The following is a 144,179-nucleotide window of genomic DNA, read 5'->3' on the forward strand; positions in this document are numbered from 1 at the left end:
TGGAAGCCGAACTGCCTTTAGTACAACAGCAGACACTTGACAATATCTAATTTTCTACTGGCATGAAAAGTTGATATGTCACTACATTTTGAAGGCTTGTATAACGTTGTAGGGGTACATAGCATGGTCTGCCATGTTGTCATTAATAAAATTCATCACTATCATTTCATTGTTTAAACAAGAACCTACCACTATGAACAAAGACTTGCTTGTATCTGTGACCTAAAAGTTGGCAGGCTAGTTTGAAGGAGCAACCCAATGAGTTTCACTGTTCCCTTCATGTCTGCCTGAAGTACTTTTATTTGTTTTTCTTTCCATAATAATGAATAATTCATAAATTCTGAATTGAAATAGAGATAACAGTTTTATCCTCCAACATCATGTTTCCCAAAACTTTTTCACTGAAAATCAAACCACAGTGATGCATTTTGGAGAAATCTCAGATTCTTTGCATTAATTAAACTGCATATTTTCGTAAAGACATGAATGTAAATACAAGAACCGCCAAATATGGCCTTCAGCTTCAAAAACACACAAATCAACGTGGCACATTCTTGATTTGCTTCTGCCGTCCAAATCACAACACAGGACCCTCATGTTATGCAATACTTGTAGAACAGAACTCTGTGAATGTCTAACACAACATAATTTTTACTGATTTGTGAAATGAAGTCTGTGGCGGCAGACTGATCCGTAGCATACATCAAATGAGTGAAAGAAGGAAAACAATGGGGTGTTCTGTTGATTTACATGTTTTGCAAAGCTAAAGTGCCATTTTTGATGATTTTTGTACTAAAGACCTTTCCAAATCACAATGTTTTTCCTTTGAGTTGTTGTACAAAAGTGCCAAGAAAGCTGACTTCGACAGATAAAGATCCCACCAGCTGACACCACATCTAGGCATCAGCTTTTCAAACTGGAAATGAATGGTCATTTTAAGGTTGTATGCTTACCTCAACTTTGAAAACAAAAATCAAGATCCAATTTCAACATTAAATACCTACCAACTACCAATATCAGTAAGCTGCTACCTTCAGTTTCATAATATTTTTACACAGGAAAGGGAAAATGCAAAATTTCATTTTTGTAAAAAGTGCCAATTCGCATTATGTCAATAAAAACTGCTGATTTCTCATTATTTCTATGCAAAATATTTTCAGCCATACCCATGCTGTCCCCACAAGTATGTAACTGTGGCATGTTTGAAAAGTAGCCATTGCTTGATGGTGTATCCTGACACAACCATTGATCTGGTATAACAAGAAACATGATTCATTTGGCCAGTTGACGTTTCCATTTTTCCATTGTCCAATCGTGATGATCTTCTGCCTGCTGCAGTCTTAACTGGCAAAGTCATTGGGTCAACATGGGAACACGTAGGCGTCGTTTTGTATGGACCCTTATGTTCAACAGTGTGCACTGAATAGTGTGCTCCTAAAAGCTTACACACACACACACACACCAACATTGTACTCTTGTCAGATGTGTCACAAATTGCTCCCTATCCTGCTTTACAGAGTGGGCAAGCCTCCAACCTCCACATTCTGTGACTAAGCATGGATGTCCGACATCTTGCCACCTACTCCTAATTTCACAATCCTTCAACCAGTTTCCACAGATGCTGACAACAGTAGCACATGAACAACCTAATCGTTTTGTCATTTCTAACATACTCTTTCCCATGCTGGTCATGATGATCTTCCCTTTGTCAAAGTCGCTAATGGCAGTGGATTTTTGCAACCTGCATCATCACTAGAATGATTCTCCATTCATGTCTGCTCTGCTTAAATACTTCCCTTACAGCCCCACACACCTGCAATGCCACCAGGCGGCATTCAGCCGCACTGTGGATAGTGATCATAATGTTTTGGCTCATCAGTTTATGCATACCCATGAAAGTTGTGTGTGTGTGTGTGTGTGTGGGGGGGGGGGGGGGTAATTAAACATATATTATCCTTACAGTCTCACCCAAAAATCATTAGTTTTTTTAAGAGTTCAGTATTTTTTGTGTAACTGTTCTTGTCCCTCATTGAAGCATCACTGTGTTTTCAGTTTTGAAGCAAGTGTTTAAGGGTAAATACTAAACTGTTGTGTTTTTGACTGAACATTAAATAAAAAATAAATAAACGGTAAGCTCATTTCTTCCTTCCTATTCAGTTTATCTCTTTTCTTGCCTGCCCCCGGTAGCTGAGTGCTCAGCGCAACAGAATGTCAATCCTAACGGCCCGGTTTCGATTCCCATCTGGGTCAGAGATTTTTCTCCGCTTAGGGACTGGTTGTTGTGTTGTCTTAATCATCATCATTTCATCCCCATCGACGCGCAGGTCGCCAAAGTGGAGTCAACTCGAAAGACCTGCGCCCAGCGAACAGTCTACCCGATGGGAGGCCCTAACCATACAGCATTTACATTTATCTCTTTTCTTAATGGGTGTATCTTTTTACATAAAAGTATTGACAATATTATGTACATAGACTTAATATTTACTGTATCAAAAGAATATATTACCCCACCTTTATCTTTATATAGCAATAATATAAATATAATGATGTGACAATATTATTGTCTGAGGTGTGAACGTTGTTTCTGTTTTTGCAGACTGAGGCAATGAAAACTACATCAGATGCTGGAAGCAAGCTGCATGATGAATTTGATTTGCTCTTAGTTATCACACATTATTATACTTCTCGGTGTGCCTTTCGGGATACTGAGTCTCTAAAACACATTGCTGCTAAGCTCTCTACAGCGCTTTTGCGACATTCTGATATTATTCCTGCAGACAAAGCTTTCTTTGAGGCAGGCGTTGATGCGAGGGTTTGTGTTTACTCATATTACTGGTTTTAAATCATTTCAAAACTTATAATTGTGTTCCTTTAATCATACAGAATTGTAAACGACCATTTGTTACAGGCAACTGGCCGTGATAGTGAGGCTTTTGTATTTCTCAATCATTATCTTGACCTGTGTGAGGCAATTGAAGAAAGTAACTTGGATCTCTTGGATCACAGTGATTTTGCCCTGACTGATTTCCCAAATGAAATTCCTCTACCACTATCTACAAATATACCACAGTCTTTGCATGAAGAAGTGAAGGAGTGGGTTTTGGCTGTATCAATGGATCAAAAAGTGGACCAGGTATAAAATTTTGATTTTCCTTCGATGTGTTTATTTATGAAATGTACTTGTTTTATTGTTAATATTTTTTGTATTTCTATGTCGTAGAGTGCAAAAATTTGCAAAATAAGCTGGCAGATGTTGGTGGAATTGTTGTCAGTGGAGGTTTCCTATGCATAGGTCATTCCAACTAGTAGAGAAGATGGATGGGTACTGGGATTACAGGTCATGTGACTCTAGATAGTTTATGCAGTAATGGATTTCAAAATGTCATTTTTTGAATTGCCTGTTGACTTGGTGTTTCTATGAAAGTCATCAAATATTGAAAAGTCAAACAGAGCTTGCAAGTGTGAGTGGCACAAGCAGTTCTGTAAAAGTTACACAATCGATAAAAATAAAGACCGGTGAAGCTGCCAGATCACTTTCACCAATGACAAAAATATTCACCAAATTGTCCAAGAAAAGTACTAAATGAATGACACTGTGTCTTATGACAGATTTTAAGATGGGACTGTTCACACCTTAGTGCATGATATTTTGAACATGCTTTACCTTTATTTACATATGGCTCTGAAAATGCTGCCCTCTAAGCAGAAGGAGTGTGGGTATTAACAACATACCTTAATTTAATGGAACATACAGAAGACAACTGTCTGGAAACCATGAAAAATTTATGCTTCTGCATGCCTCGTAATCAAAATATTAGCCATATAAATTAAGGACAAGAGCACGTCTAAAAAACCAAAAATTTGGCACAGACAAGCTGATGGAAGTTCTTATGATTAAGCATGTGTTATTCACTCCTCCTCTTTTCTGAAGAGTGTAGTGATTAACAGTTTTTGGTGGACATGCTCTATTGGCCATAAGACATTATCAGAAGTAAATTTCCATAAAAGTTAATAGGAACCAATTAAGATTTTAATGCATGAAATTCCTATTTTAAAATTAGTTTAGCATGAATAATTTTACTTCATTGGAACAACTGAGTCAAGTGGCACAGTGATTAAAACATCACAGCTCCGGTGTGAGGTTGAAATTCATATTTCTGTGGTTTCAGTAAATCACTTCAGATGTTTGTCAGGACAATTCCTTTGAAATGACCACAATTGATTTCCTTTCCCATTCTTGCCAAATGAGCTGCTGACTGACACAAACCATTTAATGAAATAAGTTCTCTTTTGCCTTCTTTCCCACCAATCTGTGAATGAAACATGCTGTGTACCAACCTAGTCACAGTTTCCTGGAAGTGTCGGAATTATGAAATGCATGAAATTGGCAGTGTTGCATATGTGGTGTTCACATTTTACCAAATACTGCTTAAGTTCTTCAGACATTTCACTCATTATTTTGGTTAGTTGGATGCTTAAACAGGCCAAACTACTAGGTCATCAGTTCCTTTTTCCTCGAACATACAGGTCAATATGACTATACATCAGAGAGAGCCTACCGTGCAGAATCCAGAGAAGGAAAATCCCAAGGTCTACCAGTGTCTGGCAAGCTGAGGTAAGGGACAAAAAAGAAAGGGAGACAATTCATCTTCTTGACAGAAAATCTCTCTGCGAGATGGGCATCATGCTTATTTCTAATGTAGTTTATCTCTTCATTCAGCTTCCAGTTAAAGCATTGTTGGAATTAATTGGCAACTTTACAGAACTCTTTCGGCATATCCCCTTGTTTAACAACCTGATATGGTGGCGATTAAGCCCGCCATTTATCACCGGAAGTTGCCAACTTCTATATGGTGCATTTCCACACAAGAGCACAAGAATCTACCATGCATAAGGCAATGTGTTTCTACTTGTATATGGATGACACATCTGTAATCTGACCACATAGTATGGTCACACTTCAAAAACACTATCCAAATACAAAATTAATGCTAGAAACAGAATGATAGAGCTACCTTTTTCTTTATGTTTTGGTAGAAGTTCCACGATTTGAACACTTTTCTATATAGCGTGTTCACTGTCAGATGAAGAAAGCCTCACTGAAGAACGGAGACACTTGAAGGAAGTAGAAAGATTGGGTACTCAGAACAATAGATCAAGTGTGACCTACAGCAAAGGTGCCAGTTAACAGAACAGGAGAGAAAAAAAACTACAGTTACAGATTTCACAAGAATTTCTGATGTTCAGATGTCCATGACCAATCTTAATACATGCAATTCTGTTACAGGTACTGCCAGTGGATGAGAGAGGCTTGTACCCTTCAGCACTTTGCTCAAATGACAGTGCCGGTCCCATGGCACTTCCCTGTGTAGTGTCTGGATATCCTGTCCTCGCTCAGAAGGGCCGCACTCCCATTGAATTTAAAAGACCAGGTCGAGCAGCAAACAGAGAAGATTGGAATAAGCTGTTGATGGCTGCAAAGATGAACCCAGAATCACACGTGACAGATATTATTGGGTTTATTGGAGAGTGGTGTGGAGGCACTCCTAGCTTTTCTTTCCAATGATATGAAAAACGAATCTAACAAAAATGTTTGGTATTTGTTTAATAGTTGATAAGAAATGTCCGTTTTTAATGTAAGGCCGTAAGTTTCCTCAAGTGTGAGCTTCATGTATAACTTTTTAAAGGCCAGCCAAGTCACCTTGCACAGTCGTAGTAATCTACCAACAAGCTGTGTTGCAATTTCCAGGCAGTATTGATGCACTCATCCAGTGCATAAAATGTGCTTTTAACAATGTACAGTCTTATACTCTTTATGTAGTAGTGTGGTGTGCAATAGCTGTCATTGGGCACATGAAAACAGCTTCCGAAATTTTTGTGTCACTACTTTTAAATGTGTGTATTGAGATTCACTGTTTTTGAAGTGACTGATTTATGTTATAAAGAGTGACAAGAGAAGCCATGTTTGCAGGTTTGTTTTCATGTAAGATAAAAAAAATACCCGGTGGGCAGACTCATTTTTAGTATAACGAAACAAATTTATTAATGGAATGAAGGGTGAAAGATATAAGCTCATCTGGCTTGGCCTATCTTTGAAAATCCATTGACTATTCGTAATGAGACACCACTATAATGAATGTTTTACCATTTTTGCATACGCTGAGGATCTAATGTACTGAAAGATGTACTTTCTCATTTCATATTTTTGTGTACTGTAATGGATAACAACTGTGAGAAGCATGGAGTGCACTGAGAGAGTACACTTACTAGTGGTCCATCTTTGGCTGACATTTTTTGAGCAGAATGAAGAGATTAAAGTTCACAACACTGTTTAATTAGCAATAACCTGCTAAACTGGCAACATGTTACTGTTTCTCAGACACATGTCATGCAAAGTTTCACTTGATGAGTTATTGTATATATATGAGCAACCATGGAAACCTAAAAAGCCAGCTGATTTATATTCATATTATTATTAATGGTGATTCTAATAAAGAATGCAGTTTTAAATGCCGTTTACTTTTTTCTCACCACTAATTTCATTTATCACAGTGGGAGGCCAAGTGACTAAGAATCAATTTTCTTACTTCATACAGAGTATATGCTGCATGAAAAGATAAAATTTTATCAGGCAAACATTCATACTGGACATCTGCCTTTTGTCAACACTGTATGACCAATTATCCCATCCAAGAATTTGTTAAAGTAAGATTCAATGCTTCAGATTATCATGGGATTCTCTCGTGCACATAACAATAGAACTAAACTAAAGGCCACTACTAGCCGAAGGCAACTAGTGTTACTACTGATGGCATCATTTCTTGCCAGAGAATTCATGAACTGGTCTGGTGGCACAGCTTTCGAAAAATTGCCCACTTCTCATCAGGGAATAGTAACTTGAGAGAATAGCATCTATGAAGGACATTTTCTCGTTGCACACATGTTAGAAATGAAACACAAAGGGTTAAGAATATATGAAAGTCCTACATAAATTAATCAACAGAGTAGAATTTTATATTATATGCTCGATAAGTGCAAATGACAAATTTTTCAGGTAGCTTCGAATGCCAAAAAGTCATATTTTACAGGTTTATTGATTATGTAAAAGAAGATAATGAAAATCAACACAAAACCAGTCAAGTGTTTTTTTCAGCAGCACAAAAATTACTCCTCACACTGAGGCAATTCACGCCATAGTCTTTAATTTATTTTTCATAATGTTTCTTCAGCATTTATCCATAATTTTGAAAAATATTTATTAATTAGTTTGCAGCGCGTGGTCCCGCAGCAGCGTTCTCGCTTCCCTAGCACGGGGTCCCGGGTTCTACCCCCGGCGGGGTCATGGATTTTCACCTGCTTCGAGATGACTGGGTGGTGTTGTATCATCTTCCTCATCACCATTCATCTCCATTACAGTCGGAGGAAGGAAACTGCCCCCATTAGGACCTTGCCCAGTACGGCGGTGTGGGTCTCCCGCCTCGTTCCCCTATGCTCTAACAAGAAGCATGGGACTTCATTTCCATTCCATTTATTAGTTACTACACTCATGCTCATAAATTAAGGTAATTGCAGAATGAGGTGCCCCACAATGTGGCACTACACAAAACTGACACTAATAGCATAGGCACATAGGTAACACACGTCACAGATCTGTACATCCACGGTATTGGCGGTAAGTTGAGAAAAACGTCCCAAAACACATGTGCTGCAAACGCCACTGTTTCCTGTGCATGTACCCTGACATCAATATGGCATATGATCACCGTGCAGACATACACAGGCCACACAACGGACTGGCATACTCTGGATCAGGTGGTCGAGCAGCTGCTGGGGTATAGCCTCCCATTCTTGCACCAGTGCCTGTCGGAACTCCTAAAGTGCCCTAGGGGTTTGAAGATGTGCAGCGAGACGTCGACCGAGAGCATCCCAGACGTGCTCGATGGGGTTTAGGTCTGGAGAACAGGCAAGGCCACTCCATTCACCTGATATTTTCTGTTTCAAGGGTGGCAGGATGGCAGCACGGTGGGGCCGTGCATTATCATCCATCAGGTGGGTCCCACTGCACCCCTGAAAAGGCTGACATACCGGTGCAAAATTACATCCCGATACACCTGACCTGTTACAATTCCTCTGTCAAAGACTTGCAGCGATGTACGTGCACTAATCACAATCCCACCCCACATCATCAAACCATGACCACCATACAGATCCCTTTCAAGGACATTAAGGGGTTGGTATCTGGTTCCTGGTTCGGGCCAGATGAAAACCTGGTGAGAATCACTGTTCAGACTATACCTGGACTCGTCAGTGAACATAACCTGAGACCACTGTTCCTGACCATGTACTGTGTCTAGACACCAGGTTTTACGGGCTCTCCCTTATGACCAGGAGTCAGTGGAATGCACCTGGCAGGTCTCCATGGGGCGAATAAACCATGTCTGTTCAATCGTCTGTAGACTGTGTGTCTGGAGACAACTGTTCCAGTGGCTGTGGTAAGGTCTTGAGCAAGGTTACCCGCAGTACTCCGTGGCCGTCTGCGGGCACTGATGGTAAGATACCGGTCTTCTTCTTGTGTTGTACACTGTGGACGTCCCGTACTGTAGCGCCTGGACACATTTCCTGTCTGCTGGAATCGTTGCCAAAATCTTGAGATCGCACTCTGTGGCACACGGAGAGCCCATGCTATGACCCGCTGTGTATGACCAGCCTCCAGTCTCCCTAGTATTCTACCCTCATAACATCATCAATATCTGTTCTTTGAGGCATTTTCAACACACAGTCATCATTAGCCCGTCTGAAAACGTCTGCACACTTATTCGCTGCACCATACTCTGACATGCACCAACACACCTCTGCATATGTGGACTGCTGCCAGCCTCGCACCAGAACCGGTAAAATGCACCGCATGGTCATACACCCTGAGGTGATTTAAACCCGCAAACCACCCACCAGGTTGTTTCAACATGTATCAGCATTATCCTTAATTTATGAATCAAAAACATTAGCTAATAGTGAGCAAGATTGGTAAGACCATGTGCCACCAGTCCCTCATAGTTAATAGGCTTCATTTACTGCAATGGTGTGTCACAATTTTGAGCCACAAGAGTTGATAGGCGGCGGTCAAGCTCTGTGCCAGCAGCTCTGTACAGCTGCCAGCTGCCACCGGTCAGTCAGACTACGTACGACACAGTGCGCCACAAATCACAGGAGCCGCTAGTTGGCCCTTGGCTAATAGTTGCATAACACCCACTATCTCTTTCATATATATAGGCATGGGTGGGAGAGGGACAGGAGTGTCACACACACACACACACACACACACACACACACACACACACACACACACACAAAACAATGCATGCAATAGCAGTGAGGGTGCTGTCAGAGCATTTCGAGAAGTGCTGTGGTGAGTGTTTTCAGCACGTGGAAAAACCAAGGTGAAACCACGACCAGACGTGGAGTTTGGTGGCCACACCTCATTACAGATGTCAGATATCATAGGCTGCTAAGACTGGTAAAATAGGACAGGTGTCGAACTGTGGTGGAACTAACATCAGACTTCGCCTCCGCAGCCTAAGGACCCGTGCATGTACCAATGTTAACATCAAGACACAGGCAACTATGACTGAAATGAGCATGTGACCATTGGCACTGGACATTGGTGCAGTTGCATGGTCTGATGAATCCTGATATATTCTTCATAATGCCGATGGGAGAGCACGAATCCATCGTTTTCTCACGAAGCAGCTCCTCGGCATCTGTACTGGGAGATTGAGACAAGTTGCCGGTGGCTCCATTATCCTGTGGGGAATGTTCACATGGACAGAGTATCATACAGTGGTTGCAGCACACGTTAACCCCTTCTCAATGGTCATGTTTCCCGATGGCAGTGGCATTTTTCAACAAGCTGTGGCGCCATGTCACAAGGTCAGGAGTGTGATGGTGTGGTTCGAGGAACACAGTGGCACGTTCCAATTGATGTGCTGGCTCTACCAACTCTATCAAATACATCTGGGATGTGATTCAACATTGCATCAGAGGTAATCAGCCCCCTGCCCTCGAATTTACTGGAATAAGGTGAGTTGTGTGTGCTGATGTGGTGCTTACTCCCCCCAGTGACTCCTGCCAAAGCCTCACTGCTCTTATCCATTCCAAAGGTGGACGTACCAGCTGCAAGATTGTTATAATGTTCTGCCTGGTCAGAGAGAGAGAGAGAGAGAGAGAGAGAGAGTGGGGGGGGGGGGGGGGCAGGTTAAGGTGTTATGTTTTCTTCTGCTGTAATGGGTCACTTTACGATGACAACAGGTATTATGAACAAACAATTTATATACAATATGTGAAAACTATTCGTCTGTATGGAGAAAAGATATAGTGGAGAAATAATTACATTTTATTTGCTTTTACATTTGCATATCCATTATAAGAGAACCAATTATGGTCTGTATATATCATATATAAATTGTCTGTTCCTAACTAAGGTACGAGTATATGGGATTGGCTCCCCAGTATGTGATTTCCTCGAAGACTTCTTAAGCAATTGAACCCAGTACGTTGTCCTCGATGGTGAGTTCATCGGAGGTGAGGGTATCATCTGGAGTGCCCCTGGGAAGTGTGGTAGGTCCGCTGTAGTTTTCTATCTACATAAATGAATCTTTTGGATAGGGTGGATAGCAATGTGCGGCTGTTTACTGATGATACTGTGGTGTACGGGAAGGTGTTGTCGTCGAGTGACTGTAGGAAGATGCAAGATGACTTGGACCGGATTTCTGATTGGTGTAAAGAATGGCAGCTAACTCTAAATATAGATAAGTGTAAATTAATGCAGATGAATAGGAAAAAGAATCCCGTAATGTTTGAATATTTCATTACTAGTGTAGCTCTTGACAGTCACGTCGATTAAATATTTGGGTGTAACATTGCAGAGTGATATGAAGTGGGACAAGCATGTAATGGCAGTTGTGGGGAAGGCGGATAGTCGTCTTCGGTTCATTGGTAGAATTTTGGGAAGACGTGGTTCATCTGTAAAGGAGACCGCTTATTCAGAGGCGGGCTGCTAGATTTGTTACTGGTAGGTTTGATGATCACGCGAGTGTTACGGAAATGCTTCAGGAACTCGGGTGGGAGTCTCTAGAGGAAAGGAGGCGTTCTTTTCGTGAATCGCTACTGAGGAAATTTAGAGAACCAGCATTTGAGGCTGACTGCAGTACAGTTTTACTGCCGCTAACTTATATTTCGTGGAAAGACAACAAAGATAAGATAAGAAAGGTTAGGGCTCGTACAGAAGCATAAGGGCAGTCATTTTTCCCTCGTTCTGTTTGGGAGTGGAACAGGGAGAGAAGATGCTAGTTGTGGTACGAGGTACCCCTCCGCCATGCACCGTATAGTGGATTGCGGAGTATGTATGTAGATGTAGAATATCTGTCGTTACAGGTAAATGAAAAATGCCGACCTTGAGGAAGATTAGTTTGGATTCCGTAGAAATGTAGGAACAAATGGCCTAGTTGGCAACACACTACCACAAAGGTAGTCTGCTGCTCCCAAATACTAGTATGGCATACAGTTTTAAGTTTCCACACAGTGTGAGTGAGTATTACATCTAAGAACTGGAAGCATGTGGTGAAATTATTTTGTTAGAGAATACTTTTGTTTTGTGTTGCCTCTTTTTTACATTGATAATTCCCCCCCCCCCCCCCCCCCCCCCCCCCCCCCCGTTTGTAATGAAGTTTTCTATAGTTTGGGAATAAAAGATAACATTAAAAGCAAACAGTGTAATTCAAGTAATTCGAGTGGGTATGTAAAAGAAAGTGAGGGGCAACTAAATTTCGTTAGAAACAGTGTACAATAGTATTCTCTCTTTAATACTATGTAAACATAAATAGAAAATGTAAAACATTTTTTAACTCCCTACACATCCCTTATAGCATTAACAGAATGTTTTGAGTTTAAGTTTTAGATATTGCATCATGTGAAAGAAGTCAGACATTTTGGCTGAAATAACTACCCAAGTTACTCCATTATATATAATGATTATGAATATTCAATATAACTACAAGACTATGGAAAACAAGACCTTTAAAACTTAAAGACAGTTTATTAACAAATTAAAAATGGCAGAAACTCAGTGAACTGACTGTTATATTGTGACACCAGAGCTCAATCAGTTATCGTTTACTTTTCTGGGAAAATGAATCAAAGCAATTAAGAGTATGTTTCACAATTTCATCACTGAATTAAAAACCATTAAATGACACAATCAGCCTCCTCTTAGCAACAGCCATCCGTTGTTACTGCGTATATAATCATAAAAAATAAATAAAGTACAAAATTGAGGGTACTGAGCCTAATATTTTATTGACAAAAGTTTATTCTGCAATATTTACAAACTGCACTTTCCAAATATTAAAACTATATCACTGAATACTGTATAATGCATTTCTTGAAAGCAAATTCATATTATCATTTATTACGAATAGCAAAATTCTGATTCTGCTTTGTCAGGCTGCAAGAATTCTGAATGTTACAGCACTCAAAGTTTAGCAAAAAGAATGCGTAACCCAGAACTTTTTTCTTTTCTTTTTTTTTTTTTTTACATGAACTAATACAGATTCCACAATAAATACAATTGTTCATCCGTGTAAACATTTGTGCATCTGAGAAGGACTCAGATTTAAAAATGGTGTTTGGTGTTATTGTCATGTTGCGAGCTAAATGTTACACACACTCACATATACACACAGCTTGTGTAATTTAGGAATTATTAAGATTTTGTTACACAAGCAGTAAATTCAGCACTTGTCTAGCAAAGAATATTAAACCATGAAAAAGCAAGAATTCTCTCTGTTAATCCCCAAATATTATAAATGACCAAATATGCAGATAAAAGTATAGCTGTGAGTTTTAAATACCCAATAAAAGCATTTTAATGGAAGGATAGAAATTTTACTGCAGTTCTTTCAGGAAGTGTGTGCAGCATTAAAAGATAGATGAAAGAGTATAAATATAAAACCATGTTGAGAATAACTTGCCACAGTTATTGAAATGTGCTGTTGGAATAATACAGCAAACATATGTCAAGTCATGCAATTTACTTCTTATAACAGGTTCGGTTCACAGAAATGAGCCTTTTTTTTTTTTTTGCATGGTCTCCTCAGAATCAGAGGGGGGAGGGAAGGAGTATTGGGGGGGGGGGGGGGGGGGGGTACCTTTCTGTTTAATATCAGCTGTCATGACTAAGAATGTGACCTTTTGTTTTAGACATGTGAAAAAATAAATAAAAGAAAATTTGAACTTGAAATTTTTTTAGGTAATAACAGCAATAAATCAGATTGGTCAACAATAAATTTACTAACACATTTCAGTATACAACAACAATCATTGTAAGTAGGGTGGGTTACTGGCTTTTTATCTACATAATCGAAACATATTCATGCTACCTGCATGAACAAACAGGCAACTGGATTGCAAGCAAGGTGTTTTTCTTAACAACAAAAATAAAATAAAAATTGGTGCTTCACAATGAAAGCTACTTTGTAATGTTCCAAAGTGCTCCACAAGAGACAGCTAACACATGAAACTGTGATAATTAAATGCTACATACTCTTGAAACAATATAGTTGACAAGCATTATGTTCAGTGTCTATTATATATATATTTTTTAAAAACAAAAACAAAAGAAAAATGCAGCTTCAAGAGAACACATGTAAAAGCATATAACAATATTTGGTAATTTTCTATATACATGATCTATATACATAGCAGTCTTCTTGAAAGAAAAAAAAGTAGTCAGTGCAAACTAAAAAGATCTCCTGCAGATGGTAGAGGGGCCAGCCCTCCTGTCACATCAGGCAGTTGAGTCAAGTCTGGGAGATTCTGAATGTGAGACTTTATCTCCTGACGTACAACATACACCTTCTGTAGTTTCTCTTTGTATTCCTGGAGAACACAAAGGAAAAATATATTGATTATTTTATTAACACATGTAAAATAATCAATGACACATCTTGTTATTTCCAAAAAAAAAAAAAAATCCACAATATTATTATTAAGGTTCTCATACTCTACTTTATGAAGTGAGTGAAGGAAAAAAAATATTTGATTTTGTTCCATAACTTTTATGAATTTTCTGCTAAATTAGTATTTTTACCAACAAAATTGTGTCTTGCAGATTGACAGTGATTCTTTATTTTCAAACTGGGTATACCCTTAAATATTTCTAGTGGTAGTTATCACCCTTTTTTCCTTCACAGAAGCAGCAATTGTGTTCCGCAGTGACACTAGAACCATTTAAAAATTTCCCTCCAAAGGCATTGGACTTTTTTCAGTATACACAGATAAGAAAAGTTGCCGGTTATCAACCCGAATATTAGTTTCAACACCTCAATGCTTTACTATGGATGGTCCTACTGGAGGTGGTATGGACTGTGAAGCAGCCACTGAAGTCACAGACACCGTTTGAACATCATGCTTGGCAACTGTCTCTTGGCCACTTTTGGCGGTGGCCATTCGTGTGAGCAGCCAGCTGTTCAGTCTACTGTAGACTGCCATACAATGGTTACAGCTAAGTCAGTAGACTAAATGGCTGCTTTCACTGGTGACCCTACTTCTGATGGGTAGGAAACGCCTGTGACTGAGCTGGAGTAGGTCATCTACTCACCTCACATTAGAGCATGGTCTTCATGTTTTCTTGTTTCTTAGAATCATCAACATTACTGCCATGAGCTTGCCTCTGTACATGTCTGCCAACCTCCATTTCATTATCACTACAGTGTGGTTCATCTGTAAAGGAGACCACATATAGAACACTAGTGCAACCCATTCTGGAATATTGCTCGAATGTTTGGGGACCCCACCAGTTTGGATTAAAGACAGACACTGAAGCGATTCAGAGGTGGACTGCCACATTTGTTACTGGTAGGTCTAATTAACACGAGTGTTACGGACATACTTCGTGAACTACAGGGGGAATCCCTGGAGGAGAGTCATCATTCTTTTCGTGGAAAACTATTAAGAAAATTTAGAGAACCAGCAATAGAAGCTGACTGCAGAACAACTCTACTGCCACCAACGTACATAGACAATTGTTTTTCCCTTGCTCTATTTGCATCACGTATTATATGGTGGCTTGCGGAGTACGTGTAGGTGTACATGTAGTGGGAGGATGACTGCTTCAGAGTCTGTGCCACCTGGATTCTTCCCACCACAACTACAATCACAACAACCACTCAACAACTTTTGTGCACTGCAAAGGTGGGAACTCTGCAACATATCCTCTATTCTCACAATCCTCTTGGCTTCAACCTTCACTAGTCCCCGTCTCAGGCCTGCCTCTATCCTCTACGCCTCCTCTCCTGCTCCCAATCCCATCCTGCTCACACATGCCTCTATGTCCCCCCCTCTCCTCCTAGCTCTCACCATCCTGCAATTGCACACTTCCACAGGCACCACTACATAATATTCTCCTACCCCTACCCAACTGTCCCTCACTCTCCCCATCACATGCTGCTTTCTGTGCCCCCACTATTCACCCCAATCAAGTGAGAGAGAGAGAGAGAGAGAGAGAGAGAGAGAGAGAGAGAGAGAGAGAGAGAGAGAGAGAAGAATTCCACAGTCTGATGATCAATAACTTCTCTATGTAGGGGTAGAAATATATCTAAATTATTGTTATTTCACACAGATTTTCCATTAAAATGATAATGAATTCTTTTACACAGCATTTAATTTTCAAAAAGCCATTCCATTGAGTGTACATTATGAAAAACCACACTCTTTGCAAGGTGGTGGTGATTAATTCTGAAGCTACCTTTTAGAAAATATGTGATAAAAATCTCATGAACTATAGTTGCTAATAGCAGCTTCACCAAGGTTTAATAACCAACATTATAATAATCTATTTGAAAATGTCTGCTTTACCTTTCACAATCATTTTCACACCTAAGATAGATCGAATTCTGTGAAAACACAGAATATCTGCTGGACTTTGATACGAATTGTACCTCTTCTATTAATTGTGAACACTTTCACATTTCTAGCTCTGCAGTTTTATAACTTCTTGTTTCTTGATGTGCAATAGACCCCAAATTCCACTGATGCATCAAATTACTAAGTTGTTGATGATTTCTGTATGGTCAATTATTATTTTAAAGTCACTGCTGAGAGTTTTTGTATGGAGTGTAGTATTAAATGGAAGTGAAATGTGGACATAAAATAGTTCAAACAAGCGGAGAATAGAAGAGTTTTAAATTAAGTGATAGAAAAAAATACTGATTAAATGGGTAGATCAAGTAACTAATGAAGAGGTGCAAAATTAAACTGAGGATGAAAGAGCTTATTGTATAATGTAGCTAAGAGAATGGATATGAGGCATCATCAAAGAATAGTCAACTTGCAATCAAGGGGAATGTTCAATGCAAAACTGCAGAGTGAGACCTAGGCTTCAATATAGTGAGCAGGTGTGAACCGATTTAGATTGCAGGAGTTATGCAGAGATGAATACATTTGGACAGCGTGGTAAGCTGCAACAAATCAGTCCTAAGCTGTTGCTGTGGTTTTCAGAATCTACAGGTCACCTTATTCAACCACTGTTACTAAGGTCATGTTGTGTAATAAATTAATATAGGGGTTGTCTTAGATTTATAGACCATGCTCTATCAGTTGAAACCATGTGTAGACTTATTTTGATGATTTAATGACTGGGGAGGAAGGACAGTGATGCCAGCTTGGCTGAGAGCTAGGGGAGGGAAGTAGTCAGTGGGCACCAAACTTCAAATTGCACCGACTTTAAAATTGGACAAATAATCAACAATAGCATACATTTCCGCAGGAGATGGGAAAAGTCTTGATAGGTGCCAGTGGTGCAACAAGGTTGACAACATTCACATTGAGGTATGATAGGAAGAAAATGGATCATCAGCTGCCGATTATATGCTGCCAATGAGACAACAGCAAGAAGATGAAGTGTGGAAGCAAGACATGAAGGAATATTGACACATTCTCACATCTGTATAAACAAAAGAGAAAAAAACATTACCCTCTCTAATATGGTGTAGGAAACCTGCTGGCATTCCAAACAGCTTCTTCCTGCAAAATAGTGACAGATCAGGTATCAATGATGGAGGTGGATAGCAATTGTGCACCCTTTTCTCCAAATTAGGCCAGAAATGCTCAACAATAGGTGCTAGGGTGGTCAGGAAATGCAATCATTCAACCTTGTGCTCACAAAACCAGTCCTAGATGGTGTTAGGTGCATTAACAGAGGCCCTGTCATCTTCAAACACTGCACCAATACTGAGGAAAAAACAGTGTACCATGAGAGGGATCTGATAATTAGAAATAGTCACAATCTTTGGCAGTAATGAGACCTTGCAGAGTGACCATGGGGCCCATGGAATACCACAATATGGCAGCCCAAATCATCACCGAACCCCCACCATGTTTCTCTCTTAGGACTTCAACTCAGCCAGAAGTTATAAACTCTGTGAAACGAGAGACTCAGTCAACCAAATGACTTTCTTCCATTGTTCTAGTCCAGGTGTTATGGCTTCAGCACCATGTTTCCCTGTCACAAGCATTTGCATCACTGACGAGTGGTTTTGGAATTCCGGCCTGCCCTACAATTCCCTACTTACGCAGCTCCTTTTGTGTTGTTTTAGTGCCAACAGGGCTTGCAAGTACAACATTCAGTTCTGTAGTTACTTCTGCAGCTGTTGTCCTCTTATTTATTATAACAATGATCTTCAATGGTCACCTGTCACGATAACTCCAACACACCCTGTCATACATGTTGTGACTTAACGAGTGATATTTTACCACTTCCCCTATCTGCGGTATAGATCTTCAATACTGTGCCTCTTGAAACATCAAACACTTCAGCTCCCTTGATTATGGAGCAACTATTTGCTCGCATTCTAATTCACTTAGCTTCGACGTAATGCACTCACAACTACACTGAAGAGTGTTCTGACCAAGACTGCCACTTGCAATGTATGACACTGCATTGGAGCTGTTCATGTTCAAACACATCAGTGCTGTCTATAGGCTTGGCTAGAATCTGCATTAATGTTCAAGCATCCTCTGATCCCATCATACCCACAATTTTGGAAATTACAACATATTCAGAAGAAACAGCCAAATATTTGTGAAAATCAAGATTACAAGTTTCATTGCTGAAACTATAATCCCGGGTAATGATACCAACATTATTATTATTTCTTTCCTTTCTCAGACATTATGTCTGGTTAAAAATGGAAAGTGATGCAGACCTTGATCAAGCGTGACTTCCTTTTAACTGTACGATATATGTTATATTGCATTTAGGAACTTTCGGGTAATTGAACATTTATCAATAATTACAGATTTTTGTAGTAGTTTATATAGGTTTGGATGTAGCTGTATTGCGTTCCTGTAGTTGATAGTATAATTGGTATAATGTCAACTTTATCCTGATGCCACATATCTTTGACTTCCTCAGCCAGTTGGATGTATTTTTCAATTTTTTCTCCTATTTTCTTCTGTATATTTGTTGTATTGGGTATGGATATTTCGATTAGTTGTGTTAATTTCTTCTTTTTATTGGTGAGTATGATGATGGGTTTGTTATGTGGTGGTGTTTTATCTGTTATAATGGTTCTGTTCCAGTATAATTTGTATTCATCATTCTCCAGTACATTTTGTGGTGCATACTTGTATGTGTGAAAGTGTTGTTTTATTAGTTTATGTTGTATGGCAATTAGCTGATGTATTATTTTTGCTACATTGTCATGTCTTCTGGGGTATTCTGTATTTGCTAGTATTGTACATCCACTTGTGATGTGATCTACTATTTCTTGTTTGCAGTCTGCATTTATCTGTAGTGATATTGGGATCTTTAATAATATGCTTGCTGTAATATCTGGTGTTTATTGTTTGATCCTGTATTGCAATCATGAATCCTTCCGTCTCACTGTATATATCGCCTTTTCTTAGCCATGTGTTGGACGCGTCTTGATCGATGTGTGGCTGTGTTAGATGATACGGGTGCTTGCCATGTAGTGTTTTCTTTTTCCAATTTACTTTCTTCGTATCTGTTGATGTTATGTGATCTAAAGGGTTGTAGAAGTGGTTATGAAATTGCAGTGGTGTAGCCGATGTATTTATATGAGTGATTGCTTTGTGTATTTTGCTAGTTTCTGCTCGTTCTAGAAAGAATTTTCTTAAATTGTCTACCTGTCCATAACATAGGTTTTTTTTATGTCGATAAATCCCCTTCCTCCTTCCTTTCTGCTTAATGTGAATCTTTCTGTTGCTGAATGTATGTGATGTATTCTATATTTGTGTGACCGTGTAAGTGTATCGAGTGCTTCTAGGTCTACTACTACAAATGAGTAGGTCAATATTGGTACAGCATAAGTATTTATAGCTTTCGTCTTGTTTCTTGCTGTCAATTCTGTTTTCAGCATTTTTGTTAGTCTTTGTCTATATTTTTCTTTTAGTTCTTCTTTAATATTTGTATTATCTATTCCTATTTTTTGTCTGTATCCTAGATATTTATAGGCATCTGTTTTTTCCATCATTTCTATGCAGTCGCTGTGGTTATCCAATATGTAATCTTCTTGTTTAGTGTGTTTTCCCTTGACTATGCTATTTTTCTTACATTTGTCTGTTCCATTATTATTATTATTATTATTATTATTATTATTATTATTATTATTATTATTATTATTATTATTATTATTAAAAACAGTTGCCATAGGCGACTGGCTTAAATGATAAATGGAAAAGGAAGTTAAAAGTTTATGTAAGTAATTTCATTTTATTTTTCCTTGTATTATCAAAATTTAGGCTATCAATACATGGCATGTAAGTGTTAAATATATATAATATTTACGCAGATATTTATATCAATAAAACAGTTTACACTTTTAATTAGCCACAATATGTTAAAAACAGAATTTTCACAAGGTGAGTTTCCTGAAGCCACCACTAATGCAGTACACATTTAACTGCTACAGTCTCCATATCAGATTCACATAGCCTGTCCAGCCATAATGCAACACTCAGTGGTGGAAAAAATATGGCAAAAGAGAACAGAAAAGAAGAGAAGAAATGAAATAGGGTTGTGCTTGTAGAAGGAAAGGTCATGTGAGGGTTAAAAAGAAAAGGAGTGGGAGGTACAGGAGATCTGTGAGGAGAAGAGGGAAGATTAAGGCAAAATTAGGCAGGTGGAGGGGACAGGAAGGACCTATTATTTATTACACTGTTCCTTACCTCTAACCTCTGTTCAGCTTGTGCATAGAGTTCTCTCTGAGCCTGAATAAAATCTCTCATCATTGAGGAAACTTTCTTTCGGTCTTCCATTTCAGCTGCAAGGCGACTGTTATATTCTAGTAGTAACTGTACAGCTTCATTGACTTGTACTGCTAGTTTCTCCGCTGTTGCTTTATCTGTTGGAAAAAATCAATAACATTGTGTTAAAAGCACATCATAGTGAACCAGCTATCAATCACTGAACAGTAATCAGCAGATGTAGCACTTTGTCCATACATATTTGTGTATTTTATGAGTATTACTTCTGTAGGATATATTTTAGTACTGCATAGCAGAATCTGTCCAACTTATAAAGAAACTGCTCAGCTCACCACTTTTTTGTGAAGTATGGTACAACAAAAGAAACAAATACTGAAATAATTACTATCCTAATATACCATTAGAATAATACTTATTGTTTCTTGTTGTCATTCAAAGAGATACAACTGGTAAAGATGCTTTTAGCAATGAAATGTTGAATGTATCTGTATCTCTTTGGAAGAAACTTTGGATTATATCAATACCATATGCATATCTTTGTGAACTTTTGGTATATTACTATAATTGTAAACCAAGTAGTTAGAGGCATTCATTAATAGTACAGTTATACAGCAACATGTAAACATGTGGTACTGGACTGAAATTTCATTTTGTAAATGATTTTATTAAATAGTGGAAAAGTATTTTGGCTGGTGTGCTGTGAAAGATTTAACAATCATTAAAAAGTTGACATGGAGACAACATCCTGGTTCACAGTATCATTTCGCAGGACATATATCCAAGCAGCAACTCAATTCTTTTGCAGCAAGCAGAATCAAACAGAAAATCAAAAATTTCTAAATCCACAGGCACAATGTTGAGTAATTAACATCATTGACCTCCACTTGCTCATAGTAACTTTATAGTCATCACACATATGGAAGCATTACTTATATATATATGCCTGATTTTGTTGGCTCCTCGATTACTAAAGCACACAGGGCAAGGAAGGTGCCTCACTGCTTTAGACTATAAAATCAGACAACTACAAAAATTTATAATTTTTTTGTGAGCTGTTCTTCCTGGACTTGCATCCAGGAGGTTTCTCATTATTAGGGACACCAACATCTGGTTGAAGACTGAGCCCATTAGAATAATAGCAGCTGGGTCTGTCCGGTGGACACTCAGTATGGTAACTAGGGGATCAGATGATCTCATCTGATATGTGGAGGAGTCTCTCCCAACAGCTATTGAATCCTCATGATACAACTGGCTGCAAATCATGGCTCATGTCAGCACCTACAGTGTCTGTTGCCTCGGAGACCACCTTTATTTCCTTTCAGCAACTTATTGAAGTGGTGATAGCATCACTCGCATGGTGTGAACACAGCTTATGATTTGTAGTATCATTCCCAGAATTATGACTTCCTTGCCTGGGGCCTACAGGAAGGCTGAAACCAGTGGCTATAATCACTGGTATAGATTTCTTGATCTGTGCTATCACATCCCCCACTATATGTCAGGAATGTACTACACTACACTTTGGAAGCAACTGCTCAAGTAGCAGAATGTGTGTGGTATGTTCACAAAAGATTTTTAGGTTAGAGAATTCTGCATACTGAATGACATGATACTGGTACACCACAGAGTTACGAGCGGGTGACCTGCAGTTGCTGGGCTGGGAACACCCATCAATCCAGACCACAGAGAAAAAAAAAAAAACTTTAACCTAATAACTAACTTCAAGAAGTGACACTTTAAACAGAAAGTTGGCTAAAACTAAAAGGCTGCCCGGCAAGCTATGGAGAGGTGCAAGGTGGAAATAACTCGACACACAGGAAAACAAACAAATGAATCAGAGAGCATATTGGAATGACAGATATAATTGCGAGTCATAAAAGTGACATAAAGGAGGGTGGGGCCATATAACCAGATGAACAGATGGGAGATAGATCAAAAAATGTTAAAAAGACTTAAAATAACATCACAATGGAAAGTGTGCATATGAAATTAGAAAACAAGCTGTCCCAACAAATATATAGCTGAAGAATCTATAGAGACATCAGAACCAAACCTTTACCCAGCAGTGGATGTTGAAGGGTGGTGGTGGTGGTGGTGGTATGAAGGTGTTATAGCTTTGAGTTCCCCTACATTAACAAAACCCACTTCTTTTCAGGTATTCTTCTTCATGGAGATTTATATTCTTTCCTCCAACAGGAAATTACAAACTGTGAAGAATAATCTTTAAATCCAGCCATTAACACAGTGAAGGGATTCTTTGGTTAGCCCCCATAATTACAACATTCTGGCTTACTGTTAACTGCATCCTATTTCAACACAGCTGCAATCAATGTAACAGCCGAATATGCAAGCAACTATTACTATAGCACAACATAAGATTAACTTCAACTTGTAGCACTTGAATGGTAAGTAGAGCATGGGAGAGAAGGAAACAAGGATGTGAGCGACGGAGAAACAGACATAATACTGTCATTTTGCAAATAATTAAAAGTGTGGAATCTGCTGCTTTTCTTTATTTCATCAGGGCACATCAGAAACAGAAATAAATCACTGGCCTAGTATTTACTAGTCATCCTACTAATCACATACCTTCTAATTTATTCAAAAGCGAAACTTCAGAAACTTCTGGTGGCAGACTAGCTATTCTCTCCCTTACAGCTGCATCGCTTGAAGCAGAGTTCTCTAGTTCCTGTAAAATTAATAACAAAAATATCACTATTTGGAGGACATTGTGCATATACTGATGACACACTACGGATATATCATGACAGACTTGTAAACCACCTCAGCACATGACACACCAGCAACACAACAGACACCATGGGCGTGTGAAGACAAATTGTGTGTGTGCATGCTATACAAGCCCATATATTTCTAGCCGCCTATCCTGCTCTCATTCATCTATCGCACATTTGTCTACCCTCTGCACCTAAATCTAGTACAAATACTAATTCTTATTGCAACACAACTTTGTCTGTCTGTGTGTGTGTGTGTGTGTGTGTGTGTGTGTGTGTGTGTGTGTGTGTGTGTGTGAGAGAGAGAGAGAGAGAGAGAGAGAGAGAGAGGCGAGTTGTTATATCCCTACCCACTGTTAGTGAGACTATCTGAGAACGGTAATCTAGCAAAACACGAATAAAAAAAGAAGGGACAAAATTAATTATCTGAGAATGGTTTAGCTCGAAATGTAAACTGTTAGAATCACATATAAATAATTTAATTAAGGATATGGTAAAAATGATTTCCCATATTTTCATTATCAGTAGTTGTTCTGCCTTGTGGCAAGTCCAGGCAAGTTACTTTGGTCTCCTTGTGCAGCACTTTCTTCTTTAGTTGCACATGTTTATAACTTTCTTCCCTGACTGTCCATCAGTTGGTACCTCGTCCTCTCCCTCTCTTTCCCTTTACCATTCCTTCAGTTCCCTGCTAGAGAAAGCACTGGTGCATCAGGATATAGCCTCCCCAGTTTTTCCTCTCTTTTTCTTGAATGTGCCGGGGACGGGGAATATGATGTAGGTGGTGACCTGGTGCCAACGGCCTTGCCGCAGTGGATATATTGGTTCCCGTCAGATCACTGTAGTTAAGTGCTGTCGAATGTGGCCGGCACTTGGATGGGTGACCATCCGGGCTGCCATGCACTGGTGCCATTTCTTGGGGTGCACTCGGCCTCATGATGCCAATTGAGGAGTTACTCGACCGAATAGTAGCGGCTCCAGTCAAAGAAAACCATCATAACGACTGGGAGAGCGGTGTGCTGACCACATGTCCCTCCTATCTGCATCCTTAGCGGAGGATGACACAGGAATCGGATGATCTCGATAGGCCACCAGTGGCCTGAGAACGGAGTGCTTTCCCTTAGTGTGTCTTAAGAGGTTTCCATTCTCTCCACCTCTTCTTTTCTTAACACCTCCTTACGCCTCACACTGTCTTTCCAACTTACACCCTCTTCCAATGCATCCAGCCTCCTTTGCTCATCTTCTTGCAACGTCAAGGTATCTGCACTATATAAACTAAGCTCCGTGTATACGATTAGGCCAATCTTTTCCTTGGGCTTTTATTCAATGGTGTTTATAACAATTTCCTCACTTTGTTGTATGCTTCTTTGGCTCAATTCTATTTCTGTGTCACATTTTAGGTCTCCCGTCATAATATTTCCCAAGAACTTGAATTTTGCAACCTACTCTAATTGTTAGCCATCTGTTTTCCTCTCTCCTTTTCCTTCCAGTATCTAACCGCTGGAATTTTTTAAATTTATTTTCAGTCTGTATTCACAACTGCTTTTTAGACCTTCCATCATGTCATCAGTAAAACATACAAACCACTCTTTTACCTCCTACACACACTACCCTCATTGGTCATGCACTCTCCTATGATCTCTTCCAGGTAAATGTCGAACAGCATAGATGCAAGGCAATATCTTAGTGTGACTTTTTTCTATTCTTAATCCCTCCATCAGTTCTTCACCAACCAACTCTAGCTTTTTGCTTAAGACATAACTCCTTAAATAATTTTCTTTCTCTGCAGTCAAAGTTGTGTTTCCATAGTATACGCATGAATGTATCCCACCACACCCTATCAATAACTTCTTCCAAATCATCGCATTGTTGTTGTTGTTGTTGTTGTTGTTGTTGTCTTCAGTCCCGATACAGGTTTGATGCAGCTCTCCATGTTACTCTATCCTGTGCAAGCTTCTTCATCTCCCAGTACCTACTGCAACCTACATCCTTCTGAATCTGCTTAGTGTATTCATCTCTTGGTCTTCCTCTACGATTTTTACCCTCCACGCTGCCCTCCAATGCTAAATTGTGATCCCTTGATGCCTCAGAACAAGTCCTACCAACTGGTCCCTCCTTGTCAAGTTGTGCCACGAACTCCTTCTCCCCAATTCTATTCAATACCTCCTCATTAGTTATGTGATCTACCCATCTAATCTTCAGCATTCTTCTGTAGCACCACATTTCAAAAGCTTCTATTCTCTTCTTGTCCAAACTATTTATCGTCCATGTTTCACTTCCATACATGGCTACGATCCATACAAATACTTTCAGAAACGACTTTCTGACGCTTAAATCTATACCCGATGTTAAATTTCTCTTCTTCAGAAACGCTTTCCTTTCCATTGCCAGTCTACATTTTATATCCTCTCTACTTCAACCATCATCAGTTATTTTACTCCCCAAATAGCAGAACTCTTTTACTACTTTAAGTGTCTCATTTCCTAATCTAATTCCGTTAGCATCACCCGACTTAATTCGACAACATTCCATTATCCTCGTTTTGCTTTTGTTGATGTTCACCTTATATACTCCTCTCAAGACACTGTCCATTCCATTCAATTATTCTTCCAAGTCCTTTGCAGTCTCTGACAGAATTACAATGTCATCCGCGAACCTCAAAGTTTTTATTTCTTCTCCATGGATTTTAATACCTACTCCAAAATTTTCTTTTGTTTCCTGTACTGCTTGCTCCATTTACAAATTGAATAACATTGGTGAGAGGCTACAACCCTGTCTCACTCCCTTCCCAACCACTGCTTCCCTTTCATGCCCCTCGACTCATAACTGCCATCTGGTTTCTGTACAAATTGTAAATAGCCTTTCGCTCCTCGTATTTTACCCCTGCCACCTTTAGAATTTGAAAGAGAGTATTCCAGTCAACATTGTCGAAAGCTTTCTCCAAGTCTACAAATGCTAGAAACATAGGTTTGCCTTTCCTTAATCTATTTTCTAAGGTTAAGTCATAGGGTCAGTATTGCCTCACGTGTTCCAAAATTTCTGCGGAATCCAAACTGATCTTCCCCGAGGTCGGCTTCTACCGGTTTTTCCATTCATCTGTAAAGAATTCGTTTTAGTATTTGGCAGCTGTGACTTAGTTTAAACTGATAGTTCGGTAATTTTCACATCAGTCGACACCTGCTTTCTTTGGGATTGGAATTATTATATTCTTCTTGAAGTCTGAGGGTATAATATCCACTGTCTACCTCTCCACCTTACTTTGGTCCCACCAAGTACATCCAGTTTTATTTTGTCCCTCTCATGTATATAATTTTCTACTTTGTCTTTGTGCAGAAGTGTCAAAACATTCCATGTTCCAACCTTTATGGTTTTCCCTTACATCAATTTACTCCATGGCAGGGGAGTGTGAAGCAGGTCTTTCACCAGATTACTCAGTGGCTGCACAAGAAGATGAAGGGAGTTTCGAGGGTAGAGCATATAAGAGGATAAAGAGAGAGAGAGTTGGGGGGGGGGGGGGGGGCACACGAGTAAAGGAAAGTGGTGGAATAAAGGAGAGGGGAAGGGCGGAATCTTTTACTGTCCCTCTGCCCTCCCCCTCTCCTTGACTCTCCATGTCTCCAAAAGGTAAAAACAGTTAGTAGAGAAAAACACGAAAGTCATGAGGAGCAAGAGGAACTGTTAGGAAACAAACATTATTTTGTTCTACGCAATATGGTACAAGGGTAAATTTTGAATGCAGTGTTAGCAGGCCTTCTATGATAGCTGGAGTGAGGGAAATACATCAAACTGTGCAGTAGGTAGGGGCAGATGGTTACCAAGCACCACTGGAGTGGTACCGAGCACATTGTTGCTGTATGAGCCTTTAAACGCTACAGTGACAGTTTGGCAGCTGCACGACAAGAGTTTCACCTACACTATCAGAATCTCCCTCATTGTCAAAATCCCTCATCACTGCAATCACAATGTGGGATTGGAATTTTGAAAAGACTGGTTTAGTTTTGAAGACAACCCCGAGTGGAGTTGTATGTACCCTTGAAACTGCCAGAGTTGCCACAGAAGGTGACATTGTCATTCAGTGTGAAAAATTGCCTTGTAACTGGAGACATTAGAGCATTAAAAGAATACTGCTTCAGTTTCAATTTCATCTGAACAAACTTCAGATTGCGCAACAGCTCTACCCTAATGACTGTGTTCAGTGTCATTAAATTTGCTAATGTCAGTAAAGATGTAAACTTGATTCAATATCTTTAGGTCCAATGAAGCACATTTTTATTTCAGTGGTTTCATGAAAAAGCCAAACTGAACTCAAGAAAACACCACCCCCCTTCATCAACATTCATTAAAAAGCAACAAAATTACCATAGTGCATGCAGTGAACTGTCAAGGGGTTACAGACCCTTCCTTTTTGACAATGGATGTGGTGTGCTGTCACTGTGGTATCTAAACGTATTTCAGCATGTTAGAAACATTTATGGCACCATGACTACATACATTCCAAATCTTGATATTCAGCACACCTGTTTTCAAAAGAGTGGAACCACTTCACATACTTCTGCTCTATGGCAGTAGTAAAAAGTATGTTTGGGCATCATGTAATTTCCAGGAAGGCTAAATATATATGGCTCTTGAGCTTTCAGTCTGTGACTTTTTTATGGGGGTCATCTGAACAGTGCCATGTACCAAGAATGCCAGCTCAGCTCTGTACACAGGTTGAAAATGAAATTGTTCTTGCAGGTGACAAATTGCACTGCACTCAAGAAAATCTACAGCAACTGTTGTTTATCAGTCATAGGCTAGCTACATATGCTGCCAGTATGGTGTTGTCACTCTGCAGGTTTTGCCAAGCGATGCCCTCCAATGAATTAGTTTCTGCGGCTGGTAGGAATACGTTCTGAATGAAATGTTGATGATTATTCTTTCCCATTTTCCCAGATTTTGAGATGCTGATTACAAGATTTTTGCAACTAAACAGTACATTTTCTATTTTTGGTCCTCATTTGCCCTGCAGTCCTTGAAGACAGATATACAGCTGCAGAAACAATAAACCACTCATACTTATCACTGGCATTATCAGAAATGAATGTGTCATTGCACACATTGGTTGGGCAACCGACTCAGTCTTTTTTTCACCTCGAAATGATAAAGTGCAGTGTACACACAGCTCTTTCAGAAACCTGACTGATCACCATTATAAACAGCAGTTGCAGGGATAACAGCAAGTTTCGTCTTTACGTCAGCTATGAATTTCTCTATAGCATTGTCTAACACTGGCAACTGCTCCACACATTTACTTGGTACATTTGTGACTTCCTATTCTGTACGACTTCTTGAAAATGTGAAGACAGGTCATCAAAGTCTGTAAATTAGCAATGTTCAAATCAGATGCAACTTGGAGGGCCCAGTCTCAGAGATCTCCATTGGTAACAGTGCACAGCCTCTCACGAGCAGTTCCAAATCTTTCGAACAGTTTTTTATTCAGATGGTTTCGAGTTTTCATTTGGCGCATATTTCTTACTTCATGCTATTCATTCTTCCATTTGTACAGTCCACGCTCCAATTTTACGAAACAATAACACCTTTGCACACTGCGTAACTTCAAGCATTCTTTCCCCTCCTTCATTTAACCAATATTTCACTGTCTTTTCTATGTCACTGAAAGCTGTTGCAGTACACATTTTTTTTTGGCTTCAAAGGTATTCTTCTTCAGAACTGTTACTGGCACAACCGACATCGTTCGAACCACAATTCATGGTATCAACACACTTATTTTCTATTTCTTCTAACATAGCCACAATTTCAAACGAAATGTTGATATCATTTGAATGAATGTCAAAGAAATCAACTAACAAATGGCACATATGTATGTCTTCAGGAGAAGTAGGCGATTTCAGCTGCAAATCACGTTTTCATATTACATCATTGCTAAACTGAGAACATAAATTGGATTTCACATTATTGTGAAACTGGAAGGAAAAAAGGGTACTACTTACAGGCATGCCTTAAGAAAGCACAATAAATATTAATTCAGCTTTATCTGTACTGTCAATATTTACCAATACTGCAAAAACTAACTGATAATTTGTAACAGATGTTACTTGAATTGCAAGACTGGCTAATTCGAGAGAATAGTAACTGTGTACTGTAGTGTGAGAGAAACTATCAACAAACAGTAACCTGAAATGTCCTTTACAAATTATGATCAGGTTGTGTTGCGTTTCCTGTTAACAAATATACCACCGAACTCCATTTTGTGTGTGTGTGTGTGTGTGTGTGTGTGTGTGTGTGCCTAGTTGTGCATGTGCAGTTGCTACAACGCCAGTAGGGGTGTACATTTCTACCACTACCCGGCAGGCTGAGAATTTGGCAATTTTCAGCTATTTTTTTAAGTACTCGCAATGCCTCTTAGCAGCTAAAATGTGGACAGTGTATTTCTTTTGTTGTCTATTTCCTGTGTAAAAAAATTTCAGAGCAAGTTTTAACATGTCTTATTGGACCATTTGCTAGTTAGATTTGTAAAGATCTGTATCAATTTTACATGACTGCAAGAGCTATATTCAATAGCTGTCAATAACTAACGCTCTTCCGCATTCACTAAAGGAAGGAGTAAGTACCACCCGATCTACAATGAATGAAAATTATTATTGTAGGAGAAAATGACAGCTTTTTGTAGTGCAATGGAAACAATGTTGGACTTACTGTATGATAAAGTCCAATTTCTAGGTTATTTATTTACAAAAGAAATTAAATTTCACAAATTCAAAAAAGTAACAATTATTTAAGCGTATAAACTGAATAGTTTCATTCATACTAATATTATAAATGCAAAAGCAAGTGCAGCCACGAGTAACAGCTAATATGTGAGTAGTTAACCTCTCATTCTTTTGTTTTATACCTAAATGAAATTTGCGTCCTTACCATGAGAGCTTTTATAAGCTCCTCCGGTTCCGGAGGATCTCCAGATGGTGTATGTGGTGATAGGGTAACGTGTAACTCTTTAGTCCCATCTACTTCAACTTCTGTTTCTGACTTTTTATGCTCCCTAGGCACAACTTTCACTTTTATTGTTTTCTCCTTCTTAGTTGGCTTTTCCACTTCAGGCACAAAACTTGGTGTTAACTTCACTTTCTTCTTTGGTGGAGTTGGCTCTCTATCCGGTGGTTCTAAGAACAATGACAACAGCAATAAAAATACAGCAAAATATTTTAACAACACATATTTCTTACAATAACTTTCAAAAAATCTTTAGTACTGTGAAGTTAGCTAATTTTTCTGACACCTATTTGAACCTAAACAATTCCAATTTTAGCTGAAAATTATATCATTACAATCACACCACATATAAACTTAAGCAGCCCTGCAACATAAAGAAAACAATATTTTCTTCTGAAGAAATCTCACACTTGCCCAATGGTGTCTCTGCTGCCTAGCTGTTAATCAACATAAGCTGAAGACCTCAAACATTTTTTGCAACTTCTACCAATCAAATAATTTTGCAAAGCACAGTAACAGTATTGATTTCTGTATATAATTTGCTTGCACAGAGTTATAAATATTTTATATGAAAATGAGGAATGAACCATCTTAGGAACCACCTCAGCATAATTTTAATTTATACAATTTAGACGAGACCATGTGCAACTACTGCAAGCACTGTGGCTGTGTAAGCACAAAGCTGTGCAGCTGTGTTATGGGCTGTACTAGTGCAGTGCAAGTATGAAATTATATTTCTTAGAATTTGTGGCCTCAGTGAGACAGCGACAAGATCGTACAAAGGTGGTGCCATAAAGAGTGCCAACACTCTTCAAGATAAATTTGATCAAGCTCTTGATATGCTTTATACCAGCAGCAGTCTGCATCATGTGATCTCTCCTTTCCACTCATGGTCAGATAATTTTACCTGAAGTTACTGAAAGAATAGTTTGGTCAACAATGTTTTAATAAATAAGAAGAAAACAATGAGATATAAGACTGGAAGACAAATAGAATGCAAGTATTTGGAAGCCTACCTGTCGTAACACAGTAAATGTGCGCAAAATACTAACAGTAAAATTGATCACAGTATATGTACATCACATATAGTGAACTCTGAAAAGTACAGTAATACAGCCCTAAGGTGGAGCAACAAACATAATATCCACAAGAGGATGGGGTGGGACATGGGTTTTTTAGAAGAGGCAATAAATGGACTTCTGGATAAAAAGCAGTAGCATCTTTAAAAAGGAGCATATGTGAAATTGCTACGTTTCTGGAAGTTAATGACAATGTGGATTGCAGTGTCCATGAAAACAACTCAGCCAAACATTTACATCCTCAGTAATGGCCTCAATAGAGATGGTTCACATGGTCCATATATCTTTTAACATATTACCATTAAGATGCACCACTGACTGGCCGCTTGGCTTCGTGGTATTCGACTGAGCTCCACTCAGTGTTCTGTCTGCTGGATAACTATATGGCAGATTATGTGCTACCTGTACACATGACAGAGTGTTAAGAGTAGTACCATGTGTGCTTAGTTATCAACCAGCCATACCACTGGACTGTCTCAGTACAGTTCTTGCCACTGACTGCGATTCAACATATTTTAGTAGCAAACTGGAGATTCAGTGCTTTCTCTATTTTTACTTCGTATAGCAAACATTCCCAATCCCAAATCCAGTTGAGGTCACTAAGTTTAAGCAATATATAGGGATAATTTTATACACAAAATAAAAAAAGAAATAAAATTATGAGCGACAATGACGGCAAATCATCTAATAAGAAAAGCATTGGTAACAACAATAAGAATACCAGTTAGCGTTGGAGCAGTTTCTGGAATAATGTCAGCCAGCAGTGATTATTCCAATGGCCTTTTTCTTTGGGAATATTTTGCTTGATTTAAGGTTATAGATCGATATATTCTAAGGCCACCTTTTTGTGCTGGTCAATCCAGATATTTTCCTGTTTATTACATGAACTAAGTCTTAGGACTGTCTTTTACTGAAATTTAAGAGCTATGTACACACATTTTCAAAGTCAAATGATGTTACTGCATCTTGTTTGAATTTATACGAGAGCAAGAAGTAACAGAATCAGTTACATTACACAATATTTGTGAATCACTGTGGGTTAAGCTACAAGTGTAATTTTGTACTCCGTTAGTGTTAGGAATCGTATGCAGATAAAGTAATCTGTGAATGCAACTTCCTGCCAGATTAAAACAGTGCAACAGACTGGATTGGGACACAAACCTGGGACTTTTGCCTTTCATGAACAACTGCTACACTGCATCCCTGTACCGCTACTAGTCATTTCTTTTACTGCTGCACTTGCAAGTAAAGTGAGGGAAAAATGACTTCCTATATGCCTCCTTATGGGCCCTAATTCCTTGTTCTTATCTTCATGGTTCTCACACAAAATGCATTTCGACAGAAGTAGAATCATTCAGCAATCAGCTTCAAAGACCAGTTCTCTAAATTTTCTCAATAGCGTTCCTTGAAAATAATTCACCTTCCCTCCAGGAATTGCTATTTTAGCTCCCCAAGCATCTCCGTAATACTTATGTGTTGTTTGAACCTACTGGAAACAAGTCTCGAAGCCCTCTTCTGAACTGCTTCAATATCTTCCTTTAGTCTTTGTGCTGATCCCAACACTAGCAATTCCAATAACTGGTTGCCCCAGAGTCCTAGATGCAGTCTCCTTTACAAATGAACTACAGTTTCCCAAAGTTTGCCCAATATATAGAAGCTGACCATTCACCACCAGAATCCTCTCATGTTCGTCCCATTTCATATCAATCTGCAATGTTACACCCAGATGCTTAAATAGTACGACTGTGTAAAGTAGCGAGCTACTAATGCTGTATCTGAACATGGGTTTGTTTTTGCTAGTCATCCACATCAATTTACATTTCTTTTACATTTCGAGCCTGTCACCTCTACAGTCCCTACAACTACACCACCTTCCACTTTCCCATACACCACAGCATCACCTGCAGACAACTGAATATTTCTAACCACCCAACCCACCAAATCATTTGCATTTAGTGAAATTCTCCTGCATATTTTATGGGATGAGCACTCACGGAAGAAAAGATACTGTCAAAAACTGGCTTAGCCACAGCCTAGCAGATTGTTTCCAGAATGAAGTGGAGTACAAGCTGATTTGAAGTGATGAGGTAGGTTGCGAGTCTGTAGGATACTTGCCAGTGTTAGGCAAAAGTCCAAGGTTCAAGCCATGGTTGGGCACAATCTTTTAATCTTCCAGGAAGTTCCCAGAATGAGATTTTCACTCTGCAGTGGAGTGTGCGCTGATATGAAACTTCCTGACAGATTAAAACTGTGTGCCTAAGCGAGACTCGAACTTGGGACCTTTGCCTTTCGCGGGCAAGTGCTCTATCAACTGAGCTACCCAAGCATGACTCACGCCCTGTCCTCACGGCTTTACTTCTGCCAGTGTCTCGTCTCCTACCTTCCAAACTTCACATAAGTTCTTCTGCGAACCTTGCAGAACTAGCACTCCTGAAAGAAAGGTTCGCAGAAGAACTTCTGTGAAGTTTGGAAGGTAGGAGACGAGATACTGGCAGAAGTAAAGCTGTGAGGATGGGGCGTGAGTCGTGCTTGGGTAGCTCAGTTGATAGAGCACTTGCCCACGAAAGGCAAAGGTCCCAAGTTCGAGTCTCGGTCCGGCACACAGTTTTAATCTGTCAGGAAGTTCCAGGAAGTTTCCAAATGATTGCACACCGTCCTGTGGAGTGAAAATTTGTTGCAGAATCTGTGTTACAGGTTGCAAGGTAGAAGCCATTAAAGCTATTAGGTCTATCCTTACAACAACTTTGTATGGTTAACACAGGCATCGGAAGCTACACACAGCTGCAACAGGAAATAAAATTTCTGAAGTACTCCATATACCACAGCATCACATATACAGTCCTTCATCACACCTGTTAAAATACACAGTTCTCTGCTTGGCATGCCATGGATGCAGTGAAAGCCTGGTACTGAATATACAGCTTGGCTGCCATGGCACTTCCCTAATCCACAGTCTACTATGTATCGCCACTTCAGGCTGCAGATATGCTTATCAACCCAAGATCGCTCTACCCCTACAACAAATTTATAAATGCCTTTTCTAGGCTGACTGATTCACACTTCAGGTTTAATCACCATGTCTTACTCATTAAGTAATTTTTAATTAGTGTAAGAAGTACAGCTACATACAATGACTAGCCAAAACATTATGACCACTGCCCACCACAAATTTCAATGCCACCTGGTGATGTAAGGCACTTGCAGTAAGAAAAATATATAAGTGGATGAATGGGGAATCATTCTAGCAATGATATGGACTTCAAATGGAGTAATACACTGACATAAATGACTTTGACAAAGGGCAGATTGTTACAGCCCAGCAGAGCAAACTGCAAACTGAGAAGCTTGATGGCTGTTCCCAGGCTACAGTGATGAGCATCTATAGGAAGTGGCTGAAGGTCAGAGAAACGATAAGTGGGCAATATTGTTCTGTGCAGCAAGATAGGTGTCAAACTGTGGTAGATTTGTTGACAGTACAATGCTGGTGCAGGCTCAATTTTTTTGGAGCACACTATTTAGTGCACATTGTTGACCCAATGGCACTGAATTATGTTTGCAGTAGGCACAGTGTCATCAAGAAATGACAATGGATCAACCAAAATGTGTCGTCTGATTGGGGGAATCACATTTCTTGTTGCACAAGGTCAACAGCTGTGTCCTGTAAACTTACTGCCCAGGCAAAGTGCTGCTTGAAATGTCCAGCAAGCCACAGATGCAGTCCAGTGACCGTAATGTTATGCTATAAGAGACATTCACTTGGGTTTGCATGAAAGTTGTGTTTGTAATCAAAGGCACCACGACAGCTGTGGACTGCATGAAAATTACTGCAGAAATACACCTGCACCCCTTCATGTTGATGCATTTCTTGGTGGTGATGGAATCTTCCAGCAGGATAAATTTCCATATCATAAGGCTGTAATTGTCCAACCTTGTTTCAAGGAAGATGATAAAGAACCCACTTTTATCTCTTGGCCACCAAATTCACGTGACTTGAATTACATGCAGTGCAACTGGGACACTGCAGGGCACCAACTTCATGCCCAAAAACCACTGACCCGTGACCTGTGTGGAGATATCTGGTGCTACATACTTCCAGAAACCTACCAAAAACCAATAGAAAGTTCAGTTAACTTGTCAAATAAGTACCATGCAGAATCGCTGCTGTTTTGCGTTCCAAAGGAGAACCAACACACTATTATACTGTGTAATGTTTTGGCTCAATCAGTGTAGCTCCTGCACACAAAAGCAGAAATGCCACTGAATATTTATTTGGTATAAATGTAGTATGTTCCTCACTCCCAGACAACAAAACTTGTTGTTGTTGTTGTTGTTGTTGTTGTTGTTGTTATTATTTTGAGCTTTTCCTCATTACAGAGGTTTATCTCCAACATAATAATTTATTTGGAAATTACAATATAAACAATAACCGTTCTTAAACTATATTCTCAAAATATTTCTCCAGGTGTTTCGATCTTGTGTGTCTTCTTCCTCTGCACCCATTCTCCTCATTGTGTGCTGTACATTTTGGATCCAGGTGGTCATAGGGCGTCGTCTTCTTCTTCTTCTTCTCCCCGCCGGTTCCCACTCAAGTATCAATTTTGGTATTCTGGTTTTCTCCATCAGTCGCACATGCCGGTACCACTGTAATTTCTTCCTATCCATTACATCATATATTCTTTTTTTTATTTCAATTCTCCTTATTACTTCAGTGTTCCTTATCTTTTCTATCCTGGAGATTCTTGCCGATCTTCTCCAAAAGTCCATCTCTAGAGCTTGTAATTGATGTTTCTGATTTCAATGGAGATTTAGAACTGACTGTATTATAATGCACTTAAAAGCTATTTCCTGTTATTCATCCTTCAGACACAGTGTCACCTAGCATCTACATGAAAATCTAGTGACTTGGAACTGTTGATGACACATGTAAGGATATTTTTGTTGTGTTCTTTCCTCAAGCACTAAGAGGAAACCCTCTCCCACATTCATCATAAAATAAATTTTGCCTACAATCTATTGAAGTGTTAATGAAAATGGTCAAATCTGTAAAGTGTCATTACAATATTATATGAATACCTAAACAAGAGTCCATATGTTTACATATATTTTATTAAAAAGGCTGAGTACACTATTTGTGGATGAGCAAGAAGAGACAAAAAATAGTTTATGTACTTTTTATTCTCTCTATGAACTGGATTTGGAAATCAAATACCACCAAACATAAGTGTGACCACTACATCAGTCAACAAAAATACATGTTCTACGAGAATATGTGACTGTAGGATACACGAGTGGAAGTATAGTGGTGGAGTCCTGCAGAGCTGCGGGATGCTAACAAGACATCATTCAATTAACAGACATTTATTTCCAAGCCTTTTATGATCACTCTGCCTTCATCCCAGTGTTACCAAGCAGTGACCATGCTGAGCTGAAGGCACAAGGTAGCACATTAGGAATCTGCAGGCAGAGGCTCTGGCATTGTCTGAGGTCAGTGTGGCAGCCCCTCCATAGGAGGGTCTGGTGACGGGCGACTCCCTACAACCCAGCATGACTGTGCACACCTGTCAAAGCCATGCTCTCATTGCATGAAGCTGTATTTGGGCTTGGTCCGCCCCTGTTGTTGGTTGTCAAGATGGTGTGCAGACAGAAGATTCAACGGCAACACAAAGGACAGCGTGAGAAGTAAACCCTGCATCAGCAAGTGATGCGGTACTTCTATTGACCAGGAGTTGCAGCACAGTGGCCCTGCTCCCAAGTCTAGCAGCTCGTGAACAGGCAGATCAATTCATTCACGGAAGATCAGCCTGGCCATCATCTTCAGTCAGTCACCATTGTCACCAACAGGAATACAGCTCACAGGATTGAAGTTCCCTCCACAGATACTTGCACTCACAGCAGTGGACTCCAGGGTGGTGGCAGTTGTAGACACCGGACATTCTAAAACTAGTGGAGCTGACCTTCCATCGGTATCACTGATGCAGATGAAATGACCTAACTTTGAAAGAGTAGAAGGAAGGTGAAGGTGGCCTAAACTTCAGAGCATTCCATTATACAAAGTTTGAAGCCTGAAAGATGTTCTTGTGTCATACTCCTAGGTGGTTAATACATGTAGCTCTGTTACAGAAGAGTGTCGAGTCAGCTCGGTGTAGATGTTAAGGCACTGTAATCAGGCGTTCCTGACATTCTATACCACACACTATGAGGCAATATGCTCTCTGTCTGTACTTCAGTTCTTCCAAGTGTAGAGACTGGTTATGCCAACGTAGCATGCTCAGCAGACACATTCTGCTTAGTTTCATCCCAGCCAGTTCTAACGAAATTTTATTCCTACCTTTAATTACTATATCCTGCTGTGCAATGAAGTCATCAATTAGAAGTCTGGCCATTGTCTCCTGAAATACATGTTTAGTCTTTTTCAGCCACCAGGATGCACTGGTCAAGTGCAAGTTTTCAATTAACATATAATAAAAGAATGTCTCAAATACAATAACCATTGTAGTTGTTACACTACCAAATGTAACTAACATTGTGAGTCAGACAGACTTCACATCTTATTATTTCAAAATACAAGTTGCCATAAACACAAATGTCCACCTACTATTACCTTCAATTGTACAAACAAATTGTTTCAGGAACACAATACAATGTTTTCACCCAGTCTTGGATGTGAATCCTAGTTCAAAGACCACATTATGCATGTAGTCTGAAAAGTTCTCAATCTGACAGTGAAAATGAGAATATTTACAAATATCTTTTGATCTTTGACAACAGTCCCTTTAACATTCATCCGCTTCATCCAGCAGTGTTCCAATGAAATTACTCCATGTCTGTAATATTCTTCAGGAATTGCTGCAAAATACTTTTACACGACAGCAGTCACTTCTCGGTTGACAGAAAAACCCTGATCAGCAAGGAAAGCTTAAACACTAGATCGCGTGTTAAGTCTGAAGGAGCTAAATCTAATGAACATAACAGATGTTCCAACACTTCATAGCACACATACCTCATTTTCCCCATTTATAATGTTACATATATGTAGGTAAGCAATTTGGCCACCTGGAAGGGGTGTAATGGGAGGTGAAGTTGTTGTACAGCTGTCTGTTTAGTGGGCTCAAGACTCAGGGCACATCACGGCAGGTCTGGCTATGCGACTGGTGTGGGTGAGTCCATGTACAAAGAAAGACGAGCTGTGTGGATGGAAATGGGTAAATCCCAATGCTGGGAATTTAAACGGCTGTTGCTCGCATGGCCTTAGTGCAAAACATGCACCAAAAATAGTAGAGTCAGGCAAGCTGAAAGATGGCTTCTTAATACGTCTTTTAGAATCTTTAATAATTTAGTCAAGTATTACAGCAAATCTGAATACATTATCCACTTCAGAAAAATGTGGCATGTACACTAGCAATAATATTTTCAGTATCTATGGAGCTACAGAATTTAATATTTCACAGTGAATAAAAATTTTTGCAGCAGACCTTTGCATCAATAAAGCTTCATGCGATCTTAGCAAATGGTATCTCAGATGATAGCATTGCATGATGGCTATCATCCCAGTAAGCTAAGCATTTGCACCTATAGTCAATGTGGATAGATTGCTACTTATGACAAAGATGACGCATTAAGTGATCACAAGTGATAGTTGCATTTCGGTTGGAGTTGGCGATCATGTGTGTATGAGGTGTGCTTGCTTGTGTGTATGAATGGTGTGCGTCTCAATAATAGATAAGGAAAGTTGCTACTCACCATATAGGATGCTGAGTCGCGATAGGCACAACAAAAAGATTCACACAATTATAGCTTTCGGCCATTAAGACCTTTATCAGCAAACACACACACACACACACACACACACACACACACACACAGATAACTGAAACCACACTGCAAGCAGCAGCACCAGTGCATGATGGTAGTGGCGACTGGAAAGGGAGAGGGGGTTATAAGGAGGAGGCTGGGGAGGGCGGGGGGGGGGGGGGAGGGGGGACACAGTGAAGTGTTGCAGTTTAGGCAGAGGGCAGGAGAGAAGGTCCAGAGGGGGGGGGGGGGGGGGGGGGGGGAAGGAGAAAGGAGAGAAATTAAAAGACTGGGTGTGGCAGTGAAATGACGGCTGTAGTGCTCGAATGGGAACAGGGAGGGGGCTGGATGGGTGAGGATACTGACAAATGACGGCTGAGACTAGGAGGGTTACGGGAACATAGATGTATTGCAGGGAAAGTTCCCACCTGCACAATTCAGAAAAGCTGGTTTTGGTGGGAAGGATCCATATTGCACAGGCTGTGAAGCAGTCACTGAGTCAGACCTGCAACACAGTCATGAACCTTTCCTCTAAAAGCCTTAGTCCCACAGAAATATCAGTCCTTACCAAAGGCCTCACCTTTTTCCCCACTCCCAAATTAAATCATGCAGGACTTGTTAAAGACCTTCTCTCCTTCTCCCGGTCCCTACAGTGGAAACACTTTTTCGCCACCAACCCGACCAGCCAGACTCAACCGAAGACCAATAGACTCAACCGAAGACCAATATTGAACCTTGCCTAACTCAGTTCACTCCTCTATCCAACTGTGATCCATCCCCACTGCCTCCAAACCACCCCCTGTTAACTTTCCAGAGTTTCTTAACCTTGTACCGTGCCTCACCATCATTCCCCAAATCAGTCAACATGCAAACTAACCTTACATCTGCAGAAAGAACTGCAGTCCACCATCAAAAAACTGATCCCAACCTTATAATCCTACCAGCAGACAAAGGCTCCTTCATTGTTGTTTTGAATAGTAAGGATTACCTGGTGGAAGGACCCCTTCAGCTGTCAGATTACCTACAAACAAATCCGGGGTACGGCTATGGGTACGCACATGGCACCATCCTATGCCAACCTATTCATGGGCCATCTAGAGGAATCCTTCCTAAAAACCCAGAATCCTAAACCCCTCAACCGGTTCAGATTCACTGATGACATCTTTGCTATCTGTATTGAAGGTGAGGACACCTTATTTACATTCCTCTAGAACCTCAACAACTTCTCCCGAATTTGCTTCACCTGCCAACAAGCCACCTTCCTAAATGTTGACCTCCGCCTCAGAGACAGCTACATCAGTACCTCCGTCCATATCAAATCTACAAACCACCAGCAATTCTTCCACTTTAAGAGCTGCCACCCATACTGAAAAGTCCCTTCCATACAGCTTAGCCACCCATGGTTGTCGCATCTGCAGAGACAAGCAGTCCTCTCAAAATATACCGAGGGTCTCACTGAAGCCTTCACTGACTGTAATTATCCTCCCAACCTTGTAAAAAAACAAATCTCTTATGCCTTATCTTTCCAGTCTCCCACCACCTCCCACAGTCCCACAGTTTGGCCACAGGAGCATTCCCCTCTTAACTCAGTATCATCTGAGACTGGAGGAACTGAATTACATTCTCTGTCAGTGTTTCGATTGCCTCTCATCGAGCCCTGAAATGAGAAATTTCCTTCTCACTATCCTTCCCACCCCTCCTACAGTGGTATTCCGCCGTCCACCGAACCTTTACAATATACTTGCCCTTCATTACACAACCCCTGCTCCCAATCCCTTACCTCATGGCTCATACCCCTAGATAGACCTAGATGCAAGACTTGTCCCATACATCCTCCTACCTACACCTACTCCAGTCCGGTCACTAACACCACCTGTCCCATCAAAGGCATGGCTACCTGTGAAACCAGTCATGTGATTTACAAGCTAAGCTGCAACCACTGTGCTGTATTCTATGTAGGCACAACAACCAACAAGCTGTCTATCCGCATGAACGGTCGCCGACAAACTGTGGCCAAAAAATAAGTGGACCACCCTGTTGCTGAACACTCTGGCAAACATGATATCCCTCATCTCAATGACTGCTTCACAGCCTGTGCCATATGGATTCTTCTCACCAACACCAGCTTTTCTGAGTTGCACAGGTGGGAACTTTTCCTGCAATACATCCTACAATCCCGTAACCCTCCGGGTCTCAACCTTCGTTAGTCACTGTCCTCACCCATCCAACCCCCTCCCTGTTACCATTCCGGCACTACAAAGCTGTCATTTCATCGCCACACCCCCAGTCTTAATTTCAATCCTTTCCGCTACTTCCCCCCCCCCCCCCTCTCCCCACCTTCTCTCCAGTCCTCCGTCTAAACTGCTGAACTGCAGCACTTCACTGTATGCCACCCCCACCATGCTATCCCTCCCCCTCTCCACCCCAGCCTCCTCCTTACCCCAACCCAGTCATCACTCTCATCATGCACTGGTGCTGCTGCTCACAGTGTGGTGTCAGTTATCTGAGACTGCAGGTGTGTGTGTGTGTGTGTGTGTGTGTGTGTGTGTGTGTGTGTGTGTGTGTGCGCGCGCGCGCGCGCGCGCATTGCTAGCAAAGGCCTCGATGGCCGAAAGCTATAACTGTGTGCCTATCGTGACTCAGCATCCCCGCTATATGGTGAGTAGCGACTTTCCTTCTCCAATATTGTTACATCCCATCCTGGATTTTCTATTGTTTGAATGATGTGTGTGTCTTCTTCTGACGAAGGCTCTGGTCAAAAGCTTCATGTAAGAGTCTTAACTGTGCCTGTCTGCAACTTAATGTGTCATCTTTACGGTAAGCAGCAATCTATCTTTTACTACACTGTCGATATTCCTACCTGTAGTTTCCATTATTTGATTTCATTTGTATCTATTTTATTTATTGACTTATAATATCTTTTTTATTATGCGAATGTTTGTCACATAATATTCTTCACAATTACACAGCAAATGAATACAGCATGAATATGTCACATACTGTCATACTTGTATCCATTGAATAGCTTACAAGTCAATCGCATGTGCTAGAGAACACCACAATTGAAAAGAGAACAAAAAGACTTCTGTCAAGAAGGCAAAATAACTGTTTAAGCAATATTTAATGACAATTCATTGCTATTTAATGTGAGCACAATTGCACAAGACTATTAACTTATTTACTTGTGAACAAACCTTTATTTGTAATTATTGTGAATGAGCTTCGTGTGACAGTATATTCACAGCATTTCTTTATTTAAATATTGTTGTAATATATCAGTTTAGTCTGGGAAGTGGCCAAGTTGAGCCAAATAATGTCTGTGGAACTTACGAACAATTTTTGATGGGGGCATCCTTCAGCCAACAGAAAAGCAGACATAAGCTGAACAATACAGCAGTCAAGTAGAGACTAGGACTTTCAGTGAAGAGCTTAAGGGAGCGATTCTAGATACTTGGGATGTTCGCTCTGGAAGAAGGCAGACTTAGCAGTGGTATCTTGTGGTTTTTGATGGAGTGCGTGATAAATTCTGAGAGGTTAATGGCAATGAAAGTAGACATGTGCAGCTCGACCCTACAAATACACTGAGCTATTATTTATTTAACAGAGCCGTGCGTAGCCCAAGCACATACAATATGAGTAACCGCAGGTAAGGGTGCAACTGGTTTGCTTGTATGGGATGCTGTTTAGAAGACCAGAAAACTGTTAGGTGCTGCCACAAATGTGAGGTTTTCTAGTTTGGTATACAAATCCAATCCCTTTAGAATTACAACCGTAATTCTAACACTTTACAATATTCTGTAATCCAGGTCACAAATCTATTGCATGATAGGCAGTTAGTTTGGGGGCTCTGAACAAAATTGTAGGTGTTAGGATTGGTAGCAGGAGTTAGGCATGGTATTTGGCAGGGAATGAAGACAAAGGTTATGCAGAGGCATGTTGAGTCTGAGTCTGGAGCAGCCAGCAGGAGTGGAGACTGAGGCTGGCAACAGCAGTGCTGGCCAATGGAGGTGACTTTGTTCATCAGTGTCGACGTCACCAGGCTTTACATATTCGGCAGCAGCAACATAGTAGAAGCAGCCAGCATGACCAATAAGTTAAGTACATGCACTGATAGCTCTAATATGTGTGAACCCACATGGCCGTCTTCAGTGATCAAGCCCAAAGCCCACGACGACTGAGAAACTACCCAGTCTTAGTGGTTCCGGTAATGCTAGAGGGTCAGTTAGTCCTAAATCTGAATGTGATAGTGTTGAAATTGAACTTACTGATAGGTCTGTTAATCCAAAATGAGAGAGGGGAAGTAAACTTTCAGACAATACTTTGTCACAATTAATGAAAAATTTATATTAAAAACAATGATTCCAAGACTTACCAAGCGGGAAAGCGCCGGTAGATAGGCACAATTACCGGCGCTTTCCCGCTTGGTAAGTCTTGGAATCTTTGTTTTTAATATATTTTTCCCATGTGGGAAGTTTCTTTCTATTTTATTTACATCATCATTAATGAAAAATTTGCTAGAAATGCAGTCGAGATGGGGGCGCTGGGTACAGAGCTAAGTTCTGTAAAAATATGACTATGATCTGTAGGCACAAAAATTGAGAACACAGAGAGAAGTGTAGCAGAAAGTGTAAAACACGAGGAGAAGAAAATTAAATATCATATAGAAGGGGTGACTGATCCAAAGTTATAACTTATAAGGGCAGATGTGGGTAAGATTTTTGAGAGGACTAGACTGGTTAACACCAGAGTCCATAAAGTGGAAAGAGATTTGGAGGAAAAATTGTAAAAGACAAACGATGAGCCAGGTGATTATATTAAGAACTGTATGCACTGGCAAAATATGCTTGATGAAGAGCTCACTAAATTGGTTAACAATTTGTCACAGAGAGTAGTACAATACGAAAAGGAAGTTCCTGAAAATAGATAACATTTTGAATTGGGGTTAAATAAAGAAGCTGCACAGAGTGACCAGCAGATTGAATATGTATGAGCAGAATTAAATTCTTTAGCAATGACTGTCTGCTACTGTAATACATGTTCCAGGGGTTAATTCAGGAATGACAAAATGTTTTGCAAATGATCGAAAATACTGACCAGTTGATTTTCTTGCTGCATGTGAGAAGAACGTCAGAAGAATCAAAAATTAAGTTTGCTAAAAGACATCTTGAGAGCAATACACAATCACGGACAAGTTTAATGAGTGCTTCATTTACTATCTATGAAGTGTTTGAGAGTTGTTTCCTGAACAAATTCTCGAGTGAAGTGAAGCAAACACGAATCCAGAACGAATTCCTAAATGGACCGAGTTTCAAACATGGAAGTGACTCAATGAGGAAAGGAAATTAGTGATTGCCACATCTCAGGTCCGGAGACGGCAAAATAAACTGGAGTTGAAAAGGACATTATTTTAAAAATTCTGCAGGTGTCAAAAATTCAGCAAAGGAGCCACAAATGTTGAATGTGGAGGTTAAAAGAAATGGGGAATAATTTTGAGCAGTGCAGCTATAAAAGGGATGCAAGAAATGTGGTAAAATGTGTTGAGAACTTCGATGATGATATGGGACTGGGAAATTTATTTTGTGACAGGGAAGTAAATGATGGGCTGAATGAATGTATGTTGAATGATTTTGTGATCAACAGAGAGGCAGAGGTGGATCTGAATTTGGTGGATGGGAATGTATGATGAATTCCAACGAGGCACTAGGCGGCGGGGACAATTACGGTAATGTAGGCAATGAAACATAGTAATGTAGGTAACTATAGTACGTAGGTGAAAGTAATGCAGATGATTTTGTATCAGAGGAAGTAGCTGGAGCCGCCTATAGAGATGAACTTTGTGGTATATCAACGGAAGTATGTGAAGGCACTGCTGAAGAGCATAGCAGTAGTCTCATTGGCAAAGCAATAGTCTCGACAGCTGGAGTCAAATTTTATTATATATCGGTGGATGTGAGTGATTTATTGTTAAAAAGAGGTAAAGGTGATGTTTTAGGTGCTGGAGATGCGAAGCTGAAGCTACTGATTTAGATATCTGAAGAGGAAGGAATCTGTGCATTCATTTCTCTTGACAGAAGTGAAGTGACAGCTCTTGATGAAAACATGAATTTTGGGTGCATGCTGAGGTATGAACGTGGAAATGCATTCTACAGTATATTAAAACATAAAATGGGGGGAGGTGTCTGATAAGGGAGAAAATTTAAAGCAGAAAGGGTCAGATCTGAGTTTGGTAGAATTCATCCGTACTGTGAAATCTAGGGTGGAGCAACATATTAGCAGCAATTTGTGTGTTATATTGGTGGAAGTTGATGGAGTTGTAGGTGGTAATTTCTGTAATGTATCTATGGTTGTATTGGATGTTTTAAGCAAAGAACCTTACGAGTTAGGGGCAGATATTAACGGAGTTAATTGTGATAAAAAGTTTGCAGCAATTCAGCAGAAATAAGTGAGGTTTTATGTAAAGGGACGAGGTTTTAAGTTGTGCGGTTAATTTTGAAAATGTTGTAGCTACCGACATCATTAATTTGGAGACAGAAAACAGTACATTTGATTCTGAGGAGGACAGTAAAATGACAGATTTTGAGAACAATTCAAATCCTACAGATGATTCTCAGAGGCAGATCAGGAGAATATAGAAGTGGATATTAGGGAAACTATTTGTTTAGGAGATGATGATGGTACTGAATGGTAGACCAAGGTAGAAAGTGACTACTTGATAAAGTGACTGTAGATGGCAAGGAAAAACACTGAAGTTATTACTGCCTCACTGGTGGGTATGGCAGAAGTATAAAGTAGCAAAAGGTCTTGTAAAGAGGACGGAAAATCGGGGGCAAAGGAAATGTTTACTGAATTATTTGATTGTGAAAATGAGTTTGAGGGTTGGTCTGATGTTACAAAGTACACAATAGATATGGACGCAAAAGGATATTATAAATGATCTTTTCAGGGAGCAATGTTTATTGAGGGGGCAAAACTGAAAACTGAGCTGCATGTAAGTGAACTGATCAATGTTAATGAAGAAGATATTGTGCACCTCACAAAACAATAAATAGTGTTCTAGCAGTAGTCACAACTTTGTCTGTAAATGAAAGAAGCTGTTGGTGAAAGATGTAAGAGGGCTTGAATTTGAACAGATGAAAATTGGAAACAAGTGAGGTTCAAAAGATACTCTTACTGGTAATATAAATGTATGAGCTGACAGTGGTGGAGGTGCACCTGTAAAAGAACAGCATGTGTTTTAATATAAGTGTGTAAATAAATGTATTTAATGTGTAGTTTTCAAGAATTTTTGTGGTTATATTGTTTGTGTAAATGGTATATGTGGTGAATTTAAGATGTATGTAATGAAGTATGGACACACAACTTAGTGCAAGAAGGGAGTAAATATTGGCGGCACAATTCATGGTGCACGGAGATCGGCAGAGTGTAATTAGCTATGTACATGAGGAACAAAATTTGTGCAGTACGTAAGATCTGAGGGTGAAATTTCAAGAGGCTATTTAAGTGTATTACTTGTAGTGTTTTGAATGTATTTCTCATGTAATACATGTAGTTTATTTGTAATTACTGTTTGCACAAAATTAGGTGCTTGGAGGTCATCAGATTTCATAAAAATTCAAATTGTTTATGACAAAAGCACATGTGGTTAGACACAAAAAATATAGCAAACTTTTGAGGGTATATTATGTGGGTTAACTCTATCATGAACATTATTTTGGAAGGGTTATGTACAGATTTGTATAAATAAATATTGGGGATAATTTCATATAAAGATTGTGACAATAATTCAAAGGATAAGTGTTCTAATGAAAATAGGATATTGAAGAATTTATACATCAGTTAAGCTGCTGAGAAAAAGTGGGTTAAATGGGAGATTTCTGCACAAGGTAGTATCAGTTTTTTAAAGTTTCCAATTAGACGCATTAAAATTGCAGAGAAATGATAAAATGTTAGTTGGTGTATGGTGTCAAAAGTTCACAGCATGAAGGATGTGTTTTCTAGTGGGAACATGGACAGGGTTTTTGAACTGTTGAGCTGAATCAAATGTGGTTTGCCTCTGCTATACATCAGTTTTCACTTGCCAACATGTTTGTGAATGTGTCAGTTCCACTGGGAGAGTGTTCAGTGCCCGAATTATGGGGATTTGGGAAGTAATATGATTGTTGGTAACTACACCAAAGTGGTATTTCAACGGCTATCGCCTTTCAGCACTGAGGGTGACTGAGGTCAGACGCATGTTCAGTGCAGTATGTGGCCAAGAAGGTCATGAAATTCTACAGAGGCGGCTGGACTGTGAATATCTGAACTTCGAGCCTAGAAAACCAATCATATGCTGTGTTTGTGTCAGTGAAGGGCTACGAAGAAGTGCTCAAAGGAAAATGTGATTTAAAATGAGCAAAAGCTCATTTTTAATAAATTTATATGATTTATATTTATTTGGGCATTTAATTAAATGTTGTAAATTTTGTAATTTGTGTAGGATTTAGTAAATTAATGCTGATAATGTATGTTATGATGTAACCTAGGACCTACATCATGTTTCATACGTAACTACAAAGATACACCATTGTTCTGACATGCAAGTAGTGTATTCTATTTATTATGTTATGTATGTATTTTATTATATTATGTAAGCAAGTCAAATGTGGTGCGACTTAATGTGCCAAGCTAGTTAGCTAATGTGCCACATTAAGTGGAGCTGTGTAACATTACGCATATGTAGGCAAGCAATTTGGTCACCTGGAGAGGGTATGTGGGATGGGGACGTGAATGTACTGTGCAGTTGAAAACTAACAAGCCCAGGATTCAGGGCATGTTGCAGAAAGTACAGCTAGGTGACCGGTACAGGTGAGTCCAGGTACAAAGACAAGCAGGGTCACTGGGAATGGATTAAATCCCAAGGCTGGGAATTTGGGTGGCTGTTGCTCACACGACCTTTGTGCAGGACATGCAGCAAAAATGGCTGAGTGTCAGACTAGCTGAAAGATAGCTTCTTACAGCTCTCGGAGAAACTAAAATACTTTACAGTCAAGTATTAAAGCAAATCTGAACACATTTTTGACAGAAAAATGAGACACATCCATTGACACAACAATATTTTCAATGTCTTTAAAGCTACAGAAGTTAATATTTCACAGTGAATAAACATTTTCTCAATGACCCTTTGAATCAACAGTGCTTCATGTGATTTCTCAGATGATAGGATTGCAGGACAGCTACCATCCAGAAAGCCACTCAGCTGTATTTATTTTATTTATTGACTTATGATATCTTTTATATCTTTGTTGTCAAACAAATGTTTGTCACAATGCCATGTTCTCCACAATTACACAGCACATGAATACAGCAGGAATACCTCACATATTGTCATACTTGTGTAGTTATTTAATGGAGAGTTTACTATTTTGCCAGTAACTTTATTTAAATGTTGACTGCAAGGGCTATAAAAAAACTGTGCTAATTTAAAAGTGGTCAACCACATGTGTTAGTGAATACCACAACTGAAAAGAGAACCAAAGGATATTTTTGTGAAGCAGCCTAGTAATGGTTCAAACAATATTTAACAGCAATTCATTGTCATTTAGTGTGAGAGCACTTGCACAAGAATACTAACTTGTTTATTTGTGAACAAACCTTTGTTTGTAATTGTTGTGAATAATCTGAGTGTCGATGAATATTTATAAAATTTAAATATTGTTGTAATATATTAGTTTAGTCTAGGAAGTGGTCAAGTCAAATCACATCTGTAGAACATATGAACAATTTAGTTTTGGTGGGGACATCCTTCAGCCAACGGAAAAGCAGACAGTACAAGAACACTACGGCAGTCAAGTGGAGAATGAGACTTTTCAAATGACGAGCTTAAGGGAGCGATTCTAGACACTTGGATGTTCTTTCTATAAGAAGGTAGACCTGTCTGTGGTACCATGTGGTTTTTGATGAAGTAGATAACAGAGTCTGAGAGGTGAATGACAACTACCACATTTTAATTACTCAAGGGGCTTTGTATTTAGAGAGGTCTGAATGTGTTCCAGAGTAGGACACAATCTTTTTCCGTTTGTATTACAGAACTGAGGATCGAGCTAGTATGAGTTTCTACTTGACATCTCATATGTATTAATTAGTAAAATATTATGTTGAATTCTGAACTATTTTGAGCTGGTGAATATTTTGTGTATTGTGAGTACAAAATGGGCTTATTTTTTGCATCTCTTTGATGACTATTTAGTTTGGGGATTTTGCTACCATTCTCTTAAAACACTCAATGTAATTTATTGCATTTGATAAGAGTATCTTCTATCTGTATTTTAAATGAATATCGCAGGACCACTTCCTGTTTATGTGACATGCCCTTCCTTGAATAAACATAATTCAAGGTAAGTCTCAGTTCACAACATCAATTGCAGATATTAGAATAGAGCCCATATTGCTAAATTGCTAAATTATTCATACAATTTTGTATTTCTGTGTATTTTATTAACTCGCAATTCTGGTCAATGCATAGACCATCTGACTGCGGGATCACAGCTTCAGGTTATTATTTGTAATGAATTAGCTGCAGGGCATGAGAGCAGACATGTGGATCAACCTGACGACTATGCTGAGCTATTCTTTTTAAACACAGTCATCTACACCCCAACTACCTAAAGTACAAGTAACTGCAAGTAAAGATGCAACTGCATTCCTCACATGAGATGCTTTTTACAGAAGCAATTATACCAGCAGTAACTGCTATGTACATCACACTTTGCCGTGACAGTTTTTAGAGCAAGAGCATTATCTTAATGAAGGATGGTTTTTCTTCTTCTGAAAAACCAGTTAGCTTTCCTCGAACTTTTTCGTCCAGATTCATTAAAAAGTTAAGAGTAATATTCTCCAGTTATTGTTTTACCTTTTTAAGAAAGCAAATTAACAGAATTTTCTTTTACATCCCAAAACACTGATGTCATGACCTTTCCTGATGATGACACTGTCTGCATCTTCTTTGTTACTGAAACACTGGCTTGGCTTCTCTTCACTGGTTTGGTTGTCGTTTTCATGCAGGTCTGTAGGTGTCAATTCATGTTTCAGCCATTGTCACACATGACACAAAACATTACTTTAGTGTTTCGGAAACATGCTAAACACTGTTCAGAAATTGTCCTACAAATTAGTTTCTGAATTGCCAATAGCAAATGTTTCTTCACACATGTAAAATGTAGCCCACGTGTTCTTTTGAAATCCCTAAAATCTTGACAACTGCATGCACCTTTGCACATAAATCTTCAGAATCATATTGTGTGCATTGTTGATAACTTCTGGTGTGGCTGACCTCTTAATACCTTCACAGCGTCATTTAAATTTGGTATCCTGTTTCTCCACAGTGAAATTAAAGGAGAACAGTTATTCTGAACCTGGAATACATTTCATAGTTGAATCGTCTTTTCAAATAAATAAATTAATTATATTAACAAAATTTAAAAATGCACAATACACTATATTCTCCCATAATGAAATTCACACACTTTGTTTTGTTCAGGCAGTTGGTGCCCAGAGCCCATTAAAAACTGTACCAACTGGAGAAAACAATCACCTGGCCAAGAACTTTGCAGACTACCCACGTATGCTTTGGTCAACAAGTACTTGCATATTTTCTGGCTTGGTCATACCTTTTGCAGTTGAGACAATCCCAAGAAAAAACAATATAGATTGTAAGAAATGAGACACTGTAACATATGGTCACTGGCAATGTCTATTGTTATTCAAAAATAAAGGGTTTTTTATGCATTTACAGATATTTTAAATGCTTAGTTGAAACATATTCCATTTTTCATACCAATTAATTGCTATGAAAATTATTGTAGCTGGTGAGAGACAAATTTCATTAATTTATACAGCAGGTGTTATATACAATTTTGCTTGCCCATAAAACTCGGGTCACCATGAACAACTAATCTGATAAGCGTACAAGATACAAAACCATGCCCATACCAACTACCCATAAAAAGAGGAAGACTCATTAATCGTTACCTATGCAATATGAATTCGACATCTAAAGTAAAGAAGTAAGATTCCATTTCACCGAGTATCACTATCAGTTACAACCACTTCAAGCCCTTACAGCTGTGCTCCACAATGTTACAATGAGGTGACAAAAATCATGGGATACCTCTTAATATCATGTCGGACCTCCTTTTGCGCAGCTTAGTGCTGCAACTTGCTCTGCCATAAACTCAGCATGTCGTAGGAAGTCCCCTGCAGAAATATTGAGTCATGCTACCTCTACAGCCATCCATAATTTCAAAAGTATTGCTGGTGCAGGATGTTGCGCACTGACTGACTTCTCATGTGTCCCATAAATGTTCAATTAGAGACATGTTGGGTGATATGGTTAGCCAAATTATCCGCTCAACTTGTCTAGAATGTTCTTCAAACCAATGGTGAACAATTGTGGCCCAGTCACATGACAGCATTGTTTGGGGACATAAAGTCACGAATGGCAGCAGATGGTCTCCAAGTAGCTGAACATAACCATTTCCAGTCAATGATAAGTTCAGTTGGATCAGAGGTTGTAACTTTGTGGTGTCCATGCCACCCACGAAAACTACCATCAGTTCTTTACCAACTGAGATTGGGACCCATGTGACCAAACCACAGTTTTCAAGTCATCTATGGTCCAATCAATATTGGCATGAGCCCAGGAGAGGGCTGCAGGCGACGTTGTGCTGTTAGCAAAGATACTCTGTCAGTCGTCTGTTGGCACAGACCATTAAAACCAAGTTTCACTGCACTATCCTAGCAGATGCATTTGTCGTATGTTTAACATCAATTTCTAAGGTTATTTCATGCACTGGTTCTTATTGGTTAGCACTGACAATTCTATGCAAACAGCAGTGTTCTCAGTCTTAAGTGAAGGCTGTTGTAGCCACTGCATTGTCTCTGGTGAGAGGTAATGTCTAAAATTTGATATTCTCTGAACACTCTTGACACTGTGGATCTTGGAATATTGAATTCCCTAATGATTTCTGAAATTGAATGTCCCATACATCTAGCTCCAGCTACCACTCGACATTCTAAGTCAGTTAATTCCCATTGTATGGCCATAATTACATCGCAGCTTATTTTTACGATACTACCACCATCCGTATAAGTATGTGCATATCACTATCCCATAACTTTTGTCACCTCAGTGTACAATTCAGGGCCTAATCAACATCAGTATCCAAACACTCGTAGATGACACAGGTATTGAAACTGCAAGTAGTAAAGCAAAAGCAGAAATGCTGAAGAGGGGCAGCAGCCTTTTCAGTAGTTGCAGGGGCAACAGTCTGGATGACTGACTGATCTGGCCTTGTAACACCAACCAAAACGGCCTTGCTGTGCTGGTACTGCGAACGGCTGAAAGCAAGAGGAAACTACAGCCGTAATTTTTCCCGAGGGCATGCAGCTTTACTGTATGGTTAAATGATGATGGCGTCCTCTTGGGTGAAATATTCCGGAGGTAAAATAGTCCCCCATTCGGATCTCTGGGCGGGGACTACTCAGGAGGGCATCGTTATTTGGAGAAAGAAAACTGGCGTTCTACTGATCGGAGCATGGAGTGTCAGATCCCTTAATCGGTCAGGTAGGTTAGAAAATTTGAAAAGGGAAATGGGTAGATTAAAGTTAGATATAGTGGGAATTAGTGAAGCTCGGTGGCAGGAGGAACAAGACTTTTGACAGTTGAATAGAGGGTTATAAATACAAAATCAAATAGGAGTAAAGCAGGCGTAGGTTTAATAATGAATAGGAAAATAGGAATGCGGGTAAGCTACTGCAAACAGCACAGTGAACGCATTATAGTGGCCAAGATAGATACGAAGCCCAAACCTACTACAGTAGTACAAGTTTATATGCCAACTTGCTCTGTAGGTGACAAAGAAATTGATGAAATGTATGATGAGATAAAAGAAATTATTCAGATAGTGAAGGGAGACGAAAATTTAATATTCATGGGTGACTGGAATTCAATAGTAGGAAAAGGGAGAGAAGGAAATGTAGTGGGTGAATATGGATTGGGGGTAAGAAATGAAAAAGGAAACCGCCTGGTAGAATTTTGCACAGATCATAACTTAATCATAGCTAACACTTGGTTCAAGAATCATGAAAGAAGGTTTATACATGGAAGAAACCTGGAGATACTAGAAGGTATCAGACACATTATATAATGGTAAGACAGAGATTTAGGAACCATGTTTTAAATTGCAAGACATTTCCAGGGGTATATGTGGACTCTGACCACAATCTATTGGTTATGACCTGTAGATTAAAACTGAAGAAACAGCAAAAAGGTGGGAAATTAAGGTGATGGGACCTGGATAAACTGAAAGAACCAGAGGTTGTACAGAGTTTCAGGGAGAGCACAAGGGAACAATTGACAGGACTGGGGGAAAGAAATACAGTAGAAGAAGAATGAGTAGCTTTGAAATATGAAGTAGTGAAGACAGCAGACGAGGGGTAGTAGAAATCCTTGGGTAACAGAAGAAATATTGAATTTAATTGATGAAAGGAGAGAATATAAAAAATGCCGTAAATGAAGCAGGCAAAAAGGAATACAAACATCTCAAAAATGAGATCAACAGGAAGTGCAAAATGGCTAAGCAGGGATGGCTAGAGGACATATGTAAGGATGTAAAGGCTTATCTCACAAGGGTAAGATACTGCCTACAGGGAAATTAAAGAGACCTTTGGAGAAAAGAGAACCACATGTATGAATATCAAGAACTTGGATGGAAATCCAGTTCTAAGCAAAGAACGGAAAGCAAAAAGGTGGAAGGAGTATATAGAGGACGATGCACTTGAAGACAATATTATGAAAATGGAAGAGGATGTAGATGAAGATGAAATTGGAGATACGATACTGCGTGAAGAGTTTGACAGAGCACTGAAAGACCTGAGTCGAAACAAGGCCCCGGGAGTAGACAACAGTTGACAGATGTGAAAATTACCAAACTATCAGTTTAATAAGTCAAAGCTGCAGGGTTCAAATACAGGGGGCAAAAAGCTATTTACAATTTGTACAGAAACCAGGCGGCAGTTATAAGGTTCATGGGTGGGGCATAAAAGGGAAGCAGCGGCTGGGAAGGGAGTGAGACAGGGTTGTAAACCTATCCTCGATGTTAATCAATCTGTATATTGAGCAAGCAGTAAAGGAAACAAAAGAAAATTCAGAGTAGGAATTAAAATCCATGGAGAAGAAATAAAAACTGAGTTTGCCGACAACATTGTAATTCTGTCAGAGGCAGAAAATGACCTGGAAGAGCAGTTGAATGGAATGGACAGTGTCTTGAAAGGAGGATATAAAACGAACATCAACAAAATCAAAAGCAGAAGCAGAATGTAGTCTAATTAAATTTGAAGATTATGATGATGATGATGATGATAACGAGGGAATTAGTTTAGGGATTGAGACACTTAAAGTAGTAGACGCATTTTGCTGTTTGTGGAGCAAGGGACTGATGATGGTCGAAATAGAGAGGATATAAAATGGAGACTGGCAATGGCTAGGAAAGTGTTTCTGAAGAAGAGAAATTTGTTAACATTGACAATAGATTTAAGTGGCAGGAAGCCTTTTCTGAAAGTATTTGTGTGAAGTGCAGCCATTTATGGAAGTGAAACATGGACGATAAACAGTTTAGACAAGAAGAGAATAGAAGCTTTCGAAATGTGGTTCTACAGAAGAATGCTGAAGTTTAGACGGGTAGATCATGTAGCTAATGAGGAGGTACTGAACAGAATTGGGGAGAAGAGGAATGTGGCACCACTTGACTAGAAAATAGGATCAGTTGGTAGGCCATGTTCTGAGGCACCAACGGAACACCAATTTAGAACTGGAGGGAAGTGTGGACAATAAAATTCGCAGAGGGAGACAAAGAGATGAATACACTAAGTAGATTCAGAAAGATGTAGGCTGCAGTAGGTACTTGGAAATGAAGAAGCTTGCACAGGATAGAGTAGCATGCAGAGCTGCAACAAACCAGTTTCCGAACCAAAGACGACGACGACATCCACCACCACCACCACCACCACCACCACCACCACCACCACCACACCCCCCTCACACTGTTTCAATAAAAAGCTTAACTCACAACAAATTTTATTTCATTTATATGAGGATTGAATTAAAAGTAATGCCTCCACCTTCCTTAATTGGGGTTGGACGGGAATATTTTAATAAATCAAATTCAGAAACAATCCTTAGAATGTGATTTTTAATTACCAATATTCACTTTTCCACATAATCACTAGCCAACTGGATAAATTTCTGCCAACAATGAACAAGCTTTCTGAAGCTGTCATGGAAGAAGTTGAGACTGTTTCCACAACCACAGTCTCACAGTTCTCTCAACGTCTTCATCAAAAGCATAATGATGTCCCCAGAGATCATCTTTCATTATCAGGAACACATGGAAGTCCGACGGTGCTAGGACCGTATGGAGGATGCTGTACGGTGGTGAGATTCACTCTCTGAAGTTCTGCTGTGGTGGCACGTGAAGTTTGTGGCTAGCATTGTCATGCTGCAGGAAAACATTTCCCTTTTCTTTTCAGACTCTTGTTAGCCATTGTTTCAGAGTTTGTAGCGTTGTGATTTAACACTTCGAATTTGTTGTTGTTCCATGATCAAGGAAATCGACAAGGATAACACCACCACAGGTTATCCAACTCTTTGTCACGCAGGTCAGATGTTCGCACCTCAACATCTTTAAACTTACCCCATGACGCACAGTACTCACATCAACACAGTCACCATAAACTGCTTTCATTCTCTGATGAATCTCCTTTGGGGTGACACCTTCTGTTGTCAAGAATCCAATGACTGCACATTGCTTAAACCACATTGACCGACCGCCTGTGCAGGGTTCCATAGTTCACACAGTGACAACACAACCATTCAATGCTAAGGCTTCCTGCCAACTGGAGCTGCAGAGAAAAGGCTATGGAACAAGCCAGTACCTGCCGCATACCAATGCTGCCAACAGTTGAAGAGTTATTAAGGTGGAGGCATCACTTTTCAGTCAACCCTCGTAGTATATAGTTTTCAAGAGATGTGACTACTTTTTCTTAATTGATGCAGAATGTTGCTTTCAGTGTATGACCTGAATAAACCGATAAATGGCTTATGACTACCAACATACACTCGTGACATTTTCAGGATTTCACTATTATTAACGTAAGCACATTTTATTTACAGACTAGTGTAGCTTAGTGGGTAAGTGCAAGACTAAAAATTCAAAGGTTGAGGGTTCCATATCCAGTTGGATCAAGATTCCTCCTGCCCCCCCCCCCCCCCCCCTCCCCCTTCCCTTCTGTGAGCTGTTGCTTCTTTTTCCATAACAATGATCTCATAACGTGAAAAATGTAAGGTTTCACTGTCACACAAAGTCCCTGGTCCCTCAATGGATGGCTGGACAGTCAGTTCAAAAGTTACAAGAAGACAAGCGCATCACATTTCCAATACGAGTGTGACTAGTAAACTACTCTAGTATTCATACCAACATTCAGGCTAGGTAAAGTTCTATTTACAGACCAGCATGACTAACAACATATGATATTCTCACTAATCCAGAAGGATTTTACTGAAATGCACTCTAGCTGCTCACCCTACACTCTTACTAGCAACATATTTTCTGTGTGCCCACACAATTCTATGATGCAACAACAGAAGACACTGTACACAAGGACCCTAATCCACAGTAAAATATCCACTTCCGCAGAAATATTTTAACAGGTCTGGTTGATACAGAATCTTCACATGAATAATATTTTTTACAGCAAGGTTCATTCCACATCAGGTGGACCAATTTCAGGAATCAGTCCCGTATGACCATCTCCAATTTGAAAGCAATTTAGCTAATATATTTTCTATACAATAAAACCAGTCTTTACAAAACACACCCAAAAATAGTTAAGAAGCTTTCAGTTTACACTTTCCAGGTCTCATTTCCTAACCGAATTTCCTCAGCATTGGTGGATCCAATTCAACTGAACTCCTTTATCCTTTAATTAACAAATGCATGTGTTTTTGTATTAGAAAAATTTGTCCATTTGCTTAACGAGACCCTCTCGATAAGGTTTAAAATTGAGCTTGAAAACACTGCAAAACCATCACAAACTGTTGTTACATTTAATGCCCGATACAATTCTGCTACTTTTAGGTTGTAATTTTGTATATTTGAGGATACTTTCATCTATATCTAAATATAATAAATAACCCAAGTTTAACCATGATGCACTTGTCAAAGACCTCCTCTCCTTCTACTGATCCTTACAACGGAAACATTTACTTGCTATCAATCCCTCCACCAAAGCCAACCTACTCTCAACATTGAATCTTGCCTCTCCCAGTCCATACCACCATTCAACTGTGACTCTTCCCCCCTCCCATACCCTGGTCATCTTCCAGGAATTCCTTACCTCCAACTAGACTTCACCGTCCTTCCCCAGGTCCCTTCTTATGAACACTAACCTTTCAGCAAAAACAAAGGACAGCCATATACAACCTTAAAACAGATTCTACCTAATCATCCTCCCTACAGAGGCTCCACCACTGCTGTAATGAGTCACAGTGACTACTTGGCAGAAGGCATCTGCCAATTGTCTAGCTCCTCCATCTATGAACTCTATCCTAATGATCCCATCCCAGAAGTCCAACATAACCTCCCATCCCTACTCAAATGCACATGTCCCTGACAGAACCTCTCTCGAGTCTACCCCCTCCTCACCCCAGCGACACCCTGCACACCAGCATTCTACATACTCCTCAAAAATTCACAAACCCAACAATCCTGGACACCCCATTGTAGCTTGCTTTGTTCTCTCACTAAAACAATTTCTACTGTTGTTGACCAACACCTTCAACAAATTCCTGTAAATCTAATCTCTCACATCATAGATACTAACCACTTCCTTCATCAACTCTACACTGTCCACACCCTTTTACCTTCTGGATCCCTACTCTTCACTGTTGATGCCACCTCTACACATCATCATTCCTCATGCCAATGGCCTCGCTATTATAAAACGCTATCTCACCCAATGCCCTCAACACTCTAAACCCACTATCTCACTCTAGGACTGTTGATATTTTTAAAAATATCAGGAGTCCGATTTGTCAACATTTTTTAAAATATTTATAAACTGCCTATTTGCTTCTGTCTCGGGTTCTTTGGCCGACGTTCGTCTGATGATTTTACTGACGTTTCAGCAGCACAAGTGGTTGGCATTGTCAAAGATTCACCCTCCATTGCCGGTGGTGAGCTGGAGCCCAGCTCGCGGCCACAGACTGTATATACCTAGAACGTCAATGTCCGAGGGCTTCTCCGCCATCATTTCTGGGTGCGGTTCTCCTCTTGCTACCTGCGACTGTGGCTCGCTGCAGTACGGGAAGCCAGGATCCGTTTACCTTAAGGCTTTCCTTTTTGTTGTTGAAGCTCTTCCCCTGTTTGTGTATTTCTACAGCTTCTCTAAACAAGCGGGTGCGATAGTGCTTCTCTACAGCCAGAACTTCCGTGTTGGTGTCGCTAGGTGACACTGACCATGTAACAAAATTCACCGACACGGAAGTTCTGGCTGTAGAGAAGCACTATCACACCCGCTTGTTTAGAGCTTCAACAAGAAAGAGGAAAGCCTTAAGGTAAACGGATCCTGGCTTCCCGTACTGCAGCGAATGACCCTCGCAGGTAGCAAGAGGAGAACTGCACTGGAAATGACCATGTAGAAGCCCTCTGACATTGGCACACCAGGTACATATAGTATGCGCCCACGAGCTGGGCGTCAGTTCACCACCGGTAATGGAGGGTGAAGCTTTGACAATGCCAGCCACTCGTGCTGGCGAAACGGCAGTAAAATCATCGGACTAACATCGGCAAAAGAACCCGAGACAGAAGCAACGGCAGTTTGTCAACAACTGGCCACGAAAGCCTGAACAATTTTGAGAAAAAAATATTATCATCGGCCCTCGATACATCGAAAAAAATTATCGATATATCGATGGAAAAAATATTTACTGCACATTGCACATATTATGCCAGTTTTAGACCCATATATTTAAGTATTGATTTATTATTAAATATTCCGCATATCAACACAAGCTAGCAGCTGCTTATCCCCCTTGCAGCAAGAACTGAAAGGAAAACAATATAGTTCACACTTGGTGATAACCACTTTGCTAACAACGGTACTTGCATGTAAGTGGCAAAATAAAAGGCGTAAAATGGGTTTGCTGTTCAGTTTCATCACATATCAGATTTGTCTGGAACACTTCATGTCGACTTCCCTGTTATTTCATTTCTGCGAACGCCAGTGAACTAGCACTCGCAGTATCAAAATTGCATGGTGAAGTTAAATGTTGCAGTCTCAATTGGTAGTGCTGAATGCTGATTAAGTCAGCATTTTACCTACATGTCTCCATCCACCACAAAGACCGATCTTGTCATTTAGATTTTTGTTCATCAGTTTCAGCAACTGTTTGTTAAGAATGCTGATGTGACGAAACAAAACAGAATTTGTGTTAAAATTTGTTTTTTTAAAGCAAATGGTGTGCTATTTCTTTACAACTGATATGTTGTTATTCCATTCACACCATCATCCCCCAGTCCAATTGGACTACTATTTCGTGCCACCCATACTTGCTACATACACTGAAAGAGAAAGACTGTACATGATGAAAGCTCAATAAGTAGTAAAACTGCACACAGTGAAAGTAAAATTAAGTTCTGCAGAAATTTTAGAAGAAATTTCAAATACTCACCAAAAATTATGAAAAAAATATATACTAAGATGAAAACATCAGCACTCGACATTTCCATATTGATATATCGCTGAAAAAACATTGCCGATATATATCGATATTTTATCAACAGCTCTACCTCATTCCTTATACAATTTACCAACTGTAACCTGACACATAACTACTTTCATTTAAAGAGAAGGTATACAAACAAATCCGTGGTACAGCCAGGGATACCTGCATGGTGTCCTTATGCCAACCTGTTCGTGGGTCATCTAGAAGAAACCTTCCTAGCCACCCAAACCTCCGAATTCCTAGTCTGGCTCAAGTTTGTTGATGGTATTATCATGATCTGGATTCTGAGCCAAGACACACTATCCTCATTCCTTCACTGCCTCAACACCTTCTCTTCCATCTGCTTCACGTGGTCCTCCTCACCTCAATGTACCAGCTTTTTGGTCGTTGACTTCCTCCTCTCTAACACCTCCACCCACACCCCTGCCCATCTTAAGCCCACCAACAGTACCTGCAGTTCAACAGGCCCTATCCCTTCTACTCCAAAAAATCCCTCCCACACAGCCTATATATCTGCAGTGATGAGAACTGCTTTGCCCCATATGCTAAAGGTCTCACAAAGGCCTTCACAGAAAGGCACTACCCCCCCCCCCCCCCAAACCTAGTCTACAAACAGACTTCCCATGCCGTATCTTCACATACCTACAATCCTCCCACCATTCCCAAGAATCAGCTAAAAAGGAGTGCCCCCTCATCACTCAAATACCACCTATGGCTGGAAAAACAACCATGTCCTTTGTCAGGATTACCATTATCCATCATCATACCTTGAAATGAGGAACTTCCCACCTAAGATCTTTCCCACACCTAAAGTAGTGTTTCATCACCCATCCAACCTACACACACACACACACACACACACACACACACACACACACACACACACACACACAAATTGATCATGTGACATTGTTGGTTGGGAGGCCCCATCTGGGAAGTTTGGCAGCCAAGTGCAAGTCTTAATCTAGGTAGGACCGGTGATCTCGCTGTCTGGTCTCCTCACCCAAACAATCCAACCCAATTCAGGCGACGCAACATTGGGCGACTTGCACAGCGATGCAGATGAGATGGTGATGAGGACAACATGGCACCCAGCCGATGGGCTGCATTTGCCTTGAGTTATTTAGGGAAATCGTGGAAAACCTAAAACCCAGATGACCAGACACAAGGTTGATCTGTCATCTTCCTGAGCAGAGTGATTTACTGAGAACAGTTCAGTGATAGGTTTGTTCTCATCACAATCAACAGCAAACCAACTCCAACAATGATAGTTTAGGTACACATGTCGATGGAGGGAGAGAGGGAGAAAGTATGTGAGGATATTGAACTGGTAATTCAGTACACAGAGGGAGATGAAAATCTAACAGTCAAAGAGAATATAGGCTTGGTACTAGGAATGAGAGAGGAGAAAAACTAATTGCGTTCTGCAATAAATTTCAGCTACTAATAGAAAATAATCTGTTCAAGAATCACAAGAGGAGAAGGCATATTTGGAACAGGCTGGGAGATACAGGAAGATTTCAGTTAGATTACATAATGGTCAGGTAGAGATTCTGAAATGAGATACTGGATTGTACATAGACAGACTCAGATCAAAATTTACTAGTGATGAAGAGTAGCCTGAAGTTAAAGAGAATCAATACACAAAGAAGTCAGATATGGCAGTATTAAGGTATGAAGCTATACCCTTGCAAGTTCTCTGCCACTATACATACTGCAACAGGGATGTGGATGGATGGATGGATGGATGTTGGTATGGGCATATGACAGCAAGGAATTCAGCACCAGGGCAAAATCAGTATCAGAAGAGTGTCAGTTAAGTACACTAAACAGGACACAAAAGCAGCACGGAAACTAAAAGTAACAAAAACTAAAGGTAACAAAATGTTAAAAATGAGTGCGTACCCACATGGAAGCACAAAACGAAGTATCATGGCAATATTAAAACATTAACTATACAGGAAGAAACTGGCAGAAGGAGTTAAAACAATATAGCTAATGGACGTGGCTGGCCGACCACATGAATAAGAAAGAGTGAACCAGCCACTTTACAACACACTAAAACCTCCAGATTAAAAGCTAAGGCCAGAGCCCAGACACATCATGAAACTTTAAAACTTTAGTCACACTCATCTCATCATCAACTAAAAAAGAGGGAAGGTCTCCACTGATATTTGCTTCTACCCCTGCATCACGGTATAAAATGCACTCTGTTAAAATATGGGGTACAGAGACTTGCACGCCACAAGCATTACAAAACAGGGGATCTGCTCGCTGTAGTAAAAAGTCACATGTAAGAGGCCAGTGCCCAATTTGAAGACATGCGAGGGTCACTTCATCCCTCCTGAACAACCAGCAGGAGGAACATCATGGCCGGATAGTTGATTTCAACAACTACAGCTTATTGTACATTACTGTCAGCCATTCCTCATCCCAGAACTGCATGAAATTCCTATGTGGTGCAGAAAAGACAGCCTGCATGGGAATACGACACTGTGCCACCTCCTGCCCTCTGCAGGCCTCCTTGGCAGCCTGATGTGCCACATTCCATCAGCTTCAACAACCGTGCATCTCATACCTACTCCAAGCACCTGCCATCCCTCCCTCCCACATTCCTAGCTGGCAAAACAGCTGCCTCCTCTGAGCCACCAACCATCCACTCCCAACCACTCTCCTTGCCTCCCACCTCTCTGCCTCCTACGGACCCTACTCAACACAACACCCAACTGCAGTTAGACCACATGGTGAAATGTAGCACTGTCACTGGACTATGCAGAGACTTAGACATGGGTGTGTGAACTCTAGCTCAAAAATGGATTACTCCAAAAGCTAGCAAGTTTTCTTTTTTTGTGTGTGTCTGTTCCTGATGATTACTCAACGTTCTTCCTTTCCCTGAGTGATCTCCTTTACTCCTAAAGTATTTAGGTTCCTACAAAATTAACAGAGAGATTATCGACCAGAGAGATTATTGACCATGGAAATCTAAAACTGAAGAAAATTAAGAAAGGAGAATGGGTTACCACTCCACTGCAGCTTATTGTACAAATGTACTACCTCAAGTACTTGTAACATTTATTGGTTTGTTGATTTGGGGTATAAAGGAAACAAACAACTGGACCATCAGTCCCTTTTTCCAGTTGCAAACATGGCACAAGGTAAGACAACACCCAAATTTAGTTTGACAAAGTAAATGGGGTTAAAAGGAATGAGAAACCACACCAAAAGAGAAAACAAAAGAAATGAACAAGAAAGCGAGGAAAACATATACCACGAGGAAAAGTAGAGGAAGGCATTAAAACCAGAGAGCAGAGATGGACTGGGGTGGCTAATCACAAGAATAACATAGGATGAGCCAGTCACTCTGCAACCCACTAAAATGTCCAGCCCAAAAAGACAAGACGAGATGAACACACATAGAGAAAAGACGAACACCAAGACAAACAAATGCAAAGAAAGGGTGATAGAGAGTTAAAATGGAGGGAGGGTGAAGGCCTCAGAAAGAAGGAGGCCAGACGCCCACCCTTAGATGGACCGATAAACCCCCCCCCCCCCCACCACCCTCACGAGTAAAATGTAAAACTAAAACTAGATCTGCTGTTGAGGCATTCTCGCCCTACACCATAGGTAGGGCACTGAAGTCCGCCGCCACGACAGTCGCAGAGGAGCCACAGTGACATCGAGGTGGGTCCTCGCGACCGAGGAAGTGACCATCTGTTAGCCATGTATGGCCAATGTGCAGCTGGCAAAGGACAACAGATTCCCTGCGAGTGGCTCACATGGATAACCGCCACACATTTGTTGTCTCCTTGATAACACGGAGCTTATTTGGTGTACTCAGGGTGCGCCATTCAGTAACCCAGATCGCAAAAACTTTGCAGTGGAAGACCGATTGCAAATTGGTCTCTGCCAGGACAATCTCCAGAGATGATTTACTGGTAACTTGTTTGGCCTGGTGGTCAGCAAGTTCACTGACCGGTATCCCAACATTTTCTGGGGTCCAAATGAAGGTCACGGAATGTTCACTGTTGCAGAGGGCATAAAGAGACTCCTGGATAGTCATTACCAAAGAATGTCTAGGGAAGCACTGGTTGAGAGCTTGCAGGCTGCTTAGGGAGTCACTACAGATGACTAAGGGCTCGCCGGAGCAGGAGTAGATATGCTCAAGAGCGCGATTAATGGCAACTAACTCTGCTGTGTAAACGCTGCATCTATCTGGCAAGAAGAGCTGTTCAGTATGCCCAACGTGAGCACAAACTAAACCAACAATCTGTGTAGATTATTTCTGAGCCCTCAAACTCACCAAGAACAGAGAGAAATTGCTGGCGGAGGGCCTCAGGTGGAATTGAGCCTCTGGGGACTTGCAATAGGTCCAGCCGAAGCTGTGGCTGAGGTATAGACCATGGAGGCAAACAGAAGTGGACCCTATAATGAATCATCATCATCTAACATTTTGCATAGGTTAAAATTATCTCAGCTGTTTCATTAAAAGAATTCATATGATTTTGTAAACGATTCATTATATTTCAGGCTAAAATGTATACAAAAGAAATGAACGTGTTACAACTGATATGTACTAACAGTTAAAATTGCTCTTCTTTTAAGAATAATTTACATTACAAAATTTCGGCATACTTAAGATTCATATTATTAATTACACAATCAAATGCTAATTATTAAATTTGATTCTGGATTTATGGGGGGCCTTTTTTCTTCCCAACCTCCTATTGCTTAGTATAGGAGCTACACGAGCGGCAGAAAGTCGACATGCACTGTAGTCTACAGTGCAACTCTCTCACTACACACTCCGCCATTGCCGACCTCAAGGCATCAGTGAGCATGGCACTACAGCCATATAAACATGGCTGCTGTCATTGATGCTTCTGCCAAGTGTGAATTGTGAAGTATAATTCAGTTTCTGCAAGCAGAAGGGAATAGTTCAGCAGAAATTCATCAGAGAATGGGTGGAGTGTATGGTGATAACTTCATGACTGATGGCGTAGTATGTGAACGGTGCCGAAAACCTTAAAGATAGCTGAAATGACAAGCACAATGAAGGGGGCCAAGGGTGCAAGTCTGTTGTTACTGCTGACCTTGTTGAATGAGTTGACAGAATGGTTAGAGAAAATCGTAGGTTCACCATACCTGCTTTACCTATGGAAATTCCGCAAGTTTCAACTTCTGTTGTATACTCTATTGTTACTGAACATTTAGGCTACAAAAAACTCTGTAGCTCATTAGGTTCCAAAAATGTTGACACATGCCCACAAAAGTCACTTCCCCCCCACCCCCCCCCCCCACCACTTCTTCAGGCGCACAACTACAATGGCCATTAGCGCCCTGACTAAGTTAGGAATGCACCGCGAGGCACAAGGTTAAAACAGCAACTAAAAGGGACAACACTATAAAAGACATTAACAGGCGTAGGATTAAAAAACAACAGCATAATCAAACATCCTTAGACAGGTGTGTCAAGTTGATAAAAACGAAGAACGCGAACAGCAGCTCCTGGGTCATCCGCTAAAATGGCATCCAGAGTACATGGCAGGCCAAGATCAAGATGCAGTGTAGTAAAATCCAGACAGGATGTTAAAATGTGGCAGACCGTCAGCAATTGCCCACATGGACAGAACGGCGCCGGCGCAGCCGCCAGCAGATGGCGATGGTTGAACCGGCAGTGTCCAATTTGTAGCCGGGCCAAAACGACCTCCTCCCGCCGAGAAGGACGTCCAAGCCGCGGGAAGAGGTTTCAAGGCCCGAAGCTTGTTGTCTGTAAGTGCAGCTCAATCGGCATGCCACAGCAATAAAATGCGCCGACAAATGACCCTGCTACAATCTGATGAAGGGACACAACAAGAAGCCGTCCGAGGCTGGAGGACCGCAGCCTTGGCTGCGGCATCTGCAGCTTCGTTCCCAGGGATACCGACATGGCCAGGAACCCACATAAAGCTAACTGGAGACCCATCATCCACCAGCTGCTGAAGAGAGTGTTGGATCCGGTGCATGAAAGGGTGAACCGGATACGGATCAATGAGGCTCTGGATGGTGCTCAGAGAATCGGAGCAGATGACATAAGCAGAATGTTGGTGGCGGCAGACTTAAAGAACAGCCTGGTAGAGGGCAAACAGCTCAGCTGTGAAGACTGAACAATGGCCATGTAGCCGGTATTTCAAACTTTGTGCCCCGATAATAAAAGAACACCCGACCCCGTCATTGATCTTAGAGCCATCTGTATAAATGGTCATATTAATGAACTTTGAACGGGGGGTGGGGGGGGGGGCAGGGGGGGGGGGGGGTAATGAGTGGAGCTCGAAACCCCTGCGAAAAAGTGGCCAAAGGCATTGGAGACATCCTCAGGGGCCACAAGGACGTCATTCACGACCGTCAAGCCAGAAACTGGTGAGTGGACCTTAGTGCCAGATAGCCGGTGCAGGCTACCCCAGACAACAGAAGAAGGAGTAAAACTGTTGAAGGTGCTTGTGAAAGCAGCCCAGCTGGCTTTCTTACTTTCTTTAAAAATACGACGACACTGTGCACGTAATCGTTTATAATTGATACAATACGCCACTGTAGGGTGGCGTTTAAAGGTGCGGAAAGCACGTCGACGAGCACGTGAAGCGTCTCTACATGCTGTGGTCCACCAGGGGACCGGTACGCGACGTGGAGAAGAAGTGGTGCGAGGGATGGAATATTCAGCAGCAGTGAGAATGACTTTCATGAGGTGTGCGGCCTGACTATCGCAGCTTGTGAAGGTTTGATCCTGAAAGGTCGCCCTGGAAGAGAAGAGCCCCCAGTCTGCTTTGGAGATGTTCCAACTAGTTGAGCACGGAGAGGGGGTATGATGCAGGAGATGGATAACACACGGGAAGTGGTCGCTCGAATATGTATCAGAAAGTGAATACCACTCAAACCGGAGTGCAAGTTGGGTAGTACATACAGAGAGGTCTAAATGGGAATAGGTGTGAGAGGTGTCTGAAAGAAAAGTAGGGGCGCCAGTATTGAGGCAGACAAGATAGAGCTGGTTGAAAACGTCTGCTAACAGGGAGCCCCTCGGACAGGATGCTGGAGAGCCCCCCAAAGAGGATGGTGAGCATTGAAGTCTCCAGTTAACAAAAATGGTGCAGGTAGCTGAGCAATAATTTGCATCATGTCATCACGGCAGATGACGGTGGAGTGTAAACGGTACAAATGGAAAATGTAAAAGTGGGGAGAGTAATGCGGAGGCAACTGCCTGCAGGCCGGTGTGCAATGTGATGGGATCATAGTAGATATCATCCCGGACCAGCAACATAACCCCTCCATGAGCCGGAATACCTGCCACAGGGGGTAGGTCAAAACGCACAGAGGTGTAGTGTGCCAAGGCAATGTGATCACATGGGCGTAGCTTCGTTTCCTGGAGGGCTACGACGAGCGGGCAGTGCTAGTGGAGCAGCAATTTCAAGTCCTCTCGATTGGAGCGAATGCTGCTAATATTCTTGTGAATAAGTGCCATTGTGAGAAGAAGAAGATGCAAGAAGGGGTCATCTCTAAAGCTGCTGAACGCCCGGCTTCGAGTGAGCACTGCCGCCGCTAGCAGTAGGCGGACGGTCATCGTCCATTTGTTCTATAGGTTTATCAGCCATCTTGTTAAGATGGCCGGGAGGGGGAGCTTCCTCCGCCAGTGAACGGCCAGATGTTCAGCTACCAGCGGTGCAGCCAGGCGAAACGGATGACGGCCTGCGGCAGCAACCGCTGGGTGGCGCAGGAGAAGAAATGCGCTGTGGCAGGGAAGGATAACTGCGCTTCCTATGAGCCTTTTTGGAAGGTCATTTTGTGGAAGTATTGGTCGATGGCTGAGAGTTTGAGGTACGTAGGAGGTCTGCACGAGACAGTTCCTTCTTGAATGCCCGTGCATCTGTCTTCTGGGTCTTCGTCCTGGCAGAAGCTGATAAAGGTGCTTGTATTGGAGGGGTGACGAGAGGAAGAGGAGACGTCGACCGGGCGATCTTAGCACTGGCCGAACGGACGACCGTAGTGCTGAAGGTCAGATCGCATGTCTATGTCGCCACCTCCCTGGTAGTCCAAGGAGAGGCGAGGCCGGTACTGTATTTCCCCTCTGGGAGCAGCGTGGGCTTCCTACTAGCAAATAGCTTGCGAGCAGCCAAGGTGGACACTTTCTCTTTTACCCGAATTTCTTGGATACAGCGTTCTTCCTTGTAGATGGGACAGTCGCGGTAGGATGCTGCATGGTCACCGTGACAGTTCACTCAACGAGGAGACGGAGGTGGACAGTCACCCTCATGGGCATCCCTGCCACAAGTGACACAATTAGCCGCAAAGGAACAAGACTGGCGAGTGTGATTAAAATGCTGACACTGGTAGCAGCGCATGGATGTCGGGACATAAGGGCGAACAGAAATAACCTCGTAGCCCGCTTTGATGCGCGACGGCAGCTGAACACTATCAAAGGTCAAGAAAAGTGTCCAGGTTGGTACAAGGTCATTGTTGACCTTTTTCATGACCCTATGGACAGCCGTCACGCCCTGCTCAGCGAGGAAAGACTGGATCTCCTCGTCAGTCAATCCGTCGAGTGATCTAGTATATACCACACCATGAGATGAATTTAAAGTGTGGTGAGCCTCCACCCGGACAGGGAATGTGTACAGGAGTGTGGCCCGAAGCAGTTTTTGTGCCTGAAAGGCATTCTCAGTTTCTAGTAACAAGGTACCGTTACGCAACCTGGTACAAGACTTGACCGATCCGGCTATGGCATCTACGCCCTTCTGTATAACGAAAGGGTTGACAGAGGAAAAATCCTTTCCGTCCTCAGATCGGGAAACTACGGAGAACTGTGGGGGAGGCGGTAGTACTTTTGTCACTGGCCGCTGGTCAAGTTTCCGTTTGTGGGCAGAAGATGAGAGAGAAAAAGAAGAGAAATCCATTGCGGAGGAATCCTACATGATTGCCAGCGTCTCCGATGGCGCGCTCCTTCCTTGTGGGGACCCTCTCAGAGGGCACTCCCGCCTTAGATGATTGTTCACACCTCAGGTCACACCTCCCGAGAAACGGACAGAGGGACCAATCGGCATGGTCGGAAGGTGTCAGCTCAGGCAATCACCCCTCCCTGGGCCTGGCCTTTACCAGAGGGTACGTGCGTGCCTTACTTGTCTAGCCAGGGTGGGGAATTACGCGTTACCCTGTCACCGGCTACGCGTGCGAACGCGTGGGTTGGCCTTCAGGCACGCACAGGGAGGAAGGAAGTAGAGGAAAAAGAAAGGAGAGAGGGAAAGAAAGGACAGACTGTCTCAAACACCGAGGTGGAGACCAGAGAAGGCAAGAAGAAGAAGGCAAGAAGAAGAAGGCAAGAAGAAGAAGGCAAGGGAAAGAGTAAGTAAGACAGTGAGATGGAGAAGAACAAAGAAAGGAACCAACCAAAGGAAGGAAGAAACCAGAAGTGAACAAACCAAAATGACCGCAAATATAGGTTGTGGAACCGTCCGTCTCCGGACGCAGGCACTAACTACCCCCTTGAGGGGGAGGGACTTCTTTTAGTCGCCTCTTACGACAGGCAGGAATACCTCGGGCCTATTCTAACCACCGGACCCGCAGGGGGGGGGGGGGGGGGGACAAAAGTCACTGAATGGTGTCAGCTTTGAATTTCCTTGACCGTTATCACGATGAAGGAGAGAACTTTTTGAAATCAATTGTTACTGGAGATGAAATTTGGATCCAATATGACATGCTAGAAACAAAATGACAATAACAACAATGAAAGCATCCAAATTCACCAAATAAACCTAAAAAATTCAAACAAACATTCAACAACAGAAAGGTTACGGCTACCGTGTTTTGGGACCAATAGATGTGTCGCTTGTAGAGTTTATGCAGCCTGGAATCACTATAAATGCAGCTACTTATTGTGAAACTTTACATTTGCAGAGAGCCATTCAAAACAAATGAAGAGGAATGCTGACTTCAGAAATTGTGTTGATCCATGACAACACTTGTCCACACACTGTTGGCACAACCAAACGGCTCCTTGAACAATTGCAATGGGACATTTTTGATAATTCACCATTACAGTCCTGGCATGGCACTTAGCGACTTTCATCTTTTCCCTGAACTGAAGATGTGGCTAGTAGGGCAGCACTTTCAAACCTATGAAGATCTTCAAAACAATGTCAGTGCTCATTTGAAATCATTGGCAACAACATTTTTTGAAAAGGGTATTGCAAAGCTTGTTCACAGGTATGATAAATGTCTCAATATTTTTGGTGATTATGCTGAATAGTAACCATAAGTGTACAAAACTATTGGTAGTAAAATCATTGTTTTCTACGAACTTGTCTTTTATTTATAGCCTATCGGAGGTTGAATAAAAAAAAATGGCCCTTGTGTTTAAGAAATAATTATATAATTGGTAAAGATTCTACTCCTGTTGAGAAAGTTCTCTTTGGAAATTGTGAGTACCGCAGAATGTAAGTAGTAGTGGGAATGCCTCAGATGGAAGTAGACGTTTTTATAAGTAAGAATGAGATTTACACTCTGCAGTGGAGTGTGCACTGATAGGAAACTTCCTGGCAGATCAAAACTGTGTGCCCGACCGAGACTCGAACTCGGGACCTTTGCCTTTCACGGGCAAGTGCAGGAGAGCTTCTATAAAGTTTGGAAGGTGGGAGACGAGATACTGGCAGAAGTAAAGCTGTGAGGAACGGGCGTGAGTCGTGCTTCGGTAGCTCAGATGGTAGAGCACTTGCCCGCGAATGGCAAAGGTCCCGAGTTCGAGTCTCGGTCAGGCACACAGTTTTGATCTGCCAGGAAGTTTTTATAAGTGTCACCAACAATGTAATTGAATGTGGAAATTATACAGTCGGCGTGATTTAGAAGAATGGGATAAAATAAAGACATTCACAGCAACAGGCAACTCTTCATAACTTACTTCGTCTTCAAGAACCCGCGACGTTAAATCAAAATTTTCAGCAGCAAGAATGTACTCCTAGACACAACACGATTTTGAGCCAGCAACAACAACAACAAAATAATCAAAATAAGTAGAAAAGTTCTTCATGCTACCATAATCAATACAGGATTGTACGAGGGCTTTGTACAGCTGCAGCAGTGTAGGACAAACAGCAACCCAGTCGGTGGGGATCAGGCATCAAATAATATTAAGTTGCCGCCAGCGCTCTTCCATAAGCTGATGAAGATGGGGGAAGTCAAATTCAGCAGACATCGAAGACCAGTCCCAAAGTAAAGCAAGTCTCCACTACATCAAATAGTTGGTCATTGAAGTAAAGTTCTGGATGGGGATAGACTGTATGATGACGACAGAAGTGCGTGACAATTTGTGGCAGCCAGAAACTGAAAGCCATGAGTGAGGGCCATGACTGTGTCTTCCATATAGCTCCCTGCAGCCAGCATTCAGCCACAACAATAGAAGAGGAGCAGAAGGAAATACAAAAATTGTCAGTGTGTACGAAGGGAGATATTGACAGTTCTACTGCTAATGCAAGACCATTGACGGTGACTGAAAAGAATGGGACACTCAGGACAGAGCCCTGCGGGACCCCATTCTTTTGTATATGGGGTGCACTGAGGGAAGCACCAATGCGGACTCTTAAAGTATGGAGTGACAAAAAGATCTGTATAAAAATCAAGAGCAGGCCCTCGAGACCCCACTCATGCAGAGTAGCAAGGATGTCTTGTCACCAAGTGGTATCTTAGGCCTTCCTCAGGTAAAAAAAAGATGGCTATAAGGTGGTGTTGCCGGGAAAAGGCCAATCGAATGGCAGGCTTCAGGTGCAACAATTTGTGAATGGGGAGCGTCCTCGACGAAAACCGCCCTGGGATGGAGCCACAAGGATCTGAGACTCCAGGAACTAACACAACTATTGGCTCACCATACATTCTAGCAGCTTGCACAGAACACTGGTGAGGCTAATAGGATGATAGTTATCAACATCTAGTGGGTTCTTCCTGGGTTTAGCACTGGAATGATACCTTCCTGTCATTGCGATAGGAATTCGCCATCACTCTAGATGCGGTTGAATATGGCAAGGAGGCGGTGTTGGGAATCCACTGACAGATGTTTCAGCATTTGCGAATGCATGCATTCTGAGCCCGTGGATGTGTCAGGACAGTCGACACGGGCACGGGGAAATTCCCAAACACTGAAAAAAGCATTATAAGGCTCAGGGAGGCATGGAGCAAAAGATAGGTGTTGTTGCTCCACCCTGTTTGAGGAGAAGAAAGATGGGGTGGTAATTCTCAGATGCAGAGATGCAAGCATAATGCTCAGCAAGATGATCTTTAATTATGTCTGGATTGGCAGACATAGCCCCATTTGTGGACATTCCAGGGAAACTTGCAGGGTTCTGATAGCCTTAAAGTAGGCAGAGCTTGGTCCAAACCTGGGTGAGGAAGGTTCGTGTTCCAATGGTGGTGACAAAGCATTCTCAACACTCCTGCTTCCTTCATTTGATAAGAAGGCGAACCTGGGCACACAGCCGTTTGAAGGCAATAAGGTTCTCCAAGGAGGGGTGGCACTTATGATGTTGGAGGGCCCGCCGCAATCATTTCTGGCAACCAGCAAGTCACTGATTTCTGCCAGAGGCAACCAGAGGAACAAGGGATTGCTAATTCAACTGCGGAACAATGGTATTAATGACAATGTAGATCACTTCATGCAATGGATACTCAATGTTGGTAGTGGATGTAAAAGTGTCCCAGTTAGTCTTGGGAAGAGTCCACCTGGGAAAGTGTTGAGATGAGTGATGCTGGGGTAGGGACAGGAAGAGTGGAAAGCGGTCACCACACAAGTCGTCATGTGCTCTCCAGTGGGTAGATGGGAGAAGGCCAGGACAGCAAACCAAGGAATCAGTGGCTGAATAGATGCCACGTGCCACACTGAAATGCATGGGGGCACCTGTATTTAGAAGGCAAAGGACGAATTGAATTAAGTAGGTCCCCAACATCTTTGCCATGGCCAATAACCTTGGTACACCCCACAAAGGGTTGTGGGCATTGAAATAATCCAGAAGAATAAAAAGTGGAGGGAGCTGGATAATATCTGGAGGAGGTAGATGATACAGATGGTAATTTCCTGCCTTGTCCTCAGCCTGACAGCCACAGCTACTAAAGGTGCTTGAAGGATTCACTATAGACAGGTAACGACGAAGGTGCTAACTTCAACCCCAGGATGATTTTTGTAGCTCCCGATAGCCACGAAGGACACTGCAAAAAGCAGGTGTAACGTTTAAAAGTTGACATAACTCAACCACGTAAAAAAAAAAAAAAAAACTGCCGCAGTTCCACTGGATGACGACGCTTTCTGGAATCGGGGTAGGCATATAGTGACCAAGGAGACAGGTTATGCCTCAGACTTAACCTGCTGCCACCGGTTGAGAATTTGTATATGAAGCGCCAGTGAGATCCAGGTCCTTAGCGGACACTAAAATCTCCATGTCATCCTAAGATGCAGAACAGGTAGGAAATTGGTGATGTTGGGGCTACTGGAGGGTCCTGTTTCTTAGCAGTCTTCTTCCTGGTTTGCTTGCCCTCTCGCTTCTCTTTAGGGCCTTCTCCAAAGTAGCTGCAGGCATGGAGGGAGACCGTGAAGCTCTGCGTCCAGCAGCTTTACGCTCCTTTTGTCACAAGCAAGTGTCTGCTGTGGCATTAGTGGAGACCTTGGAAGAGAGAGTCCCAAGGGACCCCTTCCGCACAAGAGAAGACTGAGAAAGCTGTTGCTTCTCTAGCTGGGGGGAGGGGACCAATGTTGCCTGCACTTAGGGGGCATTTGTGCTCCTGAAGTAGGTGCTTTGGGAACAACAGAAGATGATTTGCCCCCTACCACCAAGCGGGCGGACGTATTCTGGAGGCCTGGACGGCCCACTGTTCATAGCACAGAGTGTGAAACTACCGCCACTTGTGACGGTGATGTTGAAGTAGCTGCAGCATATATGGACATCAACCGAATGGGGTGCAATCTTTCAAATCTGCATTTAGCCTCTTGGTAAGTCAACCAGTCCAAGGTCTTGTACTCCATGATTTCCCACTCCTTTTGGAGTACTGTGCAGTCTGGCAAGCAGGGGGAGTGGTACCCTCCACAATTGATATAAGTGTGAAGAGATGCACTTGGAGTATTTGTATGCAGTGGATGTCTGCAATCTCAACATGTGGCACTGGAATTGTAGCACTTAAAGCACCACATAGGGGGAGGAACGTACGGTTTAATGCCACAGGGGTAACAAAGGCAAAGATGAATGCACCAGTAGCAACACTATTGTCTTTGGGTCCCCTGTAAATGTGCCGAATGAAATGAACACCCCACCGTTTTAAATTAGCGTGGAACTCATTGTCAGACTGCAAGAGGAGGTCGGGATGGAAAATAATCCCCTGGTCCATGTTGAGGCTTTCATGGGGAGGAGTGACAGAAACAGGAATACCACCAAGCTGGCCACAGGCATGTAAGGTCTGGGATGGGGCTGGGGATGCTGCCTGAATCAAGAGTGAACCGTTTCTCATCTTGGACCGGGCTGCCACTTCCCCAAACTTATTCTTGAGATGTTCAACAATCAAATTAAGGCTTTGTAGGTAGAAAGGAGTCCTCATCCATTCTAAATATCATAGCAAAAATGGCTCTCTTCTTTCTGTAGCCCTACATTACTTCCATCATGCAGCAAGGGAGGGAAACGATTTGTGGCAATACCTGTCAGCATCATATTTCATCTTTCCCTTCTTACAACTTGCTGGCGCCGTTTGGTCACCAGCAAGAGACGACTTGGTTCGCTTCATTGCAGGTCATCCGCCCTGATACCACCCACTCTACTCAGGGGCTGCCCCGATGGGCAAAGGCCACCTTGCATGACGGCTGTTGCTGGGAGTCCTGATGCCCCAAGAAGATGGGCATCTACTCCTTGGCATACATGGGCAGTTTACAGCTCAGGCATCAGCACTGCAATCCCTGTGTTGCCAGAGGGCTACCACCAAATGGGTAGACGATGGCCCCACAATGGACTGGCTACCGTGCTGGGTATGGGGTGCAGAGAAATTCATTATTGTCATGGGGGCAAAAGAGGACAGGAGACAACTTAAGAAGATTATGTACCCCAGAAAGTGTCCTCGCCCAAATCATTGAATTGCAGGTGGAGATGTAAACCCATTATGAGAAGAGGTTTAGGAGATCGAATCTAATGGCACTATGGGTAACTGGTACACCACGTAAGGCATCCTTTCCCACATGGCCTGCACTTCCGCAGAATTCGGAAAGTGGCAGGTCAAACCATAAAATAGGACGTGAACTTACAGGGACAAAAAGTGGGAGACTTTTTTAGTTGCCCCCTTACAAATGGCAGGAACACCTCGGATCTATTACAACCCCCGGACCCACAGGGGGAAGTCACACTGACACAGTCATTTCCCAACCAACACTGTAAAATGTGTGTTGTGTTTTATTTGTTGCTGATAGTCTGATCATGAGGGTAATAACGGTTAGTGGCTACCACCTACAACTAAAACCAACAACATTTGCCACGAGACGACTGGAAATGAGTGGGTCTGTTACTTCACAAAGTACAACTTATCTGCAGGTAATTGGTAGGCTGTTGTAATTTTGAACTGTAACCAAGAAATTAATCACTCTGAGTTCCAGAACAAACTGAACAATTTCTTGCCACCTTAGTTGTCAAGCCTGCAATATAAAAAGAATATTTCGGGATTATAAAAGTTTTTGATTCCACCCATCTGCTTTGACCCATAACATCATCAATATGGCGCAAATGGCCATTCTATGCATCTCCAATATGTCATTACGTACACACGACAATTCATATAAATATGACAATAACATCTTCCTCCAAAAATATAATCAAACTAACGGGACAACTGCAGGAAATTGAGTGTTTTAGAGTGGGGCAAGCTAAATATAACAGTAAAAAAAAAAACACCACGATCCCAAAACACACAAAATGACAAAAAACTTTACAACATTCCACTACACCAACAAAATCTACAGGAATCTGACACTTCCCTTGACCTCTACAGCTCAACCGCAACTGTCGATACCACAAAAACACCTAAAACTATGAAAATTAGGTTCGGAAATTTCCCTTGACCTATATATTTCAACCACAGCTGACGATAGCAAATCACCAACACCTACAACTACAAAAATTGGAATCTGTCATTTCCCGCGACCTATATAGATCAACCACAACTATTGATATAAAATAACCAACATCTACAATCACAAAAATAAAATCAAAACCACAATACCTCAAAAACTCCAAAATCAAACATTCTTACATAAATTAAAATGCAATTAATACACCACAAATATATAAAACATCACAACTCGAGAAAAAAAAATTAAAAAGAAATTCCAGCACTGCAACTTAGGTCACACACCCCCCCCCCCTCTCAACACACAAACTCCATGCCGTAATGACGTCACACACTACAACACCCTTATGTCGCGGATCAAAGCATATGGGTGGAATCTGATGCTTCCATTGAGCCAAATTTTTCTTTACTGATCAGTTTCAAGATGCTGCAGCAGAAGTGTATCTAATTAAAATGTGATGTTGGTTCCTGACTTATCTCCTTGCACAGTTTGTTGTTCAGGTCCATTTTAGTACATGTGACAAACGGCTAGTCTCAAAATGAAACCCAATATGACCAATAAAGATGTCTTAAGTTACGTTCCAATTATGACCTTGAAGCAAATTCAATTATCTCTCCCATCACAAAGCCTTGTCTGTCACTCGGTTATTCTTGCAAAAGTACTGCTGCAAGCCTTTTATAGAAACAAATCATGTCAATAAAAATGGCATGCTCACAAAAATAGAACACAATGTGCAGAATGAAGCACACAAGAAACTTTGTCTGTTATCCTCCTTATCAATTCAGATGTTGTTGAACAAACAGGAACTGCACAATCTGTTCAGTCCTGAGTGTCAATTCTTGGCCATTTACCTCTGAAATATTAATGTCTCTAAATAAGATTCGCAAGATCGATAAAGTATAAAGTAAAATTTGTGAGCAGATTGCAATTTCTAGTGGGACACATTCTAATTATCAGTAATGCTCATACTGTCTTGATTATGATGGCAGACAGAGTAAGTTGAAATGGGGGGAGGGGGGGGAGGACATTAAATAAGTTGTTTGATATCACAAGTAACTTCAAATTTACAGTTTCAACCAGAATGATGAAACATACAAGAACAGAAACTCTAGGTAATTGTATTAGCAAAGGCCGGGAAAAAGGACGGGAAATTCTTTTCTCATATGTAAGCAGCATTTTAGGTTTCTTCAAGAATGATGAATTTAGATAAAATGAAACTTGGTAAGTTGACAGCTACAGGTGAAAACAAATTTTTTTTCAAGAGCTGTATTTTACTGCCAGAGTTAAATAATTATCTACTTCCTATTTAGATACAGAAAAACCAGCTATTTCTCATGAAACAAAAATGAAAAAAAAAAATACTGATCATCTTTCGCAAGATGAGAAACATAAATTCTATTTAATAAACTGTAGCATTTGGCAATGACACAACCCTATAATTATAGAACTGTGCAGAGAACAAAATTTGAACAACTGAGTCAAATATCTACTTTACGCCATCATAAATGTAGGTATACCTATCAAAGCTCACCCGACGGTTTGCAGCCCTCCACTAAAATCCTCATAAAACTTTATTTCTTTTTGTCTTGATCTCAGACTTTCACAGTTTAGCTTTATTCTGCAAAGAACACCGTTTTAAATTTCTTTCAGATTGGAGATGGTTAGTTGGGCCTCATTGGGCCACTTGGTGCATAGTGATCCACAGTTAAAATCTAACAGTATTTCACGAATATCACAATGGGACACAATCCAACAATTGGTTATCAACATTTTACTCTGTTAATAACAAACTTTCCCAATCTGCCAAACATCGTGCATTTCTCAATTGGGATACTACATTTCCACTTGATACAAATTGACTGATAAGATAAATAAATCAATACAACCAACTGGAATTGGAATTTTTGCACAGCAGCAGGGAGTTTCAAGGTAAGTTTTTGCAAAACTTGACACAAAGGAAAGATCTTGGTAGTCTCAAGATTCAACCTTAAACAAATAATATAAAAAAATAAATGATACATGTGTCACTTACCCAGAGCTTTCTTGAATTCTTTTATCATCTTGCTATCATAAACACCTCTTTCTTCCCAAACTTGTAGTATTCGATTGAGGTTCCTAATCGTTTTTTCGTCACATTCAGGAAGAGAAAAATGTTCGAAGGCCTTTTTGAGAACACTTCCAAACTCCTTCCCAAACTCAGGGCCTTTTCTCTTGCTATTTTGAATAACATCATTCGCTAGATACATAAAGGTCAGCTTCCTATTCGCGTTGCCTAGAATTAGGAATTTGCAAAACATACACATACCACACGCTCAATCTACATTTTAGGTACTATTCTTTGATCCAGTTATTATTTCAAAACATGACATACGCACAAACATTACATATTTTTATATTTTTGTTTCTCGTGTTCAAACTTACTTTTTAGAAAATCTTTGAACCATACTTTCACAATTGCGGCATGGTGTTTTCGGTGATGAATTAACCACAGGGAGAGAGTTTGTATGCTTTGCTGCGAACTGTTAAGGTCTGCAAGTTTCTTAGATAATGCCGACTCCGTAAAGCCAGCCATCATTTCATACGCGTTCTAGATAATCTTTCCATTTGCACGTAAATAACACATCGCTTCTCTATTGTTCCAACGATACAAACATTACAGTGCTGCCAACTAGAAAAAAAAATGTTTATACCAACAATGTTTCAGTCTTTTATTGCGCAGTGTTGTCCAGAGTGTTACACTAATTTTGTAGAGCAGAATGCGTTGCTCTGCTGTTTTCATAGTATTGTATACACTTACGGGTATTTCCGTCACCACAGTAAATTGTGTGAGAGATCTCAATAGTAGTCTACTGTGATAAGGGAAGTACAAGATAGAAAACAACGATGCTCATCTATATCTATGATCAGCAATCGGTACCGGTACCATATGTAAAAAAAAACCGAAAAAAATAATGTACTCTCATTTTAACTTACTGGTACATGAACTTTTTCGGTCACAAATCTAAAAAGACTAGTAATATTATTTTCGCGGGAGAAGGCATATAGAAATATAGTTCTAGTTTCTATATTTAGATTCTTTTTATGACATCTTCGTTAATATTGGGAGTCTTTTTTCCCTTCCAGATCTTCCGTCATTTTGAAGACGCTCTTCATCACTAAAATAAGTTATCCCAACACCATTTCTTCGCATTACTTGGTTAGTGTAGCTGACACGGACTTCAAAACTTGGAACAATATTGTAAATGGCTCTTAATGTTTTATGCGGCATCGTTATCTAGACGGTCAACATTATTGGTCACTATTTCCAGATCTGCAATAATATTGATCAGGTGTGAGTTAGGCTGAGAGTCTGTGCAGTGATAATGAGCAGATCAAAAACTTTTGAAACATGTTGCAATGCTTGAGAATTATTAGTTCTTTGCTAGGCAGTAGACTTGGCCACCGTTTCTATGTTTCGGTACAGTGTATCGATACGTGGAACTGTTTGTGTTTCGAAACGGCTATGTTTCACTGCTTCGAAACAGTGGTGTTTCATTCCGCTCTGTGTCGGATACCGGGACCAGATTAGATCTCGATCCAGCCACAGAAACTGTATCGTTGTTTCAAATAACGCTGTTTCAGTCCACTTGTGCTTAGAACGGACTAATTGTATTTAAAGAGTGATGTTTCATTTCGCTTCGTCTCGGTCGAGATTCGGGCACGGCACAGATACGGAAATACGTTTAATATACTACTTCATGAACTCTTTAAAGAGTGTCGAAATCTTTTTGACACACAACAGCATGAAGCTTAAGATTTCCGAAAATAAAGCTACGTTTCTAATTGATTGCACTATTCCGAAATGGCGTAATATATGCTTTATAAACACTAACAAACAATAAAATATAGCACGCTATTCGCATTCAAAATTGATGATGTAATGGTAAACGGGAAGGGCTGGGAAGCATGATGGATTTATAATAATGATTCGAAAAATGATTGAGGAAAACAAAATTTTCTCTTATATTTTGTTATTTATTCGACTTATGTGGATTTATTTGTGAGTCTATAGTCAATGTGCCTATTCTCCACAACGATTTCTTTTGTGTGCATGGATATTAGCAGGCCGGGTATATATTATCCACACTAACGAAATGTGGGAATCCCAGTAGGGTGTCCGTTGTTTCTGCAATTTGTTCCCGCCTCCAGTACCGTTCGTGTTGGCTCTTCTGTCTTCAGCTATGGCATTACGAAGCCCGGTGTGGTATTATTTTATGAAGATAAATCCTGAGAAAATTAAATCTAACTTATGCTCGGCAGTGTTGTCGTTTAAAACTAGTTCAACCTCTTGCTAAAACAGACACTTACGACATAAGCATCCAACAGTTAATTTAAGTGAAACTCGTTCGAAATCAGTTTTTATTAATCGAGGCAGTGACGAAACCAGTTCAGTTTCCATAGCAACTGTTCAGGGATCTGCCATTTCAGTGCTTATGCGTCAAGATGAACAATCTGTGCAAGAAATACCCAGCACTTCCACCAGTTCAGTTCTGGGTAGGTGTGGTAGACAAACAAAGATTACTGGATTTGCATCAAGAGCAGTGCCTTCATCCAAACGAGTCAAAATAGACGAACTGATTGTAAGACTTGTTGTTAAAGAATACCTTTCATTTAATGTAGTTGAGAGTGTAGAGTTTAGAAAAATGATTTATTTATTAAATGAAAACTAGGTGCCACCAAGTAGAAAAACACTCTCCCACAGTTTGCTCTCCCAAGTGTTCGACAGCACACTAGTGCGAGTAAGATCTGCAGTGCAAGCTGCATCCTACATCTGGATTACAACTGATGGATGGACATCTGTGAAAAATGAGAATTATATTGCAGTGACTGCTCAATTCATTGATGAAAACTGCAATCTGAAGTCATATTTGTTATCTAGTTTTAAATCGCATGACAAGCATACAGCAGAAAACATTTCCAGTGAATTACAAAATGTGACTTCAACTTCGGATATTACCAATAAAACTGTAGCTTGCACTACAGATAATGCACCTAATATGGTGAAGGCAGCGATGATGTGCAAATGGTGGCGTGTACCTTGTTTTGCACATACACTGAGTTTAATTGTGCAAGCAAGCCTTGAACTAATTACAGACACAAGGGCAAAATTGAGTCAATAGTGGAATTTTTCACAGGAAGTTCTCAAGCACTTGAGAAATTACACAATATTCAGAAACAAATGGGCTTCCCTATTTTAACACCAATATAAGATTGCCCTACGAGATGGAATTCCACATATGAAATGGGTGACAGGCGTTTGAAAATCAAAGAGCCTTTGCGAAGCACCCTCGCTATCCTTAGTGTAGATTCACAAACAAAACTGTCTAATGAAGACTGGCCAGTTATTGAAAAATCTTGTGAACTACTATCTCCTTTTAACAAGTCACAACAAAAATTAGCAGTGAAAGAAATGTAACCTTGTCAAAAGTTGTCTTATTAAGCAAAGGTTTACAAAGTCATCGTCTGAGACTGAAAAACTCAGATCACAGCAATGAAGCCACTAATTCAGTAATTGCTAAACTTGAGGATGGACTCTGTACCCGCCTCGTTCAAACGTTTGCAGATAAAACAATTGCTTGTGAAGCAACATTATTGGATCCTCGCTTCAGGGAGCATGGTTTTCCAAAAACTGGGCATCGATTAAAAGAAACAAAAGATGCCATAATTAACAAGTGATGTGCAATACGGCAGAAACCCAGTCGGTGTTCTACAGAAAATCCACCACCAGGCAAACCAGTTGAGGTGAGCACATTCACCTCTAGCAGTGGCAACATTTGGCAAGATTTTGACCAAGCTGTAGGTGGCTTGATCCAAAGTGTAGACAATCCACGTGCTGCAAGTATAGTCGAGCTTGATAAATATATGAAGATGCCACTGATACACAGATCACAAGATCCATTGCTGTGGTGGAAAGAAAATCATGTGTTGTTTCCTACACTGCTTTAAATAATGACACAACGTCTTTGTATTATGGCCACCTCTGTTCAATGTGAGCGAATATATTCAAAGCAGGGGCAAACAATAACAGACAGATGATCCCGTCTCTCAAGCGAAAAAGTATCAAAAATGATATTTCTAAACTACAACTTAGAATAGGTACAGCAGATCTACTCAGAAATGATACAGTAAAATTTCAATTGATTTTGTTCTTCCCTGGACAGAGTGCACTGAATTTATATTTGATTGTATTTTGTTTAGTTCACTAAACTGTGCATGTAGCTACCTTACAAGAACATTTTTCTCAAATTTGTTGCACACAGAAGACACATTTTTGCTCACCATTCAGTGAGTTTATTTTTTTTGAGTACGTTATTTATTCATTTATGTGTTTGAGAATAATTATCTGATTTGAGTATGTATATGTTTGTGTTTATTTTTGTAAATGTGCTGTAATTGGTTATTGCACTATAGGCATCTTGATACTTGTGTATTATCGATAATTCTTAGGCAAATCAACAATGGTACTTTGTTACTTTTGTTTTTGGCATTCAGATACTGTGATAAAAATTGCATTTCAACAACAACATAATTTCATCTCTGATTTCCTGCGGAGGTTTACAATGAAATGGTAATACATGTGCTTACTGTGAGTACTCCATGTACCTGTACCTCAAACTAACTTCTTTAGCAAGAACTGTAAGTGGTGTAGATACAGGTATCACAAAGGCATTAAACTGTAGGAATTGTTTTAAATTATCATATGGATTTTATACTTCAAAGAAACATACTTATCTCTGCATTTCAGTTGCCTTGAAATGTTTTCCAATTCTATCAAGTGTACTTACTATGAGATGTATCCAGCTAACTTGTGAGTGTTTGATGAGAAACTGCATACTTGACCATTCTACTATATCCTCCAGTCTGTTATGGTGATTTTTTGATCTGTATGCATCAGTCGCTTTGCATCGTAGTCTGTGTGACCAACAATGGGAAATTTAGCTGCGAGTAGTAAAAGTGTGAGTGGAACACTCATAAATGTTAATTCAGTGCCTCGTTTCCAGGACGTTATCTCAATAAATTATATCTCATGATATGCCTTTTCAAGAGAACATACAGATTACCACTCATAAAACCAATCGAAATTATGTACTAGAATACAGAGAAACGATTTTGGCAAAATCTGTTATGTTAAACATACTAAGACTGACCTCGGCCAATTGGAAAGTAAAAAAAGTCACATGACACGGAAGCAGTGCATTTGCTGCTATGGGAAATATGGAACTGCAAAGATGTGTAAGTGAAAGTTTCATACTTTCTGCGATATGATTGGCAGTCTCGCACCTCATTTATGTTTTCATGACAATATTTATACAGTAGACACTCAAGATGATATAATGTGAAGGCCTATACTATTACAAGACACAAACTATTTCACTGTTTCGAAACAGCGTTTCGAAACATTACATTGTACTGTTTCATTTGTTTCGAAACAGTTAGGTGTTTCTGTTTGCCCATCTCTACTGGGCAGTACTGACAATATCTTTATAGTCGCGCCTCTGGACTTCTCTGTGTTCATTGTTGTGTTCATCACCTAAAATGAGTTCAAAACCAAACCATATCAAAAACGAAAAATTTGGAAAGAATCTTATGAGTAGTTGCTCACTAAATGCAGAGGGCTGCAGCTGAGAGACGATACTGTTTTTTTTAATATTTCTTAAAGAACTAAATTCACTTAACTTTTTACGCCAGTTTTCGTTCACCTTTGTTTCAACGGCCAGCAACAAAGTAGAGCAATTGCTACAGCAGAGGTGTCTTGATCATCTAAGATTTCGAACCAGACTAATTGTAGATACTGCAGAATGTTATTTTACATTTTTATTGAAGAGTCGAGGAACAACAATAATATTGTACAATATTTTTCTCAATGTAAAATTCAGTTGTAAGCTGCACAACTCAAACGTTTATTTTATTTTTTTGGTTTTGACATATTAATCAGCTATCCTCAGAAAGACCTGAGTCGAAACAAGACCTGAGTCGAAACAAGGCCTCCGGAGTAGACAACATTCCATTAGAACTACTGACGGCCTTGGGAGAGCCAGTCATGACAAAACTCTTCCAGCTGGTGAGCAAGATGTATGAGACAGGCGAAAAACCCTCAGACTTCAAGAAGAATTTAATAATTCCAATCCCAAAGAAAGCAGGTGCTGACAGATGTGAAAATTACCGAACTATCAGTTTAATAAGCCACGGCTGCAAAATACTAACGCGAATTCTTTACAGACGAATGGAAAAACTGGTAGATGCAGACCTCGGGGAGGATCAGTTTGGATTCCGTCGAAATGTTGGAACACGTGAGGCAATACTGACCTTACGACTTATCTTAGAAGAAAGATTAAGAAAAGGCAAACCTATGTTTCTAGCATTTGTAGACTTAGAGAAAGCTTTTGACAATGTTGACTGGAATACTCTTTTTCAAATTCTAAAGGTGGCAGGGGTAAAATACAGGGAGCGAAAGGCTATTTATAATTTGTACAGAAACCAGATGGCAGTAATAAGAGTCGAGGGGCATGAAAGGGAAGCAGTGGTTGGGAAAGGAGTGAGACAGGGTTGTAGCCTCTCCCCGATGTTATTCAATCTGTATATTGAGCAAGCAGTAAAGGAAACAAAAGAAAAATTTGGAGTAGGTATTAAAATTCATGGAGACGAAGTAAAAACTTTGAGGTTCGCCGATGACATTGTAATTTTGTCAGAGACGGCAAAGGACTTGGAAGAGCAGTTGAACGGAATGGACAGTGTCTTGAAAGGAGGATATAAGATGAACATTAACAAAAGCAAAACGAGGATAATGGAATGTAGTCAAATTAAATCGGGTGATGCTGAGGGAATTAGATTAGGAAATCAGACACTTAAAGTAGTAAAGGAGTTTTTCTATTTAGGAAGTAAAATAACTGATGATGGTCGAAGTAGAGAGGATATAAAATGTAGACTGGCAATGGCAAGGAAAGCGTTTCTGAAGAAGAGAAATTTGTTAACATCGAATATAGATTTATGTATCAGGAAGTCGTTTCTGAAAGTATTTGTTTGGAGTGTAGCCATGTATGGAAGTGAAACATGGACGATAACTAGTTTGGACAAGAAGAGAATAGAAGCTTTCGAAATGTGGTGCTATAGAAGAATACTGAAGATAAGGTGGATAGATCACGTAACTAATGAGGAGGTATTGAATAGGATTGGGGAGAAGAGAAGTTTGTGGCACAACTTGACTAGAAGAAGGGATCGGTTGGTAGGACATGTTTTGAGGCATCAAGGGATCACAAATTTAGCATTGGAGGGCAACGTGGAGGGTAAAAATCGTAGAGGGAGACCGAGAGATGAGTACACTAAGCAGATTCAGAAGGATGTAGGTTGCAGTAGGTACTGGGAGATGAAGCAGCTTGCACAGGATAGAGTAGCATGGAGAGCTGCGTCAAACCAGTCTCAGGACTGAAGACAACAACAACATCCTCAGAAGTCTACAAAATTTCGGAAATTGTAAATTAGTTAACGAAAAGCTTACTTTTTCAAGTTTTATGAGACTTGCACAACAATTGATGCTTTAATCAGTGGCAGTTCGTAACCAAACATCAACTTTCAAACAGTTCGTTTGTTGACTCAGGTCTGCTGGAACGCTTTTGCTTTTTTTTATATACGAAACTTTCATACGTGTAAGTTTTCACTTGATTATGATCCACCCAGTATGCCATTAGATACGTAAGTAATATAATCTTTGTGCAAATATCTTCACATGACGCCATTTCAGTAATGTGAGATTTTTAGCTGGGCTGTTACAACAAAGCTAGCACAGCTCCAACGTGAGAAAGCTTTTTCAGTTACAAGGGAGTTGTATTTATGATATGAGTAAGATCGTTGTGATTGGATATTATTAACCTCAGGGCATTTTTACCAATAAATTGCAACTGCTCTTCGCATAAAAATACCGATCGCTTCGGCAGTGCTCAGTGGAGACGAATAAACTGGTTATGGGCACATGCTGGTCAGCTCTGGCACCTCCCTCCTCTCCATTTCCACTGCCCAGCTGACACGGATATCCAAACAATGTGGTACTGTGGTAGCAACACCTGATCCCAGACAGCAATATTCAGTTAGAACAAGATGAGGGTAAAAAACAAGCTAAAGCTGTAGAAGCTCGTTGCCTTCTACAAGGAGAGGAAATCTTAAAAATGTGTTATTTGTGAAATGGGATATAATAGGATCTTTATTTGTCTTTTGAATGTTTTTCATACATTTGGTGTCATCAGTGTGTTGAACACACAAAAGAATACAATATAATTACATAAATATTCATGTACAGGACAATTAGATACATATGCTAATGTAATATATACAGTGGTACTATACAAAGTTAATAAAATAATAATAGCAGTAATAATAATAATAATAGTAGTAGTAGTAGTAGTAGTAATACATCATATTAATCACATATTATACGAAAGTATCATATATAATTATGTTTTAACTTAATGCAGAAAAAAGTGTAAATGTTTATACAATGATTGTCACACACACAGAAGCATACTTCATCACTTAGTTACCAGCTGCTTTCTTCGTATCTCCTGTGTGTCACTGTTTAGAAGCTCATTAGTTGAGTACTATGGCATACATTTGAAGAACACTTCTATGGTATACTTAAAACTATTCATTGGTAGACTGCTTACTGTCTTTGGGAATTTGTTACAGAATTTCAAACATAGTTGCTTATAGCTCTAACATGTTAATGTCAGTCTTGAGTACAGAAGATTAGGTTACTATTATTTTGGGTCTACGAGCATTGGGATCTTCAGTTGAAATTGTTTATGTTTTTCTTTAGCATGTGTTGAACAGTTGTAGATAAACATACTTGTGTTCCTTCAAGTGCTTTTTGCAGCTTTCTCTTGGTGCTATATCTAATATAAAGCGCATTTCAAAATGAATATATGGGTGTTATGGCTTGGTAGTATATATTACATTCACCTTACAATTATAAACACTACACCAAATGAAAGAGAATCACAAACTGTTTTTCTTACATTTGTTCAGTGTAAACACCGATCACACATCAAGTCGATAGGCGAGTTGTTCTGAAACCTTGATCAATGTGTCAGGAGTAACTGTTGCAATAACACTGTTTCTAAAGTCGGATAGATCAGATGGTATCAGAGGCACATACACATGATCGCATCAAATCATGTGTGAAAGTGGAGGTAATGCATAAAATGCTGCGTCAACCAGCCCCTTGTGCCCAATCCACCGGTCGCCTACAACATCGTTTAACCAGTCACATACTGAATTATGCCAGTGAGGCGACACACTATCTTGCTCCCAAATCACAATGTGTTGTTCAGCTTCTTCCCATTGAGGCATGGGCCATAGCTGTAGCACATCAAAACAGGAAACATCAGTTACAGTTGATTCACTGAAACATAAAGGCCCATAAACTTTCCGTGAGGATATTGCTTGGGGCTAAGCATGAAAGACTCACACTCGTTCAACACGTTTTTCAGTCACTCTATGTCATTCCATACCCTTTCCATTGTGCACAGGTATAGAAACAAAACTGTTTGAGTTGCTCTTTCATTTGGTGTACTATTTTAAATTGTAAGTTGAACATAATAAGTGCTACAACGCCGTAAAACATATATTTTCATTTTGAAACAACCTGTACATCTGGCTGCTTTCCTCTGCCACTTGAAGGTGGTACTTGAACACACTGAGTTACCCCAAAGAAATACTCCATATTGCAGTTGTGAGTGAAAGAAAGTGAAGTATGTAGAAATTAATAAATTTTTACTTATAATGTACCTCAGCCTGTAAGAAGAGTGTATGAATAAGTTTTCCACAAAGATAATTTGTATGCTTATCCCATGTGAGTTTTTGATCTAAATGCAATGCCAGCAATTTAACGCGTTTTGTAACTTGCTTAAATGTCTTTAGGGTGAAGTAAATTTCTCCAGTTTTTATTTCATTTATAGATCAAATATTTTCCCTGCACCTGTCACTGCCCATTTCAGTTGCACTTTTCTTGTATTCTAAGACTCTTGCTAATTTTTCTCAACTGTGATTAGCATCATGTCATCAGCAAAACTATATTGTCACGTGGTGTGTAATTTGGGAAGTCATAATATATACAATGAACAGGAAAGGCCGAAGCACTGAGCCTTGTGGGATACCTATCTTTATTTTCATGGGTGTTGACATTTGTTGTCGGTCTTTACTAATTGTATCCTGCTGCTCAAGTGTGACTCAAATAGTTGTAATGACTTATCTACAACACCATAATGTCATTGCTTTTTTATCATTAAGTCATAGGTGACAGAGTCAAGGGCTTTACTTAAATCTAACAGTGTTGCACAAGTGAGTTTCTTGTTCTCAAAGCCTTCATGTATGTTACTGAAGAGACACTCCACTGTTTTTGTTGTCAACAACTGAGATCAAAACCCAAACTGGCTTTTACTCAGTAATTTATGACTTTCAATATATATATATATATATATATAGAAGAAAGGATAGGAAAAGGGCAGACGACATACCCTCTGTGACGAAGGTAAATGACATCTTAGAGATAGTAGGTTCCTTGAAATGGCAGTGGGCTGGCCACGTCGCAAGAAGAAAAGACAACAGATGGACGAAGCTAGTACTGGAGTGGAGTCCGAGAGAGCACTGGAGGCCTAGAGGAAGACCATCAGACAGATGGGACAAAGACAGCAAGAAGATCGCTGGTAACACCTGGCAGAGAACGGCCCAAGACCGTCCCACTTGGAGAAGACTGCTGAAAGCCTAATTGAACCCACGACTCGACGAGGCCACATCATTTAATGATTGAATTGCTGGTGCTGGTGCTGATGATATATATAATGTTTTGTAATACTTTTTATATAATGGGAACTATTGATATGCCTGTATAAATGTTTGACATTTGTCTTTCATTTTCCTTATAAATAAGGAGTGTAACTCTCATTTTTAGACATTCAGGGAATGCATCTTCATCGAAAATATGGTTTGCCAAATATGTTAGTGGTATCATGATTCCAAAGGTTATGTATTTAATAATACTCTTACTAACCCCACAGCTTTTGAGTGTTTAAAACTTCATAGATTTGCATCTGTTACTTGAGGTGATTTTTGACCAAGAGAATTTTTTGGTTTGCTGATATTTGTTGCTTAAGGAGAGACACAGCAGCTGAACAATTGAGGATATTACAATCTATTGAGACTGTGGTTTTTCCTTTGCCCATATTCATCTCACTTCTTATAATATTCGAAGCTGTTTGACAACTATTTTTTGAGCCAGTGATATAGTCATCATTTAATTTACATTTAACTGATTTTATTTAATATTTGTACAGCCATATAGTGTCGCCTGCCTTCCTCACTTTTTACTCTTATTTTTGTGCATAAGTGGCAATATACTTATTTGCTCAAGCTTTGGAGTGTACGGCTAGTTAGAGTGCTGAGGTTTCTATCTGCTTCTGGGGAGGGGGGCACTTTTTGTGACAAGTGGGCAGCGCACATCTATTGTATTTTTAACTATAGATAAAAACATAGAGAAAGATTCACGAACACTCTTTATACACTCCTGGAAATGGAAAAAAGAACACATTGACACCGGTGTGTCAGACCCACCATACTTGCTCCGGACACTGTGAGAGGGCTGTACAAGCAATGATCACACGCACGGCACAGCGGACACACCAGGAACCGCGGTATTGGCCGTCGAATGGCGCTAGCTGCGCAGCATTCGTGCACCGCCGCCGTCAGTGTCAGCCAGTTTGCCGTGGCATACGCAGCTCCATCGCAGTCTTTAACACTGGTAGCATGCCGCGACAGCATGGACGTGAACCATATGTGCAGTTGACGGACTTTGAGCGAGGGCGTATAGTGGGCATGCGGGAGGCCGGGTGGACGTACCGCCGAATTGCTCAACAAGTGGGGCGTGAGGTCCCCACAGTAAATCGATGTTGTCGCCAGTGGTCGGCGGAAGGTGCACGTGCCCGTCGACCTGGGACCGGACTGCAGCGACGCACGGATGCACGCCAAGACTGTAGGATCCTACGCAGTGCCGTAGGGGACCGCACCGCCACTTCCCAGCAAATTAGGGACACTGTTGCTCCTGGGGTATCGGCGAGGACCATTCGCAACCGTCTCCATGAAGCTGGGCTACGGTCCGGCACACCATTAGGCCGTCTTCCGCTCACGCCCCAACATCGTGCAGCCCGCCTCCAGTGGTGTCGCGACAGACGTGAATGGAGGGACGAATGGAGACGTGTCGTCTTCAGCGATGAGACTCGCTTCTGCCTTGGTGCCAATGATGGTCGTATGCGTGTTTGGCGCCGTGCAGGTGAGCGCCACAATCAGGACTGCATACGACCGAGGCACACAGGGCCAACACCCAGCATCATGGTGCGGGGAGCGATCTCCTACACTGGCCTTACACCTCTGGTGATCGTCGAGGGGACACTGAATAGTGCACGGTACATCCAAACCGTCATCGAACCCATCGTTCTACCATTCCTAGACCGGCAAGGGAACTTGCTGTTCCAACAGGACAATGCACGTCCGCATGTATCCCGTGCCACCCAACGTGCTCTAGAAGGTGAAGTCAACTACCCTGGCCAGCAAGTTCTCCGGATCTGTCCCCCAGTGAGCATGTTTGGGACTGGATGAAGCGTCGTCTCACGCGGTCTGCACGTCCAGCACAAACGCTGGTCCAACTGAGGCGCCAGGTGGAAATGGCATGGCAAGCCGTTCCACAGGACTACATCCAGCATCTCTACGATCGTCTCCATGGGAGAATAGCAGCCTGCATTGCTGCGAAAGGTGGATATACACTGTGCTAGTGCCGACATTGTGCATGCTCTGTTGCCTGTGTCTATGTGCCTGTGGTTCTGTCTGTGTGATCATGTGATGTATCTGACCCCAGGAATGTGTCAATAAAGTTTCTCCTTCCTGGGACAATGAATTCATGGTGTTCTTATTTCAATTTCCAGGAGTGTATTATGCAGTATATTATGCAAATCTACTTCCTACAGTTCATGTTAAGGTAGCTCGATATTGTTCTCAATTAATACTCTATATGTGACTTAACTGTTTAGTACACCAAGGTTTCATACTGCCTGTTCTGATGCATATTCCATCATGATCAAAAATTCTAACTTAATCACATAATACTCTAGTTCACCCTTATGTGCCTTACTAGTTACATTGTCAATAAATGCCTCTATTCTAGTAGATTTTCATTTATACAGTCACCGTTTAGTGATTTTAGACAGTTAATCATGTTATTTACATTTCTCTGTTTTCTCTTATGTCTGTATTAAAGTATTCTGCAATAAATATTTTGTGGCTTTTGTGCTCAGTGTACTGTTTGATCAATGCATTCAGTTTATCTGTAAGAACTTCCTCATCAGAAGCTGGTGTATGGTACACAAAAGCAATAATAATTTTTGTGTGTGTAATATTACAGCTGCTGTTTCAAATGCACCACCAGTGCAGTACTTCCATAGGTCTACTGTTGAATGCTACAAATTTAGATTTTCTTTTATGTAAATTGTGACTCCACCATGTCCAATTTTAGGTCTACAATAATTTGTGGCAAATATGGTATATATAAGTCTATTTCTGTGTTACACCTGTGTCTATTTCTGAGGTTTGCAGACAGTGCTCGTTAATGCATAGGGGATGCTGCAGTTAATTTTATCCAACCGACGCTGTAATTTATTACCCTTACCTCTCATGGATTGTACATTAACATGTAACAATTTTAAATCGTTTTTGGTACTGGGAGGAATACTTATTCCTTCTTCTACAGCATTTTCTTTACTGCTCGCATGTGCCGGGCTTGGTCACTACCTGAAGCTTCTCTGTACTGACTCTTTAAATTGAAGCCCATGCTATGTTTTTTATGGCCTCAGGTATTTTTTTGCTTAGAACTGATTTTCCTAAGGGATTTATGAGCAGACTATGCCTTGTATGGAAAGCTCTGATACAATTACAAGATTTACTGTGGGGTACAGTAGAGGCGTGGACACAGAACAAAATGTCATTAATATAAATCAGTGTTACATTTTTGAAATGTTCACGTTTTGAATCTTGAGAAATTGTTTGCTCTTTTTATTTCGTTATTCACACAGGATTGTTCTATATGTACAGAAGTGATGTGAGCATAGATGGTGACTTCCCTACAGCTACAACTGTCTCTTCAAAAGTGTAATGATTGCTGGTACCGGCAGAACTTAATCCTTTATCTTATTCACTTGTTGCCAAACTCAGTCTCTTGTTGCTAAAAAAAAGTACGAATTTAATACAAAAAAATGAATTTTAGTTTAGCCCTTGTCAGGTCGGATGGCGCTCCGCCCATGGAAGCGCAGCGACTAGGAAGCGAGAAGGGATGAAAACAGCGCATGCGCGACAGCAGAGAGCGGGCGAACAAAGTCCACGATGCCGAACTGTGCTGCCGCGGACAACAGCCAGCTTCATTTGACTACGGTACTTCATATTATACATTCAGATCTATGAAGTGAATTAAAAAATTTGAAAATCGATTTCTGTCAACTGTCATGACAGAAATATTAATTCACATCTTGACGACGTTGCGTCCACTGCTCCCTGTATTTAGTCAGCTTGACGTCGGGAGACAAGAACAGCTGACACAGCTTTGTGAAGACATGAAGTACAATTTCTCTCAACATGACAATTATCTAACGACTAGATCATTGAAACTGCTTGCAATAATTATCGTTTATTGCGATTTGAACTGTATTGTAAGTAAAACTTTAATACACAACAAAATTAACTTCAAGCAAAAATCGAAACATTATATTTTCTTCTCCTCAATAGAATTTTTAAAACTGTATATAAGGTGTGTGTGTGTGTGGATCTGTTTGACTATAATCACTGTGTGTAAAAAAGAATTACTGATAGAAAAGACTAATGTAAATGACTAGTAAGTTGTCATGTTCTCCGCTGTCAGCGGCATTATGAGTGTAAACTACTCGTTCGATGTTACAGTGAGAGACCGCATTTATAATAATTGAAAAAGCAAACAACTGACAATCATCTGTGAATAACTCCAGGGAATGCTGTCCGATAAAATCGAAAACCAATGATAGCTCGACAAGTAGCAATTATTGTCATTTCAAGGCACTTTCCAATTCGTGCCTTGAAAATTACATGGGTTTACATGTGGGAACGTCGGACTTCTAACAAATTTATCCGGCCGCATTCTTGAGTTATTATCAGACCATACAGCAAGCTGGGAGAAGCTTAACTTCTCTGCGGGCAGTATGTTGAACATTTGAGTCTACATAACTCGTAGGATACAAAGTCCTAATTAATCAAGGCTAGGAAGTTTTCATAACTATTTATGCAACTCATATGTTGAAAAACACAATTTTTACACCACGAGTCTTTAAAACTAAGAAATATTATAACTTTAAATATTCCAAAGTACACATTGTACTACCATCGTCACTGCTATTTAAGACTGTTTCCGAACCATCTGAGTGTAAATTTACGATGATAGTTTCAAGACTAATATCCATCATCACTTCCCTATTAAATTCTTCTTCCTGAAGCTCTTCACCATGTCACACAGACTGTGCCCGAGGCAAAGGGGGTATATTGTCTATTGCCGCATGCACAAGCGGTTCAGTGTCTGTTTCTTCAATGTTTTGTTTTTCTTTTCTCCCACATAGACTTTAACCTATGTCCAAATTAATTCCGTGGGCCATATTGACAGCGGCACATGGGTAAACGCAAAACAATGTGACACCATTCGCGTTTAAAAAAGTTAACTTGGATAAATTGACGAGCTACAGGAGATCAACACAATTCTGTTTTATGCTGTGCGAAATATTGTTATTCTTAAGCCAGGAAACAATATCCGTTTTTCCAGTGTTTGTACCTGCTGTTTTCTCTGTAACAGTTGAGTTATAATTGGCTATGACCGACTTCAGGGAAGGTATGCCAGGAATAATTGTGAACCACGTCACGAAAGTGACAACGTTCGTTTCCGAGAGGTAGTCACGGTTGTTTTTAGTACGCCTAAATACAAGTTTTCTCTCAGCAACAAAACCAGAACAAGAGCCAGCATAAGGAATAATTACCCAAGAACCTGTTCCTATGAGAACTTTAAAAGCGCCAGTACCATCACTCATTTTCCAGCAGGTCTTCTTGGAACGATTCTGATTGAACCATATTTCATCAAGGTAGTACGCTGTTAACCTACCTCAGTCTCTTGCGTCGTGAATATTTATATGGGATGTAGTTCGTGCTGCACCTTTGTCATTTCTTTGAACTATAAACTTTCTTTTTTGCATATCAGGAACCAATGTCTTTTAAATTTTTTGTTTCGTTGATGAAGCGTTTACCTTTGAAGTCATATCGCTAACACGTTTTTGTGACGTCAGGCATTCACCATTCACATGGAGATCTTTAAAACAGCCATTTGTGTTACAGATTTCTTGCGATTTCGAAGCTTTCCAGCCGACACGATACCATCTTTTTCTACTGTCCCTACAGATCGGGTACCGTCGTTTACAATTCTCTTTAGAGCTCTCTTGCCGACACAGCATGCCTTTGCAGTCCATTCTTGTTGTCTTCAGATGTCAACAGTGGGAGACCTGCTTTCCGATTCACGTTTGAAAAAGTTATAAATGCGGTAAATGATCCCCCTCACATGCTTGTAAAGCACTAAGCACTTCTCGTTCACTGCCGTCACGTTACCTTTTTTTTTTTTTTTTTTTTTTTTAATCGCACTAAAAGATTTGGAGATACACGTTCACAGTTGTACTGCTACGAGAGGAAAAAAAAGAAAACTGACAGTTGAATGAATAATTCGGATGTCGCGAAGCGCGGCAACAGTGCAGCATGCAGGAGCGAGATTCTCGTCGTCTCACTTAAATTGCTGCTGGCCTCTCGGAAAGAGCGGCAAATGGAGGGGAACGACTCAAAGTTCGGCCGCCGGCCTACATGACACGGGCATTAGTATCGTGTGAAGAACTGTTGCATAATGAAAGGGCGGATTTCCTTCTGCGCCATGTTCATCAGTTCACGTTTCGTGTAAAGAAGTTAAACGTTATAACAGTTACCTTAATATGTCTACTATTATTCTGGGATTTGTTTTACTGTAATCAGTTTCAAACTGTATACTACAGTTCATCAAATTCATTAAGAGGATAGAAATTGGAGTGCTTTTGTTGAATAAGAACGAATAGAATCCCTACCAGGTTGGTTTTTTTAGGCGTATTGGCCATCATCAACAGCACGTTTTATTTTCAACGTTTTGCCTACATGTGTGCTTTGCGTTGTCTGAAGTATTTCCCTTAGCATCTTTGATGGTGTCGACATTATCAGCAACGTTCCCCTTCTCCTTCTTGACAATGGTCACCAAGTCTGTCAACAAAACGTCAGGAAACTGTCGACTATAGCCTGTTGCTAAGAAATGAACCTGTCCGAAAATCTACATAGATAGCCCCGAAATCCTCATTGCTTTCTTATACGTAAGATGTGCTTGCAATGATTCAGATGTTTCAGAATGTGACCAATTACCGAATTTCAACCAATATGAACTTTTTGTTATCCAGTTTGCCATTTTGCGACTTTATGCTAGCCAGGAGTGTCCAGCTGTCCAGCCTTTTAGATTACCTGAGTAACGTTGGAGGAAGACGTGCATTTTTGAGCCGCTTGAAATACATAAGGCTGGAGCAGAAGTTCGTAGTGTTTTTGTTTTGCATGTGAACATTCTGCTAACTAATGGGATTCTAGATTGCCATTTTTTTATTTGTAGGTCACTGTTGCTATTTGAGTTTACATATACTGTCATTTGAAGATAGTTAATGGAGCTGTGGAAGCTAAACAAAATGGAGCGTCGAGTGGAGAAATCGGAACATTATCGATCTATTCTTCTGTATGAGCTCAGTAGATGGGTAATACCAACGGAGACAGCCAGACACATTTGCCATGTGTTTGGGGAAAATGCCAGTTTTTCGAATAAATGTGTCTTTTTACTCAGTCAGAATCAGTGTTCCCCCACACTCATGGAATGAGCTATGGGAGCGAATGTAGCATTCCTGCGTCGCCATTATAGGCAAGGTCCTAGTGAAGGTGGTTAAGAAGTGTCAAATGTGTATGCGTCGTGTAGATGGCTGTAATGAACGCTCGTACAGTGTAGTTTTAGGGTTTGTGTGCGTATGGATGAAAGGAAGTGAGAGGGTGGAACCCTCTGTCAGCACACAGTCCAGTCCTCTCAAGTGGCACCCAATGGGTCAACGACCTTAACATCCCCACCCCATGGTCGGGTCACGATGAACAGTGTCACGTGTACCCTCACTTCATAGGAACCTGTGGAGAGAGTTCGAATTTAATACAGGACATTGGCGCAAAGACTGGTGATCATAAACTTAATACCACAATATCTCCTTCCCTTTTCAGCAAAACGCTGGCGGTGGACGTTTTCCACCAATGGGTTTCGAACTAGTTTGCGCCACTGTGAAAGCATGCGTTAATGGCCTCATCTACTGGACTCGTAAATACGAGTGAGAGAGAATTCCAACAAGCCATTAAAAGTCTGTTTGTCCATTCAGGGAATGATAATGTACTTGTAACCATAAGGCTCTGTGCGTAATATTACCTTCAACAGGTTCAAATGCCCAGTAACCTCTCAGTTTTTTCTTGGACCTGGACCAATGTGTTATTCTCAATACATAATGATAGAGTCAGTGCAGAAATGTATTGCCTACCTTAATATAAATTTTCACTTGTCATTAAAAATATCATTTCAGGACAATAGAGCAGTTGACATTTAATCTTTGGTTCGGGACCTCCGTTATGTCTACAATGTATTTTGTGGACCTTTCTCCATGAGGAAATTCTTGTTTTTAGCTCGATCTCCTTCTGTCGATTAGGATTAACATATAGTCGCTTTTAAGTTTTGTTTTTTTTTTCCTTCTTGATGATCTATGGGCGCTTATGACAGTGGTTGTTTTTGCGCCCTAAAACAATCCAAACAAAAAGCATGTGGTGAACTGTTCAATGAAGTCGAGTTTGACAAATTCAGATTGTATTCGGTTGAGCATAAGCTCGTAGAGCTTCTGTTTTGCATGTTGGTATTCCAGTTGCTATGGGTTTATTTATAGACTGTCATTTTCGTACTTTCCAGGAATGATTGCCTATCGAACATGCGACTCCGGTAGTGGGCGTTGCGATCAGTTATGTGTGATCGTCATGAGATTAGATTAGATTAGTTTTTCGTTCCATAGATCCGTGTTGAGGGGATCCTCGTGGGTGTGGAACATGTCACTTTTTTTTAAAAAAAAGCTGAAATAACAATACTTATAGTATTAACATATACAATACACCATTTGTTTCTATTAAAAAATTCGTCAATGGAGTAGAAGAAGTTGGCCAGTAGTAAGTCTTTCAGGCTCCTATTAAACTGATCTTTATTTGTAACTAAATTTTTTATGTTTGCTGGCAAATTATTGAAGATGAGTGTTCCTGAGCAGTGGACCCCTTTTTGAACTAAAGTAAGTGCTTTTAGGTCCTTGTGCAGATCATATTTGTTCCTGGTATTGTATGTATGAACTGAGCTATTTGTTGGAAAAACAGATATATTATTTAGGACAAATTTCATTAAGGAGTAAATATACTGAGAGGCAGTAGTTAGTATACCCAGTTCTTTCAAGAGGTTTCTACAGGACATCTGTGAATTTACTCCACAAATAATATGTATTACATGCTTTTGGACTCTGAAAACTTTTGTTTGACTTGAAGAGTTACCCCATAATATTATACCATATGACATTATGGAATGAAAGTAGGCAAAGTATGCAAGCTTTTTCACTTTTATGTCGCCTATGCCTGCTAACACTCGAATTTGCAAATACAGATTTGTTAAGGCGTTTCTGCAGTTCTGTGGTGTGCTCCTCCCAACTGAAATTATTATCAAGTTGTAATCTCAGGAATTTAAGACTGTCAACCTCTTCTATCTGCTCTTGTTCATATATGCATATGCATATGCTGGGTGGAAGCCTCTTACAGGTTCTGAATTGCATTTAGTGAGTCTTTTCAAAGTTTAATGTCAGTGAGTTAGCTTTAAACCATTTATTAATATCCATGAAAATATCATTAGCAGATCTTTCTAGAACTACACTTGACATACTATTTATTGCAATACTTGTGTCATCTGCAAAGAAAACGAACTCTGCTTCTGGCAGTGTAACTGATGAGAGATTATTAATGTACACAAGAAAAAGCAATGGCCCTAAAATGGATCCTTGTGGGACACCACATGTAATTTCTTCCCATTCTGATGATGACTGATGATTTAATTCACTAGTCCCTTGCACTGACACCCTTTGTTTCCTGTTAGCGAGGTATGACTTGAACCATTTTGCAGCACTGCCTGTGACACCATAGAATTCTAATTTATTTAAAAGGATGTTGTGGTTTACACAATCTAATGCCTTTGACAAATCACAGAAAATACCTGCTGCTTGTAACTTGTTATTTAATGAATTAAGTACATTTTCACTGTAGGTGTAAATAGCTTTTCGATATCAGAACCCTTCTGAAATCCAAACTGTTTTCTTGATAATATGTTATTTGTGGTCAGATGGTTGGGAAGCTGCATGTACATAACTCTTTCTAACATTTTTGAGAATGCTGGCAAAAGTGAAATCGGTCTGTAGTTTGATGGTATCGCTTTATCCCCTTTCTTGAATAGAGGCTTAACATCTGCATATTTCAGCCGGTCAGGAAATGTCCCAGTTATAATTTACTGGTTACACAAGTAACTTAGAATTGTACTAAACTCACAGGAACATGCCCTTAATTAACTTCGTCGATATTTCATCATAACCACTAGAATGCTTTTTTTAAAAAGATTTTATTATGGAAGTTATTTCTTTTGGTGAAGTGAGTGATATGTTCATGTACCTGAAGCTATTTGTAAGGCTAGTTTCAGATATTCAAGGGCATTATTTACCAATCCTGACAATCCCATTCTATCAGTAACAGATATAAAGTACTTGTTAAATAAATTTGCCAGACTACGCCCATCGGCTACTAATGTGTCATCTACCCTTAGTGCTATTTGCTCCTGTTCCTTTCTGATTATACCAGTCTCCTCTTTCACTATATCCCATATGTTTTTATTTTGTTCCCTGACATTGCTATCTTCTTCTCGTAGTGCATTTGTTTAGATGTCTGAATTACTTTTTTAAATATTTTACAGTATTCCTTGTATTTAGCTAAATCATCAGCATTGGATCTATTATCGGTCAACAGATACATTTTCCTTTCTGTCTTACAGGAAATCTTTATTCCTTATGTAAATCCATGGTTTTATTATAGACTTCTGTTTAATTTGAGTAACTATTAGAGGAATACAGTTTTCAAACATGGTCCTGGCATTGTTCATGAATGTGTTATATTTTTCATTCATGCCATGGGCACTATAAACATCTTTCCAGTTCATATCTTTGAGCAGTTTTCTAAAACACTCAATTTTTGGATGATTGGCTACTCTCCTGTACTCAGATTTAGCAGTCTTGATAATCTGCTTAGAATTTCCATCTAAAACAAGAAGCTGCGTGTCATGATCTGATAGTACATTTATTACAGGTTTTATGATATGATTTTGTTCCTTTGATCTGTCTATAAAAATGTTATCAATGGCTGTCCTGAAGGATATAGTGATCCTAGTTGGAAAGTTTACAGTGTGAGTTAGATTGAAAGACAACATTACTAACTGCAGTAAATGTTTACTGGAAGATTGCATTAGAAAATCTGTATTAAAGTCACTAGCAATCAAAATTTATCTGTTTCTTCCTGTTAAATAACCCAAACGAGCTTCTAGATGGTTTATGAATAGATTATAATTTCCTGCAGGTGCTCAGTAAATAGTTACTATTATATAGGATCTGTTTTGGAACTCTACTTCTGTTGCACATGCTTCTAGATGCTGCTCTAAACAGAATTTATTAATGTCAATGTTCTTGAATTTATGGCAGTTTTTAATAAATGTGGCAACTCCTCCTCCATCCATATCTACTCTGCAGAGGTAGGAAGCTAGCTTAAAACCTCAAATGTCTAACATATCTATACCAGTGGTCACATGATGTTCAGAGAGGTAGATTATGTCAATTTGGATAGATGAATTCATTTCATCGAAACAAATGAGTAGTTCATCGACTTTATTTCTGAGTCCTGGAATGTTCTGGTGTAATAAAGATAACTGATACTGCATACTAATGGGATTATAACCGCTTTGGTGAAGATGAACTGGCAGTTTCCGATTACTTTCTGTTAAACATTGTTTAAATGGAGGCTGTATGTTAAAATCTTACTCCTGTTCATCTGTTTTCACAAACTGAGTGTGTTTGTCAATCTCCTTTAAACTCGTTTTCTATCCCCCTTCCCTATCCTCTGACACCTGTGACCACTGGTATTTTACCACTTGTGACAGTGTCCCCCCTTAAGTTTTCTGCAATCAACCCAGACGGTTTTCGCTTCCCTTTCCTATTGAGGTGAAGGCCATGTCTAGTGTAGTCCCACCTACCGATAGCATCCACAGGAATCAAACAAATATGGGACCCTACATCTGTCCTAAGCAGCCACTCCAACTCCAAGTTCACCCTCCCTACAGAAGAGTTCAAATGAGGCCGATCATGGCGTCTCAACACAGACACAAATCCCACACTCGTATGCTTCGTTGCTCTGCTATCTTCACCAGGTCACTCTCTATGGAATATTCAGAGTCTCTGTCAATGCTGTTTCCCGGACCACCCACTATAACCACGGCATCCTCCTTCGTGAAATCCTTACATAGAGAACCTATATCCTCTGTTACCTGACCCAGATCTGCACTAGGCTTGAAAAAGTTTGTGACCTGGTACTCTGGACCTAGATTTTCCTGCAGTAGTTGGCCAACACCTCTACCATGGGAACTACCTAACAACAGAACTTTCTTTCTCTTCACAAATTTCCCTACACTTATTCAAGTCCTTGAAAGCTTGTTGTGCCCTTTCTACAGCTTCAGCTACATGAGGCTCATCCGATTCTGACTGAGGCAACAGGTCAAATCTATTTTCAAGATTTATCACAAAGCTGTCTGATGCTCTCCTTTGCCTCTTCCCCCTATTAACTGTTGCCACTTCCCACCTCTGTTCATCCTTCTCCCTCTGTAACCTGTCCAGATCGTCCCTTGCCTTGTCTAGGTCAGCTTGAAGAGCTGCAATTTTCCCTTACTGTTCCAGTATTGTCCTATCTCTACTGCAGATCCTACAATACCACTGGTGAGCCTCGTTTATGTCCCCATTTCCCACGCCACTACATTCGCCCCAATGAAAGAAACTACAACACACATCACACCATAGTCCGGAACTAACGATCCTACGGCATGTCACACACTTCTCACTCATGGCAAAAACAGAAATCGTATAAACTGATTTAAGTACTGACTAATACGTAAACAAAGGACCCAGGCAGATATAAATAAACTGAAAGAGTAATGAATAAAAAAACTGGTGATTACATATAAGTTTAAGTCACTGTTAACTTACGATACGCGCGCGTGAAATTAAGCCTAAAATCTGTGCTTTAGGCGCGAGAAGGAAAATAAACTCCTTTCCCCGTTTAATCTTACTTAACACGTGACTAACACTTCCACTAATGTAACAACACTTATAATGTATTTATACGAATTGGAAACGTTTACCTATAAGTTTAATTCACTGCTTACTTAGGTTTCGCGCGCGTGAAATTAGGCCTAGGAATCGCGCTACAGGCGCGAGAAGAAAAATATGCTTCTTACACCGTTTAATGTTATTTTATACTTCACTAACACTTTCAATAATTTAACAACACTTATATTATATTTATAACACCTGTAGACGTTTAAAAACAGCTTAATAACAACGCTTTTTATAATTATTTAGTGCAGCAAATACTCGAAGAGTCCGCGTCGACGCAGTGTTGCCAACCAACTTTTCCGTTTCCCGTTCATCTCATAGTTGATCTACATTACATACCACCGAGAATTATTTGTTGGTTGCTAGGGAAACCCAGACGATTTATATAGTTAGTGAGTGGGATGTCTGGTGTTCTTGATGTTTCTTCGGCGGATTATCACACATGGAAAAATCTAATTCCATTTTTATCCGGTGTAGAAAATTGACGTTTTGTCGCAAATGTGGAGTACTAACAGACGAGGGAAGAAGACACTGTGTAGACTGTGGTGGTGCGAAGTGTTTAAAAGTTCATATGAAGAGTTTCGATGCTGAAATACCGTTCCAATTTCATTGTGGACACTGCGGAAAACGAACAAGTATGAGGAAGAATGCATGGTTCGACACTTCCAAGTTATCCATCCAGTGCAGCGTAATGTCCTTTAAAATGACGACAGCACCGACGGCGAGTAAGGTAAGTCGCCTCCTTTGCAATTACAAGTATTTTTGTTACGCTCTTCTTACCGTAAACATACTCATAACGCCCACCACCAGAGTCGCATGATCAATTTACGATCGCACGCTCGATATGTATCGTTTGGACCCCGCAACTTCGAAAAGCAATCATTCTTAGCAATTACCGTCATTTTTTATTTGTAGTTCGCTGTTGCTGTTTGAGTTAACATATTGTCATTTTGTCATTTGGAGATAGTGAGAAGCTGTGAACGCTATAAAATGGAGTTCCAAGTGGAGAAATCGGAACATTCCCGACGTATTCTACTGTTTTGAGTTCAATAGAGGGGTGAGTGCAGCGGAGGAAGCCAGAAACATTTGCGCCGTGTGTGGGGATAATGCTCTTGGGTAGAGCACGTAAAGAAAATGGTTTTCCCATTTTAAAAGGGATCGTTATGACATTAGTGATTCTTCATGTTCATGAAGATCTTTGGGTTTGTTGAAGATCCCTTAAACGCATTAATTGACACGATTCACGTCAGTCTACTGTAGAACTATAAAACGTGATGAACTGTGATCATTCCGCCATAGTGCCACATTTTCAAGTAACGGAGAAGGCTCATAAATCAGGTGTATGGGTACCGCATGCTCTAAGCCCAAATCTGCAGGGCCCTTGCGCGCATCTCTTCTTACTCGTCATCAACTGGCTCGTTAACGACACCGACCATTCCTAACCTGTATTGTTACTGGTGACGAGAAATGTTCTCTTTATGTCGACATAACGAAAAGAAAGGAATGGTCACAAAGACCTGCACGCATCCACTCACAAAGGACACAGTTATATTTCTGGTGGAACAACGACGGCATGGTGCGCTACGAATTACTTCCTCGAGGTGTAAACATCAGTCGGCCGTGGTGACCGATCGGTTCTAGGCGTTTCAGTCTGGAACCGCGCGACTGGTATAGTCGCATGTTCGAATCCTGCCTCGGGCATGGATGTGTGTGATGTCCTTAGGTTAGTTAGGTTTAAGTAGTTCTAAGTTCTAGGGGACTGATGACCTCAGATGTTAAGTCGCATAGTGCTCAGAGCCATTTGAACCATTTTTTGTAAACATCACTGCTGACATTTATTGTCAACAACTGAGACGTTTTGCAGACGCAGCCCAAGTACTACTACCATGTGGACTGCATTAAGTTATGCTACTCCACTATAACGCCCACCCGCATTCTGTGAGACTGACAAAAAACATTGTGTGCCCTCGGGTTTTCACCTTTTCCGTTCTCTATAGAACAACCTTCAAGGAACTTCGTTTGCGAACGAAAAAGCGCTCCGAACATAGCTCGGCGAGTTCTCCGCCTCAAAATCACCTTTTGCCTACAGTCGCGGAATCGAAAAGTTGCCCCAGTGTTGGCAGACTATTGTAAATAGTGAAGGAGAGTATATTATTGATAACTGAAGTCTCTATTATCTGTATCTATTGTATTTATTAAACTTATGGAAAAACGCTACGAACATATGCACCAACCTAATACTTAACACAAACTAAAAACGCTGAGAAAAAAAGAGAAAAAAAGGTGGGGTAGAGGCGGTCATAGGTGTATATTATTAACACGTATGATTGTGTAACAGGAGTTTCAAATCGAAACTATTCAGTTCACAAAAACGGATTTTTTCCCACTCTGCAGTGACGAGAGATTCTATTGTCCCATCCACCCCCAACGTTTTTGATCACAGCCATCTGAGATGGACATTTTCACATTATTTAAAAAAATATTTTTCAAAATTTCCAGTTAACAGCATCTCTCAGGACAATATGGCATCTATCATGAAAACTGTGTTAGTTCTTGCCACATAAAAAATAATTTTCGCATATAATAGTATTTATCATTTATGGTGTCATATACATGAGTTTCATGAGAGAAATGTGATATGAAGTTAGTTGACAGTAAATAATTTTTGTTGCTTTGATGGCTCGGTGGTCTGCCGCCAGACACAATGTTCAGTACAAAGCAGCAGCCTTTTCCAGGGAGCAGGCAGGCTCACAGTGGTGTCTGATAATGCCAGGGCAGCTGCATTTCGTGAGCCGTTATCAGTGCGTCACGCTGCAGGTACAGATAATGTTGAAGTAGGAAGTCTACAGGAAACCATTTAAACCTCTCTATACCGTAAACTGTTCTGAGACACTATATCCTCACAACACGGAAAAGTAAGCTGAAATTACTCTATCAGAGAAAACATACTGCCGTCACACTGTTAGGCAGTGGACCACACAGCGGTGACAAAAGTCATGCGATATCTCCCCCTCTCATATCGGACCTCCTTTTGCTTGTAGTGCCGCTACCCAACGTGGCATGGACTCCACAAGTTGTTGGGAGCCCCTGTAGGAATACTGACCCATGTTAGCCTTCCGTAATTGCGTAATGTGTTTCCATGCAGGATATTGTGCACGAATTGACGCCATAAATGTTCGAAGGGATTCATCTCGCACGATATGGATGGCCAAATCATTCGCTCGAATTGTCTAGAATGTCCTTCAAATCAGTCGGGAAAAATAGTGGCCCACTGACATGACATCGTTGTTTGGGGACATGAAGTCTGTGGATGGCTACAAATATTCTCCAAAAATCCAGACATAATCAATTACAGGTAATGACGGGTTCAGTTGGACCAGAGGACCCAGACCATCCCACGTAGACAAAGCCCACACCATTATAGAGTCACAACCAGTTTCCATAGTGCCTTGTTGACAACTTGGTTTCGTGGGGTCGGCGCAAGCCTCGAACTTTACCACCCGCTCTCAGCAACTGGAATCGAGACTCATCTGACCGGGCGACGGTGTTCCAGTCGCCTATGGTCCAATCAGTATTCTCACGACCCCAGGAGAGGGGCAGCAGGCGATGCTGTGCTACAAACAAAGGCAATCGATTCGGTCGTCTGCTACCATAGCACATTTACGCCAAATTTCGCTGCACTGTCCTGCCGGATACGTTCGTCTTACGCCTGCGATTATTTCACGCATTGTTGCTTGTCTGCTAGCACTGATAACTCTAAAGAAACGCCGCTGCTCTCGGTCGTTAAGTGAAGTCCGAAGGCCACTTCGTTGTCCGTGGTGAAAGCGATGCCTGAAATTTTGTATTCTCGGCACACTTCTGATACTGTGTATCTCGGAGTGTTGAATCCCCTAACTGCACACCCAGCAGTATTGCAATGACGTTCAAATCTCCACAGGTCTTCCACTCTTGGTCGACGCACTTTATTGCAGTCAGAAATGATTTCTTTTCTTTCATAGCTTCCTTGCATGTGGAACTGCAGAGAGGGTATTGCCATTGTGCAAAAGTATACATTTTAAATACAGCTCTGAAGAGTCTGTGAATAGTCTGAAGTCCTTTTATTGATCTCCAAATGTAAAGCTGTCATCAAACAATTCACGATACAACAGCTTACAATCATATTTTCCTTTCTAAAGTACTGACAAACCTTTTTGCCGAGTCCTGTACCCATATACTTTGACATTAGGTTGCAGAATATTCCGTTCTTGAACTCCTGATGCCAGAAGCTCTGCTTTATCTCTACACAGGTCCAGTTAATTAATCCTTTAGTTCAGCCTGGCTAAACCTTTGTGACTCACAAGTTAGTTCATTTGCAGGCCCAAATTGCTATCCTTTGTAGATGAAGGAGAGGCGATTTCTCTCTTTCATTTGTCCTCATCTGCATGCTGAGTGTACTGTTCCAGAGGGAGTGGTAGAGCCATACTGTCTCCATGTGGTAATGGTTGCATGGCTGTTGCGATGTTGGGGTATTCTACAGTCCACATTTTTTTTCTGGACATGACATGCTAGAGGGGAGGAGGGAAGGGGGGAATCATACAGAAACAGCAGTCATTTACGTGATTTGAAGGCCCCCTCCAAATCTTCTTTAACCAACCACATAGGTTCACAGCACAGGTACTGCAAATTATATGTGACACCCAGGACTCGTAAATCTCCCAACTGCATCCCACACTATTAGTGAAGTACTATCTTTATGAATGGAGTCACTTAACGTTTCTGGAGAGAAAATGTCATCTCATCACACACATGATAAAAGAGCCAGATAAGCTTTGACAATTATGTGGCATCCTGGACTCTATGTAACCTGAAAATGAAAACCATGAATTTTTCAGAATAAGTAGTATTTTATAAATACACACAAAGTAAAACAAAATCAAAGCAGTAGGGCAAACAGAGCGACGTCCCATTCTCCATTGTTGCCAAATTTATTCAAGATGGCGGATTCTAGATGGTGGCAATAAATATGGCAACATCATAGTGACACTATGGTGGGAAGTTCAAATTTTGGCGGGAAAATAGGCCAATTGGGCTACCTCCACTAACCTAACCCCCTCCAATCCCCTCCCCCCCCCAACAAAATGGAGTAAAGTTAAATTTTGGTGGGGAAAAAAGGGCACATGGGCTACCTCCACTAACCTAAGAAAATGGCCGGAAGAAAGGTCGCTTGGGCTACTTTCACTAACCTAAGTCATTCAACCGCCACCTCTTCCTTGGAATTGGAGGGAAGAACACTCAGACTGTGCTGGGCTGCTGGATAGGATGGACCTAAGTCTTTATTTTGCATGCAGTGTTTCTTTATAAACAATTTGAGGCACTAGATCCATCAAGTTTCACCATGATATCTAGAGTCCAACTGACCTAGTGCACAGTACCACCACCAGAGGGCGCTGTCATCTCTTCCGTGACGTAAACCAAGATGGCGGTCTGTGGGAAAATGGTGGAAAAAGGACTCAGCCTGTCCTGGCTACTGAATAGGAAGGAGTGTACGCTATTTATTTTGGAACAATTTATTTAGAGATGGATTTCATGTAGTTCATTTATTACAATGATACAAAACACTCGGTCTGACATGCTTCGAGTCACAATACACAGCCTACAGACCTGCAAACTACTCGTAAGTCACGGAAAGAATGCAGTACACTATTGTGCAGACACGAAAACAAACCGTAAATTGTCAAAATAATGGTTGTAAAACGCTCTGCAGATACTCTCACTAATTCTAATCTGTCCAAATAATGTACTACACTGACGTACAGACACGCAAACAACTCGTAAATTGTCAAAAAGTAATGCATGTAAAAGGCTCTGCGAACACGCTCACAACGTTTAAACAGCCGAAAATAATGTAATGCACAAACAGTCACTGCACATAGAAAACGCTTTCGAACTATCGTCAACCGCAACATATGAGAAGCTGCAACGTGCGCAACTGTCGACGTAGCCATGAGCCACCACAGGACAGATGAACGCAGGGGCACAAGCCATTGCTCTCATGCCACTGCCGACGGCACCCAGCAGATGAAAGTCGTGTCTACTTTTGGGAATACAGTTAGAATTCTTTGAGTATTATACTGACAACACATGGCTATGTAAAAAAGAGCCAAGTCACCCTGTGGAAGCAACATGTGTTTGCCATTGTTGGTGCGATGCCTCTCTACCTGCGGTCCAGCAAAGACCTAGTTGCTGAGCAAATCGTCCTTGCAGACGCAGCTAAAAAGTTTTCAATGTTATATTGATGTCACAGGTCGCACTATAGAAATCTGTTCCAATGATCCCAGAATAGCACAGGGTGCATTGTTCCTAGTGATCCTAATGGGACACACTAGCTGCCTCTAGCCGTGGAGTGCATTTACGTGCCCAGAATGACTGACGCAACGCTGCGAAATGTTCACATAGTGACCCACCATTGCAGGCGCATCTGAAAGGCTCTCAGTGTTATACTGACTTCACATGGCTATGTAAATAAGAGCCAAGTCGACCTCTCGGAAATTGTTAAGTGTTGGGGAAATAGTTAATGGTCGATTTTGTCGGAGCTTTCATAATGTCTCAGCTTGTCCACATGGAAATTCTTGTAATAACAGAACCTGTTTACGAAAATAGCCCAGAATAACGCTGAATGCATTCCTCCTGACGGTCCTAACGTGGCACCCGGTCTGCCATGTGTCACTCTTCCTGGAAATCGTTAAGTCCTGCTTTCAACAAACATTTCTGAAACGCAAATTTTCTCACTGCTATATAGAGGCTCCTATGTACTGGCACAAATGAAATCTTGTGAATGAATAGAGCATTATGACCGGCTGTTACTGAATTTACTCACCAAATTACTGATGCTGCTGGTGTGGAAGCACTGTTTGCCTTTTTTCTTTCTGCAGACGAGTCTTCCAGTGACAAAATTATTTAGTACAGATCGCCATAGTGCACTGACCGTTAAACCCTGCGAAAGTGGCCTAAGGATCGTGAAATACGGAAAGACTCTTTCTCAATTACACTGCTCTGCTACTGAAGACGGAAGCTTGAAGAGTGTCAAACCGATCTCCAACACGACAATATATCACTACATCTATCTGGGGTAATTCATCGTTGAGTAGAAAAGTATTCATTGCACAAAAACGTGTAATCAGAATAATTGCTGGAGCCCACCCACGGCCATCCTGCAGACATCTATTTAAGGATCTAGGGATCCTCACAGTAACCTCACAGTATATATATTCCCTTATGAAATTTGTTGATAATAATCCAACCCAATTCAAAAGTAATAGCAGTGTGCATACCTATAACACCAGGAGAAAGGATGATCTTCACTATGCAGGGTTAAATCTGACTTTGGCACAGAAAGGGGTAAATTATGCTGCCACAAAAGTCTTTGGGCACCTACCAAACAGCATCAAAAGCCTGACAGATAGCCAACTAACATTTAAAAATAAATTAAAAGAATTTCTAAATGACAACTCCTTCTACTCATTGGCTGAATTTTTAGATATAAAGTAAGTAAAAAAAAAAAAAATCATTAGTGTCATGCAATATTTTGTGTAATGTAATTTCTTGTACAGACATCTTTTATTAACCTGACACGTTCCACATCATTACGAAGTGTCGTATTCATGATCTATGGAACAAGTATTAATCTAATCTAATCTAATCTACATATCGCATCGATGTAGTAAACATACAATTCGTATCCGTTGCCAAACAAAATCGCCCCTTTTGCATCGCTCATATAGCTATCAACTGTCAGACACTTGTACATATACTGCGGATACACAGCACAAGCACATGCACTGTGGGTATACTTCTCACAGCACTAGATATTTTCCCACAAGGTCGGGCTGTCATCCACCGCAGGCAATGGTCACAAGTTACCTGCTCCCAATGTGTGACCAGAGTGCCCTCAGCAGACCAAAGTCACTCTCTGAACTTGTACAAAGACGGGCTCATTTCCCCTCGGCACAAAGGCGTTACTGTTTCTGGCCCCGACCTGCAAGCTTGCTTACTTTCTACACCCATCTCCAGACTCTCGGATTACAAGAACATATGCAATTTCACACGGTTTGCCAGAATATCATACCATCTACCCGATAATTAGCGATATCAAGCACACAGCAATATTACTTGGATAGCAGTATTGCTCACACAGTATAATTCTGAAGATATAGACTGGAAATTATTTCTCTAGAAACCCAGAATTATAGTGAGGTGTAGCGAGCTGTAAACCACTGAGTAACTAGAAACTCATCCCGTCTGTGAAGACCTTTATGTGAGAAGTCGAAAAAATATTGAGGAAACTGATATTTCCACTCGTGAATACCGATGTCTGTGATGTAACAGGTTCCAAATCATTCTTATAATTTACAAAGTCAACTAAGGTGTTTTTCATGTCTATAGAACCAACAAACATGTCTTCCACCCGTATTTCACCTGATAGATGCACACACCACAATTGGTATCCCCTCAACTAAATAAAGGCGCGAAATGTGTAGAAGCAGTCAAAGGGACATTTTACATGAGAGGCAATAATGGTCCAGCATATACACACGTCCATATTGAATCTTCTCAAATTTCCATGCGATCACGAAATTTATCCAACACATTCTAAGTATCAGTCCGCTATTCGGTCGTCTAGAGGACGCCATGGTTAAGTCAGCTACATTCCTACAGGCCTCTCCATTTGCACAGCTCCTACCGTTAGCCGGAAACGTGAATCACTTCCGCCACAGGCCACTGGTGCAGACAGAATCTACCTAGGAAACCAACCACATTTATATTTTATCACTGTAATTACAATTAAATATTACGATCACAGGCTCAATTGGATGACATTGGACAATGTGCAAAGTATCGGAAATACACCCTGCTGATGGCTGTGGCTCTGGAAATAGAAGTATGTGTACCATTCTTACGACCTGACATACTTCCCCCTTTGCTGTCACAGTATTCTACATACAGTCCGTACAATCCTTATGACTGAACATAGTCAGTCCGTTTGCACACGATGGAACACACGCACATATTTCATAAGCCTGATGTTCATACATCCACTACTACTAAGTACAATACTCCGCCAATAACTGATTGTTGGCAATACGAAATAATACTGACCAAAAATGAGCGATGGGTGGACATGTCTTGTAAGTTTTTCCCTGCGGGTGTTACCACTGTGTCTTAGAAAGAGAGGCGTAATCGTCTTACAAACCGCTATATGTTAAAAATGGCTAAAAATGGTTCAAATGGCTCTGAGCACTATGGGACTTAACATCTATCGTCATCAGTCCCCTAGAACTTAGAACTATTTAAACCTAACTAACCTAAGGACATCACACAACACCCAGTCATCACGAGGCAGAGAAAATCCCTGACCCCGTCGGGAATCGAACCTGGGAACTATGTTAAAAATAGACGATCACAATGACCATATTACTGTCACAAGCAGTCTTGGTTCTACAGGTGCAGACAGGTATCCATGTTGAAAGCTATACTGGCATTATAAATCTATGTATGGCATTACCTCTGAATGAAGTGGTTTTTCCAGACAAATACGCTGAGACTGAATATAGATTGTGATCGCCAGAGTGTGTATTAACAGACCAACAGTGCGGCTACACATAGCCGACAGCGCAACTTACTAATAAAATTACCGAATTTAGGAAGTGATTTGTCTAAGGAACGTGGTATGAAACTGGCATTTGCAACTCCATCACACCGCTGATAGATATTTCTCGAGTATTTGCAATGCACTCTGTCTCGATGCCATGTCAGAGATACTGCGATATATCCACTGAGTTACAGGCAAAAGTTGATTGAGAAGGATCACAAACAGTAGATGGTGTGCTGATTGAGGTCATAAGAAATGTACAAAGGTTTTTCAGATCTCTAGTGTTACGCTATCCGCTAAAAATGTTGGCTGTGATTTGGAATCCTGTCTTTCCATTCAACCTGTGTTGGATCCTATGGAGACGTCCTTTAATGATTACAACCACCAGTGAATCATATTTCTGGCACTCACGTATCTTGAAACGAAGCACCTTTCCCGAACCTGTCTGCTACAGTAAAATTTTAGATAGTCCCTATGCATCTTCTGTAGTTTTACGCATGTGATCACTCCAATTTAAGTCGGAACTGAGAATAAGTCAGAGAGGGATGTATCCACCACCTTCTGCAACCCGTGTAGAAACAGAGTGACCTGCGTTTGCGCGACAGGACTCTGTTTTGACCATTTGGTGCAAATGGAAACAACCTGTTGTAGCTTAGCCAACAGTGTGCGATCTACATCTACATCTACATATATACTCCGCTAGCGCCAAAGTCGTATTCCCCCCTCCCCCCGTCTGTTCCACTCGCAGATTGCGTCTGAACGCCTACCTATGAGCTCTAATCTTGAATCTTATCTTTGAATGGTGATCATTGTGCGATTTGAAAGTTGGTGGTAATAGATAACTGGCCATTAAAATTGCTGCACCACGAAGATGACGTGCTACATACGCGAAATTTATCCGACAGGAAGAAGATGCTATGATATGCAAATGATTAGCTTTCCAGAGCATTCAAACAAGATTGGCACCTACAACGTGCTGACACGATGAAAGTTTCCAACCAGTTTCTCATACACAAACAGCTGTTGACCATCGTTGCCTGGTGAAACGTTGTTGTGATGCTTCGTGTAAGGAGAAGAAATGCGTACCATCACGCTTCCGACTTTAATAAAGGTCGGATTGTAGTCTATCACGATTGCGACACTGCTGCTCGCGTTGGTCTAGATCCAATGACTGTTAGCAGAATATGGAATCGGTGAGTTCAGGAGGGTAACACGGAACGCCGTGCTGGATCCCAACGGCCTCGTATCACTAGCAGTCGAGATGACAGGCATCTTATTCGCATGGCGGTAACGGATCGTGCAGCCATGTCTCGATCCCTGAGTCAATAGATGGGGACACTTGCAAGACAACCATCTGCACGAACATTTCGATGACGTTTGCAGCAGCATGGACTATCAGCTCGGAGACCATGGTTGCGGTTACCCTTGACGCTGCATCACAGACAGGAGAGCGTGCGATGGTGTACTCAACGATGAACGTCATTTTTCGGATGAATCCAGGTTCTGTTTACAGCATCATGATGGTCGTATCCGTGTTTGGCGACATCGCGGTGAACGCACTTTGGAAGCGTGTATTCGTCATCGCCATACTGGCGTATCACCCGGCGTGATGGTATGGGGTGCCATTGGATACGCGTCTCGGTCAACTCTTGTTCGCATTGACTGCACTTTGAACAGTGGATGCTACATTTCAGATGTGTTACGACCCAGGGCTCTACTCTTCATTCGATCCCTGCGATACCCTACATTTCTGTAGGATAATGCACGACCGCATGTTACAGGTCCTGTACAGGCCTTTCTGGATACAGAAAATGTTCGACTGCTGCCCTGGCGAGCACATTCTCCAGATCTCTCTCCAATTGAAAACGTCTGGTCAATGGTGGCCGAGCAACTGGTTCGTCACAATACGCCAGTCATTACTCTTGATGAACTGTGGTATCGTGTTGAAGCTGCATGGCCAGCTGTACCTGTACACGCCACCCAAGCTCTGTTTGACTCAATTCCCAGGCGTATCAAGGCTGTTATTACGGCCAGAGGTGGTTGTTCTGAGTACTGATTTCTCAGGATCTATGCACCCAAATTGCGTGAAAATGTAATCACATGTCAGTTCTAGTATAATATATTTGTCCAATGAATACCCATTTATCATCTGCGTTTCTTCTTGGTGCAGCAATTTTAATGGCCAGTAGTGTAATATATGCTCTACATCCTCGGCGAAGATCGGATTTCGGAATTTAGTGAGCAGCCTCTTCCGTTTATCACACTGTCTATCTGCAAGTGTGTCCCACTTCAAACTTTCTATGGGATGCGTAAGGTGAGTGGCAAACGAAGCCTGTTCCTGCAACACGAGGTAGTTTAAAACACAGTACGGGAACTGGGAGGTGGACGAGGATTTTGGTACTGGCTTGTGGTGTGGCCCCAAACAGATTTCCAGGAAGGGTAACACATGGCAGACCGGGTGCCTCGTTAGGACCGTCAGGAGGAATGCATTCAGCGTTATTCTGGGCTATTTTCGTAAACAGGTTCTGTTATTACAAGAATTTCCATGTGGACAAGCTGAGACATTATGAAAGCTCCGACAAAATCGACCATTAACTATTTCCCCAACACCTAACAATTTCCGAGAGGTCGACTTGGCTCTTATTTACATAGCCATGTGATGTCAGTATAACACTGAGAGCCTTTCAGATGCGCCTGCAATGGTGGGTCACTATGTGAACATTTCGCAGCGTTGCGTCAGTCATTCTGGGCAGGTAAATGCACTCCACGGCTAGAGGCAGCTAGTGTGTCCCATTAGGATCACTAGGAACAATGTACCCTGTGCTATTCTGGGATCATTGGAACAGATTTCTATAGTGCGACCTGTGACATCAATATAACATTGAAAACTTTTTAGCTGCGTCTGCAAGGGCGATTTGCTCAGCAACTAGGTCTTTGCTGGACCGCAGGTAGAGAGGCATCGCACCAACAATGGCAAACACATGTTGCTTCCACAGGGTGACTTGGCTCTTATTTACATAGCCATGTGTTGTCAGTATAATACTCAAAGAATTCTAACTGTATTCCCAAAAGTAGACACGACTTTCATCTGCTGGGTGCCGTCGGCAGTGGCATGAGAGCAATGGCTTGTGCCCCTGCGTTCATCTGTCCTGTGGTGGCTCATGGCTACGTCGACAGTTGCGCACGTTGCAGCTTCTCATATGTTGCGGTTGACGATAGTTCGAAAGCGTTTTCTATGTGCAGTGACTGTTTGTGCATTACATTATTTTCGGCTGTTTAAACGTTGTGAGCGTGTTCGCAGAGCCTTTTACATGCATTACTTTTTGACAATTTACGAGTTGTTTGCGTGTCTGTACGTCAGTGTAGTACATTATTTGGACAGATTAGAATTAGTGAGAGTATCTGCAGAGCGTTTTACAACCATTATTTTGACAATTTACGGTTTGTTTTCGTGTCTGCACAATAGTGTACTGCATTCTTTCCGTGACTTACGAGTAGTTTGCAGGTCTGTAGGCTGTGTATTGTGACTCCAAGCACGTCAGAGCATCAGCGTAATAAATAAGCTTTGTGAAATCCATCCCTAAATAAATTATTCGAAAATAAATAAAATGCACTCCTTCCTACTCAGTAGCCTAGAGAAACAGAGTCCTTTTTCTACCATTTTGCCGCAGACTGCCATCTTGGATTACGTCACGGAAGGGACGACAGTGCCCTCTGTTGGTGGTTCTGTGCACTAGGTCAGTTAGACTCCAGACCTCACGGAGAACACACTGGATGGAGCTACTGTTTAAATAAACACTGCATGCAAAATCCATCCTGTCCAGCAGCCCAGAGCAGGTTTACTCCTTTTCCCGCCAATTCCAAGGAAGAGGTGGCGCTCGAATGACTTAGGTCAGTGAATGCAGCCCATGGGACCTTTCTTCCCGCCATTTTCTTACATTAGTGGAGGCACCCCATGTGCCCTTTTTTCCCCACCGAAATTTTAACTTTTCACCATTTTGTTTGGGGGGGGGGGGGAGATCCATAGTGTCAAGAGTGTGCTGAGGCTACCAGATTTTAGGCATTACCTCTCACCGCAGACAATACAGTGGCCAAAGGCCTTCAATTAATGAGCGAGAGCAGCGGCGTTTGTGTAGAGTTGTCAGTGCTAACAGACAAGCAACACTGCGTGAAATGACCCAAGAAATAAATATGGAACGCACAATGAACGTATCTCTTCAGACAATGGTGTGAAATTTGGTGTTGATGGGCTATGGCAGCAGACGACCGACGCGACTGCCTTTAGTGACAGCACGACATAGCTTGTAGCGCCTGTCTGTGTTTATGACCATATCAGTTGGATCCTAGACGACTGGCAAACCTTGGCCTTGTCAGGTGAGTCCTGATTTCAGTTGGTAAGAGTTGATCATAGGGTTTGAGTGCAACACAGACCCCACCAAGCCATTGTCAACTAGGGACCGTGCAACTGGTGGTGAGTCCATGATGGTGTGGTCGAACAGAACCGATCATCGACTGGAAATGGTTATATTCGGCAACTTGTAGACCATTTGCAGCCATCAATGGACTTCATGTCCCCAAACAACGATGGCATTTTTATGGGTTGATAATGTGCCATGCCACCAGGCCACAATCATTCTCAGTTGGTTCAAAAGTGGTTCAAATGGCTCTGAACACTATGGGACTTAACATCTGGGGTCATCAGTCCCCTAGACTTAGAACTACTTAAACCTAACTAACCTAACGGCATCACACTCATCCATGCCCGAGGCAGGAGTCGAACCTGTGACCATAGCAGCAGCGCGGTTCCGGACTGAAGCGCCTAGAACCGCTCGGCCACAACAGCCGGCTCGCAGTTGGTTTGAACAACATTCTAGACAATTCGAGTGAATGATTTAGTCACCCAGATCGGCCGGCATGAATCCCATCGAACATTTGTAGGACATACTCTGGAGGTCAATTCGTGAACAAAATCCTGCACATGCAATACTTTCGCAATGATGGCTTGCTATAGAGGCAGCATGGCTCAGTCCACGTCACGTCGCTTTCCTTCACTACGCCGGGCAAATGGCGCTCCAACACGATATTAGGAGGTATTCCATGACTTTTGTCTCCTCGCTGTAATTCAGTACAGAAACAAGGTATACCGAGTGAACGTCACAAAATATCAGCAAGAATAATAAATTCCACTGCCAGTATTTGGTTGAAAATGGAAGTAGATACGGTGCTGTAAAGTTCCCGATCAGCAGTCTTTGCGGCAATGTGATGTATTAAATTCCAACCCTTCTCCACAGTGGTCCATGAAGGAGGGTAGATGACACTGTTGCTTGTGACCTGGCCGTCAGATCAGCCATGTTGGTACTACTCGAGAGGGCTGGGCTGTGTGCCGGCAAAGGGTTCGACCCTCTCCCCTTCTCTCATCCATACCAACACAAACCGTAAAACTGCACTGTACAAGCAGTCATCACATTCTACCACACCTGGCAATTCCTAACAGGTCTGGGGAATGCAATGATAAACTACCTCCACTAGGATCTTGCCTAGAACGGCGATGTGTGGTTCCTGCATCCATTCCATACTCATTCCTTCAGTATAGGGCTACGCTGACGTTGACTTTGTAAAAAGAGACATTCATACGACAACCTATTCTTGTACATACCGTACATTACAGATTATAAGACACAACGGACTGTAAGATGCATCTTAATTTTTAAGCAATTTTTTTAAAACCATAGCTCCATAACCACGCATTTTAGGCGCATTTTTTAAACGACGACTGGTTTAATTGTCCGGTGACAAGATCATGATTTAAAATGCTTAATCCCAACAAAACGTTAAAAGATAAATGTTGGAATACGGCAAGACCAATGTTTCACTTCGTTGTCTGTGCTTGGTATACGCACAGCCGGCAGTTTGTGTTGGGTATAGAGTAACACAAAGCACTACATGTGGCTGACCAGACAAGGCCACTCGGCGAGAGAAGTAAACACGTAAAGCGTTACGGCTGTCAACTTCCCAACACAGTGTCCTTGCTGTCCTCCCTGGATTGAGTCTCCACGCTAGTCTTTCCTCTTCATTTCTGCATAAGCCCTACAACCTACACCCATTTGATCCCGCTTACTACAATCAAACCTAAGCCTCTCTATATGATATTTTTGTTGCCTCACAACAGCCCCATTACCGAACAGACTATACTTGGTGTGATCTGTCAACCGTTTTCTTCTTCTAGTCAAGCTGTGCCAAGAAATTTCTTTTCTCCCCGATTCTGTTCAATACATCATCACTACTTGCCCTATCTACCCATCATTCTCTTACAGTAAATTTGAGAAGTTTCTATTCTCTTCTTGTCTGAAACGCTTTTCTTGTTATTCTTGCTACTGCAAGTCTGCCTCTTACACTCTCTCTACTTCGGCTATCGTCGGTTAACTTCTCATCAAATGACAAAACTCATCCACCACTTACAGTGTTTCATTTCCTAATCTGTTTCCCTCAACATCTTCTGATTTTATTCGAGTACATACCATTATCCTTGTTTTACTTGAAATTTATCTTATAAGCTCTTCCTGATCTTCCAAGTTCTCTACCGCCAATTCTCAAAAGCTTTTGTCTCATCTTCCCAAACTTCAATTCCATTTTTAAAATTTTCTTTGATTTCCCTTGCTGCTTGCTCCATGCGCAGATTAGATAATATGGAGGCTAGGTTACAATCTTCTCTTACTTCTCTCTCGACTGCTGCTTCCCTTTCATGTCCTTCAACCTAACCGCAATCCAGTTTTTGTGCAAATCGTAGACAACACTTGCTTCCTGTATTATACGCGGTGATTCAAAACAAATAACAGAGTTCAGTAGTTTATTACACACACACCATGAAAGACTGAAATACATTGCGCATGTTACTGAACAGAGAAAGGTTCAGAGTTTTATGTTCGTACAGACACTATATCACAAACTCAAAATGAGCACCGTGCGTTGCTCGAGAACCATCGAAACGATCTACATCTACTTCTACATGGTTACTCTGCAATTCACACTTAAGTGCCTGGAAGAGGTTTCATCGAACTATTTTCATACTACTTCTCGAATGGCGCGTGGGAAAAAGGAACACCTAAATCTTTCCGTTCGAGCTCTGATTTCTCTTATTTTATTATGATGATCATTTCTCCCTACGTAGGTGGGTGTCAACAAAATATTTTCGGATTCGGAAGAGAAAGTCGGTGATTGAAATTTCGTAAATAGATCTCGCCACAAAGAAAGCCGCCTTTGTTTCAGTGATTGGCACCCCAACTCGCGTATCATATCAGTGACACTCTCGCCCCCATTGCGCGATAACAAGAAACGAGCTGCCATTCTTTGCACTTTTTCGATGTCCTTCGTCAATCCTAGCTGGTAAGGATCCCACACCGCGCAGCAGTATTCCAGAAGAGGACGGACAAGTGTTATGTAGGCTGTCTCTTTAGTTGGTTTGTCGCATCTTCTGACTGTTCCGCCAACAAAGTGCAGTCTTTGTTCGCCTTCCTCACAAAATAATATCCATGTGTTCTTTCCAGTTTAAGTTGCTCGTAATTGTAATTCCTAGGCATTTAGCAGAATTGACAGCCCTTAGATTTGTGAGATCTATCGTATTTAGTTAAAGAATTCCCTCCCTAGGCCCGACAAGACGCCTCCTGAGACGCGGCAAGGTAGGAATAGGCAAAATACAACAGGAAATAACAACATTAATGTGCTAATAGTAAACTGCAGGAGCGTCTATAGAAAGGTCCCAGAACTGCTCTCATTAATAAACGGTCACTACGCCCATATAGTACTAGGGACAGAAAGTTGGCTGAAACCAGACGTAAACAGTAATGAAATCCTAAACTCGGATTGGAATGTATACCGCAGAGACAGGCTGGACAGTGAAGGGGGAGGCGTGTTTATAGCGATAAGAAGTGCAATAGTATCAAAGGAAATTGACGGAGATCCGAACTGTGAAATGATTTGGGTGAAGGTCATGGTTAAAGAAGGCTCAGACATGGTAATTGGATGTCTCTATAGGCCCCCGGGCTCAGCAGCTGTTGTGGCTCAGCACCTGAAGAATAATTTGGAAAATATTTCGAGTAGATTTCCCCACGATGTTACAGTTCTGGGTGGAGATTTTTATTTGCCGGATATAGACTGGGAGACTCAAACGTCCATAACGGGTGGCAGGGACAAAGAATCCAGTGAAATATTTTTAAGTGCTTTATCTGAAAACTACCTTGAGCAGTTAAACAGAGAACCGACTCGTGGCGATAACATATTAGACCTTCTGGTGACAAACAGACCCGAACTATTTGAATCAGTTAATGCAGAACAGGGAATCAGCGATCATAAAGCTGTTACTGCATCGATGATTTCAGCCGTAAATAGAAATATTAAAAAAGGTAGGAAGATTTTTCTGTTTAGCAAAAGTGACAAAAAGCAGATTACAGAGTACCTGACGGCTCAACACAAAAGTTTTGTCTCAAGTGCAGATAGTGTTGAGGATCAGTGGACAATGTTCAAAACCATGGTAAAATATGCGTTAGATGAGTATGTGCCAAGCAAGATCGTAAGAGATGGGAAAGAGCCACCGTGGTACAACAACCGAGTTAGAAAACTGCTGCGGAAGCAAAGGGAACTTCACAGCAAACATAAACATAGCCAAAGCCTTGCAGACAAACAAAAATTATGCGAAGCGAAATGTAGTGTGAGGAGGGCTATGCGAGAGGCTTTCAATGAATTCTAAAGTAAAGTTCTATGTACTGACTTGGCAGAAAATCCTAAGAAATTTTGGTCCTATGTCAAAGCGGTAGGTGGATCAAAACAAAATGTCCAGACACTCTGTGACCAAAATGGTACTGAAACAGAGGATGACAGACTAAAGGCCGAAATACTAAATGTCTTCTTCCAAAGCTGTTTCACGGAGGAAGACTGCACTGTACTTCCTTCTCTAGATTGTCGCACAGTTGACAAAATGGTAGATATCGAAGTAGATGACAGAGGGATAGAGAAACAATTAAAATCGCTCAAAAGAGGAAAGGCCGCTGGTCCTGATGGGATACCAGTTCGATTTTACACAGAGTACGCGAAGGAACTTGCCCCCCTTCTTGCAGCGGTGTACCGTAGGTCTCTAGAAGAGCGAAGCGTTCCAAATGATTGGAAAAGGGCACAGGTCATCCCTGTTTTCAAGAAGGGACGTCGAACAGATGTGCAGAACTATAGACCTATATCTCTAACGTCGATCAGTTGTAGAATTTTGGAACACGTATTATGTTCGAGTATAATGTCTTTTCTGGAGACTAGAAATCTACTCTGTAGGAATCAGCATGGGTTTCGAAAAAGACGGTCATATGAAACCCAGCTTGCGCTATTCGTCCACGAGACTCAGAGGGCCATAGACACGGGTTCACAGGTAGATGCCGTGTTTCTTGACTTCCGCAAGGCGTTTAACACAGTTCCCCACAGTCGTTTAATGAACAAAGTAAGAGCATACGGACTATCAGACCAATTGTGTGATTGGATTGAGGAGTTCCTAGATAACAGAACGCAGCATGTCATTCTCAATGGAGAGAAGTCTTCCGAAGTAAGAGAGATTTCAGGTGTGCCGCATGGGAGTGTCATAGGACCGTTGCTATTCACAATATACATAAATGACCTGGTATATGACATCCGAAGTTCACTGAGGCTTTTTGCAGATGATGCTGTGGAGTATCGAGAGGTTGTAACAATGGAAAATTGTACTGAAATGCAGGAGGATCTGCAACGAATTGACGCATGGTGCAGGGAATGGCAATTGACATTCATTGTAGACAAGTGTAATGTGCTGCGAATACATAGAAAAATAGATTCCTTATCATTTAGCTACAAAATAGCAGGTCAGCAACTGGAAGCAGTTAATTCCATAAATTATCTGGGAGTACGCATTAGGAGTGATTTAAAATGGAATGATCATATAAAGTTGATCGTCGGTAAAGCAGATGCCAGACTGAGATTCATTGGAAGAATCCTAAGGAAATGCAATCCGACAACAAAGGAAGTAGGTTACAGTACGCTTGTTCGCCCACTGCTTGAATACTACTCAGCAATATGGGATCCGCACCAGACAGGGTTGATAGAAGAGATAGAGAAGATCCAACGGAGAGCAGCGCGCTTCGTTACAGGATCATTTAGTAATCGCGAAAGCGTTACGGAGATGATAGATAAACTCCAGTGGAAGACTCTGCAGGACAGGCGCTCAATAGTTCGGAACGGGATTTTGTTAAAGTCTCGAGAACATACCTTCCCCGAAGAGTCAAGCAGTATATTGCTCCCTCCTACGTATATCTCGTGAAGAGACCATGAGGATAAAATCAGAGAGATTAGAGCCCACACAGAAGCATACCGACAATCTTTCTTTCCACGAACAATACGAGACTGGAATAGAAGGGAGAACCGATAAAGGTACTCAGGGTACCCTCCGCCACACACCGTCAGGTGGCTTGCGGAGTATGGATGTAGATGTAGATGTACCCAAAATTTATCGGAAATTTCTTCGAACCCATGTGGATGACCTCGCACTTTTCTTTGTTTAATGTGAATTTCCACTTTTGGCACCATACACAAATTCTCTCTAGATTATTTTGTAGTTGGAATTGATAGTCTGATGATTTTACTAGACGGTAAATTACAGCGTCATCTGCAAACAATCTAAGGGGGCTGCCCACATTATCACCTAGATCATTTATGTAAATCAGGAACGGCCGAGGACCTATGGCATTACCTTGCGGAACGACAGGTATAACTTCTGTTCTACTCGATGATTTACCGTCTATCACTACGAACTGTGACCTCTCTGAAAGGAAATCACGAATCCAGTCACATAACTGAGACGATACTCCATATCCACGCAATTTGATTTATAGTCACTTGTGAAGATCGGTATCAAAAGCCTTCTGGAAATCTAGGAATATGGAATAGTCCTTTTCATCGACAGGTACCTGTTTACTGAATCGACAGCTTCAAGAATTCGTTTTACCTGCTCTTAAAGAGTAGCTATCACATGTATGACAAAGACTGTCATCTATGTACGTCCACAGAAAAAAGTCGTAAGGTATGAGGTCTGGTGACCTGGGAGTCCAAAAGCAATGAACAAGATCTTGTTGTCCACCTTTCTCAATCCAACTTCGTGTGATGGTGTTGTTAATTTAACATCTCAACGTGCAAATGAGTAGGGGAACCGTCTTGCATAAATATGAAACCGTTGAAATCTTTCTGAAGCTGAGGAAACAACTAATTTTGCAGCATGTTCAGATATAACAATCCTGTCATAGTTTCCTGCGCAAAAAGAAAGCTCCACAAACGTTGCGAACGGAAACGGAGCAGAACACGTTCAGTCTGTTCCACGTACGACGACGCCATGATTTTGTGCCCCCCAAATTGTTACGTTATGGCGGTTTACTTTATCGGATAGATGAAACGTCGATTCGTCCGAAAAGATTAGTCATTCGGAAAAACTGACGTCTGCCATATCCTGGAGAACTGAAATGGAGAATTGGTACCTTCTGTTATGGTCGGCGGGACGCTTTTTCCGCAGTAACTGCAACCTGTAAGGATTCATATGCAGGCGTCGTTCCAGAACACGCCTCACCGTTGTTTGAGGAAGTTGAAGTTTCTGGTCTGTCCGACTTGTGGGACTTCGAGAGCATCTCTGACACGCTCGACATTTTCATCAAACGTGCTTGGCCGACCGGTGCTCTTACCTTTGAATATGCAACCAACTTCCAAGAATTTTCTTTGCCAGTCATAAATTTGCTTCTTGCTCGGCCGACGACGGAGTGCACATTGCACTTGAACAATGGACTGACATCGCGCGAGTTCCAACACACAAAGAGATATACCTTCTGGTGTTGTCGCCATTTTGCTAAAAACAAACAAACTTCGAACTTTCCTCTACCCACTGGCAAGTGCAATGTGTTTCTATCTATTATAGTTTGTCTGTACTAAACAACTGAAATCTGTTTTTTCTATTTGAATCACCAGGTATGTCTGCTAGCTTCAGAAATATAAGGAGAATATTCCAGTCAACGCTTACTCTAAATATACAAATGCCACAAAAGTACTTTGCCTTTCTTAGGACTATCTGATGAGATAAGTCGTAGAGTCAGTACTGCCTTGTAAGTTCCTGCATTTTTCCAGGATCCTAACTAATCTTCCCCGAGATTGGCTTCTACCAGGCTTTCCATTCTTCCGTAAATAATTCGTGTCAGTATTTTGCAATCATGACTTATCAAGCTGATGATTTAGCAATAATCGCACCTACTATGCTTGGAAATGGAATTATTACACTCTGGTTGAAGGCTAATGATATTAACCTGTCTCATGTATCTTGCATATGAGGCGGATTAGCTTTGTCATAGCTGGTTCTCCCAAAGAGTACGGAAGATAAAAATAATATCTTATCCGACCCTCGTGCTACAGACGTAATCGTGAAAAACGATCTTGCACATCGATGCAATGACACAGTGGTCTGTGCAATTACGCAACAAGTCAGTTGCCTGCAAAATGGGACTGAGGCCGCTACAGTAGTCGAGGAACGAACGGGCTGGCCTAGTGGCTAAACAGGGCACAGTACCCCGTCCCATGCGGTAAAGTATTTTTGTTTACTGCTCTTCGGTTGCACTAATACAACCAGTCCAAACAGGCAATGTGTTAAAAAATTAAGACAAAGTGCAGTTCCTCGGTGAGTAAATCAGAAATCCAAACATGCAACGACATGGACAGTTGAAACTAAATAATAAAATCATAAGCCGGCCGGTGTGGCCTTGCGGTTCTAAGCGCTTCAGTTTGGAACCGCGTAACCGCTACGCTCGCAGGTTCGAATCCTGCCTCGGGCATGGATGTGTGTGATGTCCTTAGGTTAGTTAGGTTTAAGTAGTTCTAAGTTCTAGGGGACTGATGACATCAGTAGTTAAGTCCCATAGTGCTCAGAGCCATTTGAACCATTGGAACCACCATATTTGAAACACACAGACAAAGACACACACACACACACACACACACACACACACACACACACAGATACACACTACACTACACTACATTACACATATTCAAAGTTAACCGAGCGAGGTGGCGCAGTGGTTCGCACATTGGACCCGCATTCGGGAGGACGACGGTTCAATCCAGCGTCCGGCCATCCTGATTTAGGATTCCCATGATTTCCCTAAATCGGTCCAGGCAAATGCCCTTGAAAGGGCACGGCCGATTTCCTTCCCTAATCCGATGAGACCGATGACCTCGCTGTTTGGCCTCTTCCCCCAACCAATCCAATCCAATATTCAAACTTAACAATTAAAATTTAATTCCAACTTTTAAGACACATTCCGCAAGTAATTTCGTAAGTTGAGGTTCTTCCTAAACAGGAGAATTAACAGAGGAGAAGGAAGTGCTTGATACGTGCGAAGGTTTCCTTCAACGACTCAGAATGACGATGCGCACTACGTAGGATGAAATGTGGAAAAGGAGAATTGTCGAGAATGGGAAAACTTATGGAGAAGTACACCTTGTGTGACTACAAAAATGCATAGGTATGTACAACTCACGGTGTCAAGAGAAATTTATGAAACTGTAGCACGTAAGAAGACCAATCATGGAGGCATTTTTAAAATAAGGAACTTGTATTGAATGGAACAGGTTAACGCTGCCCGACGTACACGCAGAAGTGAAGTACATATGAACCGTGTATTTGTTGTCCGAATAAAGGAATTCTAGGCAGAGAAAAGAAAATTCTTCGTTGTTATTTAGTACCGCAGCAAATACTGTATTCACGTCGTCGCTATAGTCTCTGGGCAATATACTCCTTACGGCTACGGCCCATGTCTGTTTTTTCCTGCGGGATGTGAGCTGTAAAAAACGTGGCAGGATTTCCAGGGCCACACAGAGGAGGAAAAACTGCCGAGTAGCGGTAGTTAGACAGCCAAATGCATGAGCGGGAGAAGCAACGTCGCGAGAACAATAATGGGCAGTGTTTCGTTAGGTAACGATTTGCTTTTCTCATTGCGTTTATTACTCGTTCATCATCGTCGTCGACGTCGAAGGGAAAGACAGCAGCGGAATGGTGGATCCAACCTATCTACATTTACATAAATACTCCGCAAGCCACCGTATGGTGCGTGGCGGAGGGTACCCTGAACCACTACTAGTGGTTTTCTGTCCTATTCCACTCGCACTTAGAGTGAGGGAAAAAAAACTACCTACGAGCCCTAATATCTCGTACCTTTATCTTCGCGATCGTTACACCGAATGTATGTTGGCAGCAGTAACATCGTTGTGGAGTTAATTTCAAATGCCGGCTCTCTAAATTTTCTCAATAGTTTTCCTAGGAAAGAACGTCCTTGAGCTTCTGAAGCAGCTACGCGTAACACTTGCGTGTTGTTCGAACCTACCGGTAACAAATCTAGCATCCCGCCTCTGAATTGCTTCGATGTCTTCCTTTAATCCGACCTAGCGCGCCTCCCAAACACTCGAGCAGTACTCAAGAACAGGTTATACTAGCGTCCTATATACGGCCTCCTTTACAGATGATCCACACTTTCCTGAAATTCTCGCAAGAAACCGAAGTTGACTATTCGCGTTTCCTGCCAGAATCTTCACACGCTCGTTCAATTTCATATCGCTTTGCAGCGTTACGCCCACAAATGTGAACGACACTCCTGTGCCAAGCCGTACACTAGTAATGCTGTATCCGAACATCACAGGTTTGTGTTTCCTACTCATGCACGCTAACTAACATTTTTCTACATTTAGAACAATTTGCCATTCATCACACGAACTAGAAACTTTATCTAAGTCATCTTGTATCATTCCACAGTCACTTATGTTCGACCCTTTGCGTACGCCAAGGCATCATCAGCAAACAACCGCTGATTGCTGCCCACCCTTCGCTAGTTTGTAATATCAGTCGTATCACGCTTCCCTGGGGCCCTCCTGACGATACCCTCGTCTCTGATGAAGATTTGTAGTCGAGCACAACATACTGGATTTTATTATTTAAAAAGTCTCTGATGCGCTCATATTATCTAACAACCTTTTCCGTATGCTCGTATCTTCGTTAACAGTCTGCAGTGGGGTACTATGTCAAATGCTTTTCGAAAATGTGGGAATACAGGATCTGCCGGTTGCCATTTATCCATAGTTCGCAATATAATACATGAGAGAAAGGCCAGCTGAGATCAACAAGAGTAATGACTTATAAAAACCGGGCTGATTCGTGGACATCTGCTTTTTGGTCTCTAGGAAACGGATTATATTCGAACTCAGAATATGTTCTAGAATTCCGCCGCAAACCGGTGTTAAGGATAATGATATGTAATTCTGAGGGTCCGTCTTTTTACCCTTCTTATATACAGAAGTCATCTGCGCTTTTTTCCCAGTCGCTTGGGGATTGCGTTGGGCAATAAATGCAAGCTAAATAAGGGATCGATGCCGTATTCTTTGTAAAACGGAATTGGGAATTCGTCCGGACCTTGTGACGTATTTGTTTTCGACCCTTTCAATTGTTTCTCTACGCCAAGGAAGCTTATTACTATGACTTCCATAAGGGACCCTGTGCGATCGTCAGACAACGATACGTTTGTACGATTCTCCTGTGTGAACGGTCTCGGGACAAATACAGTGCAAGCTAAGTAGACCTGTCACATTTTCTAAGTCTTCTGCCAATAAATCGCAGTCTTTGGATTGCTTTCCCACAACGTTATCTATGTGATCGTTCCAGTTTAAGTTATTCATAGTTGTAAACACCAAGTATTTACACTACTGGAAATGGAAAAAAGAACACATTGACACCAGTGTGTCAGACCCACCATACTTGCTCCGGACACTGCGAGAGGGCTGTACAAGCAATGATCACACGCACGGCACAGCGGACACACCAGGAACCGCGGTATTGGCCGTCGAATGGCGCTAGCTGCGCAGCATTTGTGCACCGCTGCCGTCAGTGTCAGCCAGTTTGCCGTGGCATACGGAGCTCCATCGCAGTCTTTAACACTGGTAGCATGCTGCGACAGCGTGGACGTGAATCGTATGTGCAGTTGACGGACTTTGAGCGAGGGCATATAGTGGGCATGCGGGAGGCCGGGTGGACGTACCGACGAATTGGTCAACACGTGGGGCGTGAGGTCTCCACAGTACATCGATGTTGTCGCCAGTGGTCGGCGGAAGGTGCACGTGCCCGTCGACCTGGGACCGGACCGCAGCGACGCACGGATGCACGCCAAGACCGTAGGATCCTACGCCGCAGTGCCGTAGGGGACCGCACCGCCACTTCCCAGCAAATTAGGGACACTGTTGCTCCTGGGGTATCGGCGAGGACCATTCGCAACCGTCTCCATTAAGCTGGGCTACGCTCCCGCACACCGTTAGGCCGTCTTCCGCTCACGCCCCAACATCGTGCAGCCCGCCTCCAGTGGTGTCGCGACAGGCGTGAATGGAGGGACGAATGGAGACGTGTCGTCTTCAGCGATGAGAGTCGCTTCTGCCTTGGTGCCAATGATGGTCGTATGCGTGTTTGGCGCCGTGCAGGTGAGCGCCACAATCAGGACTGCATACGACCGAGGCACACAGGGCCAACACCCGGCATCATGGTGTGGGGAGCGATCTCCTACACTGGCCGTACACCTCTGGTGATCGTCGAGGGGACACTGAATAGTGCACGGTACATCCAAACCGCCATCGAACCCATCGTTCTACCATTCCTAGACCGGCAAGGGAACTTGCTGTTCCAACAGGACAATGCACGTCCGCATGTATCCCGTGCCACCCAACGTGCTCTAGAAGGTGTAAGTCAACTACCCTGGCCAGCAAGATCTCCGGATCTGTCCCCCATTGAGCATGTTTGGGACTGGATGAAGCGTCGTCTCACGCGGTCTGCACGTCCAGCACGAACGCTGGTCCAACTGAGGCGCCAGGTGGAAATGGCATGGCAAGCCGTTCCACAGGACTACATCCAGCATCTCTACGATCGTCTCCATGGGAGAATAGCAGCCTGCATTGCTGCGAAAGGTGGATATACACTGTGCTAGTGCCGACATGGTGCATGCTCTGTTGCCTGTGTCTATGTGCCTGTGGTTCTGTCAGTGTGATCATGTGATGTATCTGACCCCAGGAATGTGTCAATAAAGTTTCCCCTTCCTGGGACAATGAATTCACGGTGTTCTTATTTCAATTTCCAGGAGTGTAGTTGAGTTTACAGCCTGTAGATTTGTGTGATTTATCGCGTAACCGAAATCTGGCGGATTCTTTTTGGTGCGCATCTGGATGACTTCACACTTTTCATAATTTAGAGTCAATCGCCACTTCTTGCTCCATACAGATATCTTGTCTCAATCATTTTGTAATTCGTTTTATCACGCGTTGTCTTTACATGACGGTAAATGACAGCGTCATCCCCAAGCAATCTAAGAAGAATGCTCAGACTGTCTCCTAGATAGTTCATACCGATGAGGAATAGAGGGCCCATAACATTTCCCTGGGGTACGCCAGATATTATTTCTGTTTTACTCGATGACTTGCCGTCAGTCATTACGAAATGTGTCCATTCTCTCAGGAAATCACAGTGCAGTCACACAACTGAGACGATGCTCCATGGGCACGCATTTCAATTAGAAGTAGCTTTTGAGGAAAGGTGTCAGGAGCCTTCTGGAAATAAAAAAAAATATGGAGACGATTTTGACAACCTCTGTCGAAAACACTCATTCCTTCGTGAGAATAAATAGCTAGATGTGTTTCACTATTTTCTGAATTCGTGACTGGTATTTGTCAATAAATCGTTTTCTTCGACGTGATTCATAATGTTCGAGCGTAGTGTATGTTCCAAAATCCTATTGCAAATTGACATTAGTGGTATGTGTCTGTAATTTAGCATACGAGAGGCGTTTGAAGTGTTCGTGCAAAGTCCGAGAGGTGACACAACCGACGCGTATCGATGTCATGTTTGGTTAGTAGCATCTTCGGAAAGAACGCACACAAAGCCTCAGTCATATTTGTCTATTTCTGTGTGTTTGGGATTCGTGTGAATCAAGAAAGTCGAGTGATTGTCAAAATATGGACGAAAAAGAATTTCGTGTGGTGATTAAACATTACTTTATGAAAGGCAAAACGCCTAAAGAGAAGTTTGATAAACATTCGATTAGAACAGTTTATAAGTGGTTTCAACATTTTTGGAGTGGTCATATGGGCACGAGTGATGCTGAACGTTCTTGAAGCTCTATGGACGCTACCATTTCAGAAATCATTGATAAAATCCATGATATGGCGATGGATGATAGAAGAGTTAGGGTGCATGAGATTGCTAGTGCTGTGGGCATCTCGAATGAACAGGTACATAATATTTTGCATAAACGTTTGGACAGGAGAAAACTATCCGCAAGATGGGTTCCGCGATTGCTCACGCTTGAACAAAAACGGAATCGTGTGAAGTGTGACAAGATGGTTTGCAGCTTTTCAGGAAGAATCCGTAGGACTTCAAGCGTCGTTTCGTCACTGTGGGTGAAAAATGGATGCATTACTGTACTCCTGAGACCAAAGAGCAATGTAAAATGGGTTACCAAAGAGAATCTGCCCTAAAAAAGGCGAAGACCATTCCTTCGGCTAGAAAGGTTATGGCGACTGTCTTTTGGGATTCGCAAGGGATAATCTTCATAGACTGTCTGGAAAAGGGTAAAACTATTACAGGTGCATATTATTCATCGTTATTGGACCGTTTGAAAACCGAACTGCAAGGAAAACGCCGGCGATTGGACCGCAAAAAAGTCATTTTTCATCACGACAATGCACCAGCACACAGCTCAGCAGTTGTGGTCGCAAATTTATGGAAATAGGATTCCAGCTCGTTTCACATCCCCCTATTCTCCAGACTTGGCTCCCTCAGACTACTATTTGTTCCCCGATTTGAAGAAATGGCTGGCAGGACAAAGATTTTATTCAAACAAGGAGTTGATTGCAACAACTAATTGCTGTTTTGCAGACTTGGACAATTCCTATTATTCGGAAGGGATCAACAAATTAGAATAGCATTTAACGAAGCGTTAAGTCTAAAAGGAGACTATGTCGAAGAATAAAAAACTTTTACCCCAAACACGTAAGCAGTTTTTATTTTTGCACGGACTTTTTAAACGCCCCTCGTATTACTCCTATTTACTTTCTCGGGTATTGGTGTGACTTGTGTAACTTTCCAATCTTTGGGTACGGATCTTTCTACGAGTGAGGAGTTTTATATGATTGCCAAGTATGGAGCTATTATATCACCGTACTCCTGGAGGAACCTGACTGGTATACAATCTGGACCGGAAGCCCTGCCTTTCTTAAGTGTTTTAAACCGCTTCGCTACACCGAGGATATCTACTTCTAAGTTACTCATGTTGGTCGTTTTTTTTCTTTATTCGATTTCTGGGGTATTTATTTCGTCTTCTTTTGCGAAGAAATTTTGGAAAACCGTGTTTAGTAACCCTGCTTTATTGGCGCTGTCATTCCTTAAGCGCAGAGTTTAAAACTTCAGCTTTCGTTTTGCTATCTACAACTGCTACACCAGACTGGTCAACGAGTGACTGGACGGAAGCCTTAGACTCTTTCTTTCTCGGGTTTTCGGCCAGGTCTTTCCTTAAGGTACTCAGTGACAGGTCAACAAAAGGTAAGTTAGAACGAAATTTTCGGTCTGCAACGAAGTGAGCACTGATATGAAACTTCCTGGCAGATTAAAACTGTGTGCCGGACCGAGACTTTTTTTTTCTCACGCTGAGCTACCTTGCCTGGTAAGTCGGGCTTGGGTAGCTCAGATGGTAGAGCACTTGTCCGCGAAATGCAAAGGTCCCGAGTTCGAGTCTCGGTCCGCCACATAGTTTGAATCTGCCAGGAATTTTAAAATGTAAGTTCGTTCTTCTACGTAGGAAACTAAAAGAATACCTAGATAAAATTTTGAGTATTATCGAATGTCAGTCAATGAATTCGAAAACCTGTCATTTATGGTGGGAAGTGGCATTTTTAACACAAATACATTCATGAGGAACGGTGTTGGCGCAGAAGAGAGACTAGCAGTTACTTTAAGTCTTATTAATACCAAGAATAAAAAGGAATACAATAACAATATTTATTACAATGACATGTACCACATTACGGTTATAAATTGACAAATGATATGACAGAATCGTCAGTATCTCCACCCAGGCTCCACGTTATTTTCGGGTGGGGATTGTTTTGCTACTGCAGTTCGGTTGGAGTACGATGGATGGTTAACAAGGGTGGTGTCAAATGAAACTGTATTGGATTGTGCTGATGGATGTACTGACCTTTCTGCATAAGAGTGCACTAATTGTAAATATTTCACTAGAAAATCAGGTTTGTCTGTCTAGCTGAATTTCTTGATCAATGGAACATGGGATAGTAAAAACGTTTCACCAGGATTTCCGTTCTGGGAAGACAGTCTTTCATTTTTTTTTTAATTACACTGAGAACTTACTGTTCTAATGGGCGTGGAGTAAATTTGCTTGTTCTCGAACGCCTCGGAGCCCTTGAAGTAAGCGCAGTCAGAGGGCAGCTGAAACATTTGGCGACAGCGGGATGTCGTCAACAACCGGAACTCAATCCTCACCGCTTCCTTTTGTCGTGCAAAAACATTCTTTTTCTATATGGCAGTGATTAAAACTAATGGAACAGTCAGTGTAACTTTTTCAGATGCCTCAATAACTCTCCCTTTTGGCTGAATACGTAACTGGAGAGTGACATTTGATTGCTGTCCAGATAAGGCTCCTCATTTGTTGCAGCATTTTCACATCTGCTTTCTTGCAATTTTAAGCTTCTCAGATAGCTGTCCTTTACTCTTTCCCAACTTTTCTGTGTCTCTTTACCTAAAATAAAATTTGTATACATTATAATAAGATGGCTGTAAGTTTCAAATAATGTACATATATATTACGATCAGGAAACACATTGCATTCACTTCACTTCTAGTTTGGTCGTGCTTAAGTTGCTTGCGTTATTCGTGATATGAGTATGGCTACATGGGAGACACTAAGAAAAGAATCCATGAAACAAGAAACAACTAAAGACTGGGTGGAAATCAATCAGAAGTTCGAGATTAAGGGCAGAGGTTCATGATAAACATGCACTATTTAAAAGATGCACCAAAGCCGTAATTTTGAAGATACAGTAATGAAATGTTGTATCGCGCTTTACATGAAATTAATACATTTACTGGTAAGTTCCTTGGATTATATTCACTTAACTTTTTTATGAAATTTAAAAATATAATTTTCAGAAAATAATATATTTACCTTTTTTCATAAACTATTCAAGAGATTTCTGCAGAATTTTCTTTGTTTAGTCTCTTAGTAAGCTTTTCTCATGCAGTTTTTTTTTGAATATATCGAATAGAATTTTTAAAAAATTCAATTGTAATTCTGTAAGTATGACAAAATTTATGCAAAACTCCAAGCAGTTCGCCTCATGTTTCAGCTCACATTCAGAATTCCAGAACACCTACATCTATATCTACATCATACTCCGCAAGCCACCTAATGGTATGTGGCGGAGGGTGTTTTCGGTACCACTATCTGATTCCACGAACCCTATTCCACTAGCGAATAATGCGAGGGAAGAATGATTGTCGGTACGCCTCTGTATTGACTCTAATTTCTCGAATTTTCTCCTCGACGTCAATACACGAAATGTATGGGGAAGTAATATGTTGTCTGACTCCTCCTGAAAAGTGCTGTCTCGAAATTTCAGTAGTAACTCTCTCCGTGATGCGCAACGTCTCTCTTGTAACTTCTGCCAGTGGAGTTTGTTTAGCACCTCCAAAACGCTCTCTCGCCAGCTAAACGAAGCCGTGACGAAACGCGCCGCTCTTCGTTGAACCTTCTCTGTCTCCCTCTATCAGTCCTACCTGATAGGGATCCCAGATAGACGAACAATACCCAAGAATCGGGCGAACAGGCGCCTTATAAGCAACTTCTTTCGTGGATGAGTTACATTTCCTTAAGATTCTTCCGGTGAATCTGAGTCCGGTGTTGCTTTTTCCAGTATCCGTTTTATATGGTCATTCCACTTAAGGTCGCACTGGATAGTTAACGCCTAGATATTTTATGGCAGACGCTGTCTCCAGCTGTTTGTCATCAATAGTGTAGCTGTACAGTAGTGGATTTCTTTTCATCATAGATGTTAAGTCCCAGAGTCATTTAACCATCTTTTCCTACGTATGCGCAATGTGTTACATTTATTTGCGTTCAGGGTCAACTGCCAGAGTCTGCACCATTTATCATTTCTCTGCCGGTCATTCTGCAAATTCTTACTATCTTCTGGCGTTGCTACTTTGCTATAAACAACTGCATCATCCGTGAATAGCCTTAAAGAGCATCCGACGCTTTCTACTAGATCACATATATATATATATATATATATATATATATATATATATATATATATATATATATATATATATATAAACGGTCCTATCACACTTCCCTGTGATACTCCGGATATTACCTTTAACTCTATCGATATAGTTCCGTTAAGAGCGACGTGTTGAGTTCCATCTGCACGAAAGTCTTGAATAAAATCGCAGGTCTGCTCCGATACTCTAAGCTCAATTTGTTTTCATCAAACGGCAATGCCGGACGGTGTCACTTTACTGAAATCAAGGAACTTGGTATCAGTCTGTGCGTCGTTGTCCAATGCGCTGTGGATGTCATGGAGGAACAGAGAAAGAGCTGAGTTTCGCAGGATCTCCCTTTGCGAAATCCATGTTGATTTTTATAGAGGAGCTGCCCATTTTCGATAAACGTCATAATTCTTGAGCAGAAACCGTGCTCCATAATTCTACAACAGATTGACGTCAACGATATAGGTCTATAATTGTGAGGATCTGTCTTACGGCCTTTCTTAAAAACGGGAATGATCGTTTGGCACCTTTCGTTGATCGAGCGATCTACGATGAATTACTGCTAGAAAGGGAGCAAGTTGTTCCGCATAATCTTTATAGAATCTTATAGGTATCTCATCTAGTCCCGAAGCCTTTCCACTACTAAGCGATTGCAGCTGCTTTTCAGTTTCACGATCGGTTATTTCAATATCTGCCATTTCGACGTTCGCACGACGATTGAAAGGAGGGACAGTGTTACATTCTTCCGCGGTGAAACAACTTCGGAATATCGAATTCAGTATTTCGGCTTTCTCTCCGTTATCTTCCGTTTCGGTGCCGGTGTGGTCGCTGAGAGAATGAATAGAGACTCACTTACTGATTTTACATACGACCAAAATCTCTTAGCGTTTTTACTCGGGTCGGTTGACAATGTCTTAGATTCGAAATCATTGAACGCTTCTCTCATTGCTCTTCTTACGCCCATTTTCGCTTCGTTCAGCCTTTGTTTGTCAGCTAAGTTTTCACTTCTCTTCAATCTGGGACGAAGCGCTCTTTGTTAACGTAGCGCTTTCCAAACACGGCTATTAAACCATCGTGGATCTTTCTGATGCTTTAAAAGCTTACTCAGAACATACTTGTCTAGGGCAAATCGAACAATGCCTTTGAATTTTTTCCATATGTTTCCCACACCTTCGTCCTCATCACCGAATGTTTACCGAATATTTAATGCTGACTGCTGAGATATTCTGAAACTTGTTTCCTGTCGCCCTTGCTGAGCATATGTATCTTCCTACCGTTCTTAACATTCCTTGCAGGACCCATTGTCATAGATGCTGTCACAGCCTTATGATCACTGATACCGTCCTCTACATTTACTGATTTGGTAAGTACAGGAGCGTTTGCTGTCAGGAGTTCTGAGACGTTACCAAAATTTGCTCTTGAGACTATATTTACTGGGTTCATAGAAATAAGTGTACAAATTTCATAATTCTAGCCCTCATAGATTCTGAGGAAAAAAGTATATGAACTTTAAGAAACATATTTTTTTAGAACTGCAGTTTAAACTTCAACCTAACGTTTTTTTCTTGTCACCTCTTTAGAAGGATCCACATGTGTACTCAAGGTCCTCTGTCCGTTCAAGACTTCTTCTGGTTTCTTGTTTCGTGTCTTCTTTCCTTTCCCTTGTCTTCAACGGACTTTTCGAAGTCTTCAGTGGAATTTCCTATCTTAAAGCCCATTCTCTCAAATCTTCATCCTCCCAACGTTCCCATTATTAAATACAAAAACTGGGAACTTTGCATTCATGAGTTCTAGTAATAAATAAAAAAATAAATTGAAATTTGACAGTTTCATGAACTTCCCCCCTTAAGGCCAATTTCCCTCACTACTTGGGAGCCATCGGTGAGAAACACATCAGGATTATTAAACCTATGGCTCTTTTTCAACTACAGAAAGTTCTTTTCTATTGTATTAGTATCTGTTTTACAATCTTCTGCAAAGATGTGCGAGCGATTTGTAATGTTCTCGAATGGCGATGAACAGATCACTGTGATGTTCATTGCAGAACTGCGTGAAGTCATCGCAGACTTTCTGATGTCAGGACTACCATTACATGTCCATTGTGCCTCACATTGGATACAGGACCCATCTGAAGCAATTTTGTACCCACCCTTGTCCTTTCTGTGTGGAACATGGAAACGGCTGTCTCTTCCATGGTGCATTGCGCGTTAAAGATCCGCAACGATCAGCAGGCGACAGAACTTCTCCACTGACTCAGAACCCATCTGCATTGGCCAACGTTCCATACTGAACTCAGGGAGCGCAATAAACGCCGCGCAGAAGCAACGTGTCTTAGCCGTTGTGCGCATCACGTCAGAGAGGAGCACTTCGCCCCCATATTGGCATGCTGGAGGCTGCGTCATTTCGTGAGTGTTGACGTTTACACTTAATTACTTTTGTGTACTGAGAGATTTGCAAGTGAACGTGTTTATAATGTGTGTAAGCGATGCCAGGTTGAGCTTCTATTATCTGTGATTCTGAAAATCGCAACACAAGGGACCAAATTATTGGTTCATGCTTTCTCTGGCGAAGCAGGCCTGCCCAAGAGTTGTCTGTAGAAAAGACACTGTGAGTGTTACAAATTCTAGAATATGCCCTCGTCATTTCACAGTAACCGATTGTGTTAGAGATAAGTGTTCGGGACTGGTAAATTTATTGCGCAAACGAGAGCTTAATAGCGATGCGATTCCATCGTGTTTTGCCTTGTTACAGCAGCGCCACTGATTGCACATTACGTGTAACAGAACGTGAGATCACAGAAGAAGCCTAGATACTTTAGAAAAGTTCTCACCACAGAAGAAGAGCGCTGATAATACAGTTGGGTAACGGGTTAAGGGTTTACTGTAGTTTCGTTGTAGTAGAGCTAGTTGTATTATTAAAAAAAAATTAAGTATCAGAAATTAATAGTTAATATATAAAATTGTTAATATCCAAGATAATTTAATTTTTATGTCCTATTTTAGCTTTTCACATAATATGCTGTAATTACGAACAATATATAAAAAAATAACAAGGGTCCAAACCTATCTTTCGACTGACCAAGACTGAACTGAATGGCATACTATGTGGGTCCGACTAGATGCACTACATGGTGGGAACACGTCTACATCTTAACACAGTGGCCAACTGGAAGTGTACTGTTTGCCGTGGGCTACGTACTCTCAATGATGATCGTCGATATTTCTGCCGCTTTTGATAACCTGTGGTGACAGTCTTCCTTTGGTCGCATTAGGAATTTGGAGGTCCAGAAACGCCAAACAGCTGCCTGAGATATTACTGTCGTAGGCGACATGCTGCTTTGACATGCCCAAAAAGAAAACCACGAAGGGAGGTGCCAGTGCTCTGCTCTGGGCTAGGAACATAAAATACGCTTTCGGTTTAGCCCAGACCAACGGCCATTTGCATAACCTATTGTTTTTCAACTTTTTTGGATAAGCAACCCCCTTCCAAGGAAAAATAGGTCTGGCAACTCCCAGGGACGTAATAAAACTATGTCGGCGTTCTCAAAGGCAATGTATTTAATTTTCTTTCTGTTGATACTGTACTGATCGAGAAATCAGCTATGTTAGCGAGTTGCAGTGCTCTGCGGACAATGATATATATTCTTCGCCGTGCTGCATGGGGACGAGAAGGGGTTAGCAGCCACATCAGTGTCTTAGTACGCCGGCAGGCATTGGCGTGATCATTGCGTCGCTGCACTTTGCTCTGAGTGAACATAAAATGGAGAAGTTTCTCAGATGATCTATGCAGCCCTCCACTTCTGGCACAGATGGCAATGACGGAAGCGGGTCAGAATCGAAAAAACAGACTGTTTGATGATAATTATTTGAAGTACAGTTTTACTATTATGAATAATAAACCACAATGTGTAATTCGCGGCGATGCACTGTCACGTGAGAGTATGAATCCATCAAAGCTTTGCATCACCTCTCAGTTAAACATTCCAAGGAAGCTTATAAACCGTTGATTTATTCAAAAGGAAGCTGAAAATTCTTAACCACCAACAAACTAGTATGATTCAGGTACTAAAATAGAATTTTTATTAGTTGATTATAAATAATATAATGCTACTGATTATTTACTTTTCTGATTGTACAATTTTTATCCGATTTTAGGTATGCAGTGTCAACAATAAAGCGTTAGTAGCTAGCTAATGAGTCGCATACCGAGTCTCTTAAGCAAGGAAGCCGCATACAGATGCCGAGAACCTTATTTTGCCAGCAGCCCTCGATATGGTTGAAACTATGTCAGGTAAACAGGACACAAACAAGCTAAAAAGCATACCTCTTTCTTATAACAGCACCGAACGCAGAATAAACCACACAGCTGCTGACATCCGAGAACAATGAGTCGAAAAATAAGACGAGCCAGCATTTTTCCTTGCAGTTTGATGAATCTGCTCATGTTTCAGATTGTGCTCAATACAGGGTATTTGTGCGCCTTGAAGCACCTGAAAATATCATGGAAGACATTTTATTTTGCAAACCACATCCTGCGAACACTACTGAGTGCACGACATATTTTTAGACAGCACTCTCAATTACAAGAGTGTATCGCCATTTGTAGTGTGGTGCTACAGCTATGACTGGCATTGAAAGGGTGCTCCTTGCGAAATTCAGATCAATGATGCCAAATGTTTCAAGGACACACAGCCTTCTTGATGAACAAACTCTGGCAGCCACGGTTTTACTTCATATGTAAATGTTGCTCTTAAAGAGGAGATCAAAGTTGTGAACTCTATTAAACATAAACCATTTGTGAAGACATGTGTTTGCTTCATCAAAACACTCTTTATCGCACATAGATCAGGTGGCATTAAATACGAAAGGTATTGACGTGAGTTCTGGGAATATAAGCTGAGCTGTAAATGTTGTTGTAAGATTCTAAATACGGACAAGCAAATTATTTTTGTGGCCATGTTTGGTTATTAAAATTAGCACTTCTCACTGATCTTTTTAACCAGATAAATATTTAAACAAGAGCCCTAATGGAGAGAACGAAACATAATAACCAAGGATAAAATCGAACAATTCCTCGCAAAACTTAGTTTATGGTCAACGTCTTTAAGTGGAGCCGGAGCGATCCATCTCCTCCATGTTAATTTTAGGAAATAGAAGGAACATTGTTTTTTAAACCATTAAACATTTTGCTCTGAAATTTGGACTACACATTCAGTGAATATTTCTGTACAAATTTATAATGCCATGTTAAGAAATATTTATTGGTTTTTGTTTTACAATTTTTTTAAACAGATGCTTATTTTTTCTCAAAAATTTTTCACTTTTCCTTCGATAACTCTTGAATTATACAATATTTTTTTACAATTTGTTATAAAAAGAAGGAAAAGAAGTAAACAATATTGTGTATAAATTTCATTGCTATACTTTTAGCAGTTTTTGCGAAAATATTCCTTGTTGTTGTTGTTGTTGTTGTCTTCAGTCCTGAGACTGGTTTGATGCAGCTCTCCATGCTACTCTATCCTGTGCAAGCTGCTTCATCTCCCAGTACCTACTGCAACCTACATCCTTCTGAATCTGCTTAGTGTACTCATCTCTCGGTCTCCCTCTACGATTTTTACCCTCCACGCTGCCCTCCAGTGCTAAATTTGTGATCCCTTGATGTCTCAAAACATGTCCTACCAACCGATCCCTTCTTCTAGTCAAGTTGTGCCACAAACTTCTCTTCTCCCCAATCCTATCCAATACCTCCTCATTAGTTACGTGATCTATCCACCTTATCTTCAGTATTCTTCTGTAGCACCACATTTCGAAAGCTTCTATTCTCTTCTTGTCCAAACTAGTTATCGTCCATGTTTCACTTCCATACATGGCTACACTCCAAACAAATACTTTCAGAAACGACTTCCTGATACATAAATCTATATTCGATGTTAACAAATTTCTCTTCTTCAGAAACGCTTTCCTTGCCATTGCCAGTCTACATTTTATATCCTCTCTACTTCGACCATCATCAGTTATTTTACTTCCTAAATAGCAAACTCCTTTACTACTTTAAGCATCTCATTTCCTAATCTAATTCCTGCAGCATCACCCGATTTAATTTGACTACATTCCATTATTCTCGTTTTGCTTTTGTTAATGTTCATCTTATATCCTCCTTTCAAGACACTGTCCATTCCGTTCAACTGCTCTTCCAAGTCCTTTGCCGTCTCTGACAGAATCACAATGTCATCGGCGAACCTCAAGGTTTTTACTTCGTCTCCATGAATTTTAATACCTACTCCAAATTTTTCTTTTGTTTCCTTTACTGCTTGCTCAATATACAGATTGAATAACATCGGGGAGAGGCTACAACCCTGTCTCACTCCTTTCCCAACCACTGCTTCCCTTTCATGCCCCTCGACTCTTATTACTGCCATCTGGTTTCTGTACAAATTATAAATAGCCTTTCGCTCCCTGTATTTTACCCCTTCCACCTTTAGAATTTGAAAAAGAGTATTCCAGTCAACATTGTCAAAAGCTTTCTCTAAGTCTACAAATGCTAGAAACGTAGGTTTGCCTTTTCTTAATCTTTCTTCTAAGATAAGTCGTAAGGTCAGTATTGCCTCACGTGTTCCAACATTTCGACAGAATCCAAACTGATCCTCCCCGAGGTCTGCATCTACCAGTTTTTCCATTCATCTGTAAAGAATTCGCGTTAGTATTTTGCAGCCGTGGCTTATTAAACTGATAGTTCGGTAATTTTCACATCTGTCAGCACCTGCTTTCTTTGGGATTGGAATTATTAAATTCTTCTTGAAGTCTGAGGGTATTTCGCCTGTCTCATACATCTTGCTCACCAGCTGGTAGAGTTTTGTCATGACTGGCTCTCCCAAGGCCGTCAGTAGTTCTAATGGAATGTTGTCTACTCCGGGGGCCTTGTTTTGACTCAGGTCTTTCAGTGCTCTGTCAAACTCTTCACGCAGTATCGTATCTCCCATTTCGTCTTCATCTACATCCTCTTCTATTTCCATAATATTGTCCTCAAGTACATCGCCCTTGTATAAACCTTCTATATACTCCTTCCACCTTTCTGCCTTCCCTTCTTTGCTTAGAACTGGGCTGCCATCTGAGCTCTTTATATTCATACACATGGTTCTCTTCTCTCCAAAGGTCTCTTTAATTTTCCTGTAGGCAGTATCTATCTTACCCCTAGTGAGATAAGCTTCTACATCCTTACACTTGTCCTCTAGCCATCCCTGTTTAGCCATTTTGCACTTCCTGTCGATCTCATTTTTGAGACGTTTGTATTCCTTTTTGCCTGCTTCATTTACTGAATTTTTATATTTTCTCCTTTCATCAATTAAATTCAATATTTCTTCTGTTACCCAAGGATTTCTAGCAGCCCTCGTCTTTGTACCTACTTTATCCACTGCTGCCTTCACTACTACATCCCTCAGAGCTACCCATTCTTCTTCTACTGTATTTCTTTCCCCTATTCCTGTCAATTGTTCCCTTATGCTCTCTCTGAAACTCTGTACAACCTCTGGTTCTTTCAGTTTATCCAGGTGCCATCTCCTTAATTTCCCACATTTTTGCAGTTTCTTCAGTTTTAATCTACAGGTCATAACTAATAGATTGTGGTCAGAGTCCACATCTGCCCCTGGAAATGTCTTACAACTTAAAACCTGGTTCCTAAATCTCTGTCTTACCATTATATAATCTATCTGATACCTTTTAGTATCTCCAGGGTTCTTCCACGTATACAACCAAGTGTTAGCTATGATTAAGTTGTGCTCTGTGCAAAATTCTATTAGGCGGCTTCCTCTTTCATTTCTTAGCCCCAATCCATATTCACCTACTATGTTTCCTTCTCTCCCTTTTCCTACACTCGAATTCCAGTCACCCATTACTATTAAATTTTCGTCTCCCTTCACTATCTGAATAATTTCTTTTATTTCATCGTACATTTCTTCAATTTCTTCATCATCTGCAGAGCTAGTTGGCATATAAACTTGTACTACTGTAGTAGGTGTGGGCTTCGTATCTATCTTGGCCACAATAATGCGTTCACTCTGCTGTTTGTAGTAGCTTACCCGCATTCCTATTTTCCTATTCATTATTAAACCTACTCCTACATTACCCCTATTTGATTTTGTGTTTATAACCCTGTAGTCACCTGACCAGAAGTCTTGTTCCTCCTGCCACCGAACTTCACTAATTCCCACTATATCTAACTTTAACCTATCCATTTCCCTTTTTAAATTTTCTAACCTACCTGCCCGATTAAGGGATCTGACATTCCACGCTCCGATCCGTAGAACGCCAGTTTTCTTTCTCCTGATAACGACATCCTCCTGAGTAGTCCCCGCCCGGAGATCCGAGTGGGGGACTATTTTACCTCCGGAATATTTTACCCAAGAGGATGCCATCATCATTTAATCATACAGTAAAGCTGCATGTCCTCGGGAAAAATTACGGCTGTAGTTTCTCCTTGCTTTCAGCCGTTCGCAGTACCAGCACAGCAAGGCCGTTTTGTTTAATGTTGCAAGGCCGGATCAGTCAATCCTCCAGACTGTTGCCCCTGCAACTACTGAAAAGGCTGCTGCCCCTCTTCAGGAACCACACATTTGTCTGGCCTCTCAACAGATACCCCTCCGTTGTGGTTGTACCTACGGTACGGCCATCTGTATCGCTGAGGCACGCAAGCCTCCCCACCAACGGCAAGGTCCATGGTTCATGGGGGGAGGAAATATTCCTTAACAACTTTGGAAGCCTTTTCCTATAACTTTAAAATTTACATTGTTAAATATTCCTTAACAATGTAAATTTTAAAGTTATAGGAAAAGGCTTCGAAAGTTTCTTAATACATTACTGCCCCATATGATGGATTATCAGCATCTTCTTCTTTTTACAGTGTTAGTTTCCTTTTCACTGGTCTTTTCTTCCCTTTTGCTGCACGTTGTAGGCTTTTGTGTCTTCTTTGTGCACCTCTTAGTCTTTCTTCATCAATCAGGCGCATTGTGGAAATGGTGTTATGTTCTGATTGGAAACCTAAACGTTCAGCACATCACTTTTGATAATGTTTGCTTCATTGTATGTTGCCACTGCATCATACAGTCCAAAATTCAATGCTTTTATCTGTACAAACACTCTTTTGGGAATCCTAATCCAAATTAAATTATTTACATGTTCATTTGGATTTTGTGTTTTCCCATGTTAACACTTTTCCAATAAACTTGGCTGTGATAAATCTCTGAATATGAGCTTAATTACATCAATTACAGCATTTGGCAAACTGTTTTATGGGCATATTCCTTTCCTGATTGGTACTTACACCATGAGTCATCTCCTGTGGGGCTCAGTGCATGTTGTGGGTGCTCATTTGTTGATGCAGTATGAAAAAATAATGCCCGTACTGCTCTCCTCATATGCTCAATGCTTCTTGTATTTTGCCTAATTGCACACCCATAATACCTCTGCAATCTATCAATTGATTCATCTGTCAGTCTTCCTCCTCCTGCAAGGGTCTTTCCATCACTAAGCTTCTGGGCTCCTAATGTCTGCTTTAGTTTGCACAAGCGAGCCCTCATGCTCTTCTGCACATGTCCAATGCACTCCTGTTCTTTAATGTGAATTTCATTGCCATAAGGTTTGAGTTCCTCTACGGCTTTATATCCCTTAGCATCACCATTTCCTAGATTGTTAGTGTATCATACATTATACCACTCCTGTGATCTGAAAAAATGGCTTTCACTCCCTCTACTTCCACCGCTCCGCTCGTGCTGTGAAAATTTGCTTCACAACTTTCACTATATTGGTCCTTGGTATTGCCCTCAAATCTACAATATTTTGAGAGAATGGCAACATCAATTGCTTTGGAACTGTCTCCACTGGTAGCTGTCACAACCCCATTTAGAGGTTTATGACCTCTTCATTGCCACAATCCATCTAAAGCAACAGTTAAATTTCTAACATTTCCATTAACTGTCACAGCTTCCTCAACTGCTTTCTTCATTGTTGGTTGAGCAATATCTTCAGCAGAAGATCCCACAAATTCATTGGTGGTTTTGGCAAGTTTATAATTCCACACAACATTGTCCCTGCAGCACTGCTCTTGCCAATGCAAGGCAAGCCGTACACTAGCCTAACTTTTATATCATACAACGTCTTTCCACAATTACCACTATGAGGAATACTGTTAGAATTAGAAAACGAAACTTGGCTTAAACAAGATGGCGGCTACTGTTGACATACATAGTGTTCGTGCGGAAAAAAGTGAAAATTACACTGATAAAAACAGTGTGTGCACGAATTGTAGTGATGAAATCAGAAAGTTAAATGATCGTTTAAGTAGTGTGCAACTAACCATTAACACTCTGATGAGCGAACTAAAAAAACTTACCGCCGGAAAGTGTGAACCTACGTCAAATTTGCCTCACAGTAACCACGAAATTCCAGGCAAAGTGAAAAACAAAGTGCCTCATTCTCAACAAAGGTTATTGTATGAGCCTAATACCGTGTTTACAAGCAGATTCAGTGTGCAATCAACGGTGCAAGGTAAGAAACATTGTGCATGTGATAAAACTAACTTCCAAGCTGAATATGAAAATACAAATACGCGGAGTGATACATCCAAAAAATGCCTAACAACTCAACTACTGTTATGGAAGGAA

The 144,179-nt window shown here is 41.1% G+C and overlaps 2 protein-coding genes across 5 annotated transcripts in view; one reads left to right on the forward strand and one right to left on the reverse strand.

Annotated features, from left to right (window-relative positions):
• The window catches only part of LOC126355880 (intraflagellar transport protein 172 homolog), a 372,812-nt gene extending 366,302 nt beyond the window's left edge, over positions 1 to 6,510 (forward strand). For all 3 annotated transcript variants that reach the window (XM_050006382.1, XM_050006381.1, XM_050006383.1), the window contains 3 exons: positions 2,597 to 2,812; positions 2,909 to 3,133; positions 5,288 to 6,510. In XM_050006382.1, the coding sequence (XP_049862339.1) occupies positions 2,597 to 2,812; positions 2,909 to 3,133; positions 5,288 to 5,566 (720 nt within the window). In that variant the 3' untranslated portion in view covers positions 5,567 to 6,510. The remainder of the gene's footprint in view (positions 1 to 2,596; positions 2,813 to 2,908; positions 3,134 to 5,287) is intronic.
• Positions 6,511 to 12,325: 5,815 nt separating this feature from the next.
• Positions 12,326 to 78,599, reverse strand: LOC126355882 (regulation of nuclear pre-mRNA domain-containing protein 1B). Of its 2 annotated transcripts, none has more exons than XM_050006384.1 (7): positions 78,584 to 78,599; positions 78,208 to 78,454; positions 77,819 to 78,058; positions 29,928 to 30,172; positions 22,870 to 22,969; positions 20,242 to 20,417; positions 12,326 to 13,932 (listed from the first exon to the last, which is right to left on the reverse strand). In XM_050006384.1, the coding sequence occupies exons 2-7, from the start codon at positions 78,359 to 78,361 to the stop codon at positions 13,783 to 13,785; spliced, it is 1,065 nt and encodes a 354-aa protein (XP_049862341.1). In that variant the 5' UTR covers positions 78,362 to 78,454; positions 78,584 to 78,599; the 3' UTR covers positions 12,326 to 13,782. The 2 variants fall into 2 exon arrangements, with proteins under 2 accessions (XP_049862341.1, XP_049862342.1); XM_050006385.1 differs by lacking the exon at positions 78,584 to 78,599 and adding an exon at positions 14,654 to 14,775 and having other exon boundaries at positions 13,848 to 13,932; positions 78,208 to 78,469.
• Positions 78,600 to 144,179: the final 65,580 nt, after the last annotated feature.

The sequence above is a fragment of the Schistocerca gregaria genome, chromosome 3 (assembly GCF_023897955.1).
Source record: "Schistocerca gregaria isolate iqSchGreg1 chromosome 3, iqSchGreg1.2, whole genome shotgun sequence".
NCBI classification, from domain to species: Eukaryota; Metazoa; Arthropoda; class Insecta; order Orthoptera; family Acrididae; genus Schistocerca; species Schistocerca gregaria.

What these genes read in the sequence shown, in the direction of transcription:
- LOC126355882 (XM_050006384.1), bottom strand. Translation starts at nt 78,361, where the DNA reads ATGATGGCTGGCTTTACGGAGTCGGCATTATCTAAGAAACTTGCAGAC. An exon ending in AGCTTATAAAAGCTCTCATG is followed by an intron (nt 22,970 to 29,927) that starts GTAAGGACGCAA and finishes TTAATTTTACAG; the next exon opens with GAACTAGAGAACTCTGCTTC. An exon ending in AAGCTGAACAGAGGTTAGAG is followed by an intron (nt 13,933 to 20,241) that starts GTAAGGAACAGT and finishes TGTGTTCTCCAG; the next exon opens with GAATACAAAGAGAAACTACA.